The 110,885-nt window shown below is 40.3% G+C and overlaps 1 protein-coding gene across 9 annotated transcripts; it reads left to right on the plus strand.

The window, feature by feature from the left end:
* Window positions 1-7,277: 7,277 nt before the first annotated feature.
* On the plus strand, window positions 7,278-109,646 carry dlgap4b (discs, large (Drosophila) homolog-associated protein 4b). 9 transcript variants are annotated; one of them, XM_062484256.1, is made up of 14 exons: window positions 7,278-7,516; window positions 72,971-73,018; window positions 84,250-85,529; window positions 86,063-86,277; window positions 87,263-87,352; window positions 88,631-88,784; window positions 90,001-90,253; window positions 90,766-90,918; window positions 98,670-99,097; window positions 99,734-99,822; window positions 100,187-100,695; window positions 101,951-102,042; window positions 107,000-107,176; window positions 107,885-109,646. In XM_062484256.1, the coding sequence occupies exons 3-14, from the start codon at window positions 84,330-84,332 to the stop codon at window positions 108,125-108,127; spliced, it is 3,603 nt and encodes a 1,200-aa protein (XP_062340240.1). In that variant the 5' UTR covers window positions 7,278-7,516; window positions 72,971-73,018; window positions 84,250-84,329; the 3' UTR covers window positions 108,128-109,646. The 9 variants fall into 9 exon arrangements, with proteins under 9 accessions (XP_062340240.1, XP_062339744.1, XP_062339826.1 ...); XM_062483760.1 differs by lacking the exon at window positions 90,766-90,918 and having other exon boundaries at window positions 88,631-88,802; window positions 107,882-109,646; XM_062483842.1 differs by lacking the exon at window positions 90,766-90,918 and having other exon boundaries at window positions 88,631-88,802.
* The last annotated feature ends 1,239 nt before the right edge of the window (window positions 109,647-110,885 follow it).

The raw sequence follows: 110,885 nt of genomic DNA on the forward strand, positions 1-110,885 counted from the left end.
CCATAAATATTTGGACATTGACACAATTTTCATAATTTTGGCTCTGTATACCACCACAATGGATTTGAAATGAAACAATCAAGATGTGCTTTAACTGCAGACTTTCAGCTTTAATTTCAGGGTATTTACATCCAAATCAAGTGAACGGTGTAGGAATTACAATACAATTTATATGTGGCCCCCCCCTTTTTAAGGGACCAAAAGTAATTGGACAATTGGCTGCTCAGCTGTTCCATGGCCAGGTGTATGTTATTCCCTCATGGGAGTTCGTTATTTCATTGACAAGGAGCAGATAAAAGGTCTAGAGTTCATTTCAAGTATGGTATTTGTGTTTGGAATCTGTTGCTGTCAACTCTCAATATGAAGTCCAAAGAGCTGTCACCATCAGTGAAGCAAGCCATCGTTAGGCTGAAAAATCAAAACAAACCTATCAGAGAGATAGCAAAAACATTAGGTGTGGCCAAATCAACTGTTTGGTACATTCTTAAAAAGAAAGAACGCACTGGTGAGCTCAGCAACACCAAAAGACCCGGAAGACCACGGAAAACAACTGTGGTGGATGACTGAAGAATTCTTTCCCTGGTGAAGAAAAACCCCTTCACAACAGTTGGCCAGATCAAGAACACTCTCCAGGAGGTAGGCGTATCTGTGTCAAAGTCAAAAATTAAGAGAAGACTTCACCGGAGTAAATACAGAGGGTTCACCACAAGATGTAAACCATTGGTGAGTCTCAAAAACAGGAAGACCAGATTAGAGTTTGCCAAAAAACAGCTAAAAGAGCCTGTACAGTTCTGGAACAACATCCTATGGACAGATGAGACCAAGATCAACTTGTACCAGAATGATGGGAAGAGAAGAGTATGGAGAAGGGAAGGAACTGCTCATGATCCAAAGCATACCACCTCATCAGTGAAGCATGGTGGAGGTAGTGTTATGGCGTGGGCATGTATGGCTGCCAATGGAACTGGTTCCCTTGTATTTATCGATGATGTGACTGCTGACAAAAGCAGTAGGATGAATTCTGAAGTGTTTCTGGCAATATTATCTGCTCAGATTCAGCCAAATGCTTCAGAACTCATAGGACGGCGCTTCACAGTGCAGATGGACAATGACCCGAAGCATACTGCGAAAGCAACCAAAGAGTTTTTTAAGGCAAAAAAGTGGAATGTTCTGCAATGGCCAAGTCAATCACCTGACCTAAATCCAATTGAGCATGCATTTCACTTGCTAAAGACAAAACTGAAGGGAAAATGCCCCAAGAACAAGCAGGAACTGAAGACAGTTGCAGTAGAGGCCTGGCAGAGCATCACCAGGGACGAAACCCAGCGTCTGGTGATGTCTATGGGTTCCAGACTTCAGGCTGTCATTGACTGCAAAGGATTTGCAACCAAGTATTAAAAGTGACAATTAGATTTATGATTATGTTAGTTTGTCCAATTATTTTTGGTCCCTTAAAAAGGGGGGGGGCCACATATAAAATGTGTTGTAATTCCTACACCGTTCACCTGATTTGGATGTAAATACCCTGAAATTAAAGCTGAAAGTCTGCACTTAAAGCACATTTTGATTGTTTCATTTCAAATCCATTGTGGTGGTATACAGAGCCAAAATTATGAAAATTGTGTCAATGTCCAAATATTTATGGACCTAACTGTAAACACATACATTACTCTTATTGTGAACCACACAGCAGCCAGGTGTAGAACAGGACTGACAGACACACATAGTACAACAAGATACAGATTTATGGCAACATTTACTAATGATCCATTGTTGTAACCTTGTCTGCATGCTGCATTTGAATAAAAGACTAATCCCAGTTGGATTTATTTTTTACATCCCTGGTGATGGTGCAGTGGTTATCAAATTCACATTTTTTAAAGATCCTGTAAAGTGGAATTGAAAATTAGTTTCAATCGGTCGCTGTGACGTAGATCGGTCGGGTTTTGGCGCCGCCAATACAAAACCTGAGCTGAAAACGGAAGAGAAACTGTTCAACGGTCTAAGTTTTTGCGCTTTGCACATGCTTTCAGCTCAGGTTCCATGGGACAGGCAAGGTCGGGATGACAGCATCTAGGTATAATACAGGGAGAGCAGAGGCAAGGTAGCGTGAAAAAACAAGATCGGTATAACAAAGTATCAATGTCAGAATTGTTTGGAATTGTCAGCACAATATTAACAAGACTTCCCCAGGAGTGAAGGGAGTGACTGGCTTAAGTACACCTGAGTACTGGAGGCCTGATTGTCACACCTGGCTCTATCTAGTTCAAATACAACATGATGTTGAGGCATTATAACATTTAAAGTTGGGCAACGAGTGCATTAGGTTACTTTATCAATCCATGGGTCTGATTTTGTTAAATGCATGAGGTAATCAGAATCAGAAAGGGTTTTAATCGCCATGAAAGTTTGCACAGACAAGGAATTTACTTTGGCAGGAAGGTGCATACATTAAACATAAAAAAACATCTTAAAACTTAAATATGTGGTCTAACTATACAAAAGGAACAAAGTCTAGCTAATACTAAGGGGATATAGAATAAATATAAAGTAACCATAATTTACAATCTAAAAATACAGATAGTACAAGAAACACAAATAGTACAAATAGTGCAAATTGCAATGTGGCAAGGTGTCATTGTGCAGATTGTGATTAAGTCTTTAAAGTCAGTGTGAGCCCTTGGCCTTGTTGAAGAGGCCAACAGCGGATGGAAAGAAACTGTTCTTATGGCGTGAAGTTTTGGTCCTGATGGACCGCAGCCTTCTGCCGGAGGGGAGTAGCTGGAACAGGGAGTGGCCAGGGTGGGAGGGCTTAATCGTCGGCCACAATCTTCCTCGCTCGCCTCAGGGTCCTTGAGGTGTGCAGGTCCTCGAGGGTAGGCAGATTGCAGTCGATCACCTTCTCAGCAGTGCGGATGATACGCTGCAGTCTGCTCTTGTCCTTGGCAGTGGCAGCAGCGTACCAGATGGTGATGGAGGAAGTGAGGATGGACTCAATGATGGCTGTGTAGAAGTGCACCATCATTGTCTTTGGCAGGTTGAATTTATTCAGCTGCCGTAGGAAGTACATCCTCTGTTGTGCTTTTTTGGTGAGGGAGCTGATGTTCAGTTCCCACTTGAGGTCCTGGGAGAGGATGGTGCCCAGGAAGCGGAAGGACTCCACAGTGTTGACTGGGGAGTCGCACAGGGTGATGGGGGTGAGTGGGGCTGTATTCTTCCTGAAGTCCACAACCATCTCCACTGTCTTAAGAGCATTGAGCTCTAAGTTGTTCTGGCTGCACCAGGTCACCAGGTTGTCAGTTTCCCACCTATAGTCAGACTTATCCCCACCAGAGATGAGCCCAATGAGGGTGGTGTCGTCCGCAAACTTCAGAAGTTTGACAGACGGATGACTGGAGGTGCAGCTGTTGGTGTACAGGGAGAAGAGCAGAGGGGAAAGGACGCAGCCCTGAGGAGTTCCGGTGCTCACCAGGCGATCCGGTGCTCACCAGGCGCTCGAAAGACTTCATTACCACAGAGGTCAGGGCGACGGGTCTGTAGTCATTAAGTCCTGTTGGCCTTGGCTTTTTGGGCAGATGGATGATGGTGGAGGACTTGAGACTAATGTGCATATAGTGCAGTAAAAATGTTTGTATTATGTTTCATACTATTCACATTTTGTGTAGAATGGGGGTTAGTTTGAAAGCAAAATTAATTGGTTTAACAGTTGACTGATTTGCTTCATCCAGAATGAAAGACTTTCATTAAGACACAATTAGGCCATTGTAACAAAGCCACCTAGGCAGAACATGCATAGATGCAGTTGTACTGCCCTCTGCTGGTTGCCTGTGGCTGCAGATACATTTGAAGGAGCACTCCAACTATGGAGTGCTCCTCCATGTTGTGTTGTGTATTTGTTGTGTTGTGTATTTTTAATTTTTCAAGTAGTTTTTAAAATCGGTAATTAAAAATGTACTTGATTACGTTTTGAGTGAAGTATTGTATTTTGCTACCTTAGGCTACAAATCCCTAGCCTGGCTCTGCCCTCCTACGTACTTCCGCTCAAATGTATTTGCTTCTGTACATAGGTCTGGCCATGAGGTACGTAAGTCAGATTCTTCAGGTTGATTTTCTACCGGCGAATCAGCGAACAGAGGGAGTGGCTGAGAACGATGATGTTGATGTCGTGCGCAAGTTTGTGTTGTAGTTCCGTAATGGCGGCGGAGAAAGATGCGAGCAAAGCCATTCGGTCCGTTGTGGCAACGCTGCCGAATATCCAACAGCTAAAGCCGGAGCAAGAACAAGTTTTGCTGAGTTTTGTTGGTGGCCGTGATGTTGTGGCCCTCCTCCCCACGGGGTTCGGGAACAGTTTGATTTTCCAGCTACGGCAGCTAGCTCTGTTACAGTAGTGGTGAAGGAATTGGCTAAGGCGAACGCTAGCGATTGGTTATGGCAGATCAGAGTGGCTCTGGGCAGATCCAATAGTTTTAAACTTCAACAGAGTACCCGCCTACAAGGAAGTCAACGCTTGTCAATGGAGCGAGGCCAGACTCTCTGTACAAATGAAATGTACGAGAGTCTGGTTAGGACCAGGCTAACAAATCCCATCTGTTGAGTAAAAAAAAAAACTTGACTAAACCGAAAAGCCGAAACCAAAAGGAAGGTTTTCCAGGAAAGGAACCAGGAAACCTAATTGGGTGTGCTCAAGCCTTCGGCGAGCACAACCATTGTTCTCTCTCATATATATTTATTCTTTATTAGGGTTCCTCCGGCAGGAGGGAACCTATTGTTTTTGTTAGTATTCTTCTTATTATATTTCTCTGTGAAATGGCTCAATAGCTCAAAAAGTCCATGACACGATTTTTCAAATTTGGCCCAAACAGGTCACTCACTACTCCCAGGCGGCTAGTGGCCCATGTACGCCCATAGGTGGCGCTATAAGCCACGCCCAAAGTCTAAGTGATTTCCCCAGCGCCCCATTACTCCAAAATGCCTGGAAATTGGTATACATGCCTTATTTTTCATGGGGAACAAAAAAGCCTCAAGGACCCATAAGGTCCGCCATGATGGATTTTGCTGTACTGTCCAAATTTGGTACAACCATCAAAACCATACTCCTCATGAAATTTGTTACAGATGTGTAGAATACGTGTCTTTATATAGGGTGAAATGGAATAAGAAATGCATTCAATATAAATGGCTGAAAGGGGTGTATTTATGTAAATGTCCACATTGCCTCAATATCTTTGTGTCAATAAGTCAAATATAATTTTGACTGATGGTTTTTCAAACCTTATTGGCTTCAAGATTACATCATTCTGAAGTACCAGACGCAATTTCACCTTAATATGTCAAAATATGATAGAATTTAATTGAATTACTCCACAGCACGCACGCTCCAAATTCTCACAGACTCTCAGTGCCCCATGACACGCGTGCGAGCTTGGCGAGATGCACACACATCCTTTCTGAAAATTGTGGGCTGACCAAGCCCCCACCCTCACTCCTTGGTTTTTAGCATAGGACCTTGTGGACCTTGGTGTAATTGCATTTCCGATTTTGTATGCAATGGTAAAAAGTTCTCACATTGTAATTTCCATTCCATGAGTCTAAAATGTCGGAAACTATACATGCCTTATTTATCATGGGAAACCATACAGTGGTGACCCATACAGTCCGCCATGTACGGTGAACATTTTGAAAAACTTACAATTATCTTCTTATGAACCATGACTCCAATTAACTTACGGTATGTATGTGTAGGCCACATATGTAGTTATGCTAGTTTGAGACCACAATAGCTATGGAAACAAGGGTGAATGCACTTAGGAGGGCGGCTTTGTCCACATACAACCAAGTAAGTCTACTTTCATCGGACAAGAGGCATTCCATGTGTGCTGACATTTGATGGCCTCAGACAGCATGAGTCCGCCACTGGGCCTTATGAAAAGGCTCTTGTCTTGATTTGATTTGCAACTAGGGGATGTTCTAGACCATGGGGGGCCAAGCTGGGGCCAGTTGTACTGTTAGAAAGGCCAGTTACATTAAACACTATTGTTGTCATATAGTTTTCTTCCCAACATTGCAAGCACTAACAGGCAAAAGCAATGGCGCTCCAGAAATGTTTCCTAGGAGTGGCGAAAAAGAGAAGCAGGAAAGTACAACACCCTCCCACTACCATTATCTCTAATTCACTCTCCTGAGTATTATCTGTGCTGTATGTCTGCAAACTGCTGGGCCTACACGAAAGTTATAAAGTCATTGGACTTGTGTGAAGAGGGTTTGACAAGTGTGATGACTGTATTCCTCCACAGATACCATGGAGTTGGACCAGTTACTATTCGCTTTGACTTTATGGGTGTGATCTGTGAAGAATGAATGGCACCATGCAACGGTGAAGGGCTATAACCCAGGGTTGATTGTAACTGGTGTTGGAAAACACGTACTAGGGCAGAATAGAGGAACTGGGCAAAGGGTGCTGGTGTGGAAAGTCCCCAAAAACTGGGCAGAATGGGCAGAAAATATTAGATGGTATTGCATCGAGGCCCAATTGGAGAAGAAGCCATATAATATTTACAATTAGCCCCGGTAAATTGTAGAGCTAGCTAACTACTACACTTCTGCTGTGTGGGAATCGCAGGAGCTAACCTGTCGAAGGGCGTACAAAAATACAGTGTTGATATTCACAGCCTGGAAACATACCCATCTGCAACCGACTTAAGCACACCCCACAATTTCCCCAGAAATTGTACCCTCTCTAGTTATATTTAAGACAGCACCATGCATTTTAAGTTTGACAAATTACAACCAATAATACTACATATCATAACCACATCCATTTTTTAAAGGAAAGATGTATATTGTATTACATTTGATTAGAATACAACAATCAATTTCTGAGAAACTGACAATTATATATCTATATAATATCTGGTCTCCCCTACTTAAAATATTCAAAAAAGCTTACCTTCCACATAGGTTGCATTACTGTAAATATTTTAGGACTTACAACCATGCACAATGTATGTCTGTCAGACAATAAGATAGAAATGTGTGTGTGTGCGTAGTGGTGAAAGTGTATGCCTTTGTGGCCATTTTGCCTGACTCGTGGGAAACAAAACTATACGATCTGCACTTGTCTAGGCGGGCAAGGAGCTGTCTGTGGTGCTGATTGGAATTATCTCTCTCTCTCTCTTCCCTTGGGTCTCAGTTCGGTATAGCATCACTGTCTGACTCGCCTATAGCCTTGTCTGCTTTCAAACGTGAATGAACTGCTCAGTAATGGGGACAGCAGTGGACAGGGGAGCTTGCATTTCCCCTCACTGGAAAAACACAGACACAACGGACAAATAACAGGCATATAATAAAAAATACAAGGAGTACCGTCACTGATTAACATATCATCCGTGTTTTTCCAGAAGCCGGAAGGTTTTCGGAACGTATCGACGGCAGTAGCCAGAAGAGGATACATTGCAGTTTTTCCAAGACTAATTCGATAAAAAATCTTCTAATAACCAATACGTGGTCTCCTCCAGAGGTAAGATTATGAATAAGAATCTGTTGAATTTGATGTGTTATTGCTTAGCGATTCTTATTCAGTGGTGACGAGTGATAAATAATAGAAGCATGACAGACTCTTAACAAATCATTAGCTTGAATCGTTTTACTTCGACTGCAGTAAGTGCGAGTTCCTTTGTTGACAAATATGTGCACTCAGAATGTACTTGCCGGTTTAAAAAAAGACAGGATGCTAGATCATGACTGTTTGCGTTATCGGTAGTGTTTCCCATGAGCTCGTTTAAGGCTTAATTAAGAGTGGCAGCCTAAAAAGGAAAGGCAATAGTTTTATGTCAATTAGATTTTTCATTCACAAGAGCGCTTTGAATGTCTAATTTGAATGGATGAGGAAAAAGTGACGAGATTTTTCCTTTCAATCTTTCAATTAATTAATTAATTTTAGGTTATACGAACGCCAATAAAACATAAATAGGCTTCGATCCAGTTGCTGTGAAACTAAAAACTCATGGGGAGCATTTTTACCAACGTGTCATGCTGTTTTTAACAAGCCTAGAGCAAGATGTCTTGACAATGAATGTCCAACCTGCTTGATACATACGCAGAGAATTTAAAACTGGGTTGCCTGCCAAATGGCACAGGGAGGAGAGTAAACATTTGAATTTGGTTCTACAACATCAGGGGTGTTGGTCGATTGTACAGACAAACTATTGTAATGTATTTCCTTAGGAAGGAATGCCAATTACTTCATCGTACTACTTGACATGCAGTACACTCAGTGCACAGTGTAGCCTACTTAAAATATGGTGACGAGTATGACTTTAATAGCAGTAATGATTAATTATGTGCAACCTCTTATTCCAAAGGGCATAAGGTCTAGCTAATCATGAGCAATCAGAGGCAAAATCCACCTCTTACACTTTTTGTCCATTAGCCTTAAAGCTGACTGTAGACTGTCTCAAGTGGACATAACATGAAGAATAGGAGCATGTACGTGGCTCTTATACTACTTTAGATCACCATGGAAAGAGATAGGATATATGTTAGTTACGCCAGATCTACTGTGGCTTTCACACCATTGAATAGCATGGGAGTTAGTGCCACACTTTGAAAATAGCTTTTGATTTTTTGGATTGACCTCAATACCTTGGCCTAACTGCATTAGTGGCCTCAATTTACCTCAGAAATGAAAAACATAACATTTTGAAAAGAGCTGCCAAGGTATAGTTGCAATATGGCTTACACATTGCCTGTTCTGTTATTTGTATCCCAATTGATATCTCATATCTTTCAGTATCTTCCTCTGTTGTCTCAGTTATTATCAATATCAGTTATTCATCTTTTATTATCTCTTTGCTCATTTTAACCACATGTTTATTGTTAATTTACAATAAGAACTTAAAATATCATCACAACTCAACTATTATGTCCACTCATATACACCCATATATCTGCCATGAACAATATATTTATATAGCAAACATAACTACAAATTTAACTCCCAACGCTATCAGTACATGAAGGGCAAGGTCTATTTGTGCAACGACTCTATTTATTCGAAAAGTGTATTGCAGAGGGCTATGCATTATGTATAGCTCATCCTGTATTGAATATCTGCAGTGTTGGAGGTGTACATTCCAGTCTAAAGGAAAGTGGAGGGGGCACATTCTTGCTGTATGATCAGGTGTTGCGTAACTACAACACATGCACAGTGACTATTTTGTAACTACTGCACTGTAACAATTTGGTAACTTCTGTCATGTAACTATTTTGTAACCACTGTACTGTAACTGTAGTGAAGTGAGAGGGAAACATCTTGGATGGAGGTTTACAACATACAGTGGCAAGAAAAAACGTATAGACAAAAGTCTAAATGGATGTAATCTTTTTAAATAATATTTTGTTCTTACCATATTAACAACATTAGGGAGTACCTTATTAAATTGAGCTATATATAGCTAAATTTAGCTTGTAGCTTGTCAAGTTACAAATTGAACCCTATGGGCTAGTTACCTAGACCGATCAAGCCATTGGCAGCAAAGACATACATAGTGAACAGAGGATGATGGCAATATTAGTCTGAGTAACCTGCATTTGTACCCTTCGAGGAGGTGTGGTCATAATAAGCCACACTCCTTCATGTGTATCTATGCACTTGTGAATCCAGTATGTGAATGTTTCCTACTTGGACAACAAAGCCTGTCCATTAATCAAACCGGATCCTGTTGTACAACAAGCTAGATGGTATCAAGGAAACATCATCAATCCACAGTCTACAGTATGTCTACAGCTGAGCTAGCAGCCATATAGCTAGCAAATGTTTAGTTAATATCTTTTTACAACTTTGGCATAGCCAAGGACAAACGCTGTAGGCATCTCTCCATCAGCATTGCCAGATGGGAAATGTTAAAGTATTGTACCAGAGGCTTAAAATGATTGTATTTTGAGGAAGATTTTCATATGCCAGTCATAAAAAGGTAAATAAATACATTTGAAAAACAAAATCGCAATGTGTCTTTCCAGAGATCATGACCCGGTTACTCAAGATAATCCACAGACCTTGTTGGGAGCAGTTTCATGTAGGAGCTATTTTATTTCTATAAAACTACACCCACCAACCGTGTGTAGCCTATTTCAACACAACATATATCTTAATTGTGTAGTTGGTTATCCACATGCATGGCAACCATTAATTCTTAGCATTGTATTACGGTAGGTGTATGACTGGATCAAGAAATTAGATTTTCTGGACCAGTGAAACTAATTGAAAAGATACAAAGACCAAACAAAGAAGATACATTTGTGACATTGGGTGAGCAACACAGACAGATATTTATATAAATGTTGCATGTCATGGCACTAGGGGTGGAACGGTACATGTATTCGTACCGAACCGTACGGGCGTCACGGTTCGGTGCATGAAATTAAACGGAAAATACACGGTATAAAAATAAATAAAACTCGCGTGCAAATTAATTAATGTGATGCGGAACTACTGTTAGATACTCGTGTTCTTTCGGGACATCTAATCTGTAGCTCTGAAGCTCCGATTGGCGCCGCCGTGAGTCAGAGATAGCTAGCTAGCAGCACTAAGGACGAGTATGGCGAGTGGTGGCGACCCACGAGAGATAGAGGACCGGCCGGCCTTTTTAAGATTGCAAGTTTGGGAAAACTTCGGTTTCCCATTTAGTTACAGTAGTACAGGCGAGAGAGTGGTGGATAAGACGAGCACTGTGTGTCGGCGTTGTTCAGCAGTTCTGGGCAGTGACATGCAGTCTGGGTGGGCAAGGTATAGGCACTGCCTACCCTGCCAAAATTCAAACGTAAATATTTTTATTAAATCATTTTATTTAATAAACTTGTATTTGTATTTTTACTGTTTATTCTTGTGATTTATATATGCAATATGTGTGTTAATGCAATTGGTTAGACGTTACGATGACTAATGTAGCAGTTACGCATAATCAAATACAAAAAAATTGTAGAATAAGCAGTGCTTTTACTGTCCGTTCACTGCGGACGACAAGCGAAAAACTCACTTGCGCACTTCGATCCTGTATTCTTCAACATGTAGGCTACAGTACCAGTCAAAAGTTTGGACACATTTTCTCATTTAAGTGCCTAGCCTCTTACTGACATCACTGCACGTCACTGGTTATGGGGTATGTGACTGGAAATACATCTAACATGCTAACGCATATAACGCATATGGCGTGTGCTAAATGACAAAAAGTTCAACTTGTCCCTACAGTGCTTAACCAACCATTAGATACACATACAAATAGGGCCAAATAAATTACTGACGCAATCGGAATTTACATGTCATCTTCAATGCGCCGTATTCACTCGTAGAGGAACCTGGTTTGTTTTGCTTTTCCCTCCGTTGTACCGAACTCGTAACGAACCGTGATGTCTGAACTGCGGTATGAACCGAACCGTGACTTCAGTGTACCGTTCCACCAGGGACGGCGCAAGCACCTTCGCCGCCCCCCCCCCGGGAGCGCAAATCGGAGAGACGCCCCCCCACCCCGCTTCGGCGCCCTCTGCTGGAGGTGCGGGACGGTTAATTAATGGACGCAATTCGGAATTTGGTGCCCCTCTCTTCATGGCGCCCTAGGCGGCTGCCGAGTTCGCCTATAGCAAACGCCTGCGTTCCACCCCTACATGGCACACATTCAGTAAGTAGAGAGCGAAAAGGTTTACTGACCACATCATAATAATAATACTATCCTTAGTTTGTTTAATGCATTTGTATTGATGAGAATTGTGTTGTAATTCCTAGAATATCACCAGTACCATATCAGTAACATAATATTGTAAACACAAACTCTGACTCTGTACACATTTCCATAACATGTACAATTAACCATGATTTATTTGACTCTTTTTCAATAGTCTATCTGCATGCTGTTTGAGCTCTTTATTTTTGTCATATCATCTCTCGTTCCACCTCTTTCTCCTTCTCTCATTATATTATTTGCCACTCTTCTCTATTCATCCCTTTCTTTCTAATCTGCACCCTCCTCCTGCCCCTAAATAACCAGTGTAGTCTGTTGTACTCTCATGGTACAGGCCAGATTAAGATGCAGACCCTGAGCTCTATCTACTCGTCCTATGAATGGCCTCAGTCCCCTCGCCCCTTGTATTAATGAATGATAGCCCTCACAGCTAGCCTCTGGCAGCCACGACAACCCACAAAATATAATGGAGAGAAAATGGCTGCTTTTGACAGATGTATCTCTAAAGCTTAGTCGATAAACAACCTTTATAAATCACACTGAAAGGTCTTTACCTGGGTAACATAGCAGTTAAGGTCAAATGTGGTTAATGTAGAGTTGCCAGGTGAATTGTGGTTGTTCAACTAAGGGTACATTGTAAAAGTTTATCCTCAATTTAAGACAGAGAGACAACGTTTTATAATGTAATCCTAGATTTGGTGCGACAAGACCTAATTGTAATGCATCTCCTAGTATGTAGAAAGATAAGAAATTAAAAGAAGGACTAACAAAGATGTTATCTTTTAGCTGCTATGCGACCGTTGTGTTTGAGTAATTATCTCTCAGTTAAGGTGAATAGACTAAATTAACTGACTGTCCATGACTAGTATCTTGCGTACTGTCGTCCAGATGAGGCTGTCCCAGGCAGTACAGATTATGCTGACCTGATCTCTCAAACATTGTGCTAGCAGTCTTTTACTTTTATTAGTCGTAAGGGATGACCAAGTTTGTGATGAGATACTAGTTATAGACGTCACATACAGGGTTATCAGTACATATGTTTTGGATTTGTATGTGGCTTAATCCAGCATTGGTCTGAAGGTCTGACAGTACTTTAAAGCCATTATGAAGCCTTATGTGGTTTGCACTCAACAAAATGGGAAAACTAACGCAAGTAAGCTGTTCTCTATGTTAAAATCTGTGTGTGTCAGAGTTCTTAGTATGCTTTTATTATGCTTTTATTATCATTAGATGGAGCGGCCACTGTGAATACCAGCTAAGCCTTATGTAGGGTAAGCTACAATACATAATTGTTTTGTGCATGTTTGTTGTTAGAGTGAACACCACCATAATTAGTGAATAGTAAAACAATGCACCTCAATGAATATCTCAGCATCATACATGTGTGCGGGCATTTGCGTGTGTAATTTTTGTGCAAATTTGAGATCGTTTTACTGTTTAAGTGTTTAGCAGTCCTGGATCAAATAACCACTCTCATGTGCAAAACAAGTAGAGTTATCAGTGCCAATATTGATCTTTTAAAACCCTTTAGGTTAGCAGTGTTGTATTAGCCCTATTAATACTCCCAAAAAACAATCCCAAATGTCCCAAGTCTGTTACACCTTCTGCAGACCAACCTGCAAACTGCTACCCTCCTGTCAGTGGCGGCTGGGACTTTGCGAGGCCTCCCCGCAAAGTTGGAGCTCGAGGCCCCTCCCCTAAATCCACTCAAAATGTATCTCCATCTATTATCTTATACCACTGCCAATAAACTGATTGCTGTCTATCTTTAACTATAGCATATATTTAGCAATGTGAGAGAGAAATAAAAAAGTTTAAAAATAACAAAAGCACAATTGCGTCAGCACAACAGCAGCCTATTTGTCATTGTTCAAAACCAAAGACAGCGCTATAGCCTTCTGATAGTTCAGCACCGCCACTGAAATAACACACAATCAATGGAGGTAAAGGAAAACATTTATTCTTGACAATAAGTAAGCAAGTATATTGGTTGCTGGTGAAGACGTGGTGCTATAGCTACCTGCTGCTGCGGTAGTGTTTCGTCTGTGGAGATGCTGATGGTAGCTTCTTCTCTGGCTGGTCTAAATAAGTGTGTAATCTTTGGGTGTTTTGCTCGAGCTTGTTCAGAAAACAGTTTATTGCTGCGCTTTTGAGCACCGCTTGCATATTTTCTTTTACTTATGTCTCTACCGTCATCTAGCAAAACGTAATGATTAGCATTTTTAAATGTGCGCGTTCAAGAGGCGTAATGGCGTAGTAGTGCACGTAAGATACGCAAAAGCCATTGTTACCAGATTTAGGGATTTTGAGACTATTTAGCCCATGGAAGTGGATGAAGATCTGTTACTTTGCCTACATTACGGGATTCCTTTACCCGGTAGTTGAAACTTGGGGCTCCCAATGAGCGCCCTCAAAGTTTTTTAAAATATATATATTTTTTATGTAGCCCTATAGTCTGTTTTTTGCTATGCAGGGCGGGGCCCTTGGGGCCCCCCCGCCTTGCGGAGGGTGCGGGGGCTTCCCAGCCGCCACTGCCTCCTGTGTGTACTGTGCCATAAAGACAGAAACGTTTAATAAACAAATATCTGTAAAGTTGGTAACAGCCTGTACTGCATTGTTAACAACAAAGCCAACATATTTCCCGATAATAGCTACTGCTACAAACATAGTTTGCTTGACAAATCCTACCTGACATAATGAAGCTGAAACTGAGTGAGCTACCACATGCATAGCTGACACTCCCAGAGTGACAAGGCCCATTTATGTGGGCCCATGAGACAGTCAGCTCAAACTGGTTTAGAAATGAAGTACAGATTTGTATGCTTTTGCATCAAAAATTGTTTACAATCTGCATTTGTCTCAATTTAAGGTCTAAGGATAGACAATCTGAGACTTTTTGATTAGGATGCTGCTGTTGTTTTACTATACATGAGCGAACATAGAGGTGTTGATGTTCATAAAGAAGCTGTTCCATGTTGTGAAATAAGAATAACTATTCTAAAGGGGAAAGCATAATGGTGTCAATAAAAAATATATTGGTACAGTATTAAACATACATGATTACATATGAAAATATTTTGTTTTGTATTGATAACCAGATACATTTATTTTTGCAGTTCTTGAAAATTATGATCAGATTCCAAAGGGTATATATGAAAGGTGCCGGTATTTTGGTCTGTATGTAGGTCATGGTCATTTTCTCTCTTTTTTTTTTTTTACAGATCATGACAAACAGATTGTAAGCTTTCAAATGATGTATCATACATTGATATCGGAATATAGCCTAGTAAAAGAAACGGTTGTTTGAATGTTGGTACCCCTTAAATGAACTAGCAGAATTTAAAAAAAAACTTTTCATGCTTTCACACCAGAAAGCGGGTTCAACAAACTGTGAACCTAACTCTGAACTCTGAGTTTATTTACTCTAAATTGGGAAACTCCGACTTTTCGGTTCCAGAAAAGCTCATTTGAATGAGTTAAATAAACTCGGAGTGCGTCCACTCTGAGTTAAGCGCGGGCAGGAGAACTATTAAATGCCAACATCAATGGAACTCCGATAATGTTAATATGTGTTTATGGTGAATCTGAGCACATATCCTGGAAAAAGCAACATGGCTGTAGCAGCGTAGGAGAGACAATTGGCGTGGGAGACAATTGCAGGCCGAGTCAATGCATACATTTGAATGAAGTAGCCAGTCCATACATTGAACATTTAACCACACTGTCCATTAATATTACTGGTGAAAAAGTGGTGGACTTGATAGCAACTAAAATAGCATGTTCAATGTTATATTAAATACAGTACCAGTCAAAAGTTTGGACACATGGGAAAATGTGTCCAAACTTTTGACTGGTACTGTATAAAAACATACTACGAACAGGTAAGGCATATTTTGCTTAGGCCTATAAGATCGTGATTGTAGCCTATACGACACCTTGGTTTTAATCATATTTGACATGATACAAAGTAAATATCAGTTGGTGCCTATTTCAACTTGTAGAAGCAGTAACCCACAACAGAATGCTTTTCATCACAGGATGATGATGATGATTCAGATGATGAAGAGACATTGACTGCTGCCGCAGAGATGGATGCAGAGATGCCTATGTATGGTAGTTCTCTCCCCATGTACTTTTATTTACAGGCTTGTGTGGAATTGTTAGCTAGTTACACTGAAATGATGAGATTAATGAATAGAAAAACGATTTGCACATTCTGATTCTGTTGAACAGAGCATGGATGCTGTACACAGTGAGATGTTCATGTAATCTCATGTATTCCCTCATGTATTCTCATGTATGATTTGCTGGAACACTAGTTACAGAAGTTCAAAGTTCCAAGTTCTACACATAAGCAACTTGAATTTCTTACTAGAGCAATCTTGACTGTCTCGTTTCTTGCCAACTGAAGAAGGAAACACACAGCAGGAGTCAAAGTGAGGGACATGTCTTCACTGATGATCTTCTGCTAGAAAGTTGTTTCCCACCTTTCCAGCAGTTCTCAACTATCTTAACAAGGTCATCCCAACATGTAAAAATAAAGTCCTGAATACTCAGAATGCACATTTCAGTCATTGCTAATTTGAAACACAGCAAGGGAAAACCACTCAACCTACAAGTCCTTTGGTGTTTAAAAACAATGGAAAAATCTGTAGAATATCAGCGGTCTTGTATTTAAATTAGTGGTGGGCATAGATTCATTTTTTAAATCTAGATTTCACTGTAATCTTGGCGTTAATCTAGATTAATCTAGATTAAAATGGCTCATTTGAATTCCGCCGAAGGCATTCAGAATATGTGTGCTACCCAAATAATGACTAAAAGTAAGTCTTTGAGAACGGGTTTCTCAAGCCAGGTGGCGCATTAGACCAGGGGCTCATCTCTTGCTTCCAAAATCCATCACAAACTGATTGAGAAAGCTGTTCTACTATGATAATTGGTGTTCAATAAGATGTACTTGTGTTTATTAATTGTTTATTAGATTAGTTAGCTTGGCTGATAGAGCAGTGCTGACGATCTTGCCTCGGTTGCACTCAAACATCGTAGTTTAACGACGACTCTTCCCCTGCGCTACATCAGTGCTTGGTAGTGATGGGCATTTCGGCTCTTTTTCGTGAGCCGGCTCGTATGGCTCAGCTCACCAAAAAGAGCCGTCTCTTTTGGCTCCCGAACGGCTCTTTAAAAAATACATGTTTTAACTATGAATTTGACTATGATGGGTGTGAAAACAATTTGAATTAAATTATGAAATGAAATCATACTCGACCGTAACCACATATCTTTAATAATGCATTGATTTATCATGGCTCTCCTCCGAGTTTTGACTACTCTCTGACTGTGTGAGTTGGCTCGGCCCTCCCTCATGCAGGATTGACAGGAACAGAATGTGAGGATGATCGTGTGCGCCTTTAAGACTACAAGTATTTTTTTGTTGTTCTTTGAATTAGTCAATTATTTTCAATACAATTAAAATTCATTATTTCATAATCATTTAGTTTTTATAGGCTGTATTAATCTATTAAAAATAGAGTCGGCTCTTCAGATATGCGAGCCAGCTCCCGACGTTCACCTTCAAGAGCCGGCTCTTAGAGCCGGATCGTTCGCGAACGACCCATCACTAGTGCTTGGCCCGGCATCTTCCGCATTAGCTAAGGGATGCTTTGCGTTTAGGTGGTATTTGAGACTGGAAGAACTCCTACAGTAAACTAATTCCGCATAGCACAAGGTGCAAACAACCTTAGTCTTGTCGAGGTTTCCATTGGCAAGTTTCTTAAAAATACATTTTCCCTGAAGCAAGCCAGGCGGCTTCATAGCTGCATCCATGTTAGCAGTCACGTTTGATGTGATAATTTCATACACAAGGCATACACACAGGTTCGAAGACTCGTTCTCGCCCCCTACAGTGCAATTCGGCTAGGTATACATCCGCGCTAAAATATCAAGGTGAAAGTCATCATAGCTTGCGTAGTATAGACCCAGCTCCCAACCCAACTTTGAGAATAGATTAACGGCGATATTTTTTTTAATCGCCCGATAAGAGTCTCGTGTTAACGCAGTGCGTTAACGCCGATAACGGCCCACCACTAATTTAAATTTTCAAAAGCTAAACAGCGTGCCCTGTCAATTGCACTTAAATTTTCAAGTCACCACGCTCTTTTAGGGACAAAATTCAATCATGAAAATGCACTCCGTCAGACATCTCACCAAGGCGGGTCTTCAGTTAAGACGTCACATTTTCTCTGTAGAGCGAAAACCTTAAAGATCCTGTAAAGCAAATTCCATGATTTGCTTCTCAGTACATTATATACGTGTGAAATGAGTTCCTGAAAGCATGTGCAAAGCGCAAAAACTTTGTCGCACTGAAATGTGGAGTTAGACCGTTGAACAGTTTCTCTTCCGTTTTCAGCTCAGGTTTTGTATAGGCGGAGCCAAAACCGGACCGATCTACGTCACAGCGACCTATCTACGTCAGATTACAGACGGTTGCATTCTGTTACTCAGCTGGTACGATGCAAAGACAAAGTAATTAATACATAAAACACTCAGAGACTGCAGGTAGGTCTGTTCTGATATCTGTAATTGATTTAGCTAGTGTTGCTGTTGTTGCTAAATTCAATAAATTCGAGGGGACAGAGATTCAGCTCCTTCAGGCGTCACGCCCCCCCCCCCCCCCCCCCCCCAGTCTCAAGCAGAGAAGACTGCTGATTTTCTCAAGATTTCAAAGCCTAATTTAACATACTTGTCTGTGTTTTTTTTCATTCGAATTTGGATGGGTAGTTAACAACACATACTTCTGTGGTGTAATGAACTTAAAACTCTTCAATATTCCATTTTACAGAATCTTTAAGCAACCTACCGAACCTGACTTTCATGCAATTATATGGACGCCCAGACTATATTCAAAGCATAATGCATTTCTGAAATGGCATTATAATTTTCAATATATGTCAGTGTTATTTGAGACAATATTCAAATTAAAATGCTATAATCCAAATTGCATTTGCGATACAGACTTCGCCATCACGCAACGATCGCAAAAGTCAGGTTTGGGTAGGTTGCCTATTGTGCATGGTCACAGGTGAATATGTTAATTGTAGGAACAGCATATATATATATATATATACTCATTGTTGGATTTCTATTTGTAAGCAATGAAGAATACAATTACAATGATTTGCCTTTAATTCAGTTTATTCATTTTTCTACTTGCATAGCTAGCTACAGCTGACAGAAAATACAGCCCAGGGTGGTGTTATCGCAGAAAACATAGCTGGCTACATTTGCAGTGTTATCCTGTTTGTTTTGCAGACATTTCTCAGTTTTTGTCAGCTATAGCTAGTTAGCTTCCGGAGGTACTGCAGCAGGCTAGCTAGCTGGCTAGAACTTTAAATCGACTATGCTAGTTACAGAACAAAAGCCACAGGCACAGGCCAGGGTGATAATGTCTCATATGTAGGTTGATATGAGTAGGTATGTGTGAATGAACGTTCCTGTTTAAATTACTTGATAAACAACAGTTCAATTGGAACCAGTTCAAACTATATTTCCAGTCAACTTATTATATTCCCCAAAATTAATTTAGCTTGTTTACGTTTTTTAGGGGCAAATCTTCAGTTTGCAGATGGTACTGTTTGAATCGCTATACTAAGATAAGATACTGCTAGAGTGACAACGTTGTTAGAATCAGCTTGTTTCAAAGGGGTTTCTTTATTAAAGAAATGCAATATGAATACATGCTTAAAAAATATCACTAGAAGGGAAAAAACATTATTTTTTGCCTAATTTCATCGTTTTAATGCAACTGTTTCAACTATGTGAGGCTGCCACCTATCAACATTCCCTCTTGCGCTAAGGGAAATGAGAAGATAACCCTGTTTCATTCTACACTTAACTCTTAAATGCTAAATGACTAAATGTAAATGTAGTATTTTGAATGTTAAATGAGCAGCAACACTTTTTAATCTATGCAATCTTCATAAATACTAAGTATGCATACTTATTTAAAATGTACAGAAATATCAGTTGTAATATTTAAGTTTTAACCTCCAAATGTTTGGATGTTTGATATCAGTTTAAACAAAAGGTTTGGAGGTGATGCTCCAGCTGCAACTGACACAAGCACACCTCACAATTTCCCCAGAAATTGTACCTTCTCTAGTTTTCAATCATGCATGTACTATGATACATGAAGATACTATGAAGATAAACAAGTATTAGATTTCCATCGTCGATTGTCTTTCCAGCAGCGATAATTGTGGTGGCTATTAATAAAACATTTGTTGTGGCCATTAATAATTAGTTTTGTGTAATTAGCATCCACCATGAGTACAACCTCATATTAAAAAGACATAGGCAACGAACACATGGCTTTTGTTTATTGGTGGTGACTTGACCAAAATGACACCAGACAATAACAAACCTTTATACCATGTGTCACAACAAATTATTTTTAACAAAGTTTGGTGTTTGTAATTTAATTGATACAACAAAAGAAGTAGGCTATGACATTGACCTAAAAACGTGTTAAAAACATGTTAAATATTGGCCTCAAGTTAACTATTGTTAAACATTATACAGACCTATGGACATATGTGACACGGTCCAGTCAAAAGGGGACAATTTCAATTTTTACATTTATTCATTTAGCAGATGCTTTTATCCAAAGCGACTTCCAAGAGAGAGCTTTACAAAGTGCATAGGTCACTGATCATAACAATGAGATAGCCCCAAACATTGCGGGTAGCCAAAACATGAAGCATACATTGTGAAAAACCAAATAAGTGCCAAAGGCCAGAACCACAAGAGAATGTAGTAAAACAAGTTACAATTAAACAACATCAACCTAAAAAGTGCAAGAGTGTACCTGTAGAAAAAGCAAGCAACAATAATAGATTTGACAGCGAGTACAATAATTTTAAATCAGTTACAACTAACCAACAAGAGCAACAAGTCTCTCAATAAGAGTCATTTGTGATGCTGGAGGAAACTGGTCAAATCAGGTCCAGCAAATCATCCCTAAGTACCGTTGTACTCCCGGAAAAAGTGCGTCTTGAGCCTTTTCTTGAAGGTGGGGAGACAGTCAGTGTCTCTGATGGAGGTGGGGAGTTGATTCAACCATTGGGGGGCCAGACAGGAGAAGAGATTGTGTTGGGACCGGGCGCTCTTGAGCGGTGGGACCACCAGAAAGTTGTCAGAAGAAGACCGTAGGTGGCGGGTGGGGGTGTAAGGCTGGAGGAGAGACTTGATGTAGTCGGGTGCAGTCCCGTTCACCGCTCGGAGGGTCAGTACCAGGGTCTTGAAACTGATACGGGCCGTGATGGGAAGCCAGTGGAGGGAGATGAGGAGCGGGGTAACATAGGAGCATCTGGGTAGATTGAAGACCAGGTGGGCTGCTGCGTTCTGAATCCTCTGGAGAGGGAGGGTTGCACATGCTGGGAGACCGGTGAGCAGCGAGTTGCAGTAGTCCAACTTGGAGAGGACAAGTGCTTGGACTAGCAGCTGGGTGGAATGCATATTACACAAGTTAAAGTGTTGAAGAAGCCGTTCAATATAATAAACAACATGTTTACGATCACTAAATACTCATAATTTGTTTATTGGACACAATTGCTTATTAGGCAAGAACTCCATGACTAAGTGCCTACCATATTTTTCGGAAAATAAGACGCATTTTCTATAAACCGCACCCCACCAGAATAGAAACTTTGTGTTTGTAAATCGGAGTATAGGCCGCACTGGGATACAGGCCGCACTTTAAACTGGAACAACGATACCATAGCGCCGGCTAGCGTTGAGCAAACTAAAGCTCACAACTGTTTACCCAGAAACACTTTGCCATTGGACAGCTTGGATAGCCATCTAACTAGACAACATTCCCAATCAGGGTGAACACTCAAATTATCTAAACTACAGACCATAGCATTACCCATATCAAAACAGAACGAACACAACAATAGAACTCCAAACAATGCTTATCTAACTAAGCTAATCATAGACATATATACGTCTATGAAGCTAATGCCCTTAACTTCGTAGCTTTTCAGCTTGCCGCGAGGCATTCTGGGTACCAAGAGCATTGTCACTACAATACCAAGCAATGCACGAGTATAGGCATTGTGTAACACACTTCGGTTGTGGATAGTATGTCAAGAAATAAAGCCAAGTCACACATTTAGTGGCAAAAATCCATTGTTATGTCGACAAAATTATTTTAAATATAGTATAAGTTTAGATAGCTTGCAAATCCTGAGGATAGCCTACTGTAGCAGACCTTTCTATGTTCAACGGACAAGGGTGTTTTGTCCCTCGGGAGTTGCTGTAAGTGTGATGCTGACATAAGCATTACGTGAAGTAAGTGAGGGCTGTTCGAATGGCGATGTCAAGAAGAGCAGTGGGGAAAATACAAGTTGTGAAAAGAGATGTCTTATTGTCCACACAACCATATAAAATTAAATCTAAAACGAACCTACAAAGAGCTTGGTTACACTACCGAAGTTGAATTAGTCGTTAGCGATGCTAGCGTTAGTTTGCTAGCTGTATATAACATTTCACTGGGTCTTGCAGCTGTTTGATTTACAGAAATGATTATGTTATGTTCTACTAGCCATTTGCCTACTTTAGTAAGTCACTGTATTTCAGAATCAGAATCAGAATGGGATTTATTCGCCATGAAAGTTTGCACAGACAAGGAATTTGCTTTGGCAGGAAGGTGCATACAATAAACATATAGGGACCTAAAATTTAAATATGTGGACTATCTATACTAAGGGTACATAAACTAGCAGTACTAAGTGGGATTAGAATATAATTAAATATACAATAAAATAAAATATAAGTTGCCGTAAATTACAATATAAAAATACAAATATTACAAAAAATACAAATGTACAAGATACAATTTTCCAAGCCCTGATAGTGTAACTGAGACGACACAGTAGAAATAATTCCTCTTTCAAGTAATAAGCCCCCGTTCAAGTGTTGAGCATTAAATTATCTGCATGGTCTGTAGAGATCTTGGGACAAAGCCACTTTTTGTTCTAAAACCGGCTATAAGCCGCTTCGAAATATAAGCCATACAACCACAAGGGCGGTGCTGGTCGTGTATTGCATGCCACACTATCTGAGCAAAATGACAGTTCTCTCTACAGTCAGAGCTCGCGCAAGAAGGTGGAAGGTAAGGGAAATACCCTTTCCAAAACTTGTAAGGGCGTAATAGTTTGTGAAAGACCCAGAGAAACACAAATATCCGACAAGGCAAAATCCCGGACAATTTTGGAATCCCTGCCGGATGCATTTTTTAGGTCTTGAAAAGAGGACATGTCCGGGTAAAAGAGGACGTCTGGTCACCCTAGTTTAATTAAATTGGCCCCATGGAAAAAAGGAACTAGTTGGTATCGTCATCAAGGTGCAAACCATTACATGTCTTTGTATTCCTCGAGAAAGTAGTTACAATCATTCAGGTACCCAATAATCCAACCTTAAACTGGAAAGTCTGGAATTCTGGAAAGTAACTAACACTGCTAATACAAACTCATGCAGATGATGCATATCATGGTTATTCAAGGGCATACGAAAACATAGTTTTTTCCACTGTATATTTGATGCACTCCATACATGTGTCCATACATTTCTTTATCTGATCTTACTGCTGTTTTTGTACGTACTGAAGCAAATCTAGGGCCCTAGTTTTTTTTCCTCAAGGATGCTTTAAATAGGCCAACGGCTGACCTAATTGCCAGTACTGCAGCTGTCAGTGGAAATGGAACTGGTACTCAGATGAGGGGAGGAGAGGATAGGGGGAGGGGAGGTTAATAGGAGAGGACAAGGGATGGGAGAAAGGGGAGGAAGTGGATGAAGGAGGAGAGGTGAGGGTTTTAGAGAAGTGTGGTTGGGGAAGGAGTAAGGGTAGAGAAAGATGCGAGGGAAAGAGAGGATGAGCAGGGATGGTTGGTGAACAGAAATAAGCAAAGTGAGAAGTCAGTAAGGAGGAGGGATGACCGTCAAGGCCATTGTACCACATGCACACATAAGACAATAAGCAAACACACACACACACCTCAAAGATGTTGCTGAACAATGACCCAGTACAGTACATGTTGCTTCCCTCGTTAATTCCAAGCAGGAATTGACTAGGGAAGTAAAGGGAAACACTATTTCAAGTTATGGAACAAGTTATTTCATTTAATCTCCACTGAGAGTTTTGTAAGGTTTGTAAAACTGGTGAAGACTGGAGCATTCAATGTTAACTGTTGGTTAAGTGATAATTGTGGGGGTCTGAAAAAGAACTATTAGAAAGCACTTGAACTCATTTGTGATACTAGGAACATGTCAAAAGGAGATTGTTATTAATATGTCAGTTTGAAATCGCTCTGTGATTGGCCGGCAAAATTAATATTTTAAAGGGAAATAAGTATGAACTGCTTAGTTATTAAAAACAGAACTCTTTTCACCAACAACATGTGCATGTATGGGTTATAAAACCAAGAAATGTATGCAGATTCCATGATGACATAAAAATCACTGGATCAATTGTTCTGGTAAAGCATTTATGATTAAGATTGGCTATGCTAAAATAAAATTCTGTTTTTAGTTGTTGGGTGACCTGGAAAGTCATTATCAATTGATCAAAAACTTTACTCTATAAAAAAGGTCTAACCTTCGTTTGGAAGAACACTTTCACAAGAAATTTCTTACTACAACAGTCCCAACAATTACGGACTGGGTGTATTTATTAATTTTGCATTGCTTTACATTTAAATGGGATAACCCGTCACTATAGTGGTAGCACATCTGTCTCCAGCTGGCTTGTACTTTACCACTTACTAAACATCAGTTATCAGAATGCCACAAATCCCACAGATTTTTCTTTGCCAACTTGCTCAAATGAGTTCAAGTAAGTAATCTGTTTTCCAATTAAAAAAGCATAATGTGTCCATGTATATGGCATCATTAATAACAATAATGATAATACATTTTATTCAGTTATAAATCTTATCGACTAAAGTGATAGGAATCGTGTTCTTGTTCTATACCCGTTGTGACTTGTTTTGACACTGACAACCGACCGAGGAGCAGGCCTGAATCATCAAGTAACAAACCCTGTGCAATGCCTGTGATGCAGCCATTACATTTGTCGCTTTGTTGATTCGGTGGTACACAGACTCACACAGAGATTCCTGGAATATAGTGCAGTGTCCATTGTAAAGGAAGTTTTCCGACGACACTGTATTTCTAGATTGATACGATTTTCCAGGTTGATACAAATTATTTTTTGAATATTACAGCACGAAACAGAGTAATCTGTGACCCGTCTATACCAGAGGACATTGCTACAATCGTTCGGCAGAGAGGTGGCGTTTACAATTCACACAGAGTCTTTTATAAACTTATAACATATGGCCATCACAAAACAATCATTCAATGTAGCTGTCTCATGTCTCTTCTGTGATTGTATTATTTTAGGGAGTGAGCCAATGTATCAATATAAACATCTGTCACATTCTTCTAACACAAGACAGTGACAGTCGAAACAACAGAGCCTCAGAACCTGATGTCCAAAGCTCCTCTCCCCAGGTGATAACTCTCCAGGTCAGAAAGTCTCTCCAGGTCAGGAGATCATATAACTCCGGACGTTGACCAGGCAAACAAGAGTTAATTAAATACAAACAATGAAACAGGAAAAAGTCTCTATATCAAAAGGTCAAACAGCTGCTTCAATAGCTCCTTACTCTATGACTATAGAGGACAGAAGGACATATAATGCTACACCCATCCTCCAGAGTAAACCACCCCACAGAGCGCTCAGCACCTTGCATTCCTTTGAACTCAACTTAATTATCTCCCCTTCCTGTAGCAAACGTCTCTTACCAATGAACATAGAAGCTTATAATTAAAATCTTATTTAAGACACATTCATTTTACACACATAAGCCAAAAGTTTACTTCACACCATGGTCATGATACAGCTTGTGATTATAACATTGATTAGTTGATTTGGTGTTGGTTTAGTTGGAGATGCACTTTCTAACAATTTGAAAATGGAAATGAAAATGGCATTTGACATCTCATTTTCGAAGACTCGAATGTGTAGTGGACAATATTCAATTTTTCAAAAGCTAAACAGCGCGCCCTGTCAGACCTCTCACAAAGGCGGGTCTTCAGTTAAAACGTCACATTTTCTGAAATGGCATTATAATTGTCAATATATGGAAGTGTTATTTGAGACAATATTCAAATGAAAATGCTATAATCCAAATTGCATTTGCGATACAGACTTTGCCATCATGCAATGATCGCGAAAGTCAGGTTTAGGTAGGTTGCCTATGGTGTCCTATTTACAGAGAGAATGTGACGTTTTAATGTAAAGAGGGGTACGTCTTTGAAAATGAAATGTCAAACCGTTATTCCATTTTAATTGGGTGTGCTCACGCCTTTGGCTAGCACAACAATTGTTCTCTCACATATATATTTATTTTTTATTTTTGCCCCCCTAATTATCCCTCAATATTTGGACTACATAGACAATGTCGGTGTCAAAAGTTTTGTCTTGGTAGCGATTGAGTTGCTTGTATTTTTATTTACATTCCGTTGCGTGGTTTAGACTGAAATTAAGTTTTTGTGGCAAAAAGTGCCTTGTGTCAACAAAGGGAACTCAATGCTAGCATAAGTCACTACGTCAGCACACGTTAGCAACGACGCATAGATACAACGTGCATAGATGTGCTAGTAAGACTGTTGCACAGCGAGTATCGTATCGTTCCGTATGTACTAGAAGCACATGTACATTTAAGCAAATCAAGACATGCATGTCCAGTAAGTAATGTCACATTTAGTAATGTATTTAAACTCAAGCTTGTGTGGTGCGTCGCTGTCTTCAATGCCACAGCCTAAACATTATGTCAAAAGAAACGTTCTCATTTCTGGCGCTTTAGCCATTTCTCCCTAAATAAATGTCAAGCTTATTTACGTTTTTGGGGGCATATTTTCAGTCAGCAGATGGTACTGTTTGAATCGCGATTCCATCTGAAATACTGCTGGTGACAACGTTGTTACAATAGCTTGTTTCAAAGGGGGTTCAGCTTGTTTCAAAGGGGGTTCTTAATGAATTATGCAATATGAGTAGGCTAAATGCTTGAAAATATCACTAGAAGGGAAAAACTTAAGGGGACGGACCCATCTACACCCTCCAATTTCCCCAGAAATTGTACCCTCTCTAGTTTTAATATTGTCATAGAATGCCCATATGACATGTGACAATGCAAATGCAATTTGGATTATAGCATTTTCATTTGAATATTGTCTCAAATAACACATATATTGAAAATGATAATGCCATTTCAGAAATGCATTATCCTTTGAATATAGTCCCCTATTTGCTTCCATATAATTGTGCTGATAACTTTCCAGATCCACTTTAAACATTTTCTTTATCTTAGTTAGCTAGACAGCTTTTCACCCAAAACAAAACCCTTGGTCCCCTGGCCATATTGACGTATTCTTTCATTCTTTTTTCACAGGAAGCGAAACAGTTCTGTAACGGACACCTGCTAAATTACAACATTGTACAGTGCCCGGTTCTCGAGATAATAGTTGCCCTAAAATACCATTATGAAACCACACAGACAGAGAGACAGAGATTCCTTGACGTGAACTGACAAATGGAGACTGCATGCTAATGTATCAGCAGGTGAGCAGCAGATTTATGTCCTGAAGCACAGATGACTGTGCTGACTGCAGGAACTAGCGAAGCACCATTACATTTAACTGTGATCTGTTTGGCTCTTAGGGCCCAATTTTCTGCTCTCAATGCAAATTGTCCCAAAAGTGATGTTGTTAATCACATTGGGAAAATGTAAGCTTATCTTACTTTGGGAGAAACTGTTTAACAAGCGTGTGTGTAAAATAAATATACACGTCACACATGAATGTGGAGATTATGTACATGTATTGCATGCATCATCCTTTTGGTTAAAATTATATTTGGATATTGGATAAACAAATCAATTTGTATTGCTCGTTTGGATAAAAATGTATCCCTGTGTTTTTATCTGCACCACAGCTGAAAACAATCCCTTTATTATATTGTATTTATTAAAATTGGGCTATCATATTTCCGGTTTATAAAGTCAAGTTTTTTGAAAGACGTGTTTGATTTACAGTTATAGGTTTCATTGAAGCAGGTTAAGTACATAAGCTTGGTTATGTACAGATTCAGGGGACTGTTGACATGGGTTGAGCGTACATCTTTGTGGTAGCTCTTCTTGACTTTCATGGATCCAAAATGTAATAGTTTTATCTTTTGCTCTGTAAGCATTGTGGCAAGGAGAACACAAAGGCTGACAATCAGAACATTGTTCAGCCCCAAGGGGTGTTTATTAAAGCTTACGGGAAAAGAAAAAGTGAGACAATGCCAGGAGTTCAGGTTGCCTCCCCGCTGGACTTGGGATGCAGGTAGTGATGTGTCGTTTGTGAACGATTCGTTCATTTTGAACGAATCCTTACAAGGACTCGGGAGTAACAAGTCCTCTCAAAGAGTGATTCGTTCATTTTCTCGTGGCCGCGCATCGGGACTGTTGCATAGGCTCGTCCAAGTAAACAGAAATTATTCGTTCATTTCCCGACTCGGTCTTCGGGTACGAGTCTTTGGATCATTTTTCACGTGACCTGCATTGGCTCTGTACTGGTAGCAAGAGGAAACATACGATTCGTTCATTTCCCGACTCGGTCTTTCTACGAGTCTTTGGATCATTTTTCACGTGACCTGCATAGGCTCGGTACTGGTAGCTAGAGGAAACAAACGATTGTTCATTTCCCGACTCAGTCTTTCTACGAGTCTTTGGATCCTTTTTTCACGTGACCCGCATTGTATTTTTTAGTATACAAAACAGTTTCCTCATTCCCTTTCGCGTTGCCGCTGTTTTAGTAAGACGTGAATGATATTTGCTCAAGTCATCATACTGACTGGTTTTGTTATTTTCACTTTACATTTACACTTACAGTTTAGTGCAGTGTAATTGTTTGCCGTGATAATTAAATGCTAGTGTGATAATAAATGACCAAATCATACAAACTGTCATGATACATTATTTTAATGCAGGAATTTCTTTTAAAATAGTATCTGCTGGTGCACATGTCATGCACTAACCTACATGAGAATATGATACGTGTTTGCAGTGGACGCAAACACGTATCATCCCCCCCCCCCCCTTCGTTCTTTGAACGAGATTCAAAGAACCGAATCAGTAAAATGATCCGAACTTCCCATCACTAGATGCAGGTGTCGGGACTGGCCATGCGGTCGGAGGATAGTCTGGGTAGTTGTCTGGAGGGTAGAGTGCACAAGCTTCCTATTCCTATTTCTTCCCTCCTCTCCTCTGGCTCTCTGGGCTTCTTTATAGTGGCCCTGATTGGCAAATGGCCACAGTTGGACATCGCTTTGGTGGCTAATTGGAGAATGAGCTTGGAGAGGTGGGCAGCAGGGTTGCTGTCCATGGTGCAGCTCCTGGTTGGCAGGCCTCTTCCTGCTGCACAGCCCCAGGGGCTCTGTCTCTGGTGCTGACCTGGAGTGGCTGAGATGGAGCTGTGGCCTGCAGCAGTCTGGGTGGGAGACCCCACCCAAAGCACAATTTTCCATCTTCCTTTGCATTTGTGGAATTTTTCAGTAGAATGTTCACTGAGGGGAATGAGAAGTGACACTAGAGGTTTAAAGGGATGTCTTTACCATACAGTACATTGTTGTACAGTTTGGGGCCCAAACTTGACCGGATAGAATACTGCTTTCAAATATGTATATGCCCTCTTCCTCACTTATTTTCTATCTACCTCTCATTCAGCCCCTTATGTCCCACCCTCTTGACTGTTTCTTTCTGCTGCCTTCTCTCTCTCTTTTCCCCGATGGACTGCAGGTGCCTTCTAATGCTCCGGTGAAGTGTAGGTAAGAGGCTTGCAGCATTGCTCCACCTCCTGTTCTCACTACTCTAGGTTCTCTCTACTCTTCGTCTGTTCCAAATCCAAACTTAATTTCACCATTCTGACTCGGGTAGGTGCTGATGGTGAAACACATTTGAAAACTTGGTCATTTCGCAGACACTCTTATCCAGAGCAACTTACAGTAAGTACAGGGACATTCCCCCCGAGGCAAGTAGGGTGAAGTGCCTTGCCCAAGGACACAATGTCATTTCGCATGGCCGGGAATCGAACCGGCAACCTTCTGATGAATAGCCAGATTCCCTAACCGCTCAGCCATCTGACCCCAATAAACACAGACAGACAGTCCCTTCATTTGAGGCATCCCAATTAATATAAGCACCTTGACGCCAACCTGCCAGAGCACACACTGCCTTGCATTTTTTTCTAGAATGTAACCAATAGCCAATGTTGGGAACAATAGGCAAGAGAAGTGCTCTGAAGTAAAGGCTATAAGGTTTTGTCCCCAATCCCGTATCTCCATTGGTGTGGACTACGTTGTATGCAAGTGTGTGACTCTATGCACTAATTTCTTAAATATTAAGTTAGCACTCTGTCTTTTGAGCTTATAAACATGGTTTCTATAGAGACAGTTAAGGTATCCTCACACAAACCTTTTTTTCTCAATCAGGGCTTGACAAACGTCTTATAATTAATCCATAAATACTTTAAAATACTTTCCTTGTCACTTCAGTTCAGTAATTTCTCTATATTGTAAGTACAGTACAGGTAAAGTGAAGTGGAGAGAAATGGTCGGTTGCTATTTACTGCAGCACAAGTATACTGTATTCTGCGAATAGGGATGAGCAAACGGTGATCATATTAATTCAGATCTTAAAAAGGTGTCATGTGTCCATGAGTTTGGTTGTGTGTGTGTGTGTGTGGAGGGGGGAGGGGGTTTGCAGAATTATAGTAATCTAAAATAGATGGGGCTGAGCATCAACAGCGGATGCTCTGTTGTGAGGCTGCCTGCGCCAGAGAGCTCTGCCTTCGTCTGTTTTATCCATTTCTCTTTGTCATTTTGATACTTCGCAGTAGTGACACATTATGGTAGAAAGGCTTTATGAAATATTCTGTCCTCCCTAACCATAGCCTAGTGTGTCACTGGATGCAGTTTCCATGGCAATTGCTGGAGGCTTCTCTCTGCTTTCCACCAAGGTCACCTCTGCTTGAGTGACACCCAGTACAACAGCTGAGAGAGGGAGAGTGAGAACTGAGCTATGAAAGGGGACGAGGATAGAAATGAAACCACACTTTATTAGGCCACTATATGTGAGAGAAGGTAATAGCAAGTTTGAACAAAGCTCTTTGTAGGTGCCATATGAGCTGGAAGCAAGAGAGTGGATTTGCGGTTGGCCAGCTGGCAAGTGGTTCGTAGCCATCAGGATGCTAACAAGGTTAACAATTTGGATGCATAATCCAAAATCACACTCATAAATGGGCTGGTGCAAGTAGTGTTTGTTTTTGTGTACTAGGAAATGTATTTGTTTGGGATTCCCAAGAGCGACGGTCTGGTGGAGCGATTCAATCGGACCTTAGCACAACAGTTGTACAGTGCTATTTCTTCACGGGGGTTGCATAACCAGAACAGGCTTGTACGTAGCATGCAGGCACACACACACACATTCTCTCTCTAATCGCGCTCATGTTCACCCCTCCTCTTCACACTCAGTTTATGACACACAATGTTCTCATCCTTCTCACTCAAGTTCACCCCTGGCTTCCTCACTCACTGACCCACCCCCCACAGAGTGTCCTGGAGGTGCCCTCTGCCTTGGACCATAAATATTTCACTTTGTCCCTCTCTCCAGGGGAGCCACTACTGCAACCTCACTGCAACCTCATGAGAGGCCGGATAGGTTGGTTAGAAAAATGTTGAGGAAGCAAAGATGGTAAGAAGGGAAGGGAGGGCTGAAATAAAAGAAAGAAAGGTGAGCAAAGTAGTGAGGAGTGGAGAGGATGTGCAACTGAGAAAATGGCAAAGTGAGTAACAGATGAAGCACAGGGAGAATGAAAGGAGGAGAAAAATAGCCATAGAAAAGATGTACGACAAAGGGGAATGAGTATGTCATTTTCTGTAACCATATTATTTTTGGTTGAGTTACTTTTTGCTTTGATGACACTGTTATTGCACCCTTTTCTGTGAAGCATGATAGAATATTAATATGAAATGAGAAGAGACAGACTGACACACACAAATACACAGAAAGAGTGAAAGAAAGAGAAAACAGAAAATGTTCACTTGTTATATTGAAAAAAGATTTGGGACATGTTGTAATGAAAGAAAAGGGAGAAAAGAGGTCAAGATAAAGCTCTAACATGGAGCAGGGAGTGAGTGATGGATGGACAGATATTGAGGAGATGGAAGGAGGTAAAGTTGTGCCAGACACTGTGGGATACTTTGATGATTGAGAGCTGTGGGCTATCGCCCCTGTCCCCTCCCTTCCTCTCTTTGTGAGATAGCCAACTGTCACTGTCACTACGGCTGTTGCTACAACATGGGTTTCAATGGCAAGGTCACAGATGTGGAATTGGTAGGCTACATAGTGAGTATTTATCTAGATAAAGAGATAGACCAATTGTCCCTTTGTTATTTATTGGAAACACTTTTAAAACAAAGGGGTTAAGGTCTGTAAGTGTGTACTAAAAGTGTAGAAACATTACTAACCACTACCAGCATTTATAATATATGGCACAAAATGCTATTCTATGAGCTCACATTATTATTGTTCATTTCAACGTAATCCTATTGGTTGTATCAAATAGCTGCTATGGACCAGTTTAGACGACAAATAAGAGCGAAGAATTTAGAGGGACAAGAACTAGAGCAAGAAGTAGAGCAGGAGTAGCACTCATCTAGAACAAAGCACAGCACAGTGTTCTCCATGCTGCATATAGTGTTACACTGTATCAATGGCCAGGAAGTCACAGTACACTGGGGTGCTGACTAATTATTTCTTATCAAAGCAGAAAGGGCCTGAATTTAAGGTCATGACCTGTAATGCAAATGGTATATTGTTAGACTGGACTTCATTGAGATTAATCATATTAATGTAAGCAGTTAACTCAGGTCTAGGACCATATAACTTAATTGTTGTAGGTTTCTTTACCTCAAACTCAACCATGGGAGATCATATACTATACATATTCTTGAGATGTGCGTCGTTATTGTTAACTTGCAATTACAGCAAGAAAGGGCTAACATTTCAACCCCCCCCCCCCACACACACACACACACACATTTGTGACACAAGGTCAGTCTCTGTATTACATACTTAGTTCATGATTTCAATACTGTCCTGACACTGTGAACTGTCCCCACACTGCTCTTACTGGTTACTTCTGACTAACCTTCCCTGGGATATAGACTTCTTTATTAACCGTGAAAGGGAGGACAATGGCTATATCCCTCCATACAAAACTGATTATGGTGGCGTATCTCCCATGGTGCATTGCTTGAGTTGCATCACTGCTGAGACAGCCTTTGGGAGGATAGAAGGGTGAAGGAAAAATAGCTAAAGACGAGCAGAGATAGGGAAGTGTGTATTTGTGATTCAAAGACAAAGAAAAATAATTTATTAGATTTAATAATAAGCTGTTTATTTCTCTGGAAATAGATCAGTTCACAACAAACTCCCAACAGAGTAGCAGCCGCTTGTTATTTTCTCTCAGTGATTTGGGAGTGAGAAGAGGACAGGAAGAGAAAAGAACATTATGGAGGTTATTGATGCCTCCCCCCTCAAGTGGGGCTTTGTCTGTCATAAATGCATGAACAGTAGAGATGGTGTAGATACTGTAGAAATAATGGGAAAAATACAATAGATAACTAGAAATGGCACAAGTGGGGATGGGGGGGTCCCGGAGATGAAACCGACTTATACTCCCGCCTAGCCTATACAGTACATATTTTCCTATAATGTCTGTGTACTGTATGTGTTCTGGTGATAACATCTCTTTATTTTGGTACCTTATTTTATCAGAAGTTTGCCTCATATCTCTTGTGGTTCATTGAGCTTTGATCTTAGCATCTACCATTTTTAACACAAGTATATACATATTACAGTGCAAGTAAAACTTGACTTGCATCAATTGTTTATTCATTTGATTAGGATGGTGATGTTAGTCTGTGAACCTGCAGGCCTTATCTATCCATGACCACAATATGTATGAAACAGAATAAGTGATAGTGTGTTTAACATAATGTCACATGCAAATCTATTTAAAGAGATTGTGAGTTAAAGCAAGTAGTAATATTTCAAGAAAGACCCTTTCAGTACTTAAGGACACTACTCTTAGAATGCTGTCAACTATTTAATATATGATATTATTGATACTGTAGAGAGATAGTCGTTGCAAATACTATTGTTCTTTCTGATGTTTATGCATTATGTTAGCTAAAGTTCGTATCAATTTATTTAATCTCTGAAGTAGCTTCAATTCACACCTTTTGAAGGCTAACTGATTTGTAACACCAAGAGATACTATATGGGAATTTCATTAATTACATTAATTACATTAGGATTACACAGTTAGCAAGAATAAAATATATAATTAAATAAAATGCACATTGAAGCTTGCTAACTCTTTGATTTACTGGTGACCTTGCTAACTTGAGTTAGACTTGCCTTAAGTTTTAGTTTACACAGTCTACTTCCCTCTGCAAAGTTAGTGACCCCAGAGTTCCAACCAGGGGCGTTGCCAGAATAATCTTTTTGGGTAAGCCTAGAAAAATATGGATAGACATCTTTTCAGTTTTTTTTACATGCACCCGGTGCATAATTCTTCTGAGATATTTTCGTTTTTGGGTAGGCCTTAGAACAAATTGGGTAGACCTGTGCCTACACCCCTGGTTCCAACCTCAACATATTTGAAGCTGTGTGGAATCAAAAACTGAAAAGGCAGAGAAATGGCACATCCTGCTAGAAGCTTGGCATCACTTACCAATAAGCACAAAGGCAAATTGCTGCCGACATATACTGTATAGGATGTGCATCCATTTAAATGTGGGAAATCGCATGTAACAGACCAGTCTGAAGCACTGCATGCCTTTAGGTTCTGCCTTAGTCTATATGAAATCATATGCATAAATTCCTTACTCCTCCATGGTGAATAAGCGCATGTATTGCTCGCCCTCAAAAACTTTCAGCCTTCATTCAGTAAATGTCTATTTATTAAATCTGACAAGATAGTCTTTTAAAAGCAAATTGCTCTTGAATGTCTTTTCATTGTTGTTGTAATGTAACTGGATGCCTTTCTAGTGTATGATTTACTAACGTGTATCAAGAACAGCTGTTACTGGTACAGTTTTAGCTTTTCCATAGAGATTACATGTCCCATAGGATGCCCATAGAGTGAGAAATGTAACTGGTTCTAATGAAGTATACTGTAGTTCTACCCAGATCATGATGCTGATCCTTTGCTGCTGAGAATTGTATATCCACATTTACAGTATATGCTTCTGAGTAAGTGTGTGTTTGTGTGTACATTTTTGTGCTGATAGAACAACAAAATTGAAGTCCCAGTGTGGAATAATGTTATGTTGCTGTAAACAAACGTATGTTGCTACATGTATAGTGACAATAGCACTTTACATTTTACATTTAGTCATTTAGCAGACACTCTTATCCAGAGCGACTTACAGTAAGTACAGGGACATTCCCCCCGAGGCAAGTAGGGTGAAGTGCCTTGCCCAAGGACACAACGTCATTTGGTTGGCACAGCCGGGAATCGAACCAGCAACCTTCTGATTACTAGCCTGATTCCCTAACCACTCAGCCATCTGACCCCCTCCCTTCACTTTCTCTCTCTCCTCTCACTACTATGTTCGTTAGCTGTTTGTCAAGTTGGTGTAGGCATTACATTAACATGCCTTAATCCTCTGGATGGCTTATTGGACACAAATCCTTTCTAAAGCTTCTAAAGCTCCTGCCTTTTCATTTCTACCCGCTCCCCCTCCCCTCTCCTCTAACCCTGAGTAGCCACACTGGCCCTCTAAAGCTGCGCTCCTCTAGACTCAGTGCCAGGTCATTACCCCTTCTTATTGATAAGGCCAGATTGGAAGAGTAATATGTCGTTGTGCTCAATTTTATTATCCAAAACATTTAACTGCTAGTCTAAGTGCAAAAGACTGCTGTCCAAACAAAGGTTTTGGACCCAATGTAAACAGGGTAGTGGAAGGAGAAACTTATCTCCAAAACTGAGTAGAGGAAAACACACCAGGGATGTGACACACCAGGGAACTATATATATATATTGTTTAATAGTTTAACATCGACAGAAGATTTACAATATAAAAAATATATTGTCGGTACAGTACATACATGAGGTACTAGATGCTACAAACTCTAATTGAACCTATCTTTAAATTTCTCAGGTATTCTTAAGACCCCAGACTACGATGCACAGACAGCCATTGCTAAATCCTTACATGCAATTCTAGACGTAGCAGGATGTTGGACGTCTCCATAACCATCTCTACATTGGTGAACTTCTACTGCCTGGGAAATTTAGTTTTTCTTAATCTTTGCATCTTTCACACAACCCCCGATTGCACCATCCAGCATCTGATTGGTTATAGAGACCAGCCAAATTACACAATAATTAAATGATTCCACCCAGCCGGTCTCACTGACTTCCAGATACATTTCCTGAACATGACACCAAGGTATTTTAATTTTGCCTAGCGTGTTAGACTATACCCTGGTGAGTTAGAATGTACCCTGGTGAGTTAGACTATACCCTGGTGAGTTAGAATGTACCCTGGTGAGTTAGACTATACCCTGGTGAGTTAGAATGTACCCTGGTGAGTTAGACTGTACCCTGGTGAGTTAGACTGTACCCTGGTGAGTTAGACTATGTCCTGGTGAGCTAGACTATGTCCTGGTGAGTTAGACTACACCCTGGTGAGTTAGACGGTGTCCTGGTGAGTTAGATGGTACCCTGGTGAGTAAGACAGCACCCTGGTGAGTTAGACATACACTGATGAATTAGACTATTCCCTTTTGAGTCAGACTATACCCTAGTGAGTTAGACTATACCATAGTGAGTTAGATGGTACCATGGTGAGTTAGATTATACCCTGGTGCATTAGACGGTAACCCGGTGCATCTGTGGGTCAAACATTTCACCCAGACAGGTAATGTGGTGATAATTTCAGATGTTTGAGATTCCTTATATGTAAAGTGTCAACTTTATAATGTATTGCTGTTAGTTAGCTTGACAGCATTTCTTGCATAAAGAAAAATGAAAGAAAAGAAGTTGATTCAAACTACTGTGCAAACGTTGCCAGTACTGCTCATCTGGCCATATCTGCACTGAAATAGCAAAAATGACAGTATGCCCAAAATACATATTTTGGAATTGCCAAATCAAGCGTTCTCATTTAACAATGCCTAGCAAAGCAATGGAAATCAAATCCCTGTACTATAGGGCTAAATTGTATCCTTAAAAACAAATGGATGGTCTGAGAATTGTTGTGTACCTCCCTCCCTTATAATAACTGAAGTGATTTGCTGAATTAAAAACTGATCGACAACTGGTTCTGGCGGCACATTGGTGAGAAAGGGCTTTGTTTTTGCATAAAGTGCCAGGGATGCAACTTGTGTGACTTTGTAAGCATATTCATTTTTCGCAAACAGCTCATCCAAACGTCGTCACAAACTGCACTGCACGACTGCATTGTTAGCAACACTGTTACAAACATCGGTGAGATCTACTTCCCTAACCCTTGGTAAGGGAGTAAGGGAATGTCAGGACTCTTGGCAACATCTGCAATGTATGATTCACCGGTGCTTGTGGAGAGTATTGTTGTTTGAATAATTGCGTACTATGCAGAGCCTAGGTTTTGCTTGAACCTGGGGGAGTTCATATGAGGACTGCATCAATACTTCTGCCAGCTCATTTGTGAGGTCAGATGAGGTCCGCTGCAAGTCTAGCATTTTTTGTCTTGCCTTTGTTTACCATAGGTTTGCCCTTAATTGTCCCCTTTTTTAAAGGTACAAATAATCAAATGAGCAACATGCATGTAAAGAAAGAAAGATGGCTGGTGTGGAAAGATGGCAATATACTGTAGTTGTTCATGCAATACCTTGCTTCTGGTCCAATTCTATTATTTAGTTAATAAGAGCAGAAAAAATTAGGACTGCAATTCAGGACCGAATTCCTTTCTCCGGAGACAGTTGATAATGCAAAAGGTGCAAGAAACCGGTTAAAGACAAATGTTGATAAAATGTGTATTCTCGAAGACCATTTTGTTTTAACAACACCTGTTTAAAGTCTGGCTATGTAGACTTACAGCTATCCAGTGACATTGTTTAACATAATAATGTGAGTAACTTAGCAGGCCTTTCTGTTAGGGATCATCCTCCTCCGGAACAGCAGAAACAGAATTCTTCCTGCAGTTTCACTGACATTTTGTCTCTTCCTCCCTTTCTCACATTCACACTGTCTCATTTTTGTTCATGCATTCCCTCTCCCACTCTCCTGAGTTAATACTGTAATGTGCTCTTTCTCTCACCCCAACTCTCCTATTCTTCCCTCAGTGTGTGTACACTCATGGTGTCACTCTCTCCCTTTCTGATTCTAGCTAATGCTCAGTGTTTTCCTCTAAAAGCTGCAAGGCCATCTGGTCTCATATCCTCAGCCCTTCATCTGTTTGTTGAATCTCTCTGTTCGGCATCCATTTGACAAGATTAAAAGATTGAATTTCAGACAAATACAATGTTTACTCCACTTTGGTTGAACTGTTCACTTCACTGTTGTTTTCCCTGGTGATGATGTGGAATTTGGGAAAAGCTTTTCCCAACAGTGTATTTTTCAGGGTAAGTCCATTGATCTAAATATACAAAAAAGTATGCATTACAAACTGTTGCCTAACCCTAACTCTAACCCTTTTCCACTGCCTTTGGCCACAGAACGGAAAATCAGTGGTCAGAATATTTCAACTGTATAACACTCTGGGTACATTTCATTAGTGGAAAATGTCTGTTTTGATTGAGAGAGACTTAAATTAATTATGTAAATAGATGACAGCTGTCAAGGATGTGGTGCATTTAGTTGCTTGTTTTGTCCCCTGGCATAATCTCACAAAAACTGAGATCCTAATAGACAGCTTTATTTTTTGTTGAGTAAGGCAATCTTAAATTTAGAAACCTTGAAAATGTCTTAATTGTGGGAGCAATTGTAGCTTTTGTTGATAATTTGATGAAAATACTGTACATACGTAGCTAACTCACATTTTTGTTTGATCCTTTTTACTATCTACTCAAAAGATTTAGTCAAGGTTTAGGGTTTAGGGTCAAGGTTTAGTCAACAATATTTTAACCCTCAAATTAGGGTTAAAACTTTGGTTCACTTTCTGGTCACAAACAGTACAGTTGCAGACTTTAAACTCTACCTGCATCTAGTCTTCACAGGTACTAGAAATTGTAACAATAACATGTGACTGTTAAAACTAAGTAAACTCTGCTCAGACCTGAAACAATATTTACAAAAAGTAAAAAGTAATACCTTACTTAAACCTTTCATTTGGAATAGATAAGTAAACTTTAACTTCACAATAGATCTGGACATTGAGCCACTTTGGCAGCAAATTCCAATCCAAAAAAATATGTTTTGTTTCTATTTTTACTAGCTATACAATGCTTTAAACCAATTGCATTATATGGAAATTGCGTAGACCCCAACTCTCTGATTGTTTCCAGGGGACTTGAAATGTGAATCAATAGCACATCTCCAACATTTAGAAATTGTGTATAAATATGTTGGCAAATAGATTTTAAAATTTGGAATTCAACACTGCCTTTAGGGACCGCATCCATGCAGATCCCAAGTTATACACTGGATACATTATGTAAGTTGTAAAGAAAATCTCATTTTAACTGCATAGTGGCTGATTATTACTGTCAGTTTTGTTTTGCAGACATACTTTGTAGTAATTATCCATCAGCCTCAGTTTTAGTCATTGGAAAACATGACAGTATGCACATAAACTGATGTCCACACTTTGTCTATGTATGATGGTGTCCTGTTCATTGTAGAATATGTCAGTTTGAAATTTAGTACTCGGCAGATTTATGGTGATGATTCCTTTGTTATATCCTGTTGTGTATTGTAGATGCAGCGTGTAATATCAATAACAGTAACTTGCAATATGCATTAGCATTCGATATGTGTCAGAATTCAACATGCGTTAGCTTTCAATGTGCATTAACTTTCGATATCCAGTATCCCATAAGCGATAGGGGTTGCATTCAATAACACACAGTAAGGGGTGAGAACCCTTCCAGCCACCTTCCTTGTCTCCTGCCTAAACACACGTGTCTACCTACAACCCTCCAGCTAAGAGGGTTGCTGTACAGTGTACAGAAAACACACCACATAGACATGCCTCAAAATGACTCCTATACACTTCATGCTGGTTAAATGATGGAACCAACTTCTTATTCAAACAATAAATTCAAGACAGAACAAAGTACAGAATAGGAGGGGAGCAGACACAGCCTACACTGACAAATCATTTGAGGAGAGATGAGGATGAGATTGAACAAGAGGGTATGAACAAACAGAGTATTATGGAGCAGAAAGATGTAAACATAGAGAAATATATATATGCAGTATATCATTTAATGATCATCCTGCATTAAAATACGCAGCCATTCGTATACTTGTGCAAATGAGCGAAACAAACCATGCATAAAAATACATTTAGAGAAGAGTGCCGTTGAATTGAGAAACTTGAAAGGAAGTATGGAAGTTTAAATACACAAATGAGTGCATTAGTAGAGGTAGTGATTGGCTCCCTGTTTTGACTATGCTCTATGTGAGTATGTCATTCTGTAGTCTCACTCTTCTACCGTCAAATCTCCTTTCGATCACATTTCCCCAATGTCATCCCACCCACAAATTAATCCATTCATAAAGCTTCTGAGCCATGAGCATACAGGATCCTCCTCATTATGAAAGTTCATTACATAACTCTGCTGTACTGGTACTTCTTTAAAACTGCACTCTGTCCACTTCAGAGTACGCTTGATATTAAGCTATGTTGAAACTATTTACTTCATTAATCTCTTTTGTGACTTTCCATATGAAAATTATTGCAGCAAATGTATAATTTGCTAACAGGAGTTAGCTACTTCCTATTGAAAACACAAAGAGTAAGAATAATCCTACTGATTATCTGTGTGCACCAAAACTAATTATAATCTCAATCTCTAAATGACCAGTTCGGGTTAAATGCATTCAAATGTTGGCCCAAGAAGATACTTTTTTCTCGAACCACGTTTCTACATACTGTTGAGCAAGCAACAAATTGAAATAATAATTTCAACCTCTCAACATGTTCCTTACTGTGTGCTCGTTCACACTTTTTCACAAAATCATGGAAATTCTCCTCCTCTTTTTGTTTTCCCTGTTTGGCCAATAGCAATTGGATGATGAATTATGGCCCAGAAAAGTATATTTGTACAATTAGGAAGCCATGGCCTTTAAGTCCACATGTTGTTTGCCACTTTGCCTATATAAACATAGTCATAATGTCAACAACAACATCATTGATAGAGAAAATAATATCTAACAAACATTGAGAATCGTAATCTGGGCTGTAACATTCAGGTCGATTTAAGACATCAGAAACAGGATCATAGTCATTTTGTGAGCAGCTCCATAGAATAATGTATTTATCAAGAGGTTGGGTACTACTGTTATACTGTCACTTTCAACTTGGAAGGACTTCAAATATCATGCATAAGAATACATGCAAATTGTAAATATAAGGGAAGGTCAACTCTTGCCGGACAATTGCACAGTGATTGTGTCTCAATTATATTACATCTGAGTATAATAATAAGACTTTATTTATATAGCACATTTCATACAAGAATTGCAGCTCAATGTCCTTTACATAAAATCCATAAAAACAATAATACAAGTGATAAAAGTAATCAAAATAAATAAAATCATAAAAAAATATGAATTAAAATTAAAATGTAACTCAACAAAATACAAGTTGCAGTCTTTGCGGGAATCAAAACACATAAGCCGCAGTCTTTGCGGTCTCTCGAATCCATCTTAGACTCGAGCTGCCTTTGCAGTTTCCAAAACATATAACACAGACTAGCCGCAATCTATCTGCGGTCTCTCGAGTCCGTCTTACGCCTGGGACACACTGGCTGCGAAGCGCCTGGACGCGCCGTGCAGCGCCACGATCGGCTACGACTGAGCAAAAGCTGTTCACACCAGACGCGCATTTCTCTGTGCCGGTCACCAAGCCTTTCAGCTACACTTTACACTGATATGGTACATAAACATGGCATTGGCTATATCCCAGCATTGATCCTTATCTACATTGTCCTTGTAAAATTGTTGCTGGGGGTCATACAACAACTCCCTGTGCTTTTCAACTTCGAGAATTCATTTGATGCTGATTTTAGAAATCGACTTGGGGGTTCTCTCTCGGTAGGCTATGTCTGCACGCGTGTGTTGTGTGCATGCTAGCTCAACAGATCAATCCGTTTATTTTCATTCGTTTTCATCAGGGTAACCACATGTAAAGGACGTTCGTTACCAACATTGTTTAATTATAAAGTCTACAACTTTACAAATGTTTACCGTAGTCTACAATTAATGGATTTATTCAAATATATCAACTAATAGGGTGTATTTCATCATCCTGCAGCCGATTTCGCAAGCGTCTCGCGAAAAAATTCGACCAGCTGCCGAAACGATCGCTGCAGATCGCAGGCGATCGTGGCGCTTCGCAGCCAGTGTGGTCGGTCCCATTTGATAACATGGGCGCCGAAAGAAAAAAGGCGGCGCTTCCAGGCACGTCGCAGCAGATCGCAGCCGATCGCAGCCGATCGCAGGCAGTGTGTCCCAGGCGATAGACTCGAGCTGCCTTTGCAGTTTCCAAAACATATAACAACCCAGACTAGCCGCAATCTATCTGCGGTCTCTCGAGTCCGTCTTAGACTCGAGCTGCCTTTGCAGTTTCCAAAACATATAACAACCCAGACTAGCCGCAATAATAAAACACAATAGCCTAATAAAACAATAACTAGAGAGGGTACAATTTCTGTGGAAATTGTAGGGTGTGCTTGCTTGCGTCCGTTGCAGGTGGGTCCGTCCCCTTAAGTTTTTCCCTTCTAGTGATATTTTCATGCATTTAGCCTACTCATATTGCATAATTCATTAAGAACCCCCTTTGAAACAAGCTACTGTAACAACATTGTCACCGGCAGTATTTCAGATGGAATCGCAGTTCAAACAGTACCATCTGCTAACTGAAAATAATATATAATATGCCCCCAAAAACGTAAATAAACTTGACATCTATTTAGGGGGAAATGGCTAATTCAAAAGAAGTTTGCTACGAGCAAACTAGTTGCTGTGGCTAGCCAAACTTCACTGAGTGAGGGGATTGTTTGTTTAATAAATTTCAGTCTAAACCGTGCAACGGAACGTAAATAAATATACAAGCAACTCAATCGCTAACAAGACGAAACTTTTGACACATGTAGTCCAAATATTGACGGATCCTTAGGGGGGCAAAAAAAAAATAAAAAAAAAAATAAAAATAAATAAGATATATGTGAGAGAACAATGGTTGTGCTCGCCGAAGGCGTGAGCACACCCAATAAAACTAATAAAAGTAGTAAAACCCTTCTGAGATAAAATTAGTTAACTGCTTTGGTAAAATGATTTAAAAAGAGGTTTTAAGCTGTCTTTTGAAAATGTCTAGCGTGTTTGCTTCCCTAATATTTATGGGTAATTTGTCACCAATCTTCTTATGAATGCTTCTAGTGACCTCTAATAGGCCTGCATTTGATGATCGCAGTGTTCTAGCTGGTGTGTAGTTTATAAGAGAGTTAACAATGTGGCTAGGTACTTGTCCGTTTAGAGCTTTGTATGTGAGGAAAAGGACCTTAAAGTCAATTCTGAAGGTAACAGGGAGCCAGTGTAAAGTAACTAGGACCGGACTAATGTGTTCTCTCCTTTTAGTTTTGGTTAATAATCTAGCTGCAGAATTTTGAATGAGCTGTAGTTTTTCAGTGGCTTTCTTGGGAAGACCAGCGAAAAGTGTCTTACAGTAGTCCAGCCGGCTGGATATAAAAGCATGAATTAACTTCTCTGCATCATTTTGGTTTATGAATGGTTGTACCTTCGCTATATGGACTAAATATCAATAATATTTCAATAACTGATCTACCCCTCTCAGACCATCATTATATACTTTTTAATGTGGAAATTATCCTAACAAAAAACAAAAAAGAATTCTTAGTCCATAGAAGATATTTAGACGATACAGCTATGATGACATTTTCTGAACAATTTGCTCTATATGAGCCGACTAACCATGATTGCTCTCTGAATGAAATGGTAGAGAACCTCAATGATGCACTATTATCTGTGTTAGACTCTGTTGCACCACTGAAAACCAAAAAGAAGTGCACAAGCAGAACCTCCCCATGGCTGAGAAATAAAAATGTTAGTGAAACGAAAAGAAAATGCCGTGCAGCAGAGAGAAAATGGAGGAAAACAAAGATCACTATCCACTACAATATCTACAAAGATACACTAACCACCTATAACAAAACCATCCGTCTAGCAAGGAGAGAATATTTCTCCAACATTATTACAGAAAATGCCAGAAATTCCAGAGTTCTTTTCTCCACCATTGACCAGCTGCTAAACACTGTCCCTGCCCCACCTCCATCCTCAGCAGTTAAATGTGAAGAGCTTGCTTTGTTCTTCAAGAACAAAATAACTTTGATTAGAGCGAGTATTATTAATAGTGGGGTTGAAACTGACATCAGTAGATTCTGCAACATAACCATGAGCACATTTACCTGTATCACACTTAGTGAACTTTCCAAAATTGTCACAACCTCAGATATTGATCCTATACCCACAACATTCTTTAAGCGAGTGTTAGATAGTGTCTCAGGTCCGGTGCTAGAGATTATAAACACATCCCTTAGAACTGGCGTCTTCCCAGATGCCTTCAAAACAGCTGTTGTAAAGCCCCTATTAAAGAAACCCAAATTGGATAACAGTCTACTTGCAAATTACAGACCAATATCAAACCTTCCATTTATTTATTGGGTAAATTGGGATAAATTGGATAAATTTATTAAGTACTGGAAAAGATAGTTTTAGTCCAATTAAATTCTTTTCTTGAAGAAAATAACATCCTGGAAGTCTCGCAGTCAGGTTTCAGGAAATATCACAGTACTGAAACTGCTCTCACCAAAATAATTAGCGACCTCAGACTAAACTCTGATGCAAATAAAGTCTCTATCCTTATCCTGTTAGATCTCAGTGCAGCATTTGATACAATTGATCACGACATCCTAATCAATAGACTGGAAAAGCTTATTGGGTTCACGGATAGTGTATTGAACTGTCTGAAATCATATATCACAGGAAAGAAGTTTTATGTTAGTTTATGTGACCATAGGTCCAAGAAACATGAGAACTGCTATGGGGTTGCTCAAGGAAGCTGCTTAGGTCCATTACTTTTTTCTCTTTATATGTTACCACTCGGCGACATAATCAGAGAACATAACATAGATTTCCATAGCTATGCGGATGACACACAACTATATATATCCACTGAACCCAACGATGCAACGGCCATAAATTCCATTACCAACTGCCTGTTGGCAATAAACAAATGGATGAATGATAACTTTCTTAAATTAAATGAAGACAAAACCGAAGTCCTACTATGTGGCCCTAAATCCAAAAGAGAGATGCTTATTAAGAATCTTGGAGGCTTAACCCCCTGTCTTAAACCAGAGGTGACGAGTCTCGGTGTAATCCTATATATATAGTTGTGTGTCATCCGCATAGCTATGGAAATCTATGTTATGTTCTCTGATTATGTTGCTGAGTGGTAACATATAAAGATAAAAAAGTAATGGACCTAAGCAGCTTCCTTGAGCAACCCCGTAGCAGTTCTCATGTTTCTTAGACCTATGGTCTCCTAAACTAACATAAAACTTCCTTCCTCTGATATAAGATTTCATCCAGTTCAATACACTATCCGTGAACCCAATAAGCTTTTCCAGTCTACTAATTAGGATGTCATGATCAATGGTATCAAATGCTGCACTGAGATCTAACAGGATAAGGATAGTAAGTAAGTAAGTAAGACTTTATTTATATAGCACTTTTCATACAAGAATTGCAGCTCAAAGTGCTTTACATAAAATCAACAAAAACAGTAATACAAGTGTTGATCTAAAACTTATAAGGGGAGTCAGGTGGCTGAGCGGTGAGGGAATCGGGCTAGTAATCCGAAGGTTGCCAGTTCGATTTCCGGTCATGCCAACTGACGTTGTGTCCTTGGGCGAGGCACTTCACCCTACTTGCCTCGGGGGAATGTCCCTGTACTTACTGTAAGTGGCTCTGGATAAGAGCGTCTGCTAAATGACTAAATCTAAATCTAAAAATCTAAATATAACAAACCAAACTAGCCGCACTCTATCTGTGGTCTCTCGAATCCGTCTTAGATCCAAGCTGCCACTTGCAGTTTATAATAGAGACTTTATTTGCATCAGAGTTTAGTCTGAGGTCGCTAATTATTTTGGTGAGAGCAGCTTCAGTACTGTGATATTTCCTGAAACCTGACTGCGAGACTTCCAGGATGTTATTTTCTTCAGGAAAATAATTTAATTGGACTACTACTATATTTCCAGTACTTTACTAATAAATGGAAGGTTTGATATTGGTCTGTAATTTGCAAGTATACTGTTATCCAGTTTGGGTTTCTTTAATAGGGGCTTTACAACAGCTGTTTTGAAGGCATCTGGGAAGACGGCAGTTCTAAGGGATGTGTTTATAATCTCTAGCACCGGACCTGAGGCACCATCAAACACTCGCTTAAAGAATGTTGCGGGTATAGGATCAATATCTGAGGTTGTGGAGTTACATTCGCTGACGATTTTGGAAAGTTCACTTAGTGTGATACATTTAAATGTGCAAATTTTTATGTTGCAGGATCTACCGATGTCAGTTTCACCTCCACTATTAATGATACTAGCTCCTGTCTAAGTTACTTTGTTCTTGAAGAACAAAGTAAGCGCTTCACATTTAACTGCTGAGGATGTAGGGGGGGCAGGGTTTAGCGCAGCTGGTCAATGGTGGAGAAGAGAACTCTGGAATTTTTTGGCATTTTCTGTAATAATGTTGGAAAAATATTCTTTCCTTGCTAGACGGATGGTTTTGTTATAGGTGATTAGTGTATCTTTGTAGATATTGTAGTGGATAGTGTTCTTTGTTTTCCTCCATTTTCTTTTCGTTTCACTAACATTTTTATTTCTCAGCCATGGGGAGGTTCTGCTTGTAGACTTCCTTTTGGTTTGATTTCCACATTAAAAAGTATACAATGATGGTCTGAGAGGGGTAGATCAGTTATTGAAATATTATTGATGTTTAGTCCAGTTGTTATTACTAGATCTAGTGTTTCCGTGCCGATGTGTTGGGTCTGTTATGTGTTGAGTTAGATCGAAACTGTCGAGGAGATTTAAGAGCTCAATAGTTCTTGGGTCTGCTTTTTTATTTACTTGGATATTTAAGTCTCTGTTTAAAACTACTTTGTCATATCTGGTGACACATAGTGATAGTAGTTCAGAGAATTCTTGTATGAATATCGCCGAGTGCTTTGGTGGCCGATATATAATAACAAAAAGTATTGATTCGGTTTGAGCTCTATAGCAAGATATTCAATTGATGTAAATTAGGGTCAGATGGCTGAGCGGTTAGGGTGTCGGGCTAGTAATCAGAAGGTTGTTGGTTCGATTCGCGGCTGTGCAAAATGACGTTGTGTCCTTGGGCAAGGCACTTCACCCTACTTGCCTCGGGGAGAATGTCCCTGTACTTACTGTAAGTCGCTCTAGATAAGAGCGTCTGCTAAATGACTAAATGTAATGTAAATTCACCTAGCTCAGTGATTTTGAACAACAGTTTTAATGAGAAAATAGCTGCGACTCCTCCACCTCTTTTTGATTTCCTAGAAACTTGGTGAAAGCTGTAATCGGGCGGACACGCTTCTATCAATGTTGCTGTTGCCGTGTCATTGTTTAGCCAGGTTTCTGTTGGACAGATGCAGTCTAAGTTGTTTTCTTTGACCAGATCATTAACTAGAAATGTTTTGTTATTTAGTGATCTAACATTTAGAAGAGCCAGTTTCATCGGTCCACTGATGAATACATCTTGATATCTGATGAGTGTGTTCAGTAGCTGGGTGAAATGTATTTCAGTGCCAGGTTTTTTGTGCAGGATATCAAACGAGCCAGTGTGGATGATAATCTTGGGGTTGTTTGGTTTATTGTTGAGGATTGTTTGTACCTCTGACGACAGTTCCTCAACAGATGTGTTGCTAAGACAGTCTTTGCCAGTTTAACATGTGCTGTCATGACATCTCCGATCAAGATAGTGGCCATCTGTGGCATTTCCAACATTTGCCTTATCAGTAGCTACGGAACCAGTTCTTAGGTTATTTGGGTTAGCAATAATAGCACCTTGTGCTAATGGGCTGTGGGTAGTAGGGCTGTCCCCGACTAAGATTTTCTTTGGTCGACCAAGACTTGACTAAACACTTCTGAAAATCGAAATAATCGAATAATCGTGCCGTGTGCAAAAAAACAAAACAAAACAAAGCGCAGATTAACGAAAGGGAAAACAGTAACATCTTTTATTTTAAATTATATATTTTTAGAATTGCTTTGTTTGTCTTAAATAATATAACCTACAATTTCTGTAGAACATCTCTTTAATTCAGCAATGGTGACACAAGCGGGAATCAGATCTCACACTGCCATACGGCAGCTCGATTAAAAAAATCTTAGTCGACCAGGAGCATATCGACCCCACTCAGTCGACTGAGTGGGGACAGCCCTAGTGGGTAGCCTTAGCATACCTTAGTTCTTGATAATCCTGTGGTATTGTTGTCTGATTAGACTTGATAGGGGGTCGAATAGCGCTCCGAGTGGTCCGAGAGGGGCTTGGAGTGAAATGGGGGACTCCCGGTCGCAGCAGACAATGTTGTGTCGGTGTTGGATTTGCATTTGTGTAGTAGCTACCATCATGGTGTGTCAGCGATCTGGGCCCTTCATGTTTGTCAGCTGCGTGGCTAGCACTCCTGTGCCTCTTCGCCTTGGATTCCACACACAAGGGAGAGAGAGTTCCCAGTGGTTCTAATCTATTTCTGAGCGGGACAGGAGGAGAGGTGATGCGGGAAGTCTTCGGTCTCTCTGATATCTAAGAGGGTTCTGACTCTTAGATCCAGTTCGGCTATCCTCTGAGTACGTATTTTGCAGTCGTTGCAAGCCATAGTTCCACAGGGAACAAGCTTTAGCTTGTTTGCCTGTGGTCAGTCTGGGAGAGCGGCCAAAAATACTTCTGTTCTCCTTGGGCTTCAGTCCCTCAGGTTGTACCTTTTTGTGGTTGTGGTCGATCCACTTTGCCCCAATCAGAAGTACTTGATTCTGAGTAATATCATCAAAAACTATCCAAAAGATTGAAACTTCAGAGCACTTCTCCGTGAATGCGACTGCTCTCTTCCTAGTGTCCTTGAACCTTTTTGGTTAGTATGACCTTACTTACCTCTGAATGCCACCCAAGAAATTCCCATGACAAACCAAAATAGCTGCAAAAACCCCACAAAAGAATGCTTTACAGCTCTCATTCAATTCAGGCAATAAGAGAGAGTATTATAATCTTTTTTGAACAAAGTTTGGAGACTTTGTTTCTTACCTTAAAATAGAGTGGAGATATTATGCATTAAGTGTACTTAATGCACCTGTTTTGATGAGGATGTAGAATAATGTGATTATCATTGGGAGGTTGTCAGGTTCCAGATGTTACCAAGTGTACAGCTCATTAGCACTCCCAAGGGAAAACGTGATTATAGTGGGTAGCAGGTAGCTGTCACTCATGCTAGCTAGTGTGTAACCCTAGTGAGTCTGTTGCCTGAAGCCTTTAAATCTAGCATGTGATGGTCAGCGTGATGTGTTTAGTTAAACCCTGCCTGTGACGAAGTCACTTTTTAATTATTATACCAATTTTGGTACTGAGGTACATTATTCTTATTGTGCCCTTAGTTTTTCGAAAGCCTTTGTCTATCACAAAATCCAGCACAGCTGAGTCCAGGTAGAGTTTTCATGGAGAGCTGATTACATGGTCCTTTTTAAGCAGGGAATGCACAATGCCTTGCCTTACAACCAGATGGAACTTTGGGAAGATTTGTCTGTGGAGTACTTGATCTGTGTTCTACAAACCACCTTCCCTTTTGATGCTGAGAGGGCTACTAGCATCTATCCTCAATGTGATTTTTATGTTGAGCTCTAGTGCCCGCGGGACCAGATGAGAAGGAATTCAAGGAATCATGCATTCTCTCAAAGCTCAACTCCGCCCGTTGTTCTCTTTGTGGCCAGTATAAACCGGCCTTAAGCCCCACTGACTGAGTGAATTAGATTAAGGCCATCGCTAGCACTAGCTTTAGTACCGCCATCATGTCACAACTGGATGTCTGAATGTCAAGCAGTTGACACGCAAAGCCTTATTAAAACATGACTGCCCAGATTTCCCACATCCTGCTACACATAAACTCACACACACTGTGTGTGCTAGGATGCACACTCACCTAATCACTCTGCCAGCACCATCAGGGATGCTGCCGTCAGAATATATTTGTATCTATATTTATCTATGTACTGTAGACCTGCTCTCCATTTATCCTGGTTTCACTGTATCGTGTTCCAATCAACATGGAAGCATGTGATTTTTGTCAAACGTTTGCTTTTATACAGAAGATAAAAGAAACTCCTCTCTTTCATACACCTCAAAAAAAGGTATTGCTGGTCCATGACAGTGTAAAGATTGAATAAAATGGAATGAAGTGAAGAAAAGAAAAAACAACAGCAGAACTCAAAGCACCTTTAACATGTCTGAAATGACTGAAAAGTTTGACTCTCTTTACCACTCATCATCGCACAAATACTAACAGTATCACACAGACACTCATACTAACACATCCCCTACCCTTTCACCCTTATGTATTTCCCTCTCCAAGCCCATTTGTGCTCCCACTCTAACCCATTTGTTCATCCACTAAATGGCCCTTTGTTACTGTACAATTTCCTTCTTTAAGCCTTTTTGGATCCTGGTGATTCCGGTCTGGGTTTAGTATTTGGAACACCTGCTGTCTACGCTAAATCTGGATGGAGGGATGTTCATAAAAGGCTGGATGATGGAGTGGATGGTTAAGTTAAAGTTTATTTATTTTTGTTGTTGAGCCACAGCTGACCGTGACCTCCTGTGGGGGACTCTGGAAAGGATCCCATCTGCTGTGCGTTCAGCCTCCCATCTGGTTGAACAGTGTTAGTGACTGGAGGCGCTTACTGCAGGAGGCTCAAAAAGACCTAGAGGGACACATGCATGGTTGTTTGCTCTCTAATGCACTTACATGGATACACACACACTTCTTTCTCACACACACCACACCCACCACATATACAGATCCGCCTCTTGCACGTCATAGTCGTGACAGTCTTAAGTGCATACAAGCACACAAACACACATGCAAGAGAGAGAATGTTTTCATTGAACCATAAACATGTACACACACGGTGCTTCTACAATGCATGTGAAGAAAAAAAACATACATACAACATACCACACACACACACAGCACACATACAGTACTACATAACACATATATGGTAATGACTATTCATTAATGTGTGAGTAACTCAAATGCAAAATGTTAGTTGTCCGCTGTACTACTGCTAATACCTCAGGCATCATTAGTTGTGGAATAAAGTATGCAGAAACACACACACAGCTGTATCTATTTATACAGTTGATATTCCACACAATCATTTTTCAACATACATGTATATAGATCACTACCCACTCTTAGCCAGAACTGCGTATCCTTCACTTTACTAAACAGGAGTGAAATGATTAGTGGAGAGTAAAATACTCTTGTGACGCCTAACACTTGACATTGTGGAAAATGGGTTAGCATAGTAATTTAATGACTTGCAATAATGTATGTTTTTGTTTACTTTTGGAATAAGTAGTCATTGACCTGTGCATTCCTGCACGCTGCTGACATAATTATGTCAATGAAGGCTTTAGATTTGTAGATTATAAGTCAATTTAGACAGTGGGTCAAACAGCTTGGAGGAATAATCCTCTATAATTATCAGTGGTGACTGGGTAAATTACAGTGCCAGAGTAATTTCTCTTGATGGAACGTTAAAGATGAAGTGCTCCTTATTTGGTCCTCATCTCAGATTTAAGCTGCTGTCAACGGCAAACTGCTTCTTTCCAGCCTTGACTCAGTTTGAGTTTACACTGGCAGTAGATTTCTTATGCAAAGCATTTCCAGTTTACATTTAGATTCATGTTGTACTTTGATACCACACAATTCTTCTTTCTTGCTGTTGCTCTTGCACATCTCCGTTTGTCGACAAATGTTTTATGTTCTCAAAAGACTGGTGCCTTTTGTTTGGGTTTCAAGGGCGAGAGTGATAATCAAGCTGACAGGTCAAGTGAAATGTGACTTCTAGAAATGAGAGAAGTTTACTCTTGCTTGAGTGGGAGCTACTGTGGTTTTTGATTGATTTTAGATGGTGTTTGGTGTTGTGTATTTGAGTATTTCCAATCTGAGTGTGGTTTTGGTGACCAGATGTATTAGATATGATTTATTTTGTTTACTGTGTGGCACCAATTATGTTCTTTGTCACTGATCAAGTCAGATTTATTATTGATTGTGTTATAGTACATGCAAGTGTACAAAAAGTAAAGTCCCATAAATGTAAGGAATGTAGAACTTTTAGTATCTGATTTAGGACACTTAGGAAAACAACCTAAAGCTAAATATAGAGCAGGCCTACTGTATGTCATGAGACAATAAGAGGACTATGTTGCCATAAAGTCATATCGTGGCAATGGTTTTTATCTGTATATCCCTGTATATTTCCTAGTTGGTCAGTTTTCAGGTCACCGATTACAGCATAAACAGCCAATGTCAGCTCTAATGGTTCTGTCTCTCCATATATAGTAAAGCAACATTTTTTTTAAAGATCTATATCTGCTTAGGCACTGGGCACTCAGTGTTTTTGATAGATTCATATCACAATCCCTCCTGTTGCTGTTAAATGTTATTGATACGCGATAATCTTTCATTTGAATGTATTTTCCACATATTATCATCTAATTCTTCCAATCAAATTAATCAAATTCCTACCTCTAATACACTTCAACAACAGTCCACAAAATCAATAATCTCTTAAAGGCAAACTGATTTTAAAATATTATGTCTCTTGACCATAGTAAGACATTTTATTGACAAATGTCTTACTAGCATGCTGATCTGGTTAGCACTGTGTTAAGACAATTTGTAATTTACACACACACATACACACAACTCAGGAAACTACATAAAGTAAGGTTCATTATTAAAAACATTGAACAGCAACTTCCTGTGCAGTTACTTGTGTAGTACACGTCAAAAGTTTCGCAGTTTTGTGAAGTATACAGTAGGTAAGCAGCTCATGAAGTAATAGCTTGGCTTATAGACGTGGTTATAGCATTCAGATTACAACACATCCCCATGTTGAAAGTTAAATCATAAGAACTCCTGCTTATGCATTCTGATTATATTTAGCTTATATAGATATTGCATCATATGTACACACATGCAGCTGTTAAACTGTGTGTATGTGTGTGTGTGTGTGTGTGTGTGTGTGTGTGTGTGTGTGTATTTTCCATGAACTGAGCATTGTTCCTCAACTGACATGAGTCACTGGGCCTGATTTGGTAACACAGCTCCTTGACTGAAAAAAAGTATAGAATTCTCCAACAGCACACCTTCCTAAAGAGCAATATCCCTCACAGGAATTTAGGGCACACAGACACACACACAGACACAAACAGACACAAACACACATCTGGCTTTTTGAATGTGTCAGTGTAGCCAAATCAAATAATGTTCTAAAAATCAAGACCAAATCAAATCAAGACATTAAATGAAGAGTGCAGGTTACAAACTGTAACAACAATTTGTGAATTTAGTTTACCACATTTTTGTGTTGCTGCAATGGATATTGGATTACTGTCATGTTTCCCATTAATTTGAAATCATTTTGCTAGGGGGGGACAAGGAACATCTGGGGGAGGGGGGGGGGGCAGTGCCCCCCTTAGCACAGGGCCTGGCTGTGAATACTTATGTACATATTTTCACCACTATTTTTTCACCACTATTTTCGGATTGAAATGCCACACCTTAAATATTTTTTTCTTGTCAGTTATTTAGGAGGATAAGCAACAATACAGACTAACCATACAAAGATCAAATACATTGTACTCAAAGTTTCTTCATTTGTATTAAATTGAAGATTTAAACTGCTAAAATGATTTTGAAAAATTGGCTCCCCAAAATGTCTCATTGCTCCCTCCTACTAAAGAGGGCTAGAACCGGGCCTGTTCACAGCCTTTGCTCAATACTTTGTTAAAGCACCTTTGCAGCAATTACAGCCTCAAGTTTTTTGAGTATGATGCTGTAGGGGGTTAAATATTGTCCAAACAACCATGAGTGATGCTGTGTTGTATTGTGTCATGTTGTGAGTCGTATGTCTTCCATTGTGACAAGTGAATTGATCTAATCCAATCAGATTTTATGAAAACAGCATGCAGCACTTACCTAGGTAAAGATTGCATAAGATTACAATCATGACAGTTTTCAGCCCTTTAAAATGTTTATGTAGCCTGGGTGCCAGCCAAACTTAGACCCGCCCACAACATTTTAGGTCAGGAAGTTTGGTCTGGCATTGCTCCGTTGGGGAAGAACTATGCCCGAACAAGAGCTTTTCGTACCAATCAAATTGTCAGGGCGGGCTTCATACGATGATGGACAGATGATCAACAGTAACGTAATCAACCACGTCACCAAAGAGCGCTTGGGTTGAATTTGTTTTCAACAAACATGGCTGCCACTGGAGAGCTGAGATGTGTAGATTCTGCCATCAAGTCTGTTTTAGAAGACATCGACAGCGCATTAATTTTGAAAGAGGAACAGAGAAACACGATCAAGTATTCGGTATTCGGCTCTGATTGGTTGTAGGTCTATCCAATTGAGTGAAGAGGCATTTTTTTCACAGCCCAATCGAGCAGCATCAGACTCATATTCTGACTAGAATTATGAGTATGACAACGTCAGGCTAATGTTTATGGTCAAAATGTTATGTTTACGTAGCCTACAATAAAACATTACAGTGATCATTACAATGCAATGGTCAAGAAGTAAAAAATGTGCTTTTTACTTGTGTGACACTGACTGTTTGGTCTAGAAAATTAAATCTAAATATTGGTCCTTTGATATCATTGAAGGAGCATCTCTTCCTGGAAAAGCCTCTGTGACAAAGATGTAAGCTGCTCATTGGCTTTGGCTTGGTTTGAGTGAGGCTACTGTAATAATGTCAAAGTGGTTAAGCCCTTGGGCATCTTTAAAGCTCTTTGAACAGCCAGCGAGGGAAAGGCAGAGAGAGATGGAGGGAGGGGGGGCTAGTAAGAATCATCAGGCTGGAGAAAGAGATGGGGGAGAAAGTGGAGGACAGCACTTTGTAAAACCAAGTCTGAAAACAAGAGTAAAAAGACAGAAAGGATTGGATCCACAAGGCGGATGAAGGGAGAAAATAAAGCTGAAAGGTTATGCTTGAGTAAAGAGAGAGAGAAATGAAGGGAACCCTGGATAGAAAATATGCAGTTTTAAGTCAAAACTTATTAAGCTGCTTGTTAGTGGACACACTGGCCCATACAGTATGCTTCATGAACGAGACACATGGATTTTCCCTTGACAAAGACTTTATATTAGAGGGTACCACATGTTTGTAGTTGTGAACAGAATTCTCCTTACCCTCATTTTGCTCATATTAATTTTTAACTAATAGATGGAAGCAGCCAGAGCTTTAGTGGGGTCTTCTTAGTCAAAATATGATGAGGGCTGAGTAAATGGGTATATGTTGGGTTTAAATCCCATTCCATTAGTCTTAGAGTGCAAATTTAGTATCTCTACACTACATCATGCCCAAACCTCTGCTATCTTTGTTATGTTCAAACAGTTGACAGTTGATTGCACAGGTATCTCAAACTCAAATTTAGCTCATACAGACATCAAGATCAGACAAGGATAAGCAAATCCCTATCCTTACTCTCCTGATTTGGTTTCATCATTCTTCGGGTCTGGTTATAAGGGGACTTTCCCCCCAGATGTTCCCCCCCACCAAAATTAAGGGAGAAAAATCTGATTTTTTTCCGTTTTTTTTTCACTGTATTTTGTTTATTTCGTAACAGCCCATCAAAAAAAACTTTTTACTAAATGCTGATTTGTTAGTTGAGTGGTATAAAACTCGAGGACAGCAGCGAGAGAGGTGCGCTGCGAAGTTTCAGGACAGTAGACAGCATCTTCTTGCAGAGCTGCCAACTCTCACGGTTTCGCCGTGTGACACAAGCATTTCAACCATTTCTCACGCTCTCACGCCACACATTGTATATCTCACGCTGAAAAGGCAATGCCAAACAAGTCCAAGCCAAGCTAACGTTAAACAGTAACGGACGAGGCGCAGGTTAACGGAGTGAAGCATCATTGACGTGCAAACAGCCGTGTGTAAACTCGCCTGGGGGGGAGTGAAGTTCGCGAACGCTTGCCTCGGTGGAGGGGGTTGTGAGCTCGTGATAGGTCGCTCCCGGGGGGGGGGGTGTGCTACCAAATCTCACGCCAAGGTTCTAGTCCCATCTGGTGGTTAGCCAGCTAAATGGTGTTTTGAGTCTTTGAGTGAAACAAGGAGAAAGGAATTATTGCGTTTGACATTTTTTGTTTTAAAATTTGCTCCAACGAAACATCTGAAAACGCTTATGTCTGTGTACTGCGCATGAGTAAAATGGAAAACACAGCCTGTTTATCAATCCAAAGAATGCTAAGAACGTAAGCCTACTTGCGTTCTTGAGAAGAACGTTTTTGTCAAGCGTCCTTGCGAGAACAATCTTTGAACGATTTGAGATGCGTGAGTTCTTGGCTATTGCAATGCAATGACTTCTGGGAAGTGACAAATGGAACGCCCCCTCAGGTGGAAGCTGCTTTTTGAAAACACACTCCAAAGTAGATACAATTGGAAACTGAGGCTGTTTATCAATCCAAGTTCTTTTCTGTTCTTGTGTCCTTGCGAACTTGTTTGATGTCATCTTTCATTGCCCAAGTACGGTTCCAATCCAGATAACACAAATCACCAAGAACGCTAAAAATACCCAGAAGTGTTCTTGATCCGCCCCTTTTATCGAGGATGCATCGGTTGGTGACTTGGCCAGCGAGAATGCATCTGATATCCCACAAGTCATTGCAAGATAATAGCCAAGAACACACGCATCTCAATTCGTTCTCCGTCCTCGCGGTCTTGCAAGACCGTTGCAAGAGTTCAAAATCCAAGATGGCATCACCGCATATAAACAGTAGTAGAAGATGTAGTTTGACTGTTTATTTGAGCAATTCTGTATATTTGTGTCTCATAACAATTGTCGTAAGTACAAATACTGTCTAACTTGTGTTTGTGGACATGTTGCTACAGTGTTAGTATGCATGAAATACAGCGTAATTCATTTTTATCAACTGGTGTCGCAAAAAAATGCTTGCAGTGGTGTATGTCCTCCGGCTAGCTCTTGACTCTTCAGGAATTTTACGAACATGTAGCTACTATAATGGTAATACATGTTACACCATCTTGTTTTACGACTTGGATTCGACTGGGATTCTGGAACACGATCAACTCGGGTAAACTCGGGTGTGATAATTCCCAGTTCTGAGTTGAGACTTCCTATGACAAATGGAACGCAGCATAAAAATGCTGCTACAGAACGCAGATTGTGAAAATTTGCCAATTTTCACAATCCACACTACGGCGCAAAGACTATGTTTTCAAATGTATCCACTTTGGATTGCGTTTTCAAAAAGCTCAGATTTCGTGGACAAAAACGCCATCTCAGTGTGTACGGCAGCCCAAAATGGAGATAATGCGTTTTCAAACAGAAATGTAGGCTATTAGTGTGGACATGGCCTCAGTCTAACATTTACTAAATTAAATTTGATGCCTGTACCCTACACAAATACAGTGATTGATTCATTCAGCCTATCAAAGTAATGTTACCTGAGCAGTCTCACCATCATAATTTACAGTCAATGCAAATACATTTAGTGAAGAGCCCCAAAGCCCCAAATCCAAATGACTCATATGATAGAATAAAAAGATACTCTGACTTCAGAAATTGAAAGTGAAAACAGTGTATCTCATGAAATTATTTTAATCTAAATCACAGTATCAATCAAACGCCTGAAATTCTTTGCCAACTTTATTTCCCCCTCAGTTTAGACAAGTTAAGCCTTCGGGTCACATGACCCCTAACGAACCATCGTTGTGTTTACCCAATTTTACCCAATACAAAAACAAATGAAAATTATTTTATTTTAACCTTTGTAATGTGGGGGGTCTGAGACAGCCCAACGGTTAAAAGAAAATGCTTCACTCTGTTTTTGTATGCGGTAAATTTGTCGCAATACGACGGTGGGTCACAATGACTGATGGGTCAGAATGACCCAAAGATAACACAAGGGTTAAGTGATTACATCAACTGCAAGCTTGTAATTAAGCAGGCCTTGAAGGAACACCTGCTCATTGGTACAGAATAGCCTTGTGCCATTCACAAACAACCTTGTTGAACATAAACAGAAAGCATGAACAGATGTTACGGCTTGCACTTGAGGACAGTCCAGATGTCTTCTTCAAGCCTGTTTACCGTTGCCGAATGAAGCATATCAGCCTAATATTTTGGAATTATTTTAGAGTTTTACTCACTAATAATGCTAATAACTAATATAAATAATAACTACAAATAATTATATAATGAGATACTGTAGCATATCAACTACAAGGATAACAACGCCTTCTTTTGCTCTCCTCCATCTCCTTTATTTCTTCTAATTAATCAATTAGAATTGATAAACACTTCAGTCACTTAAGCTGGACTTCACATTCATTCTACGCTAACAGTTGCACACAGGCAAGTAAGGTTAGGAACAGATCAATAAACACTGTGTATATGTTAGTCATGGCTACTTGTGAACATAAACTGATTTGGTGTACTGTATGTAATCCAGTATAATATTAATGGGCTGGAGCCTAGGGGGTATGGGATTTAACGATAGAAACAACCTTGCTTCCATGCAGGAGAAAATGGCTTCCAGAATGGATTCTTGTGTTGACTTTGTGCTATACGTCTCCTGTATCCCCTCATAGTGGCTTCAGAGCAGAAGCTGTAAACTGCTACTGCATTGCTAGCCACTGTCAAGTTACAGAATAGAAGAACAAGCCTTGGGCAATGTAATTTGTGGGTATGGCTCTGCCAATGAACAGTTCTTATTTGTTATTGCATACATCTGTTGGTTTGTTACTCTTAATAAATGACCTTTCTTCACAGTATCTTACCCTGTGAAGAAATGTAAGAAATATAATATTTTTGAGGGAGAATGCCCTCCCTACAAAAAAGATGCACAGGCTTTCACCCTGAAATAACTACAAACACACACTGCCTCGTAAATGCTTAGGTGTGTATGTGTTGGAGAACTCTCTTTTGTGTCTGTCAATTGAGCAGTTTAGTGGTCAACCCAACATTTACTTTCTGAAAAGCAAATTTGAAGCACAAAAACATGATAGTAGTTTTGTAGTATACTTATATTACCATATACCGTATTTTTCGGAAATAAAGCCGCGGTTTATACCCCGATTTTACATTTTTCTTGTGGTGGTGAGGCTTGTTAGCCTGGTCCTAACCAGACCCTCGTACATTTCATTTGTGCAAAGGGGTCTGGGATCGCTCCATTGACAAGCGTTAACTTCCTTGAAGGCGGGTACTCTGATGAAGTTTAAAACTATTGGATCTGCCCAGAGCCACTATGATCTGCCATAACCAATCGCTAGCGTTCGCCTTAACCAGCTCCTTCTCCACTACTGTAACGGAGCTATCTGCCGTAGCTGGAAAATCAAACTTTTCCCGAACCCCGTGGGGAGGAGGGCCACAACATCATGGCCACCAACAAAACTTAGCAAAGATTGTTCTTGCTCCGGCTTTAACTTTTGGATATTCGGCAGCGTTGCCACAACGGACCGAATGAATGGCTTCGCTCGCATCTTTCTCCGCTGCCATTACTGAACTACATTTCAAACTAGCACACAACATCAACGTCATCGTTCTCAGCCACTCCCTCTGTTCGCTGATTGGCCCTACAAAAAATTGATTTGAGAAAACCGACTTATGTGTCGAATTCCCAGACCTAGTACAGAAGCAAAATCAAAATTGATCGGAAGTACGTAGGAGGGCAGAGCCAGGCTAGAGGCTGGTCCCTGTAAGAGCCGGTTTAAAATTACAACATCCTTTAGCTCTCTTTTTTTGAAAGACCACATTTACATAGCCAATGGGTCCTAATGTCTTGCTTTGCAATGCCATTGGATAAATGTGGTCTTTCAAAAAAGAAATGAGCAATTAGAGAGCTAAAAGTGACGTTGTCATTTCAAAACCAGGGGTCTTACAGGGATTCGAAGCGGCTTTAGGGTTAGTTTTTATAACAAAACAGGCTTCAGAATGTACTAATGAGAAGGCTAACAAGTAACACTAGCATGGTCGTACTACGAGTATTATGCTAGCTAACTTAGCCCGGAAGCTAACTAAAGCTAGCTAGCTTCCGTTTCGGAAAAATAACTTACGCTTTGGGGACCGTCGGAAATATTAGTTAATTCCCGGGCAATAGAAAACATACATTACGCACTTTCGTTTTTGAAGTGTGTCGCAACGGCATGCTGTAAGATAGCCTGTACTCGTGCATTGCTTGGTCATTGTTCCCGTATCAAGTGCAGCATATATTCCAGTGCGGTTTATAGTCAGATTTACAAACACAAAGCTCCCATTCTGGTGGGGTGCAGTTTATAGAAAACACGGCTTATTTCCACAAAAATACGGTATTATCCATAAACTTAATCACTAATTCACTAAGGGAGTACAAAATCAGATGGCCAAAGTTATTAGTTTCTCTATTTAAACACACATGTTGTGTCATGGCCTAACATTATTTTCAGACACCTATTATTATAGCGACACTTTGTGCATGGCATTGTTTAATTATATGCGTTATTATATGTCACATCCTGTCTGTTTCACTTTTAAGTAACTTTAAGTAGTGATTGTTCACAAATCCACTTTGTTTTGAAACTACCCTCAGAGTGGGAATAGAACTTTGCATGACTCCTAACAAGAAGTAGCTGTATGTCAGTGTGTCTAATATGTATCTGCTCAACACCCATGGCTATGAAGGGCAGGCAAATAACTGTTTCTAGTCTGTGTATATCTAGATGAGTACCAGAGGTGGTGTGCTATAAACCTTCTTTCTATTAAAGGTTAATATCAATACATCTTTTATTGCTGCTCTTCTGAGGCCAAAGGATACTTGGTTTGTTTGAGTAGGCTTCTTTATCATATTATATTATTATGCTCTTGCTCCCTCAACTCTTCCTCCTGGCTCAGGCAAAATAGCAAAGAGGAGGTTCACACTTCTGCAAAAAATGCTGTGCTTCAGAGGAATCTCGTTACTGTTCGCTGGAGAGAACATAGAAAATGTGGCTTTTTAGGGATAGTAACCCTTTTTATTTTTTACTTTGATCATTACATGCTGTTTTGCAAGAACTCTTGCTATCCTCAGCTGACAATTGAAAAACCACCTTACTTTATTTTGAATACTAGAAGTGTACTATCAATCCATTCCACTTTTTTCTTCTGAAGGCTTTTTTGCTGTGCATGAATGTGCTGTTTGTTTCTTAGTCAAAGTCTATTCTGAGAGTTCGGTGCAGGATACGTTGTCCTAAAAATGTCAGTAGTGAGAGAGAAGAACAGAGAAAAATAGGCATAGAAAGAGAGAGCCCAAGTGAGAGAGCGTGAAGAAAGATAACTAGTTCATGACTAAAACACTTAGCTTCAGTTCAACAATTGCCATCTGGTGTCTCCAACTGCAAAATTCTTCTTTTGTTATGTGACTTAAACAATAAAAATGTACACTGCAGACAGACACTGTATTATATACTATAGATCGGTTTGGATCGATTTGTAGTTATCATAAGTGAAACATTTGCAACAGATCTCCGTACATGAGGTACAAAACCTACACGTTCACTGGTCTTTTAAGCCTTTAACAGTACAACAATTGCAAATTAAAAGGGGGAAAAGAATGATAAAAAGGACTACATTCAACCGTATATTACTCAAATATACTCTGCAAAACTCCCTTTCAGTTTGAAAGTCTGATTTGACTCCTGAGACACACATTGAGCTCTGTCTGTTTCTGTTCAGACCAGATCATTTTCAAACCAGCTACAAAGAGACTGATCCAGACCAGTAGAAATAGACGCCAAACCATTTTTGAATGAATAGTGGACTTGTCAGGACTTAATGGGATCTCCTTTTGTAGAGTCAGTGCTCTGTGAAGTTGCCTTCTGTGGAGTGATCAGTAAGACCCTGACAGAACTAAATGGCAATAATTAATTATTAATTAATTATTTCATCTGATTTCTGTCTGATTGTACAGTCTTCATATGACTGCACAAAAATGAGGTTGTTGTGGGCATCTGTTAACATGTCAACCATATAAACCATGAGAAGCAGCTACACAAAGCTTGGCAGACTTGTAACTGTGTACCGCAAGAACTGAGTGTGAAAAATAAACTGTTGATTTCTAACAAAGAATTCTAGATTAGCCTACCAAAACATACAAATAAACAAAAATGGGAGTCTCATGGCTGAGCGGTTAGGGAGTCGGGCTATTAATCAGAAGGTTGTTGGTTCGATTCCCGTCCGTGCAAAATGATGTTGTTTCCTTGGGCAAGGCACTTCACCCTACTTGCCTTGGGGATAAGATTTGGATAAGAGCATCTGCTAAATTACTAAATGTAAAAATAATTAAACAGAGAGTGCAACCTTAATTTGGGCCTTAAAATTACTTATTGTGTTCCCAATATGGAAGGAACATGGCAGTTTTTTTTGGTGGGTGCATACAGTGAGGGATTTTTTTTTAATCCCCTGCTGATTTTGAAAGTTTGCCCATGGACAAATAAATGAACAGTCTATAATTTTAATGGTAGGTTTATTCGAACAGTTAAAGACAGAATAACCCAAAAAATCCAGAAAAACGCATGTCAAAATTGCATTTTAATGAGTGAAATAAGTATTTGACTCCTCTGCAAAACATGACTTAGTACTTGGTGGAAAAACCCTTGTTGGCAATCACAGACGTTACAGACATTTCTTGTAGTTGGCCACCGGAGGCCTGTTCCATAAAGGCTGCTCAAAAAAGCTGGACTTAAAATCCCAAACCTGACTTGAATTATCTTAACAAGTCAAGCGGGGCTAAAGCGGTTACATAAAGGCCAATTTCAGCTCACGCAATCCTACTAATTCAAGTCAGATTTAAGTAGTCAAGCTATGTGCGCGTGCCCCCTATTATTAAACAGCCCGAGAGGTAGAACATGGATTATATCGATCCACCATGGCAAAAAGCAATGCACACGGCCACGTGACTTCTTCCAGAAAGAACGTTCCATTTAAGCAGCTCCCTCATCCACCACTTCATCAAAATAAAATGACACGCCATGATTGACGTGAACGATAGGCTACGTAGGTCGAGGTCCTTTTTTATAGACCTTTACTTCATTGATTAAAAAAAGACACCCTCTAAACACATTAAATTGACTTTTGACATTGTTTTATAAATAGCCTACTATTAATCAATACATTATCCAGTAGCCTAACTTTTTAACATGGTTTTTGTGTCGGGAAAATGAAGGATAGATGTATGGATTTAGGTTCATTTTGCAATTGTAGGCTACTGTTAACAATTATGTAGCTAAGATAAAAGATAATGTGTGATGCCTAAACATTTGAAATTACAAACTACCATATAGGCATACGTTTACATTTATTCATTTAGCAGACCCTTTTATCCAAAGCGACTTCCAAGAGAGAGCTTTACAAAAGTGCATAGGTCACTGATCATAACAACGAGATAGCCCCGAACATTGCGAGCAGCCAAAACATGAAGCATACATTGTGAAAAAACAAATAAGTGCCAAAGGGAAGAACCATAAGAGCATGCAGTTAAACAAGTTACAATTAAACAACATGAACCTCAAAAGTGCAAGAGTGTACCTGTAGAAAAAACAATCAACAGTAAAATATTTCACAGCGAGTACAAGAATTTAAATCCGTTACAACTAACCAACAAGAGCAACAAGTCTCTCAATAAGAGTCATTGTGATCCTGGAGGAAACTAACATCAGGTCCAGCCAAGCATTCCTAAGTGCCGTTGTACTCCCGGAACAAGTGCGTCTTGAGCCTTTTCTTGAAGGTGGGGAGACAGTCAGTGTCCCTGAAGGAGGTGGGGAGTTGATTCCACCATTGGGGGGCCAGACAGGAGAAGAGCTTGTGTTGGGACCGGGCGCTCTTGAGCGGTGGGACCACCAGACAGTTGTCAGAAGAAGACCGTAGGTGGCGGGTGGGGGTGTAAGGCTGGAGGAGAGACTTAATGTAGTCGGGTGCAGTCCCATTCACCGCTCGGAAGGTCAGTACCAGAGTCTTGAATCTGATACGGGCCGTGATGGGAAGCCAGTGGAGGGAGATGAGGAGCGGGGTAACATGGGAGCGTCTGGGTAGATTGAAGACCAGACGGGCCGCTGCGTTCTGAATCCTCTGGAGAGGGCGGGTTGCGCATGCTGGGAGACCGGTGAGCAGCGAGTTGCAGTAGTCCAACTTTGAGAGGACAAGTGCTTGGACTAGCAGCTGGGTGGAATGCTCAGACAGGTATCTCCTGATCTTCCGGATGTTGTAGAGGGTGAATCTACACGACCGGGAGACCGGTCATTTGGGGGGTTCCTCTTTCTGCACGCAAGGAATGCTGATTCTTTTATGCAGTATAAACGTTACATCCTTAATGTCTCTAACAATATTGTCTGAAGTACTTTCCCTGGAGATGTGCTAACTAGTTAGCCTGGCTCTGCCCTCCTACGTACTTCCGCTCAATTTTATTTTGGCTTCTGTACATAGGTCTGGCCATGAGGTACATAAGTCAGATTTTTCAGGTTGATTTTCTACCGGTGAATCAACGAACAGAGGGAGTGGCTGAGAACGATGACGTTGATGTCGTGCGCTAGTTGGGTGTGCTTTGCCTTCGGCAAGGGCACAACCTTTGTTCTCTCACATATATATTATTATTATTATTTTTGCCCCCCTAAAACTCAGTCAATATTTGGCCTACATAGACAACGTAGGTGTCAAAAGTTTCGTCTTGGTAGCGATTGAGTTGCTTCTATTGGAATTTACGTTCCGTTGCATGGTTTGGGCTTAAGTTAAGTTTTTGTGGCGAAAAGTGAAGCTAACGGTGGATAATTTGCTAGCCACAGTCACTGACGTTACTAACGTCACTAACGTCACGAAAACACGCGTGACTACCTTTGGCAGAACATTCGTTTCGCATCTGTTAACTTGGGGGATAGCTAGGCTAACTATAGCTTTACTGCAAGGCAGCTGCAGAAACGCCACAAGCAAAGAGGCCAGGGTGATAACTATTTACTCATTTTACTTTGTGATATGACACACAATTGTGATGTGTAATGTACAATATAAGCTGATATTATTAAGGAAGTACATCTACTTTCGGAAACAGTAGTCTACTATTTCACTGAAGTATTAGCATCATGACATTATAGCCTGTGTTGCCCGGGCAACACATACTACAGTGGTCTATGATGTATCTGTTTTCAATCGTTAAAATACACATTCCTCACATATACATTTTCGTTGTAGGATTTATTCTGACATTAGTAAACGATTTGTTGGTGAAATTACCATTACCTGTGGTTTCAAACCAGTGTAGCTCACTGCAACGCTGTAGCTTACGCGAGACACACTACAAAAACATCTACAGTACACAGCTGTTTAGGAAGTCAAACGGCGACAGAAAATGTTCAGCACTCCCCTTACTTAAATCAAAAGTCTAACTAACCTGAACTTCATTGCCACAGCCTAAACGTTGTCAATCTGTTCGTGAAAATAATTAATTTCAGCCTAAACCGTACAACGGAACGTTAAATCCAATTCAACCAACGCAATCGCTACCAAGACGAACACAGCAGTAGTCTAGTACTGTACCGTAGTAGTACAATTTACCGGGGCAGCTTCTCCACACAGGGCTATATCGCATTTTGCGTTGTTACTGACAATGATCGCTACCAGTGAGCTTTTTATCAATGAGCGATTTTCCACTAAATAAATGTCAAGCTTATTTACGTTTTGGGGGGCATATATTCAGTTAGCAGATGGTACTGTTTGAATCGCGATTCCATCTTCTACTGCCGGGTAACGTCGTAGAATAATCTTCAAAGGGGGTTCTTTATTAATGAATGAATGCAATGAGTAGGCTAAATGCCTTAAAATATCACGATAAAAAAAAATATTTTAAATCTATGTAATATTTATAAATAATAAGTATGCATTTTTATATAAAATATACAGAAATATCAGTTGTAAAAATGTCATCCAAAAACGGACCCCTGTGCAATCGACGCAAGCAAGCACACCCTACAATTTTCCCAGAAATTGTACCCTCTCTAGTTTGTGTTGTAGTTCCGTAATGGCGGCGGAGAAAGATGCGAGCAAAGCCATTGGTCCGTTGTGGCAACGCTGCCGAATATCCAACAGCTAAAGCCGGAGCAAGAACAAGTTTTGCTGAGTTTTGTTGGTGGCCATGATGTTGTGGCCCTCCTCCCCACGGGGTTCGGGAAAAGTTTGATTTTCCAGCTACGGCAGCTAGCTCTGTTACAGTAGTGGTGAAGGAATTGGCTAAGGCGAACGCTAGCGATTAGTTATGGCAGATCAGAGAGGCTCTGGGCAGATCCAATAGTTTTAAACTTCAACAGAGTACCCGCCTACAAGGAAGTCAACGCTTGTCAATGGAGCAAGGCCAGACTCTCTGTACAAATGCAATGTACGAGAGTCTGGTTAGGACCAGGCTACTAACTAGTAACACCTCTAGGCTAACCTCTAAAGCAGGTGACTATACGTCAATTACTGTAGGAGCTGGACAATTTTAGAAGACCATCAGTATTGTCCTCAGTTGTAGATTTCCCAGTTATTATATACTTTCTAACATTTGAATTAGTTGAATCTTGTTTCAGGAAATATCACAGTACTGAAACTGCTCTCACCAAAATAATTAGCGACCTCAGACTAAACTCTGATGCAAATAAAGTCTCTATCCTTATCCTGTTAGATCTCAGTGCAGCATTTGATACAATTGATCACGACATCCTAATCAATAGACTGGAAAAGCTTATTGGGTTCACGGATAGTGTATTGAACTGGCTGAAATCATATATCACAGGAAGGAAGTTTTATGTTAGTTTAGGTGACCATAGGTCCAAGAAACATGAGAACTGCTATGGGGTTGCTCAAGGAAGCTGCTTAGGTCCATTACTTTTTTCTCTTTATATGTTACCACTCGGCGACATAATCAGAGAACATAACATAGATTTCCATAGCTATGCGGATGACACACAACTATATATATCCACTGAACCCAACGATGCAACGGCCATCAATTCCATTACCAACTGCCTGTTGGCAATAAACAAATGGATGAATGATAACTTTCTTAAATTAAATGAAGACAAAACCGAAGTCCTACTATGTGGCCCCAAATCCAAAAGAGAGATGCTTATTAAGAATCTTGGAGGCTTAACCCCCTGTCTTAAACCAGAGGTGACGAGTCTCGGTGTAATCCTGGACTCAGATTTGAATTTCAACTCTCACATTAATAAAGTGACCAAAACAGCTTTCTTTCACCTGAGGAATATAGCAAAGGTACGACCATTCATAAACCAAAATGATGCAGAGAAGTTAATTCATGCTTTTATATCCAGCCGGCTGGACTACTGTAACACACTTTTCACTGGTCTTCCCAAGAAAACCACTGAAAGACTACAGCTCATTCAAAATTCTGCAGCTAGATTATTAACCAAAACTAAAAGGAGAGAACACATTAGTCCTGTCCTAGCTACTTTACACTGGCTCCCTGTTACCTTCAGAATTGACTTTAAGGTCCTTTTCCTCACATACAAAGCTCTACACGGACAAGGACCTAGCTACATTGCTAACTCCTTTATAAACTACACACCAGCTAGAACACTACGATCATCAAATGCAGGCCTATTAGAGGTCACCAGAAGCAGTCATAAGAAGATTGGTGATTCGGCCTTTGTCAATTACGCCCCAAAACTATGGAACAAATTACCCATAAATATTAGGGAAGCAAACACTCTAGACATTTTTAAAAGACAGCTTAAAACCTACCTTTTTACCAAAGCATTTAAGTAATTTTATCTCAAAAGGGTTTTCCTACTTTTTAAAGTTGTTTTCTCTCTTGAACAGAGATCTTATTGGGATTTTTATTTTAGTTTGAATTGTTTATCACTTGTATTATTGTTTTTATTGATTTTATGTAAAGCACCTTGAGCTACAATTCTTGTATGAAATGTGCTATATAAATAAAGTCTTACTTACTTACTTACAAAACGGAATTACATTTTGAAGTTGCAAGAGCAATTGCAAATAGCAGAATCTCTGCAATTTGACCCAATGAGTTGTAATTACATCTTATGGGAATTTGGGAATGGGAATTTGTCTGCCAACTCAGGGGGTATGTATCTCTGTACGTCCCATTACGATTCACTTATAAGATAAGGGCCAGGAGTTACACAGTTCCAAAACTTTGAAAATATGGTGGCAAAGTGAGTAAATGACTTTCAACATTCATTTTATTGAAACACTCACGAATGGTACACCAGTATTTCTCAACGGATGTCTGACCCACTGTACTATATTTTTGCTCTGTGTATGAAAAGCTTGTTGAAGTCCAGAAGATTCTTAAATATACTACATTTGTACGCTGTTCTTTTATAATGTGCAGACTTTTGGTTATAATTTCCTTTCCTCTATCCAGTTATAGGTTAAAACTTCAAGTTCAAGTTCGTCTTTTATTGTCAGATGCACAGAACAACACAAAGTCAGACTGGGCACTGAAATTCTTAGGACAAGACAACGCAAAGCAACCTGGCATAACATAACATATAAGTACCATGAACATAGATTACACCTATGATAAGCATATAATAATCCTCCTAAATATACAAAATAATAATAAAACATGGTTTATTCGCTAGTAGAAATGATTTAATCAACTAATTTCCTTTAAAAGTTGCCTTAAGCTTTATTTGTGTTCATGTGTCATGTCAACACAGGACTTTAACAGTGTGTGGACTAAAACCTCACCCAGGCAGTAACTGAAATTCCATGTAATATATAACCACTCTTGTGTTGTTCCACATTGTTTAATCCATTTAGGTTGTAGATTGTGATCTTCTATGTAATATTCTGCTGCTCAATTATAATCTTTTTACGGGAAAAAAAATTGTGTGTGTGTGCGTTCATGTGAGTGTGTGTGTCTGTGTGCATGTGTTTACAGTATACACACAGCTGGGAGCATGCAGGGGACACATCAGGATAAGTCACTACCTCAAACATGTATGGCATGGTTATGGGAGTCTATTTCACAGTTGCTGTCTTTTGGAATTGGAATATATCATGGTAAATCAAGGCTGCAGTGTTAGTAGAATTTGTGATATACAGTAGCACATAGACTTAGGCTGATCTACCCGCAATAAGAACCTTTAGTTACAGTTGAAAAACATCTTCTTTGGGGCTGTCATAGTCCCATAGTGCCCAGCCATAACTAGAGTTTTGGGAGGTTGTGTGGGCATGAACAAAGGGCAGGAAGCTAATGTCTTAGTTGCACTGGGGTAGGTATCTCCACCAGAGTTCCCCTTTCAGAGAAGATGTCAGATATACACACACAACATGTGAGGGTTTAAGTACTGTGCTGGGGGGTATTCCAGAAAGCGGGTTCAACAAACTGTGAACCTAACCCTGAACTTTGAGTTGATTTACTCTAAAATGACTCAATTTAAAATCGGAAACTCCGACTTTTCGGTTCCAGAAAAGCTGATTTTAATTTGTTAAATCAACTCGGAGTACGTCCACTGAGTTAAACGTGGGCATGAGAACTATTGAAAGCCAACATCAATGGAGCTCCTATACTAGGATTCACTATAGCACCTGGCGACCAAAAACGTTATCCTACTTCACAACACTTCAGATGGAAGTGTTAATATGTGTTTATGGTGAATCTGAGCACATATTCCGGAAAAAAGCAATATGGCTGTAGCAGCATGGGAGACAATTGCTGGCCGAGTCAATGCATACATTTGAATGCAGTAGCCAGTCCATACATTGAACATTTAACCACACTGTCTGTTAATATTACAGGTGAAAAAGTGGTGGACTTAAAATAGCATGTTCGATGTTATATTAAATATAAAAACATATTACGAACAGGTAAGGCATATTTTGCTTAGGCCTATAAGTTTGTGATTGTAACCTATACGTCACCTTGGTTTTAATCATTTTTCGACATGATACAAAGTAAATATCAGTTGGTGCCTATTTCAACTTGTAGTAGCCGTAACCCCCAACAGAATGCTTTTTACCATGATGATGATGATTAAGATGAAGACGTTTACTGCTGCCGCAGAGATGGATGCAGAGATGCCTAACTATGGTAGTTCTCTCCCCATGTAGCCTACTTTTATTTACAGGCTTGTGTGGAATTTTCAGTTACACTGAAAAGATGAGAATAATGAATAGAAAATGATTTGCACATTCTGATCCTGTTGAACAGAGCATGGATGCTGTACACAGTGAGATGTTCATTTAATGGCAGGTGAATTCTGCATGAGGAACTGTGGAATTTAATGTAATCTCATGTATTCCCAGTTACCAGTAAAGGAGTTTTACAAACTGTATCTCATGAAGCGTGCCAAAAACTGACCAAGAGATGGTGTACTTAGGGCAGAAGAATAAAGGCTGATCTTGTCCCCACCTCTCATAGGCTAAAATCTGGAGTTACTTGACGGAGTCTCAACTTGATGGCTCTCACACCTCATTGTGTAACCTACTGTAGCATTCCTAGTCATATGTTGATAAGGGTCAAGATTGTGGTGTGATTGGTTCTTCTTGGGTATAAAACAAATTGTGAAGCATTGTTCTGTGGATTCTTAATCTCCTGAGACCTTCTCCTCTGGCTTGTCCTACTCCTCCTTCCTCACCTCTTGCTTTCTATCTCTGGATTACAATAATCATGGTAGAGTAGGTAAGAGTTAACCTTCATTTTGTAATATGTTTGCCTTGTAATTGATTCATTTGCAATGTTATTAAATGTTTATTTTATTTAACCTTACTTTGACCATTCTTGCTCTGATTTAACCCATAGAGTCAAATAACTGTAATTCAGAATCAGAAAGGGTTTTAATCACCATGAAAGTTTGCACAGACAAGGAATTTACTTTGGCAGGAAGGTGCATACATTAAACATATAGGAATCTTAAAGACTTGTATGTGGTCTAACTATACTAAACGTACATAGTCCAGCAAATACTAAGTGGATTTAGAATTAAAATAAAATATACAATAAACTATAAAGTAGCCATAATTTACAATATAAAAATACAAAAAATACAAATCTTTCAAAAAATACAAATAGTGTAATATACTGCAAATTGCAATGTGTTTAAACTTATTGAAGTCAGTGTGAGCCCTTGGCCTTGTTAAAGAGGCCAACAGTGGATGGGAAGAAACTGTTTTTGTGGCGTGTGGTATTGGTCCTGATGGACCGCAGCCTTCTGCCGGAGGGGAGTGGCTGAAACAGAGTGTGTCCAGGGTGGGAGGAGTCGTCCACAATCTTCCTCGCTGCCTCAGGGTCCTCAAGGTGTTCCTACCATTTTAGCCTCCTTGGTCGATTTCTTGAGGCATGGATATATCGATCCACAAACGGGCGTACGACAGGAACAATGTTTGTACAAATTTAGTCTCCTCGGCCAGTTGTCGTGTCTTTATTTATGCAAATGCGATACAGAAAGTACAAGACTATTTTCCAGCATTGGATAGCATAAAGGAAAAAATACAAACATTCAGATGGCTGAGCGGTTAGGGAGTCAGGCTAGTAATCAGAAGGTTGCCGGTTTGATTCTCGGCCGTGCGAAATGATGTTGTGTCCTTGGGCAAGTCCCTGTACTAACTGTAAGTTGCTCTGGATAAGAGCGCCTGCTAAATGACTAAATGTAATTAATGTAAACATAGCAAACACCCCTTTGGTTATATAATCATTTGCATGAATGTACCAGAGCATTGGCAATTTGTTTAAAATCATGAGAAATAGATACCACAGCTACTGAGAAGAAATGTCATCACCAGCTGCATCACGGGCACTGCACTATCTATCTATAATTCGAGCAATCTGTAAAAACGTGTCACTTACATCATCGCGGGCACTGTGCCCTGTCTATAATTCCAGGAATCTATATTTGTGTGTTTCACTGACATCTTAATCACGGGCACTGTGCACTAGTGAACAAAATGTAAAAGAAAGGAATATTACAAAAACACATTCACACATGTCAATGGACTGAGGTACAAACCTCTGCTATGTGTAAGACAATGAAAGATACTGGACATTGAATCTCCACTGTCACTTGAAACAAAACTGCCCCACTCTCTGCATAGAGCAATTTGTTAATTCTGACATACACACGCACCAACACACACAAACATTTTTTATTTATTTTTTGTATACCCACACATACACACAAAATCACACGCATAATGCAACAGAACGATCCTCAAATGCCTGTGTATCATTTGGACACATGGTGGCTTGTAATTTGAGATTCCTCTTGAGATCTTATAATGTAATATTTGAAATAACCTCTATAGAATGTCAAGGCTGTTGAATTTGATGAGGATGTAACCTGCTCTGTCAGGTGGAGACAGGGAAGGGGAGATAGACGGTCTAAAGAGAGATTGTCATGAAAGTAGGCCACAAAATGTTACAGTATATTGCAGGGTAGAGCTGTTTTTTTTTTGCTTGGCTTGTGTGAGAAGGAAAATATTGCTATTCTAGTAACTGTATTTGGTCAACAATGAAGGCTCATTTTTGTTTTCTTCTCTTTCCCCAGAACACTCAATTTATCAGGATACTGCTTCCCAGAAAATAATCTACCAATGTAAGTTGATAGGCTAAGATTTATACGGCTAATATATGTTGTTCCTTTGGTTGGTTGAATCTTGGTAGTATGGGAATCTATTGAAATAGATGGTTTGATTTTAGTTGTGCCAAACCACCAAATACATGATCTAACTTGAAAGTCTTGGTTCCTAACCAAAGAACCCAATCTTCACGCTCATAATGCATTTGTCATGAATTTGTTGTTAGTAACCATTAACCCTTGTTAACACAAGAAAGATTTGAGTGGAGCTCTCTCTAAGGACATACAAATAAAAGTTCAGTTATTTACTTTTGATTGGCACATTCTTCTGAGTCTGTCATCCTTCATACAGTAAGATGTGCCAAAACAACATACATGATTGATAAGCTGGCTTAGCAGATTTTCAAGGAACTGCACTGCATCCAGTCCTTCCCTTACAGAGCTGTCCGTCTGAATCTTGTTATGAAAGCTTGTGGCGGCTGTGTTACCGGAAATATCTTTCCAGTGGAGACTTTTATTGGTGTTTTGCCCTTTTTACACAAGGTTATAGCAATGCAATTGGAATGTCCCTGACATATAGATACATATAGATGTATATAGAAACTCACAGATAATGCTTCATATATATGGGGCACATACTACAGCACAGACAGCTTTCAGGAGGACACATTATAGTTTCTACTAAGTAGCCTAAACACATTCTACAGTACCCTGGATGACCGTGAAGAGATTCTTGTGAATGGCAGAAATCTTAATCCATCGCTCCTGTTTTTCATAAATCAATTCCTGTTGCAGATATAAAGATTAAATGCTACAGTCGGACCCAAAACAAATCAAGTGCATCATGATTTTCTTCCTCTGTTTGCTTCCTACAGTTTTCTATGCACAGTAGGCTCCAGAATAGTTTTCTTCACACATGCACCAATACACACACACACACACAGACATACAGCCATCTCATCACAGACCCAGACTCCTGCCAGCCATGCTGTTGTGCGGAGATAAGATGCTCCACACATGTGCCCCATCTGAGTAGTAACCTCAACACCCTTAGGATGGCTTCTTTATAAGATGGAGAGTGGACTGGTGTGACCCAAAACTACTCATATTCTATTGTATGATGAAGAGTACTGAAGGAAGATCAGTGTAAAATGTGAATATTTTTGTCAATTGAATGGCTAGCTGAGTAGGAGAAAGTTGACTTGGTTGGTCACTTTTCTTTTTGTTCTACGATGACAGGAGTTTCTGTCTTTTTCAATGTATATCTGTCTGACTGTAAATTCATACAGCATCACATCCTTACTTCCTTCCTTGCTTTCTTCCTGTCATGGGGATTGATATAACACAACTTGATTTAACAGTTCTTGGATTCTGTACATCATTCATCAGACTAACCTTTCCTTCAAACAAAGAGACAAGGATGGGTGTAATATTTTTGTATTGGAACAAGCTCAGCGTGCCCTGTGAATAAAGTCCAAACTGAATTTGTTTGATGCACATGTCTGCTCATATCTGTCTCGACTGTTTACTCCAGGGGAGTATGCTGATTGTTCCCTGTCTTCTGCCTTTCTCGCTCCATTTTCATTACTGTGGATCCCCACATCTTCAGCCAAAACAAAGTTCCTTACTTACACATACAACAAGTTGTTGTTCATTCAGAGATGCTAAGCATCCAAATAGATCCAAATAGTTTGAAGATGATCAAAAACTATCCAAAACACAGTAAACTACGCTGTTTTTCACAGAACAGGTCAGCTTTTTATCACTGTGATGTTTAGTCTTGCACTTCTGTGGTCTACCTTGAAAAAGAATGTTTCTCCCTGGGTTTAAATAAAATGAAATTACAAATATATCTGCAAGCAGCAATGAGGGGGCCAAGCAGACCAAATGACCCCAAAAAACATTTAGAAATCTTCAGAACAAGGTGATGAGTACATATAGCAAGTGTTGTGTGAATCCATCAAAGATTTGCTGAGAAATGACCCAACTTCCTGTTTAGTGGCTCTGTTGCCTAAATTGAATGGCTTTACTGAACAAAAATCAAAAAACCATGTGACAACTTTTGTGAGGCTTGGTTTGGTTTGGCACTGTACGGCAAATTTGGTGAAGATCTTTCTTTCATGAATTCAAAATGGCGGCCGCATCAATATGGCTGATATCACGTCAAGTTAACATGTCAGATATGGGATCTCCCAAGATATCACGAGACAAAGGAAACACTTAAATAAGGCAAACGACTCAACAGTTATTGTCCAAAACACATTTTTGCTTCCTGCGGCCCCTACCAGTGGTCACATGACACCACCGAGTCCAGGTACCAAGTTTGGTGTTGATTTCTCAAACTGTTGTTGAGATATGTACTGTACATTGTATAGAGTACATGCTGTATATCATCTACATCTATCTCACTCTCTTGACTAAAGTTGCCATGACAACAGCTCATTCTACGTCACTGACATTTTGATAGATTGACAGAGGGCCATTAGAGTATTATATTAACATCACTTGGGGATTGAGAAGGCTGCCTTGTGAATTTGACCTACTTTGGGACCCTGTCTTGGTGTTATGCTCCTACACTCCATGTCACCACCACTCCCCAAATAGGAAGGGCTCCTTGACCCCTTCCTGTCAAAGCAGGAAGCTGCATTGGTTTACATTTTCACAATAAGGTCATGTTCATATGAATGAATATTTTATAGCCATTGGAACAACCTCTGGCTGTTTAAGGTCAAGCTATGCGTTTGAAAGGGGCTTAATGCTCTAATGCACATCTCTGAATCAACCTTGGTTAAATACAAATGTCAAATACCTGAAAGTATAATTTTCCTCAGACTATAGGGATTTTTTCATTGTCTTCATTAAACTAAGAGTACTTTAATACTAAATTAATACTTAACTAATGGTGTTTACAAGTTGTATTTGACCCAGGTCTAGTTGTATTTGACCCAGGTCTAGTTGTATTTGACCCAGGTCTAGTTGTATTTGACCCAGGTCTAGTTGTATTTGACCCAGGTCTAGTTGTATTTGACCCAGGTCTAGTTGTATTTGACCCAGGTCTAGTTGTTTGTACATGAAATGGGCACATGGCACACAGAGTATGAGTCAGATTTGTCATATTTTATTGTGTTGCTTGACACAGGTAATTGTCCTTAATATTAAGGCTTAGGTCAAGATTTAGTAAGAAAAAACGTTTATCCAAGGCCTACATTGCACATACCTGACTGTTAAAAACAAATCAATACTTTCTTAGGGTGAAATTTAGGGTTGCTGGCTCATTGGAATTCTGTGAACAGCATGATTCAGTAATAGGTTTGCTGGACAACCTTATGTAGCAGGTTGATTCAGAGATAAACAGTTTTGCAAATGCATGGATGACTCTTATGTCATGTTAACAATGCAATAGACTTTTGGGTTGTTCTAGTTCAGAATGGATGTCATGGTAGTCGTTATCTAGCACAGATGGGATATTCTGTACAGTGCATTGTAGTCCTGCCAAAGCACCAAGTACTTAAAAAGTGTCAGTTTAGGCTACAAATGTGGTCTTTCTGCAGTGTATGCGTGTGTTGTGTGTGTGTCACACTGGGTATACACACAAACTCAATCATTTGAGTAAATCTGATTAAGATTATGTGTTTGTCTGTGTACTTGCATGTCAGTGTTTATGCCTGTTTGCTAGGCTTGATGTGCTTGTACTGTACATGTAGTTCATGTCCATTTTTATGCCTTCGTTTTGTTGTGTTTGTGTGCAGACGCGCATGTGTGTGCATGTCACAACCCTGCGTGTCTGTTTATATTAGACTTTCTTATCTGCCCTGGATCTAGAGATAGCGGCCACAGCTGTAGCCCACAACGCTTTGCGCACAGCACTCTGGGACACACAGGAATTGCTGCCTGCATCTTTTTTCTCTGCTCCCCATATAAATAACCTCTGAATATATGCAGAGGATCACACAGTTTTACCAGGAGGAAGCCTGAAAGTAAAATAGCACAAGGCTAGGTTATGGTGCCATGGCTGTCTTATTGAGATGCTCCATTTTGCGGCATAGGATGAGGAAGAAATGCCTTATTGTACGTACAGGGTGCTACTGTTGAATGAAGACATGTGGAGCGAACCCCAAACCAGGAACCTAACTCTATATTTATATATTTTATCTTCTTAATTTTGTTTTGTGACAGATACTTCTTAATAAAAGTAAAATTAATTTACAAATTAGCCATTTCATCAATAAAATAAACACATTTTCAGCAACTACATTGCCCATTTCTCGTCACATTTGAATTCAGATGCTGATTTACATGTACTGTTTAGCTTAAATATGAATTTAAGTATGAATTTAAATATGAAACGTATAGCAATGGCGGAAAATTTACAGCAATGGCGGCAAACTTACTCCGTCTCCGTGAAAACGGATTAAGGCCGAATTATACTTCTCCGACTCCGTTACGGACAGACGGACGGACGGAGTCGGATGGATTGGTTGAATTTATAGTACTCCGAAGGCTGTGTGTGCTGAAAACACTTCACTGCCAGGAGAGTAGGTGGCGCTGCACTGCTAGGTTATCGAAAAGTCGGAGCAAATTTACAAATTTGCCGTTTCATCAATAAAATAAGCACATTTTCAGCAACTACACTGCCCATTTCTCGTCACATTTTAATTCAGCTGCTGATTTACATGTACTGTTTAGCTGAAATATTAATTGTAAACTTACAGCAATGGCGGTGAAAGGATTCTGTTCCGTCTTGTTGGTCACGGCAACCCCGCCCCTGACGCAAGCGATTTTTAATACAGACCAATCACAGCCAAGGGGTATCCGTAAAATGACGGACGGACGGATAGTCAGGAAAATCAGGAGGTGCACGTAGAGCTCTCCGAGGGGCTCGGAGAGGGCACGGACAGGGAGTTCCTCGTTGGAGAGGGCGTTCCCTGTGTCCGTCTCCGTAAAAACAGAGAAGTATAAATCACAGGCATGTAATTGCTGGCGTTTTGGTGCCATGGATGTAAAATTGGTATCTCCAGGAGGCAGTCATGTGTGTTTGCAACTGATCCAGTTTTGAGCTTGTTGTCATGTTCGACGAAATGTTGACACATTTGCAACACAGTATTCCTACAGAAATACATAGAATTTGTATTGATGACACTGTATGGTGTCCAAACTAAACATTTGAACACTGTTGCAAAATTAACCTATTGTATAGCACTTTATCAGTATGGAATAATGACTGTCCAGCAACATTGCATGTACTTTTTCAATCACTTGACAAGCAGAAAGGTTCAATAGTTAGCTGAGCCGTATTATCTTCATCTGATAACTCCAAAGGAACTTTAATCACACATGGAAACACTATTGAGATTGTATGTCAACGTCACACCATTTTATTTAGAGAATTTTGTTTTTTGAGGGCACAGGGAGGTGTGTCCTGCCAGTGGCTCTGTCTCTCAGTGACTTCCTCTCAGCCTTGTGGTCTTCAGAGATTGGCTAAAATGAGTGGGGCATCTATCACAACCGAGGAAAAAGTGGTACATTTATCACTCTGAAAATAGGGCAGAGCCAAGTACTAAAGAAAGAGAGTAGTTTAATTAGGCCAAGGTTAACTTATGCTAGCCTCAGACACACATAGCATTTTCACCAGTGTTTTGGCAGAAAGGATTGGGATTATGTCAACCTTATCCTTAGAGGCTGATGTCCCTTTAGACTATTAGCTAAATGAATTCTTCCTTCCTTCCTTCCTTCCCTCCCTCCCTCCCTCCCTCCCTCCCTCCCTCCCTCCCTCCCTCCCTCCCTCCCTCCCTCCCTCCCTCCCTCCCTCCCTCCCTCTCTCCAAATATCTGTGTCCTCACTGTTGCTCATGGGAGTGCTTCAAACGAAAAATAAGGACAATCGAGATAAGTTGTTTGTAACCTGGCAGCAGCAACAGATGCTCTTTGATACTGTACCAATGAAGGGAACGCCTTCTGTACCAATGTGCTGATTGACTTATGTGTCACCCATGTGAGTTTATGTGGGTCTACATGAAATAGGGTTAAATGACTTCAAAACCGATCGTGCAAGTCCCATTACTTCAGACTCCACACAGAGGAGCACATACTGTGTAGTATCCCTTTCAATTTTTTTATCCTCACACTTTTACATCCTCACACTTCTTAAAACACATACATAGCATACATCAGCACCTTTATGTTTTGTGTCCACTTCAGTCAGCACAAGACAAATTCTCCCAAAATCATACATTTACTTTTCCCAAAACATTTGGTGGCATTATTGTATGCATCTTCGCATCAACTTATCATCTTAATTCCTCTTATTGCAACCCTCCTTATTTTCTCTTCCTGTCTCTTCATTTTTCTCCCTATCATTCTAAACCTCTCACTTGTCTTTAGTGGTACACACATGGGTAAACAACATGTGTTGTACATTTTCACACTCCTACCTCCCTTTAGATCTGTCTCATTTTCACCAGCATTGCGCCCCACACATTTTATGTGTTACTCCCCCACCTCTCTATCATTTTCATGGTACCAGTTTCTCTGTTATGTAGTGAGTTTCTTCATATCCTTCATGCACATACACGCCTTCAACTCCACACACTCCACCTCTCACACGCACATGGCGCCATCCCCCTTTACTCACACTTTTTTCCTCACTCACTCACTCACTCCCTCACACACACATGCACACAATCTCTCCATCTTTCTCCTCTGCCACCATGGTCCTCAAAGCTTATAAAACAGATGGGTTCTGAGCTCGGTCACTGAGATGTGTTCTGACAAACTTCTCTGGTTGTGCAGTATTGTTCAGATGTGACTTTGCCCTTCTAGGGCTGTGCTGTTTATCATGACATACACAGCCCTTCTTATCTGCATCTGACAACCCAGAAGCTAGCAGTCAAGAGCAGACAACATAGAGATCCACAGTGTGGATTTGGCACACTAAAGGTTTGTAGTGTGCAACCCATGGGCTTGTTATCTTCACCTGGCAACCAATTGTGTACTGCTCTAGCAGGGCATCTGGATAAGAAACATAGCAAGCGGTACTGTATGTACGGTCAGTTCAACAGTACTTTCAAAGTGCACAGTTGCTGTTCGATCATCTTCAGGTACAACTCTGCGACACCATCATCAGCTTTCTTATGTCTCCGGAAGAGGAAAAACACAAAACGGTTGATGAGCACATTCTGCTGCCTCTGAAGACACTTGATTTGAATCCTACACCTGGAAAGATCAGAGCTGTTCTTACACTGTCCGTGTGCCCCTCTTCTATCGTGAGGGTGAATAAAGAGCAAAACAACTATGGGTGTGAGGCATGGGTAGTTGTGTCCAGAGGCAACACCATTATTTTTCATATTGTACATAGGTCAGTATTTCTGTTTGGAACCTAGCACCCCCCAATAGCTGAAAGGATTTTATTTTCCTGTCCCGGTGGTCGTGGATGAAAGGATGATGATCAAGGACTGGACACCATCCCAAACTCTTCTCCCCATTGGACAAGCAGATGGCAGCTCCCCAGTGCACAAGGGAGGGTTCTTCTGCCCCCATAAGCTCAAAGCAGGGTGTAGACACACACAGAGAAAGACACACAAACACACACAGGGACACTAACATGCAAAGTCTAAAATGAAAGGGGGTTGTGAATGCATTAACATGCATAGACAAGGCCAGGTTACATAAAGTGTATCACAAAGCAACCAGGATCAAGTACTGTCTTCTGGCTTTGTTGTGTTCACCCTTCAGAGAAGGACAAAAAGAGGAGAGGATAATTGTGGTAGATAATCTCAGTCTTGCTGATTCTCCCCTTAGTTACTGAAGTCTACTAAAAAGTACATTCAGACCATATTGACCTCATTTCTCAGTGGCTCATCATAAATAGAAACCTACTAAACCACCCAATCAAAACAATTTTCTACAACTACTGCCTCTGCGTCAGTATGTTTTCATGTGAATATTTTTAATACACAAAACGCATTTACAGTTTTTCTCGATTGCTTAAACAAAGTTGTCCACTCTCACATTTTCAAAACAGATAACATTCAGGCTAAAACTGAAGCTCAAAGGCCAAAATGTCTGTTACACTCACAAAACATTTATAACATGCAACAAAAACAAATATTTCCATCAAACACCACAACTTATGGTGACATTTATTATATTCTTTCAAACAAACATTACACAATCGACAACAAAAACCAAAATACAGCTATCAATATGAAATATATGATACAAAATCAGAAATGCTAATAGTGTTCTTAAAAAATTAACCAAAAGAAAATCAACCGTTTTTTTTAATACTCAGAACTTTAGATTTAGTCCATTCGTTCCTGACTATTATTCCATAGGTTCTCATCAACATCACACTGGATGTTTTCCCTTGCAATGCACCAAGTGAAATGCTTCCTTGCATGGTGTATTCATCCCTGGCAGTCCTCTTCACCTATTGCCAGGCAACCAGCATTCATTGCCTCCAGGAGGGACATCTGCTCATATGGCCGGTGATCATACACCTTCCATCTCCAAGCAGAGAAGAACTCCTCAGTTGGGTTCAGAAATGGAGAGTATGCAGGGAGGAATTGTATCATCATACGGGGCCATGCTGCAAACCATTCATTCACAAGGCGAGAGTGTTGGAAGGCCAAATTGTCCCAAATTATGACATAACAGTCACGCCAGGGCCTCAACAGCCCTCTCTCTTCAGGTGGAGCCAGTCTTTCATTCAGTGCATTAAGAAATGTGATGAGGTGTTCTGTATTGTTTGGGACGATAGTTGGTATGTGGCAAAGGACACCATCATTGGAGATGGCAGCACACATGGTCATATTATCGCTCCTTTGACTTGGCACTGTAACAGTGGCCCTGATTGCTGATTGAAGAGTTGTACAAACAAGTTTCACACAGGTGCATTAGAGATTTGTAATTATGCAAGTACTTTCTCTCAGCTGTGAATAGATGTTTTCTTTTTGATCAACACTGTTAACCCAATAGAGTTTGGGGTCTTTCAATTAGATCTGTGGTAACTGTTGTCACAAATAGTGTAAAAATGTGTAAAATAAATTTAAAAGTGTGCAAAACATTTGCAAGAGAAGACTTCTGCTGTGCTAAGAAGGTGATGATGAAGATCAAGTGAATCCCAGTTTCATTAAGCGTGTCTTAGCATGAGAAAACTCTAATTGAACAGGTCTTGAATCAGGCTTGCATACAACAATGTTATATTCAACAATAAAAAATGTTTCATGAATTTATTATAATAATAATTTAATAAATATTAAACCTCATGTTGGGCAACACTAAGGATTGATTCAAATGAACAAAGTATACATACAGTACTAATGTATTAGAAGATTCTCTCAACAGACTAACTTAACAGTCTACTACAAATTGTTATTATACAATTGAGCCTAATATTTGTCAATGACAACAGGACAGCATTCGGGGAGTCTTGTGGGTGACTTACAATGAAATACAGTAAGATAACAAACTAACTGTGTTGTGATGGCAACCTGGCCCTGGCTTTCAATAAAGTAGTAAATTACATTTAGTCATTTAACAAACTTGACAATGCCAGTATTGTAGCCAACCAACTGGGTCTTAACACTGTTGTTAAGTTACAGTGGTTGACACCTCTGCGGATGACACATGAAATATTGAATTGCTTAGTAACGTCGGTCGAAAATAGTTACCACAGCTTTGCCTCAAGGTAAAAGTCAGAGTTTCTACTTCAATCTGACCTTGTGATACCTCAAATGCTTTCATCCTGCACACCTCTTTAACACCCCCATGTTTATTTCATGAGACTACAGAGACTGGAGGCATCTCCTCAGTTTCCTCCTCAAGCATTGCCACAGCAGGGTTCCAGAAAAATGCTTCAAGCCTCCTTTCATAATTTTTTTTTTCTGTAGACAAGCAGTGTTTAAACATTACTAGGGAAGTTTTGTGTGGGAGAAAATGAATGATTTACCATTGGCATATACTGTATTAATCATTCAATCAAGTCTTGCCTTATATGACCTTATTGAATCTTACTTTATAATGTTGATTGTTATCTTCATATTATTGTTTTTCTATCCTAATATAATTATATTGTTTCTTCAGATTACTAAGTGATATTGATTCCCCTTTTTACCAAGTACATGTTTCCCATGTCCTGGCCTGTGACCCGAAAGAAATCTTTCAGTACCGTATATGACATTATATTCAAGGACTGCCCTTTTGTATTCATTAGCCTGAATTTCTGTACACCAGTTGTGTTTTATCTCTGTTTTTCTGTGTTCTCCATAAAAATCTTTATCTTTATCATGCCTCAGAGAGACTTAGCAGCAGTCCATTTCCATGTCTTTATCTAGTCATTATACTTGATTCCTATTCTTGTCTGGTGTTACTCTTTCTCCACTCAGCTGGTAGTATAAACTCCAGAACCTAGCCTGAAATTACACCGTTATTGGAAACAATACATTTTTGTTACACAAATGCCTTGTACCTCCAAGGGCATTTTTCCACATTTGACAATAACACTCTACACTGTTAGTTGTCCAGGAGAAAATGTGTCAAATGGCTCACATTTTTCATTGTTATTATCCATTACATCATATAGCTAATGTACTGACTATATTAGCATACCTTGCTAAAGAGAGATTATCAAATTCTGCTTTGCACAGAGTCAATAAATATATTGTTGAGTGTACAATCAAATCATTGCTCGATATTATTCATTTACATTGCAATTTGTAACTGTCATGCCACTTTACCAGGGAGGGCACTAGCACAGACTGTCTGGGCAACAGGGAGGAGCGACACTGGCACCTGCTGACCCAATCCTCTTTATTCACCTGCCGGATGCCAGGTTGGCATGCATGTGCACATTAGTAAAAGAGAGAAAGAGAGACAGATGGAAAGAAAATAACTTGGGGGGAGGCTTTTCTGGGGCCTCCTGGAGAGATGGTGCTGGTTATGTGTTCTATCCAATACCTCAGGTGCGATGCAGTGGGGCTTAGTTGCTACTTTGCTAGCAAAAGAGGTTCTGTCAGAGCTGATCTGGTTTTGATGGTGAAATCCACAAAGGCGACAGTCATATTTTATCCTTTCTCTTTTGCAACATAGTCATGCACAAAAATGAGCCCATAGTTTGATCATAGACTGAAAAGGGACGTTGTTGTTGTTCCATCCATTTTGGTGGGAAGTTTGAACGTTTTATTGTTTGTGTGCAACATATGTGTGTATATGTGTTAATGTGCAAAGTAAACTTCTCTCTCTCTCCCACAGGAGTCACCTTCTAGGCAACTTGTCTGTCCCTGGCTGGGGAGTCTTATAGAAGGAGGGGGCTCCTCCTTTCTCCGAACATCATGAAAGGCTTGGGAGCCAATCGCAATCGTCACTTGTCAGACTCCTGTGAGCCCACCTCAGGACTCCCAGAATCCCTCTACCCCCATAGGGCCACCTCTCCATCAAAGAGCCCCTACCTCCGTAGTCCTATGGACCACTACGGAACCATGGATCTACACCAGTACCAAGGCCATAACCAGGGCCCCCTACCTCCCGACTACATGTTGCCTCTCAACAACCAACTTTCCAACAGCAGCACTTTCCCCAGGATCCACTACAACTCACACTTTGACGAATCCGACTTCTCCCCACCGGGAGGGGACAGCATCGGGGGCATCACTACTGGCACTATGGGCACCTCTATGTCCATGGGCATGGCTGGGTTGAGTGGACGTGGTCCGACCATGATTACCAGTGGTTCGGCAACCATCTCACACGGTTCAAAGAATCGGTTGCCACCAAACCTCCTGGACCAGTTTGAGAAGCAGCTCCCAGGAGGTCGCGATGGTTTCAGCACATTACAGTTTCACCGGTCGTCTGCTGTGGCCACTGCCAAACAGCGGACCGACAGCCCAGGGCGTATCCGCTACATGCTTCACTCGGTCCAGAAACTTTTTGCCAAGTCACAATCCCTGGAGAGCCATAATATGAAAGGTAGTGTCAATGGCCGCTCCGCCAACAGTGGTACATCGTCTGGAACCGAGGACAGTGGGAAGCAAAGTCGTCGGAGCAAAAGCAAAGATCGGGCCACTGCCAAGTCGGACGGAACCGCCAAACGGCGGCCTCGATCCAACATGTCTGGATACTGGAGCTCTGATGACTTGGACAGCAGCGACTTAAGCAACTACCGTAACCCCATGGCCATGATGACCCTGGGGCGATCCACTGGTCCCGACACCCAGGGTGCAGGGCAGGAAAGGTACAACATCCACGGTGCCTACAACACTATCAGTTCTTCGAGGAGCAATGTTGAGATGAAGTACCAGGCCTTGCCAGGACCTGGGGGAGGAAGTGGGGGTGGGGGTGTTGGTGGGGGAGGATATGGGGGAAGCATGACTGTGAATAGTGACTTTATGAAGGGAAACTCCTGGTCCACTCTGACCATGGGCCAGCCTAGACAGGTTCTCCAAAAGGGGTCAGCAACCCTGGACAGGTCCCTACTCAAGTCCAAGTCCTGCCAGCAGGATCTAGCTTGCCAGTACCTGCAGGTGCAGAGGAGGGTGAGTACCACGTAGAAAGGTTGGCACCAAAAATGTTATGATTACTCAAATTATAAATGTTATGATCTATTTTGCTTGAGCTTGTTATTGTGCTTCAGTTATTCTTTCAAAGAGGGGATAATAAGGTACAAAAATTATAAATAATTAGATAAATAAATAGTAACACTCTTTTTGGGAAATTTGATTCCTTACTTTTTTCAGAAAAGCTACCTTCGTGGAAGTTTTCGCTACCAGTATAACACACTTAATTAACTGCTTAAAGTGTTGAATCAGGTTCTGTTACAACTGGGATTGGAGCAAGAACCAAAGTAAGGTAGCTCATCAGGACCAGAGTTGTAGATCCCTGCATTAGATCTAGACCAGTCTAACCCAAGTACTATTAAAATTAAAGGAGTAAGTAACAGTATAGAGTAGTCCGTTTGCAAGTTAGACATAACACATTTTTAGGCCGTGTCTTGTAAGGTATTTGGACCCTCCATCCATTTTACCGTTGAAGTAAACAGTGGCCAATACATCCCATCTGGTGCCTTTAGGGAGACTGGAGCAGCACATTGGGTCGTAGCAGCGGAGCCAATGAAATTCCATGTCGGCGGATGCGGAGTGGCAGCTACGTGAAGGCCATGGGCGACCTGGAGGACAGCGATGACTCAGAGGGAAGTCCCAAACCCTCGCCAAAAAGTGCAGCTCGTCGGCAGAGCTACCTAAGGGCTACTCAACAATCTCTGAGTGACCAGCTACCCCCACGCAAGTAAGTCATGAATCTGTCAACTGTTCAATCAGTCTCAGATTTTAATTGGTACGCATACATATACAAAGCTACGCACAGGGTAATGTACATCACCATCCATGTGAAATAATGAGCTCAATTTAAAATACAGATCTATGAATACAGTTATAAAGGATTAAAGGAAAGAAGGAAGGATAGAGAATGGCACCCTTCCCCTTTAGACATACACACAGCAAAGCCAAAGGCACTATTCCAAGTAGAGGTGTGACATAAAGAGGGGAGACTGCCAGGCTTTATCTCTTGGCATGCTAATGAGCAGTCCCCTGCACAGCATAATGACTACACACACAGTCAGGCAAGTTGCGCTCTCTCATGCGTGGGATTAAGCACTGTCAGACTCCCCACATTCTCAACGATATGGTTTCCTCTACAATCCTTTTCCTGCAACGTAACTGCTTGGCTGGAATGATGCAGACACCCCGATTACAGATTCCACCATGTGACACTGCCTTCTGCTGAAGCATAGACATTGAATCACTACAAACTTGCCAAATCTCCTTCAAATGACTGGGTTTTTGTCCCTTTGTCTTTCAATGACATGCTCTCAGAAGGATGCATATGTAAACTGTGTTGACCTCACCGTTGGATGATATCAATGAAGAATTCAAGCCACATTACCACCTGTTCATTCTTCTTTAAATGTAAAATTCAAATGTGTTTCGGGCAATGAAGGTTTATTAGGGACCTCCACCACAAACAGCAGAAGTGAGATACCAATAAGTAATTTAGTACAAGGAGGCAGCATCAGCAAAAGCAAACACAGCCCTAATCCATAAAAAAATAAAAATAAATGGGAAGTGCAGGGGAGCAAGCAAATTTCAAAAATCTAATTCAAACTATTTCAGTGAATCAAATTCGACATTAACCCTACTTTCCCTGCTAAAACCCCAAACGTCCACTGCTGCTATCCCTCCATGGCATGCCCCACCCTGGTTGGCATGAGCAGCAGAGCCCTGGATTACGCCATGCGGCAGGGGGAGCTGGAGGCTCTGTGGGCTCCTCTCCAGAGTGTGTCCTCCCTCCACCAGCTGGGCAGGTCAGTGCAAGACTAGCCAGTCACCACAAGGGGGCCTGCTTACGCTTGCATCTAATTGGATGATGTTCAATTGATCAACCAATTACTGAATAAATAAATCAATCAGACATGTGTCTTTGCCCCTGAACAATGCCATGCCAAATGTCATGTAATCTTCTGCCTACTCGAAGCTCTATCCACCCATGTGCTTTTCCTACTCCTAGATGACTCAAAAAGCAAATGGTCCAGTCTATGGCCGAATCCCATTTCTCTGTCTTACCCCTACCCCTTACCCCTTCCCCTTAGTTTTGTGTGTTCACGTGAGAGTAAGGGCTATCCCAATTCTCGTTTTGATCGAGTGTTAGGGCTAAGGGGAAGGGGTAGATACCCCTTAAAACCAAGCATTTTCGGGAGCTTACTTGAAACCAGGAGATACCCAGAATACACTGTGCAACCGGCAACAATGACGGCCAGATCACCCAGAGTCCCATAAATGTATTTTCGTCTTAACTAATCGATTAAAAAATTTGACTTGTTTTGTGCTCTACACAGTCCTGTACATATATTTGCAACCATGTTAAAAAATCGCTAGTTTGCTACGCTAACGGTACATTGCTGATTTGCACAACAGTCCCGCATTTCTCTGACTAGTCTTGAATGGACTCCATGCATGTCTAGAGTTTTAACTAAACTCCATTCGCAGCTAATTTCGTTTGATATCAGTTCATGACACTACTTGCTTTGGAGACATCGATACGTGCTAGATGACGTAACCGTAACCAAGTGGTGTCTCACTTCATAGGGGTATTCACCCATAGCCCTTACACTCGGTTTCGAGGGACAAAGGCTAGGGGTAAACGAAGTGGAAGGGGTAAGGGGTAGGGGTAAGACAGAGAAATGGGATTCAGCCATATATGTCGAGGATTCTGACAGGACAGAATGGGGTCATATGATTATCTCTTTGTGCCAGATAGCTCTTTAGCAGAGACGTCTTTCACTATTTCACTGTTAATGGATTTAGGATTAGTTTTTTACCTAACGCTCTCATGATTATCATATGGACCTGAACATCAGAACGCTTCACCAGGAATCATCAGCTTTGCACGCTTGGGGCAGTACGGGGGAATGCTGTAATGAAATGTAAGAGAGATTCATAGACTTCAGGACCTGACGACAGGTGTTCATGAATACGTTAATGAAGTTATTAACTTAAATGTGATATAAATGTGATAATAATGTCCTTGATTTCTGGTAATTCTCCTCTACCCTTGGACCTTTTTCTCTTCTTCCCTCATCCAGCTGTCTGCCTTCTTTGAGGGAGCTCTCCAACAACCGTAGCCTGGACAACCTGGATTGTATTGTGAGTTCAGGGGGCTCTCCATTCAACCACTGGGATGAAGAGGACTTCAGTCAGGCCTGCAGCACGCTGGGAAGGAGCAGCTGCATGGGGCAGGTCAGAGGTCATCAGCAGGTGGGATAGGGTCAAGGTCTAATACTTGAAGTTGATTTCCTTTCCTTTGAGGTTTTTGTCTGATTTTATGTCCCTATTTTTGGTTTTCAACAAAAATCATACTAAAGGTAATAAATGGTATTCTGATATTACAGCAGTAAGTTTATGCAGCCATATATTGAACCTCACCCAGCTCATAAGACGACGTAAAGTTGATCTCTAAATAATCTGTCTTTATGAAATACTACACATTTGGACACGGAGACCCCAGCAAATATGCTTCCAATTAATTCCATTACATAAAGATAACCCAGTGACAAGGTCACTAGAATAACGAGGATTCACATTCAGAATACTGTCCCCTTTCTTTCACAAGGGGCTTGTCAAATTAGCTACCACTTGTCTTATAGTACATGTTACAGGTCATGGGGAATTGTAATTTAATTTGGAAAATGAGAGGGGATTCATATTTAGCATATTGGAGACATTCCTCTGAGTGACCAAGTGAACACACGTACAGGTACAATCAAACAGTTGAATCCAATTCAAACTATACTTGACTGGGTGCTTTTCACTGCTGTTTTTTGCGATGGACAGTACTCTAATGAATTAGAAAATTCACCCTAATACATTATGCCTACACTGTAGCCTACGCTCATGCTTCTTTTGTCCTAAAGGGCTATGTGAATTATTCAGTTAACAAGACATTTTTATCAGTCTATGGAGTGACTATGGTTCTTAAAATATGAATGAATAGCACAATTTTTCAACATAAGTTTAATCAAATTTCTTTGTTTGTTTGACAACTTGATACAAGTGTGATGCAATCGTCTTTAAAGTGAAGGCCTTAAGATTCAGAATACAATTCGTAGGATTGTTAGGATACAAATAGACTTATTTTATCATGTTATTTTCTGAATGGGTTACAGTCTCATATTTGCATTTGTCCAGAAAAACATTTCTTAGTGTCTGTAGCTCAATTCACTGCAGTGTACTTTTGGATCCACTTTATTGCCCTGAGTCCCCATCTGAACCTTGACTGTCACCTAGATGTGAGTAACCATTTACCAGACCCTCAGCTGTACTGCTCCTGTGTGAACCCCAAACCACTGACAGGATAAACCTTCCCTATCTTGCCTTACTTAGAACAGCCATGCAATACTGTGTAATTCTTTGCCCCTCAAGCCATCCTGCCAACCTGCCTCTCTCCTCGTTCCAGCTACGAGACTTGGAGATGAGCAATCGCTACGAGGAGCACTGCTCTGAACCAGCATTTAGAGATTCCCGGTCGCATTCCCAGGACAACATCGACCCACCGGATCTGCCCACCCCCACGTGCTTCCGCTCCCGCAGCCATAGCTACCTGAGGGCCATTCAGGCTGGCTGCTCCCAGGACGACGACACTGCTTCTGTGGACTCAGACTCGCCCCCACCCACCGCCACCACAGTTCGCACCTATAGTACTAGCACTGGTAAGTACTCCAACAATAGACTTAGTTAAAGCCATTATGTTTTCAAAATATTTGAAATGTTTAAATTGTGCTATGTTCTACTTGTGGGAATACAAAATATATTAGATTTTTCCTGGAAGGAAAACAGCACCACAGCACAACAGCATTTCACATATTTGAAAAGGATATGTATTTGACCCTGGTTAGGTAGGCTAGGACTGTTAAAGAAGGGTGGTAATCATGAAATAACTAAGCGAGCAGTGCTATGTCGGGAAGTGATACACTTACCTAGACTATCTTGATGTTACATTCTACACACACTTTATTTTGAAAATTGTCTCCCCGTTGGATGGAATTCAAAAGAATTGACGAAGTAGCCCTCCCCACCAAGTTGTGGTTCGTTGTTCTAATCACACTCCTTCAAGTGGCGGCACGTTTTTATACGGAACTGACTATGTTTGTCAGCCACAGCGCTCAAAACTGAGCAGATCAGGGATTTTTGGCTCCAATGCAGCCTTTTTCACCCGCGCTAGGAGACCTTCCCCTCCCATGGAAGATATGGAAAGAACAGTTTGGCTCTTACCTGATAGCCTCCGGATTGGATAAAGCCCCAAAGGATAAACAGCTTGCAATTTTCCTTCAACGTTTGGGGGCGGAGGGACAGCGCATCTTTGCCACTCTCCCAGGTAACAAAGTAACAACTTGTGTTGAACAACTTGTGTTGAATCCGCCCCCCCCCCCCCCCCCGCCGCCCCCCTCCCCCTCCACACACACACACTTCTCTTGTAAGCATTCAATTTGCGTAGTGCAATACACTTTGAAGAAATTCATTTGGCCAAAAGTAAATGGCACTATTGACGCAACTCTCTGTCTTCTTTGTCAAAAGTATGAGTATAACTGCTGTTTGCTTTTCACAATGTGAAATTCTACCATAAAGCCAGATATAATCGTGGGAATACTTCCATACTGTATAAAGCTGTCAAGAGCTTAATAAGATATATATAATAACATTGCAAACTATTTTCTGTCTGGCCTCCAGGCACTCCTGTAGGAAAATATACTGTAATACTTTACAAACTAAAGTAGTTTTTTTTTTTTACTTCTGGAACTTAAGAAGATTGCTTTTATTCACCAGCAAGACAGAGAAGAAGTGAACAGTTTTATGGTTGATCGACTGGCCAAGAATAAGACTCAGAAGACAAACACAGAAGATGGTGATTGAATACATGTTTTATACACCAAACCATGTGAATGGTTCAACACAGATTTCATGTGCTGCCCTCTTGAAAGCTCAAGTATTGTAAGTATTTGGGGATTTCTGTTGTTGTTGGATAGTAATATTTAGAACAATATGAAAGCTAATGAAATTTTTTATTTTAGACTGATTACTTTATCTGCCATTGTAACATGAAATGGTCATTGAATAGGCTGATAGAGTAGTACCAGATTCCTTATTCTTCATGCACCCTGGATATGGTTAAGTCACATCTGACTAACCTCTCTTGTTGCATTAGTGAGTGAAGAGTGGGTGTGGGTAGTTGGTTCCCACTATCTATCTATCTATCTCTCTTTCCCTCATGCACATGCAAACATGGGCGACATAAAATTGTATTGGTTAAACTGATTAATTAATTTAACTTAATGTAAATGTTATACATTCACTGATGAATTTTATCTCATATTTCATTATTTACTTTTAGCATCTTAAAATATTTCGTTTTCATATTTAAAATCTAAGGCTGTTTAATTGTGGGGTTAGTGCTGTCAATGAGCTATTTCATGGGGTGTATTATTTCCTTTCAGAAGTCTAATCTTTATGTCCAAGATCAGTGATTGTGCGCATTGCTTTACCAAAAAGTAAATCTATTAGAAGCGTGATTCTTAACTAAATGCTGGAATAGATTCCAAATGTATGACTGACGCCCTGTCGCCACGGTTATTTTTCTTATAGTATCCTTTGCAAAAGCAATGTCCTAGAAGTTAGATTCTGTCTGAGCCGTGCATCTTTGACCCGTACTGGCAATTTAATTCAAAAGTATCTACAAAGTTACAAATAGTCTCATACGCGCACGTGCTCTGAAATATTGTTTTACATCCAGACAGTGGCGCCACTCAGCATGAGTCGCCACGCCTCCATCCTTGTCGCGTCGGTTTAAATTGACCGTTCTGTAGGCAAAACAAAGGCAAAATCAGCTGATCTTGTTATGGAAAGACGCTGTGTCGACACGGGTTGTTTTCAAATGCTCAGGTGTTTCAAGCTCACGCCATATCGATGCTTTATTTTGTTCTCTTACAGGGTGAGTGTTCACGCTTTCTGAATCTGTCTTGCCTTACCTCTTGACGGCTTTATACTGTATATGTTTTACAGTTATGTTTTATAGTTGTTTTCTGATGTACATCAGTGTAATATTGTAGGAATTATTGTCACGTAGATTCTGTGTTTTAATTTATATTGGCTATATTCTGAGACACATAATCGGTGTAACAAATGTAGTAGGTACAGTTAGCGTCAGCTTTGTTTAAATCTGCTTTTGTGTATTAAGTCTCCGACTAACACAGTCAAGTTTGCAAGATCATGTACAATAGCATATGCTCAAATTTCTTTGTTACTCCCAGAGATTGAATATGCTTAGAACTGTATAGCCTATTAGAAATCAATACTGGGAAAAGACAACTTTAGTCAATTGAATTATGTAATATGGTGAACAAAACTAATAAGGCGGTAATATAAACTATTCAAATATTTGTATAGAAGATTGTTTCATGGAGTTATCAATGTCATTGTCATAGTTTCACATAGGAAGTAACTTATGACCTGACAATTTGATCATTTGATTTACTACCCATTTTTAGTTTTATCTATAGCATGTTGCAACAGCTCTTCCATCCAGCATTCTCTTCTCACTCCTCCACTATTAAAATAATAATGTTTTTGATTGGTGGCAAGATCTGCTGGAAGGATCTCCCTCCTACCACAGGGCTTTCTGGTGTTGACAGCAGAAACACATGTGCCCATTTGTTCATTTTAGTGTATGCACAACTATTGCCCTGCCGTCTACTATGACACATACGTTGCTTTGTTACTGTAAGACAGTACAGTAGTCTGTGACTTTTACTGCAAAGAGGAGTAAAGGAATAGAGAATGGAGGGAGAAAAAAAAGATTCCCTTTCTCTAATCAACGGTTTCCTCCCTGTTGCCAAGCGGCCCACTGCATCTCTATTGCTGTGGTATTAGGAATGGAATGTGTTGCTGATTGTTTAGGTTGGTTATAGGTTGATCTGTGAGCATCTGTGAAGCCCGCTGTGACATTGCTTGTAAAAGGGGCTATAACATTTTAGTTTTTTGAAAGAATTATTCAAGCCTTTTTTATTCTGAAAGCTAACCATTTTGGCAGATGTCTGATCTGATGTTTTAGGCAGCCAGAGAGCACCATAAGAGGGATGGTCAAGGCTGTCAGTGTATTGTGGTTGTTATTAGATTAAATGACACAAGCGGGTCAGCAGGAGAGGCAATGGGCCACTTGGCAACAGGGTGGAAACCGTTGATTAGAGAAAAGAGAGGGGAAATCGTTTTTCACTATTACCCCCTCCATTCTCTTTTAGTCTACTCCTCTCTGCAGCAATATGTCTACTCCCAAGGACAATGAATACTGTTCAGCCCTTGAATTGTTGGAAAGCGCTATCTAATGTGGAATTAATTGAAAATATGTTGTAAGGTACATTAAATGAGCCATTACACCTTTGTCCTGTATAATTTCAAACTGAACTGTGGAGATTTAGAAAGGACTCTCTCAGTACTCCAAAATACTTTATTTCTACCACAAGTTATGCTAATTTTTGTGCACACTAGCATGCACTGTAGTTACATTACATTTACATTTAGTCATTTAGCAGACGCTCTTATCCAGAGCGACTTACAGTAAGTACAGGGACATTCCCCCAAGGCAAGTAGGGTGAAGTGCCTTGCCCAAGGACACAACGTCAGTTGGCATGACCGGGAATCGAACTGGCAACCTTCGGATTACTAGCCCGATTCCCTCACCGCTCAGCCACCTGACTAGTTGTAACCAGATCAAGGTCAAGGGTCAACAGCCCTCCTGGTGAAATGTCTCAACTGGTGTAACAAGTGGATGAGCATGAATAAAACAGGCTTTATACAAATAGTTTATTTGACAATTAGTTTCATCATGTGCTAAATCCACATATGCATTTGTAATTACATGAGACACTCTAAGCTTTCCAATGGTACTGAACATCTGAAGATGGATACTAACATTTAATAAAAAGATTCTGTTTCTCTGACTCTGGACCCAAACTATTTCTGACTATAGTCTCAATCGCAAAGGTATGATGCTTCCCTTGGTACCAGATTTACATTTACATTTATTCATTTAGCAGACGCTTTTATCCAAAGCGACTTCCAAGAGAGAGAGCTTTACAAAGTGCATAGGTCACTGATCATAACAACGAGATAGCCACAAAACATTGCGAGTAGCCAAAACATGAAGCACACATTGTGAACAACCAAAGTAAGTGCCAAAGGGAAGAACCATAAGAGCATGTAGTTAAACAAGTTACAATTAAACAACATGAACTGCTATAAGTGCAAGTGTACCTGTGGAAAAAAAAAGAACAAGCAACAATAATAAAAAACAATATATCACAGCGAGTACAAACAATTTTAAATCAGTTACCACTAACCACAAGAGCAACAAGTCTCTGAGCAAGAGTCATTGTGATCCTTGAGGAAACTAACATCGGGTCAAGCGAACCATTCCTAAGTACCGTTGTACTCCCGGAACAAGTGCGTCTTGAGCCTTTTCTGGAAGGTGGAGAGACAGTCAGTGTCTCTGATGGAGGTGGGGAGATTTATACTTTAGGCCCTTGTGGTTGTGCTACAGTACATTGCATTTAGTTATGGTAAGCAGCATTTGACTGAACACATGCAGTGTGGAAATTAGTGTTGTCATGAATGAGCTCAAACCACGACAGGGTGCTTAAATGTTAGCTGAGACATCAGCTGTAAGCAAAGCTGCAATTCAGGAGACCAAACCCATCTATAATACCACCCTCCCCAGCCTCAACCAACCTCCAACCAGGTTTTCTGGCAGGCAGCTCATCTATTCATGGTCCTGAATCAGATAATCCTATTTATTATTGGAGAACATTTCCCATGAATTGGCTGGAAATTCTTTGTTTGGTTGTTTGTTATTGTACTAGGACACATTCTGTAGCCCAGACTAAAATGGTGTTTGTTTTGCTGATGGCTGGGGTTGGACTTTCAGTCAGTGGATCAAGGTTTAAGTCCCTGCCATCTTGAGGCAGCTTGGAGTACTTTGAACCAGTTTTGACCAGAAAATATTGCTTCTGCACAGTGGTAAGTCTATACCCAATAAAGCGGTCCAATTCCATAACCACTATAAGAAGCATTAATAAAGTGAAATACTTCATAAAATATTTTTGGAATGATGAGAGATAGGGATTGTTATAAAAAGGGGGGAGACATGCATAGAGGGAAGAGGAGAGCCTGGCATGGTCGTAAACTTTTAGACTACAAGTCTACAAAATTATGAGCAATAATTGGACATGCCAACAAGCTGAATTAAATTCAGAAAAATATACAGTCCTGCATATCTGAAATGCATCTCCTTCCATTGCAAGGGGCAGGGTGATGATAGAAAAACACACACAAAAAACCACAAGCCTGTTGGCCTTGTGAGCCTGGCGTGTTGGCCTTGTGAGCCTGGCGTGTTGGCCTTGTGAGGCAACAGGTTTGGCCCACCACCGTAGACAGGAATGCTGGACCAGAGACAGCATGTCACATAACTGTCATTGTGATGACAGGCCTCTCAAAAATCCATCATTATAGGGAGCAAGCAGGAACCTTTACCAGCAGGGTCTGGACGTGCTTGGACGTTACCAAAGACCTTCTGTTGAACCACATATGCCACAATGGGGCCAAAATGGCATGTGGCCACCATAAATAATAAGAAAATACATATATACTGTATCATAAAAGTACACTTTTTAGCAATCATGTTTTACGGATAGGAATGATATATGGGCCTATGTGTATGTATGCCACTAAATAGTTTTGCATATTCATAGTCCAACAGCAGTTACATACGTTGCAACACAGTTTAATGGGGAAAGAATTGAATTAAAAAGCTGAAATGTAAAATGATCTGTAAAATATGACAAGTCTTTAAAAATACATGCCCCTAAAACAACTGGGTTCCAAGTGCAAAGTATTCCCTGTGTTGACTGCTAAATACCTTAAAAAATGACAAATGCTGTTGGGTGACCTCCACATAATCTGAGGTCACATTGAGAGGAGAAACTTCCCTTTTTTAACTGAAAATGCTAACAGTGTCAGGGAGACAACTGAGGCTTCATATTCTGACATTTACTGTACTTTTATCATTTTTTTATTATGTATGAACAAGCATAAAGCCAAGCATTGAAATGAAGAAATTAAGCAAGAGCAAGCAAGATGACATTTAATAAGTCGCTTGAATGAGCTTATGTGACTTTGTCATGAAAAAAAGCACACTCACACACTTAATTACAGGAGCTAAGGTGAAGGGACATTTTAGACACACAACTCTTTTGTTTACAGACTCCAAGCTCACATTTTTGTAATTCAAGGCATTTCAAAATCTCAGTCTGGGGATGGGATTTACAACCAAATGAATACATACTTTATTTGGGTTGTCCTTATGTATTTAAATGTGTGTCTATTTTTGGTCATATTTGTATCCTCAGCAATGTGCAGCATTTAGTAAGTGCACAGTTCAAATAGTGGTTTGTGCCAAGGAACAGTCTGTGTTTTGATAGATACAGACTTTGAAACAACATAATATGTCATTGCATAATTTCACAGATGCAGTCTGTGTTACCTGATAGCACAGCTACATTATAGTTGTACATTCAAGTACATCATACTGACTTTTCATAGGAAAGAATCAAATTAAATCAGCTGACCATGTCGAGCACTTTCTCTGGTTGCATTCCTCTGGACACATTTATGTGCTTCTGTCCTATGGTATATTTGGCCTTCTGTCCAATCTACTTGGAGCCCCCCCAAGTGTGATTGGGCCGTATCCATAGCCTGAATACATGCACACCTCATTTTTGTAAGGAGTGGAACATGATTAAACTTTCTTGCATCAAAGCTCAGAGAATGGTCCACACAGTAAACATCTGTCCTCTGTTGCTGCGAAGCCAACTGTCAAATAACCCAGAGTCAGTTAACAATGTGTAATGTATGCAGTTCTCATTGCCTGGGAACCAGACATATCTTCAAGCTCAGGCTTTATTTGCTCTGGCAAATGGGTCTGGCAATCCTCCCATTCAAAATAGATTTCCATCCGACTTGAATCTGGTCCGGCCAATCACATCTCGTTTATCTGAGAGGGGACGGGTTTAATACAAAGACTGTACAGAGGAGCGCCATTGAGGCATTTAGGTAAATAACTAATATTATGTTTTGTTGCTCGGATTGGGTGTATCAATCCAATTGTGTCCAGAGGAATTTTGGTCTGCACCTGTTGATAACGCCCCTTAGAATTGAACATAATCAGAGAGATTCCAGACCAAATATTAATTTCCAAATTGGTCTAGCGAGGCCAGGCTACAGCTCTCAGGCAAGCAGTGGGCTATGGGCAAAGATATATGGAACAATAGACAAGATGAGACAAAATGTATGACCATTTTTTTTGATAAATATTTATTTTACATTTGTAAGGATTTACCAAATTACCTGTATTAATCGAGTAGTATGAGGTCCATTTCAACCAAACTGCTATGTCTTGTTGGTGATGAACTTCATGGCAGGATGTGAAAGTGTTGGTGTCAGGTGTTCGGCAGGCATTCCTGACCATTGCTTAGGCTTAAAATTCCATGCATCCCTCTGTAGCACCAAGTCAAATTAGATTTCCAGAAGGGTATCCAATGATGTGTCAAAGTTTCAATTTTAACAATGAAATGGCAACATCCCACTCAATGTGCCTGTTTACTCTGGAAAGTCCCAACATCAAACTCTGTTCTGCTGAGGCCTTTGTAGCCTGTGGATATGGATGAATCTCCATGTGGGTTCATCAAAAGACACCACCTACTCTATGGATTCTGGTAACAGTAAACACAAAGTAGGCTCTCGGCTAACATAGAATTATTGCAAAGTTGCTATACTTTACTGAATATGTGGGTGTTCATCTTTCCAGCAGGAATATATATAATGTATTGTTGCAACATATGGTTGACATATTTTAAACAAGTTTGAAAAAATTACCTAGTTTGGTAGCTAAATCTAGAATACATAATTTTTGCTATCTCTCTGTGTAACAATTTTGGTCGAAAAACTAGCTATCTCTGTGTTAAAGACAATAACAAAACAAATATATCCTCTTGTCTCCTGTCCTCTTTTTCTTTCCTGTAGTCTCAACATGCATAACGACTTGTAAGAAGGCAGCGCCCCCGCCAGTGCCCCCCCGCACCACCTCCAAGCCCTACATCTCTGTGACGGTGCAGAGCAGTACCGAGTCGGCCCAGGACAACTACCTGGACCGGCACAGCGAGGTCAACAGCCAATCCAGCCACGCTCACAGCAACTCGTCCGACAGCCTCGACAGCACCCGTGCCAACAGCCTGGCGAGGGGCATCTCCCGTGCCCCACAGATCATCCCTGTGCCCATGGCCACTCCCCGGGACCACTTTGTCCCCACCGTCACAACCAGCACTTCCACAGACACATCTGATGTCGGGCACGAGCCACTGAAGACGAGCATAGGCAAGCTCAATTTGGCCTCAGAGGATCTCCTAGTGGACTCGGTACCCCGGAGGAAGCTCTCCTCCATTGGCATTCAGGTGAGGTGGTTGTGGTCAGTCCTGGTTCGGTAAGCCAATAAGGGTGTCAGTACCATTACAAGGTAGTCTGCAAGGCTGTATACTATCACTAATATACATTTTAAGTACAACTCACAGAGAATTCAGACCTGTTACAGTGTGGTGCAACAACAGACAGACAACCCAGACAAAAACAACCCAGACAAAAACAAACAAAAAAGACACTGTTTTTGTGAATTTGATTATAGATCTATAGAAAACTGTAAGCTGCTAGAATTAATGACATAACAATGTTCCAGTAAACATCAGTGTATCAGTAACTATAGATAACAATCCATATCTCATGAACCCATTAACACCAGTGTTGACCAACACCAATGTCTGTCTTTTCAGATATACTGGTTGTTAATGTGGGTTCCTTGCAACGTATGGGTTACCTAATCTTAACCTTGATGTAAATGAAGAATTTGCACTTCTAAACTACTTTAATAAATACATTGAATCAAAATTTCTGATGCCCCACATGATAGAACATAACTTTTATGCAGCATTTAGTTTCCAAATTTTCCAAATTATTATTAGTTTATTTTTAAACATGAAATATCATTTATTTTTAAACATGAAATATCATTTTCAATATCAGTGATTGTTTGTTAGGTTGATTGTATTCAGGAAGTTCAGCGAGAGGAGACACCACCATTGGCCAGATTCCAGTCAATCGGAGTGCAGGTGGAGGACGGGTGGCAGTAAGTATGAATAGACCATCTATAATTATAATATACATAATTACTATACGATAAGATTTTCATTAGAGTTATTCATTGCAGAATAACTTCTTCAAAGATGTTTTGAATGCCAGGAAGTCCTTCATGCCACACATAACATCCCTTCCTTATTTTCCTCATTTTCAAACATCGCTTTTGCATGCACAATAGTCTGCAGCTAGGTATTATAAATCTCCCATTAATTTGAATGCATCTAAATGTGCTAGTTTACACACAAATGCATAGTCATTTAATGAACAAATATTTAATTAGCTCTGCCTGTATTATTGAACGACTACTGAAATTGTCATCTCGACGCTCTATGTTGTCTTGTTTGCATCTCCAGGCTCAGTCGCTCCAGTAGCATGGCATCCAAGCAGGAAACCGACTCAGACACAAATGACATCCCCAGCACTTCCTTCCAGACCAACTCCATCACCTCCAAGCTCCCAGAGAAGAAAGTCATGGTCAACAGTGCCAGCCAATCCATGGACTCACCAGTGGGCCAGAGTCCCCTCAACAACAGGGATCCTTCCCATGAATCCTCACCACCACCTCCCCCTCGGCAGATCCTAAACCGCTCAACAACACGGAGTAGCTCATCTTCATTCTCGGAGAGCCTTGATCCGGCACTGGACCCCTCCTGCCTGCCCCCTCCCGATCCCTGGCTGGAAAGTGGAAACGGGAGTGGATCTAGTGCGGGACCCTGCGTTGCCTCTCAGGGTGGTGGAGGACCGCCCTGTCGGAGGGACGGCCACTGGTTCCTGAAGCTGCTGCAAGCGGAGACGGGTCGCATGGAAGGGTGGTGCCAGCAGATGGAGCAGGAGACCAAAGACAATCAACTTTCAGAGGAGGGTGAGACAGAAATACTGTGGGCCATCCCTTACTGGACATTCATACAGTCAAACAAGGGGTATTTATGTTGAAGAAGTTGGTTTGCTCATATAATCAAGTATGTTACATACAAAATGTTGGCCTGATCAGTAGGTTTAAAGGGTTTGAAAATAGGTTTATTCTCTGTAGACTCTCTTCACACAATCACCCACAATTTGTTGGAAGAGGCATTCATATATGGGGTTAGCACACAAGCAGGCCTAATCTTTTGCATTACAGTACACTAATCTAGTCTGGACCTGATTAAACCATCAGATTAGATTAGTGCTTTAACATAAGACTGACAAGTCAGACAGCAGAGCACACTGTACACACACACACACCCATGCGCATACACACATACTCTAACATGCAGGCCCGCAAAGTATGATCGTATCAGAAAATCTAGACCAAGAACATAATCGTGCTGGTACTGTCTTTGCCAGAATGTGTGATAGAATGTTAACTGTGCATGGATTCATTTTAAGACTGTATATATTTGTAAAACAGGTCTTCAAAAAATCTAATTGACATAGAGCTACCGAAACACCTTATTTCACTACATTTACATTTATTCATTTACCCTAAATAGATACATCATCTGTAGGCTCAGATGCATTTTAAGAGGATATTACTGTCCATTATACTGTAATCCCCTTGAGTGCCACCCAGTGGAGTCCTTATGACCAGGCAGTGGAAAAGCCAAATCGTCTATCTCTTGTCTAGACATCATAGCTTTGTTTTAGTTTTTTTGCTTGTGTCAAGCACAAAGTGTTAAATCTACCTCTTCGGAACTAAAATATCCTTGTCTGGTGTGCTAGTTGCATGCCCAGTGTAGACCACTTGGTAACTTTGGCTTGACGGCAGTAGGTCAACAATGTGGTCTGGACTAAAGTTCAAATAAAACACATCAACACCAACTGGCAGGTACATAAAATATCTTAATAATTATAGCTGTTTTCTTATAGTACATATGCAGTATATTGTATATAAAAAGAGTGTTACTGTACATTTTATTTAGTATCTGTACATTACTTGACATTAGTATTTGTGCCTACTTTACATGTAGTGAACTACACCTTTTACATAATTGCTGTTACATCAGCTTGCTGTTTGTAGGAGAGTTGATGTATGCAGTTTACTGTATAGTGTTTCCTAGTGTTGTAGTGTTGTAAAGCATGTGTGTCTGTGTTTCAGTTTTGCTGGCGTCTTCTCATGTGTGTTTTGTAACTTGCAGTGTTGGGAAAGGTCCGCAGTGCCGTAGGCAGCGCTCAGCTCCTCATGTCCCAGAAGTTCCAACAGTTTAGAGGACTGTGTGAGCAAAACTTGGTAAGGACCAGCTACCACATCCCAGCACATTCATCATCACATCAGAAGATACATCACATGAACTTCAGTACAAAAACATTCCTTCACAATAAAACCAAACCATTTCCAACAAATCTATGCATAGAATCTGACAAAACTTGACAGCTGATATACGCACAAATTATGTTTGTAGTAACTACTGTTAGATGTGTATTTCAAGGTTCATGGCGATACTGATATATGAAGACATTTGTCAATAGCCAATATTCAATATGTTTACATGACGAGCAATTTGATTATGTGTTGACTTCAAATTGCTTTAAAACAAGTAATCTTATTATTATGAGTTTTTTTATTATTATTATTATAATTAGATAATAAAAAAGTTACTGGTGTAGAATATAATCCAAATGTTATGATTTTCATAAACAGCAATAATACTCATTTATTATACACTTCCAGATTAACCACTTTCTAGATTACTAGAAAAGTAGTTAGATTACTTTGCCAAACCTTTGTTAAAAGATTGACAGTGTCAACCTCCCTGATTGAAACAGGAGGTTGGTTTAATTTGCAGTAGTCGTGCAATAGGCCTTTACATTAGATGTACCTGGCATTACCTGGCTTCCACCCACAAAAATCCAATCTCTTAAAAGCAAATTACAGATTTTGTCTAATACAGTCAATACAGTGAAATTGACTTTAGTCCACTAATCTTGTTTAAATCAAAACATAAATCGCACTGTGGTGCAATCATTGTTTAAATAAGTTGTGAAGATGTTAAATATAAGATTTTTAGGATATCAGGACCAAAATAGAATATGATGTCAGTCTGATGTTATGTGCATGCTGGTTAAGTGTAGTGTGAAATGTTCTATGTAAGTGGTGGCTCTGTGTCAGAATTGTCTAAATACTATACTGTTTACACCATTCAGAGATAGAGAGGAACACCCGTGGGAACTCAAAAATAACAACAGTGTTAGTGTACAGAAAAGAAGGTGGATGAATACTAAACGCAGCCCTTGTATTATATAACAGTGTAATATTTCATATATGGTCCTGACAACTTTCTTCCCAGTCTAAGCACAGGGCATGGAAAATACACACTGTGTAAAAAGGGACCTACCTTCAAAACTGCAAAATATTAAATAATTTAATTCAACATTGCAATATGTAGAAACAATGGATATTAGAATGTAAAATAATGGTAATGGTAATAAAATATTTGATCCAATGATTAGGATTAAGATATGCAAATGATAAATCCTTCAATTTCTCCCACACTACTGTGGTTGGATCTTGGTTAAATCAATTTAGAATCATAGATACATACATGGAAAACCAGTATAGTTAGGTCCATACATTTTTGGACAGTGACACAATTTTCATTATTTTGGCTCTGTACGCCACCGCAATGGATTTGAAATGAAATAACCGAGATGCAATTAAACTGCAGACTTTCATCTTTAATTCAAGGGGTTGAACAAAAATATTGCATGAAACATTTAGGAATTGCAATCCTTTTTATACACTATCCCCTTATTTCAGGGGTTCAATATTAATTAAGTACTAACATAAAGTAATTAACATAATCAAAAATAAGATTTTCATTTTTAATACTTTGTTGAGAATCCTTTGCATCCAATAACTGATTGAAGTATGGAACCCATGGACATCACCAGATGTTGGGTTTCTTTCCTTAGTGATGTTTTGCCAGGCCTTTACTGCAGCTGTCTTCGGGTGTTTGTTTGTGGGTCTTTCTGCCTTAAAGGGGTCATTGACTGATTTTATAGGGTATTTCACACTGTTCCTTAAGGTCTCCGAATAGGGTATGTAACATTGGTTGGGCTGAAAATGGCCCGGGTGCTGTTCTATGCGCCCTAATTCAACCCTGTGAAATAGCCCTAGAATAAAGCGAGAGGTTTTCTCCCTTTTATGGTATGCTCTTTGTGGGCCCCCACGCACTGCAGGGGCTGCGAGGGCGTGTTGTACACCTCTGGATCCTGCAATCATCCACCACTGTTGTCTTGCTTGGATGTCCAGTCCTTTTTTTGTTGCCAAGCTCACCAGTGCATTCTTTTTTTCTCAGAATGTACCAAACTGTCGATTTGGCAATCCTAATGTTCCTGCTATCTCTCTGATGGATTTATTTTTGCAGCCTAATGATGGACAATTTCACTTGCATTGAGAGCTCCTTTGATCGCATGTTGTGGGTTCATAGCAACAGCTTTCCCAATGCAAATACCACACCTGGAATCAACTCCAGACGTTTTACATGCTTAACCCTTGTGTTATCTTCGGGTCATTCTGACCCATCAGTCATTGTGACCCACCGTCGTATTGCGACAAATTTACCGCATAGAAAAACAAAGTGAAGCTTTTTCTTTTAACCGTTGGGCTGTCTCAGACCCCCCACATTGCGAAAGTTAAAAGAAAATAATTTGTATTTGTTTTTGAATTGGGTAAAATTGGGTAAACATAACAATGGTTTGTTATGAACCTTTGGGTCATGTGACCCGAAGGCAGCACAAGGGTTAATTGGGTGTGCTCAATCCGTGTTAGTCCGCTACAGTACTAGCTACCAACCAGTTACCTAATACTTAGTCAACTTTGTTTTCCCTGTATTTGCGCTGTTGAGCTATTATTGTGGTAGGACTGATAGATTATTAAAGCAATTAACCATGAGAGGGGTATCAAGGGCGTCAGGTGGCTGAGCGGTTAGAGAATCGAGCTGGTAATCAGAAGGTCGCTGGTTCGATTCCTGGCCGTGTCAAATGACGTTGTGTCCTTGGGCAAGGCACTTCACCCTACTTGCCTCGGGGGGAATGTCCCTGTACTTACTGTAAGTCGCTCTGGATAAGAGTGTCTGCTAAATGACTAAATGTAAATGTAAATCAAATGATGATCATAAGTCCTTTAGAGCAATCGATGCCATTCAATATACGAATGATTGGAGTGGATAAGCGCAAGGCGGTTTTCCATGCTTACAGCACGGATAGCTGGTCACATGTCCCCCTAGTCTTCAGACAGGTATGTTGTTAGCAGGGGCGTCGTTAGACCCTTTTTACTGGGGCACATGCCCCAGTATAAATCTGCTGTGCCCCAGTAAAATCTAAAGTTTGAGTTTTAACAATTTACTTTATTAGTCAGTGCATTAATTAGGTTGATAATCCCGGAAAAATTTACGCAGTATCTCAACGCTTGTAAAATCAAAGCAGTTTAACCGAAAACACAAACCGATGCATGTCATGTGAACGGGACTGCACCCGACTACATCAAGTCTCTCCCCCAGCCTTACACCCCCCCCCCCCCCCCACCCCCGGGCCACCTACGGTCTTCTTCTGACAACCGTCTGGTGGTCCCACCGCTCAAGAGCGCCCAACACAAGCTCTTCTCCTGTCTGGCCCCCCAATGGTGGAATCAACTACCCACCTCCATCAGGGACACTGACTGTCTCCCCACCTTCAAAAAAAGGCTCAAGACGCACTTGTTCCGGGAGTACAACGGCACTTAGGAATGTTTGGCTGGACCTGATGTTCCCTCCAGGATCACAATGACTCGTATAAATCGTGTAAATGTCAGCGAGCTCTTCTGAGCTTGCCAAATAACCATTGCAGCACGCACACAGAAGTCCAGGTGTCGGACTCGGCACACAAGTCAGAATTGAGGTAGGCTAAGAAAACAACTAAAGAAAGTTTCTAAATGGTAGGCCTACCGATCATCTTATTTTTACTGAAACATAAAAACAATATTACATAAAGCAAAAAAAAAATTGTATGCTTGCATTAACTATGGATGTCCCTGCCAAAGCTGATATCAAACATGCGTCCCTGAACTGTTGTATAGTGGGTTAAGCAAGGGGAGTTTCTATAGCCTAGTAGTGCATTGTGCGCAACACGCTTGGAAGATATGGGATATGAATAGGGGCCTGTGCCCCAGTACAGGTTTATGTCTAACAACGCCACTGGTTGTTAGTGACACATTATGATCACTTCTAGTAAACTTGTTATATTATCCAGTTTTCCAGAAATGCATTTCAAGCTAATTTACGTTTTGGGGGGCATATTTTCAGTTTTCAGATGGTACTGTTTGAATCGCGATTCCAGCTAAGATACTGCCAGTGACAACATTATTAGAATCCTCTTGTTTCAAAGGGGGTTCTGAAGTAATGAAATGCAATATGAGTAAATGCAAGAAAAAACGTGAGAGGAAGTTTAAGTCATTATATAGGTCAGTACCATTTTTACACAGGATTGCCCAATTTCTTCATTTTGATGAAACTGTTTCAAATATGTGAGGCTGCCACATAGCCTGTCACCATCCCCTCTTGCACCAAGGGAAATGAGAGGAGAACCCTGTTTCATTCGAAGTGTAAATGAGCAGCAACAATATATGCTTTTTAATCTATGCAATCTTCATAAATAATAAGTATGCATACTTATTCAATATATACATAAATATTAGTTGTAAAACCATTTTTAAAATCAGACCTACGTATCTGCAACAGACGCAAACACACCTCACAATTTTCCCAGAAACTGTACCCTCTCTAATTGATGAAGAAATAACAAAGAATAGCCCACACCTGTCCATGTAACAGCTTTTGAGTCAGTTGTCCAATTACTTTCCCTTGAAAAAAGGGGGATACAAATTGTAGAGCTGTTAGTCCTAAACCCTCCTCCAATTTGGATGTGAATACCCTCAAATTGAAGCTGAGAGACTGCACTCTAAGCCTATATTCATTATTTAACTGTAACTTAAATATATTTTGACAGACAAAATAATAAAACTTGTATCAGTGTCCAAATATTTATGGACCTAACTGTACTATACCCTCACCGCTGAAAACACAACATGATTTCAGTGTAATATTTTGGCTGCAAACTATGATCTTTGATCTTGAGAGTTTTAATGAGCATTATAAAAACTTGGTTTTGCTCCCCCATATCTCCCTCTCTCTCTCAACCTCCCCCTGCAGAATGTGAATGCCAACCCTCGGGCCACGGCTCAGGACCTGGCCGGTTTCTGGGACCTGCTGCAGCTCTCTATCGAGGACATCAGCCTCAAATTTGACGAGTTGTACCACCTCAAGTCCAATGACTGGCAGCCTGCGCCTACCTCCTCGGCCGCTGCCCACTCGCCCCCAGAGCGGAAGGTACTGCCCACCTCTGCTGCCCAGTGCCCTGGCTGGGGTAGGAAAGCCGTCGAAACCGGCCTCTCTCCCCCCCACCAATTCCTTCTTTTTCATACCTCCCCCCTGCCCAACTCACCACCTCCTTGTGTGGTGAGCCCTTTAAGGGCTTTGTACCTCAACGTAAAGAGGGCATCTGGACAGAACCAGTTCCTCCTTACGCATGCATAGAAGTTTGTGTAGTGTCTTTTTTGGGGTTAGAAACCCCACTTCGGACATGCATGCAGTGGTACAAGATGTTGGTTTGCAGTGGAGAATGGCAAAGATATATATCCTCATGGAATGGAATATTCGCTGGATTTCTGTCTTGGTTGTGAGATTTGTCTCGTGTATTGGCATTCTCAGTTTTATTTCAACATCTGCTCTAACATGTTGTCATTTACAGTCTTTTGTATGTATGTATGAATGTATGTATCTATATGTTTGTTTGTATCTATGTTGTCTACCATGTTTTTCACACTTTAAGCCAAATGAGTAAAAGGCTTAGCACCAATCATCACCATTAACACACCGTTATTGTCCTGCATCTTCCAATTTTATTAACAAAAGCTTCTTATTACTACACTCCCTTGCATCCTCTCACTTTCTCATCTCTTTCCCTCTCTACCCCTTTGCTCTTTCTCACCCTCTACCACCCCCTTGTGGTCTGGCTGTTCTGCTGCAACCTAACAGGACGACCAAAAGCAGGTTCCTCCAGTGCCAAAGAAGCCTGGTAAAGGGAGGCCAGTGCTGGGCCGTGAGAAGAGCGCCGACTCTGTCTCCACCTCCTCGTCGGCCTCAGCCGAGAAGCAGCGACAGGATGCTCGCAAGCGGCTGCTGGCCGCCAAGAGAGCCGCCTCTGTCCGTCAGAACTCCGCCACAGAGAGTGCAGACAGCATCGAGATCTACGTCCCTGAGGCTCAGACGCGCCTCTGAGAGAAGGAGACATAGAGTGACCGAGCGAGAACTATCCTTGTGATTGACGTAGGGAAAATGGAAAGAGTGGGGATTCTCATCTCAGTGGAAGCAATAGATGGTTACAAGGAGGCAGAGAAAGTTGAGAAGGAGACCACCAGCAAGGTTTCTCAGAACATGGGTGGCGAAGGGTGTCATGGTTACATATGCAGGTATAGGCTGTCCTGGTGGGAACATTGATAGTAAAATAAAGTGAGAGAAATGAACAAAGTACTTTGGGGGTGTAGACGAATATGCGGGAAAACTCTTCAGGCGGCCATTGAAAACCACAGATAATGAACTTGGTTATAAATTGTTACTATTCTTGATTATTAAAATTATGAAATTACTATTGAGAACAATATTGTTATCATTATCTGTTAAAGAATATATATAAAGACTGTTTTAGATATTCCTGTATCATGGCTATAAGAGATCTTCTAATAAGTAACCGAGTTTAAAAGCGTTCGTGCTTAACCTTCTTCCTGATAGACTAGTTTGCACAACGCCACTTTGGGGCCATCGCAAAGTTTTACACATTTACTCAGAGAAGCACTTGCATTTGCACATACACACATACACACACAATACAAACTACATATTCTCAGCTATCAATGTCTTCCCAATCCTTTATGTTTGTTAAGTCAAATTATTTTCTTTCTTTTTTTTTTACATTGTATGATGTAAAAATGCTGAAATGCTTGCACGCAGAAGCAGATTATGTATTTCTTAAATGAGAGTGAGTTGTGAGCATCTAGACAAGAAACATTGTTTTCATTTATTTTATTTCAGAAAGTCCACCAATTCAATAATCCTTTGACAAGCAACAACATTTCATTGATTGTCTATGGCCAAATTGAGGTAACCTAAAAAATATATATCTTTACCCTTTATATAGAGTACAAACGCCCGACTGACGGATGGGCAATGAGCATAAATCCTACACTCTTTTACTAACCTTAATTGCTTTTACATGAGAGGTTAAACTCTGGGTTTTAGAATAAGATCAGGATAGGAAGTCATGTCACACCACTAAGCCACTGTCTGCCCTTTCACACATGTATATTGACTGCAGCTTATGTTTAATAGTTATTTTAATAATTACACACAAAAAACTAATTTTGAGCAGCATTTCCCCCATCATTTAAGATCAGAACACATTTGTATTAGAGTTAAATCAGTTGGGATATGCACAGTACAATTGAGCGCAATGATTCTTTATAACAAACCAGTTTATTTCAGACAATCTCCTTACGTTGAAACAGTATCACAGCAATATTATAAGTGCATGTCAGGGGCTAAAGAAGTTCTCCCTACAATCAAAACTGGTGTGGTATGGCCAACTTAAGGAGAGGTGAGGGAACGGCTTCATTCAAAGTAAAACACAGTACTTCACCTTACACTAAGCTTGTGCGTGTGACAATTGAAACATTATCAGTTATATCAACTAAAATCATGCACGTTGTTGATTCACATTTCTCTTCTTTGGTTTTGCAAGTAAAAATGTTTGCCCACCAGAGGATTGTTTTTGTAACTAAAGACCCTCAGTTAGAAAAACATTGCTCCGACACAATATGCTCCTTTTCATTGCTAAATTCACAGTTAAATTCATAAGAAGTAATTCAAAAACAATAGGTCTATACTGCATTACACCTCTTTTCATTTTTTTGAGACAATTAGTTGTTAGTTGGAACAGCACAACAACAAAATGTTTCTAGAGCATACCATTCCAGAGCTGGTGCACATGTATTTAGTGAGCAGAAAATCAGGCTGCTTGGAACACAGAATTATCTCAGATACACAGAAACATGTATCTTCATTCACCACTAGTGGGTGCTCATGTACAATTAGTGCTGGTAAATTCAATATTGTTAGAGGGAAAATGTAAGTGAAAAGTGTCTTTGTTGTGTTTCAAATACATTATTGATATCACATATGGAAATTTTCCTGCAAGACCAATTGATTCCACATCGTGACACACATTTTATAAATTGTTTGTTTACATACTATGTCTCTGACTCCTCCAACATTTCTGTCTTTAAAAAAAAAATATGTTCACTGACAAAGCACCTTGGGGGCTCGAATTTACAAAAACGAAATAGCTGAGCAATTGAAACAATGCTTGAAATAGTAGTAGCAGTATATAATTTATTTGTTTACGTGACATTAATTTATACTCCGGGGAAATCCTTTTTGTTTAGTAATTACCTTGAAGCAGAGAAAACAGTGTCAACAGTTTCCACAAAAAATGTTGATCAGAATATGTATCCTTCTGAATTCTAATTTGAACAGAACCAATGAGAGCAAAGGTTCTTTAAGGACCAGTTTATTTCAGGCAACTCATGTTGCAACAGTATCACAGCAATATTATAAGAGCATGTCAGGGCTAAGGAAGTTCTTCCTACAATCCATACAATTTCCATACAATTTCAGAGATCAGTTAGGGCATTTATGTAACCACTGTATTCTAAGTATTGCTTTGCTTGACTTGAATTGCTTGAACCTGACTGACTTTGCTTCTGCAAATAAGACCCTTTGTTATTATAGTGCACCTTTAATTTACACCAAACACTTTCCTTTGTAATAGAGAGGTTTGGCCCAGTGGGCCTATAGGTCACCATTCTCTCCTTACACGTGATAGCCGTCTCTTGATTGCTGTCTATTGTCTGCTGTCGTGTTTGCCTGCAAGAGAATGGTCCTTGCTGTTGCTGCTAATGGTGGGGTTGTTTCTTGCCCCTCT

The sequence above is a fragment of the Osmerus eperlanus genome, chromosome 1 (assembly GCF_963692335.1).
Source record: "Osmerus eperlanus chromosome 1, fOsmEpe2.1, whole genome shotgun sequence".
Classification (NCBI taxonomy): Eukaryota; Metazoa; Chordata; class Actinopteri; order Osmeriformes; family Osmeridae; genus Osmerus; species Osmerus eperlanus.

What these genes read in the sequence shown, in the direction of transcription:
- dlgap4b (XM_062484256.1), top strand. Translation starts at nt 84,330, where the DNA reads ATGAAAGGCTTGGGAGCCAATCGCAATCGTCACTTGTCAGACTCCTGT. An exon ending in GGAGCAGCTGCATGGGGCAG is followed by an intron (nt 88,785 to 90,000) that starts GTCAGAGGTCAT and finishes TCCTCGTTCCAG; the next exon opens with CTACGAGACTTGGAGATGAG. An exon ending in CAATCAACTTTCAGAGGAGG is followed by an intron (nt 100,696 to 101,950) that starts GTGAGACAGAAA and finishes TGTAACTTGCAG; the next exon opens with TGTTGGGAAAGGTCCGCAGT.